This window comes from Schistocerca serialis, chromosome 1 (genome assembly GCF_023864345.2).
Source record: "Schistocerca serialis cubense isolate TAMUIC-IGC-003099 chromosome 1, iqSchSeri2.2, whole genome shotgun sequence".
Classification (NCBI taxonomy): Eukaryota; Metazoa; Arthropoda; class Insecta; order Orthoptera; family Acrididae; genus Schistocerca; species Schistocerca serialis.
The window spans coordinates 787,857,489-788,001,667 of NC_064638.1; the positions used below are offsets into that span (position 1 = coordinate 787,857,489).

At 42.1% G+C, this 144,179-nt stretch overlaps 1 protein-coding gene across 1 annotated transcript; it reads right to left on the reverse strand.

Moving 5' to 3' along the window:
* Positions 1 to 16,208: 16,208 nt before the first annotated feature.
* LOC126433499 (mite allergen Der f 3-like) lies at positions 16,209 to 86,089 on the reverse strand. The gene is made up of 6 exons (XM_050090449.1): positions 86,048 to 86,089; positions 58,985 to 59,175; positions 49,491 to 49,626; positions 34,912 to 35,037; positions 29,364 to 29,516; positions 16,209 to 16,352 (listed from the first exon to the last, which is right to left on the reverse strand). The coding sequence occupies exons 1-6, from the start codon at positions 86,087 to 86,089 to the stop codon at positions 16,209 to 16,211; spliced, it is 792 nt and encodes a 263-aa protein (XP_049946406.1).
* Between the last annotated feature and the right edge of the window lie 58,090 nt (positions 86,090 to 144,179).

Here is a 144,179-nt window from a genome sequence, read left to right on the forward strand (position 1 = left end):
CCTGCCAAAATAATATGTCATAAATGTTCAGGTAATTTGATTAAGCAAATGCGGATGAGTTCTGAGGGGCTGTATGGGTTTGACAGGTACTGATTCTTGTGCAACATGTCTTCAAAATATTTCACAAGACTGGAGAATTCAGATTGTTCGAAATGTTTCATCATTATGATGCCATGTTTTACTCGGTCTTGTGTAGCTTGAGACCAATATGCTGAGAGGAAGGCATGGTAAAATTCTCCTTCACTGTGACAATCGTGAATGACCGATCGCATTCTTACAGCTGGTTCATTCTCCAAGTAGCCACACATAAATTCTAATCTGTGTTCTAACGACCAGTTGGGAGGAAAACAATGAGAGAATTGATGGAGCCATGCTTGTGGATGAATGTTGTTGCCAGAATTCTTAAATGTTTTGAATTTACGTGTAGTAATGAACAGCTCATAGTCAAAATCATCATGTCGAGGAGTCGCATATCGGTCATTGTTAGGTCGTGTCGGCCGTTCCATCTCAAAATTCGGTGCACATTGCCAATTTCTTTCATAACTTCCGAAATGCCCTGTGTTATTATTTTGTGGCTGTTCCGTATTTCTGTCTCCCTCTTCCCGTATTGGGGTGCGAGTATCCTCTGAAATACGTAATTCTTGTATTACCTGTGTCAGCTGATCTTGTACTTCCCGGATTTCTCTTTTGTACTGTGTATTGATTTGATTTTGATTCTGTTTGAATTTTCTAATTTGTTCATACTCTTCTGTGTCAGTGAAGGCTACAGGTCTTGTGTCATTCAGATCATCATCTACCTTTGTAGATAAGTTAGTGACCTGATCCGAAAGTTCGGCTACTTTCTCCGATAGTGAACACATTTCCTCAGTGTGTTTTTCTGAACCAAGTTTCAGAGTGTCCATTTGTGTTGAAATCGAATCTACTGTGTCCTTTAAGTTTTCCTGAGTTTTTGCAAGTTGCGTAACCGAGTCGGTAGATGCAACTGAGTCAATTTTAGCCCACAAGGTCTCATGATTTTCATGAACAATGGTTTGCAGTTCTTTTATGGCTGCTTCGTGATTCTGTAATGCATTTTCATGCCGCGAAAAAATAGGTTGAAAATGCTCACAAATTTGTGTTTTACGTCATTACAGATTTTTTGACATTTCGATTCAATGTTATGTAACTCAGTAGTTAAATCTTCACGTGTTTGTTCAAGTGTGGTGTCTAACTTTTGAAGATTTTGTTCCATTGTGTCTAACTGTTGCTGTGTTTGTCTCTGGTGTTGTTCCATTGTGTCTAACTTTTTAAGATTTTGTTCCACTGTGTCTAACTTTTTAAGATTTTGTCCCATTTGTCTCTGATTTTGTTCCATTTGTTGCATTAATTGCAATAATAATGTATTAGTGTCTGGAATCTGTTTCTCTACGCTTTTCGGCAGTGCATTTGCACCGGCAACATTCACATTTTGACAAGCAGAAAATGTGTCTTGACTTATTTGAGAAAACGGTGATGACCCAAAACCTGAATCTACAGTATTTGCGAAATTGTGTCCTGTCATTTCGGATTCCTGAGGCGAGCTGTTGCCGACCGATCGATCGATAATGCTTCCCTGTTCACTACCTGTTTCACTGTCTACACCATTGTTTGCAGCCCGCTCCATTTCCCTATGCACAATTACCAAATTACTACTTTGAACATCAGTTAATTCATTACTCGGTGGCGCTAACACACTGGTTTCATTTTCACTGTCATTTCTCAGTTTACTTTGGAGCCTAGTATTACGTTTTTCACACGCCATTATTGTCACAGTATTTCACACTACAACACATAAAAACACAATTTGAAGATCAAAAATAAGAGAACACATTAACATAGCACTGAAAATAATATCTAGTTAATTGCAGCTGCGAAATACTTGGTGCAAATCTACATGCATGCCACAACTGTTTTACTGTACAACAATGAAAGACTGCAACTACAAAGGAGATTTTCTCTACAATTACGCGCTAGCAATAAACAATAGCTACACTAATTACACAAACTACAAGAAAAAATCAGAAGATTCCAGTGAGGTATCCTCGGCTAAGGGTCGACATATGAAACGTCCCCTTTTTGAACAATTATACATGACTGTGCTTAAACTGACACACAATATTTTGTTAGCGCAACGCAATCTGACTTTCAAAATTCCCTACAAAAGAATGGCCCTGACTAACATTAAACTATACCTTTCACAAATCACTTACCTCACAAAAATCTTCGCTGCTCAAGCTACTGCAATACAGCGAGCGCCACTACTGCCAGCTAAATAAAAGATTCAAACTATGGAAGGCACTAACTACTGATAGGGATAGTTAGCAAATGAAAGATATTAATAGAGAACAAACAATGTATTTACCCTGATATCATCATATATAAATATAGCAGTTCATGACAAATTTCAAAACTCCGCCATCTCCCCACATCCACCACTGCTGGCGGCTCACCTCCAACTGCGCAACGCTACGCGCTGTTCACATCCAGCTGCCGCTGCCCAACACTACAATGGCGAGTATTACAACAATGCAAAGCAGCAACAGACTGCACACAGCACAGCCAGTGATTTTCATACAGAGGTGGCGTTACCAATAAAAAAACCTAAACAGCCTACTTACAAGGCGTACTGAATATTGTCACGGATCAGTCTGTTGGCACAACAAATATATTAAGCATATAGAACGCGACATGAATCACGTTGGATCAACACCATCCGATATTTCACAGTATAAATACTTCAGCATTTGAGTTCAAAAGGGAGTTAGTCAGAAGGATCGATAGTGTAGGGGACGCACGCATTCGATTCCCTGAAACGCTATTAACGCTGGATATAAGTCTGTTATAGATTTCCTTCTCGTACTGAACACCACGAATAGCGGCCGGAGAGATGTCTTCCTCTCCGTAGGTACCAGTCACGAGCTCACCGCTGCTGACAGTTTCCAACGCAAATGGGTAGTTTGACGGTCTTCCGTGTCGATTTGGGCCAGGACATCAGCCTTCCAGTCACTTAAGCGGAGCCACAAGGCCTACCTGCACGGCAGGCGAGGGTCGGCGCAGTTCTCGACCACACGTCAACCGTTATCGCGGTTCAGAGAGCAGCGATGAGCCACAATTACAGGAGGGGATCGAGGACCTCCTAGTCCGGCGCGTCTAAGCCACATACGCAAGCGCCATCTTCTTCGAGTGCGGAGGGTGGAGACACAGCATACACTTCCTGAGTAGCAGCCGGGCGCTCGCAACGCACCCGGACAAGCAGCGGCAGAGGATCGCTGTAGGATCCCTAAAGGAGAGATCTATTTGCAGAAATAGATGTTTGAAAGTCACTCTTCTTTTACTGCTCCCACCTGCGTACACAGGTTACAATCACCTCCTCTACCCTGAGGAGAGTGCCTCCTGACACACCATCCATCTGCCACGCCTCCAAATAATCGGCACCTGTACCCAGTACTACCCCGTTAGTGGTTGAATTTCCAAGAACAGTAAAACACGTGTCTTTTTAAATCTTTTACAGATAAGACAAATGCGAATTTCCATAAATTTAGCTGAGAAAATGTTTTCATAATTAAATAATTCCATAAAATTTTTCATGCCTTCTTTCATTCCTTTAAGATGTTGAAATTCCAAAAACACTGAAACACGTATAGTGTATTTCTAAGTGAGAGGCCAAATGTCAGATGTCGTAGATATAGCTTTAAAACTACATTAGTAATTCTTTAATAGCGATTTGCTTTTAAAAAACTTTTTCCCACTAGTTTACATCATTAGCAGACATCAGCAGTTGAATTTACAAAGATCGTCAAACACTTTTTTTTTATTTCTGAGGAACTGAACACGAATTTTTGTAGTTCGAAACTGTGCTAATAGCGACACATTTCCAAGAGCCTTTCCATCTCCTATTCCCCCCCCCCCCCTTCCCCCCTCCCCCCCCCCCCCCCCCCATCGCTCATCCCATCGAAGTGGAAATTATCAACAATTCCTTCTTAAACGATGCATACAGTATAAGATCAACCCTCTCTCCAAATTTCAGGTTTCTGTCCTTACCAGTTGGGGTTTGGTGATGAATCACTGAATCGGCCTTGCCCTACATCACCCCCTTAGGTTTTGAATTTCCAAAAACTGTGAAACACGTATTTTTATTTCCAACTGAGAAGATAAATTCCATTTTTCAAGGATATAGTTTTAAAGACACTTTCGCAACTAAATGTTTTCATACAACATGTCACCTCCTATTTAATCCCCTTTAATGGTTGAATTTCCAGTTATCGTAAAAAAATACACATTTTACTTCTAACAGCAAAGTCAAATACAAATAGTCATTGATTTATCTTCAAAAGTCATTACGTAATGACATATTTCTATAATAACGTTCATTACCGATTTTCCTTGCATAGGGGTTGAATTTTCAAAAACAGTGTAACACGAACTTTACTATTTTTAACCGAGACGCCAAACTCAATTTTTTACAGATTTAGCTTTATAAATACTTTCGTAATGAAATACTTTCTTGAAACATTTCATCCCCTATTTTGGCCACTTACGGGATGAATTCACAAAAATACTGAAACACATATATCTTTATTTATAACTCAGAGGTAAAACACCAATTTATAAAGATTAAACTTTTCATTTACTTTAGTAGTTCTTTAATAATTATTTATTTCCAAAATAATCTTCTACCCACTATTTCACTTCTATAGTGGCTAAATTTCAATAAATTCTGGAACACGTGTTTCTTTATTTCTGATCGACGAAGTAAATACTAAATGTTGTAGGTCTAGCTTCAAAATTGCTTTAATGGTGACATATTTTCAAGAAGTCTTTCATTCTCTGCATCACCCACTAAAGAACGGAATATCGAAAAATCCATTCTTAACCGATACTTACAATACAAGATCAACACCTCTACAAATTTCTAGTTTCTGTCCTCAGTCGTTTACGCTTCGCGATGATGAGTCAGTGAGTCAGTCAGTCGGGTCATTGCCTTTTGTACATGTATGGAGATATTCGGCACAGGAAAAACGTCGACTACAAACAAAATTTCGGACTTTTGAGAATTCGTAAGTATAGTTAGCGCTTAAAACCACTCTGGGCTAATCACAAACTTTCAGATCATCGTTATCATTGGTAGGGAGATAGCTAATTATGTGACTTTTATAATTGGCTCTATGAACATCGAGAGCTCTACAGCAACTCACAACTTTTCCAAGGAACGTAAAAAACTGTGCTGTATTATTATCTTGTTCATAAATAGAAGCGTCTGAAAATCTCATTTTGATTCGATATTCCTATATATATAAGTTGTACAAGACACCTGTCACTAGGCCTGTCTTTGTGATTGTTCCCTCCTAACCGTTATGAACTTGAGTATCTTATTTCAAACACATTTCACAGTTCCCAGTCAACGTAAGGTTGAACCTTTGGCCAAGAGAAGCCCTACATCCACAGTTAACATCGTATAGTCAAATATACACCTGTCTTTTGTAAGTAAAACCATTTGGCTCTGCTACCTGCAAAATGTCTTTCAATTAGGGTATAACACAAGGATCAGTTGTTACACTTTGCGTAAGTAACAGTCAATTAGTACGGGTTTTGCGCAAAGTCACCATATTTTGTTCGTTTGGATAATGTTCTAGTAATATTCAGTTTCCGATTGTGGGTTACGTTCGTTTTCTTCTGCATATACCGAATGTCTGATGAACATTGTAACTTCAGTGTATACCTCTCATATAGTGGTTATTGTTTTAATACCACCATTTATTCCCTTAATTGCTCTTTCTATCATGTGGCTGGCCCGGCGGAGGTTCGAGTCCTCCCTTGGGCATGGAGGTGTGTGTTTGTCCTTAGGGTAATTTCTTTTTACCAGTATGCAGACGCCGAACTACTTCAGCTTTTACCTGAAATGTTAAAATATAATGCAGTTTACTTTATTAATGTGGTATGTGATGCATGGATAACTGTTTCATTATTGCTGATCTGTATCAAAGGGGTTTCCGTGCACTGTCACATTTGTTCCCGCAGATATTGGTCATCGAATATACCTGTATATATTCTTAATAGGTACGATATAGGACTGATTTCAATTTACATTAGGGGCACCCAAGTGAATTAAAGTTCAGTTCATTGTTTTTATCTTGAAACATAGGTGTAGAATGTTCTGTATCGTAGGGCTAGTCGGGCTGAAGTGACTCACTAGGTACTCCTCGCAAACGCACGTCGTACGGTGGTCACCCAGCCTTCCTCCAAACCATCCCCTCACATTCGTTTCTCGAAATATGTGCTGTTCAACCACAATACAGGCCTCCATCCATCACTATCCCGATTCACCATTCGAAAATTTCATATGTTTTGAACAACACATGATATTTTCAAAAAGTACCACCAGAACATACGTTTCATTCGAAAAAAAAATGGCACTAAGCACTTTATATTCTATGAATCGATGCGATTTGTGGCAAATGCATAAAGAATGAATGAACACTGAATGTATTTTCAGCTGCCAAGGTAGCTAAAGTCTTTTATTCGTGTAAATTTCGGCAATTCTCTGTTGCCATCTTCGGATCTACAAAAGCTGGAACCAAAAATGATAGGATACAGTAACTATCATAATACGACACATATTCAAGATGTGCAATACTTGAAATAACAACATACCTGTGTTTACACCATTAGGCAATCGTTTCCTCCAATACGGTAAGCGGAGGTGCACAACGTATGTCCATGTTGGCATCGTGAGCTATACTAGAAGCTAGTTTGTTAATTATAAAATAGTAGCTATGTACTCGTACATACATGTCACTGCGCCGATTACAGTATTTAGATTGAACGTCTAGACTAAATGTTTCAAAGCGTTATGAAATCGAACAATCACGTAAGGTCTGTGGTAGGGAAGGCGAATGGTTGCAGAAATTTTAGGGAAGTGTGGCTCATCTAGTTGATTAGTTACATGTTCCATCAATCGTTTACATGACAACTTTCAACGATATGGAACAAGTCATTTTACGTTCGCATTGCAAATTAATTTGTAAATATGGCTACATGATGAGCATTTATAACTTCTTCTATCATTTTCGGATGTGTAACTGGGTCCCGTTGACATTCTGCCACGATATTTCGGCCCGGAGACGTCAGGCCACATTCAGGTCAGAGGGCAACTACTGCAGAACCCAAGTGCATTCACGATATTTATACTGAATCTAGTGTATGCGACATGTGCTGGCGACTTTCGGCATATGCGTCAGGCCATGTCACGCGCGGGACAGCCGAGTTGTACGCGCTGCTCTCGGTGTTGGAACTGAGAGATGATCTAATTACAATGAGTATCAAATGACCCTCTCGATCCCGCTCTGACTGGATAATTTTATTTATAGATTTCCATTTTTATCCAGTTGAAAGCGGTTGTCACATTTTAGAAGATTATCGACAAGAAGTATTTTCACAAATCTTTGATTACTGAATACCAAAGACTGGAAATTGGATCTAAAATTTTTGTTCTATAGTATTACATTGGGAGCGCCCCATCTAAAAACAGCGTTCTGCTAGTGCTGATTTTAACGGTTGCCGAAGATAGATGTATCTTTCTTGTTCTGTACAACGTTTTTGGACAATACGTGTCGTCTGGCCTGTATATATATATATATATAGATATATATATATATATATATATATATATATATATATATATATATATATATATATATGCAGCACCACATTCACAGGGAATTTTGCAAACACCCACTTTAAATCAGCTTAAAATCAGCAGTAGCAGAACTCTGTATTTCCATCGGAAACTCAATTGAATACAATAAAACCATCATTTTGGCTCGATATTCCAGCTTTGGGAATCACTAATCATAGAATCGGTGGAAATACGTCTTGCCGATAATATTATAAATCGTGACAACGCCTTTAAACTGCATACAAATTGGAACCTTATAGTTAAAACTATCCAGTTCTAGCGGAATCGAGAGGGTCATTTGATACTCACTGCAATTAGATTATCTGTGAGTTCAGCCACTGAGAGAAGCACACACAGCTCGGCTAGCCCGCGAGTGTCATCATGTGATGACTGCGACGGAAGACGCCAGCACTTTTCACACGCGGGAGATTCGGTATAAACACCGTGAATGCACCTGGGTTCTTCAGTAGTTGTCTAATCACCTGAAGATGGCCGGACGTCTCTGGGCCAAAATATTGTGGCAGAATGTCTACGGCATCCGGCTGCACACGCGAAATTGTTAGGGGAAGAAATACGCCAGGAAAATTTCAGAGAGTATATTTATAACTTTCTTTTTATTTATTATAATCTTTTTTGTTATTAAATTTACTAATGTGAATTAGTAGTTTCTATCCACCATCTTTTACGCACTGCAATAGTATAAATTTTTCTACGGAATGTAAGAAGCTCTTAGGAAGACACTTTTCCATTTTTTTTCAAATTTTCCTATCTGTCAGACACTTAGTATCACTGGATAAATTATCTAAAATTTTAGTTGCGGTGTTGTGCACCTCTCTTTCTAACATATTGAAAATATGTCTGGTTACTGATCTATGTGTTCCCAAGTTTTTCAGTGTTTCTAACGTAAGTGCAAATGTGGCTAAATTGTGTTAGGGGTTTCAAAATACGTCTTCTCCTGTTTAAATTCTCATCAGTATGGACCCCTAAGAATTTTCAAGTTTCCACACTTTGTATAAAGGAGATCGCGTATAAAACACCAGTGCGACGCTTTCGTGAGTACGTTTGACTTTCATCAATCTATTTTATTGTGTAAAATGAAATGGTGGTAAGGCATTATTTCCCAGAAGTCTCTATGTGGTGTTATTCGGCGCCGTGGAGCATTTTTGTTTTCAATTTGAAGTGACTAGGACGTTTTGCCCATCGATGAAGATAAGTCGAAATCATTAGAAGAACACAAAGTCCGAGAGCGAAGAAGATCACCGACCAGACCGGCTGTTGCACCCGGGTGCTTGTACTCTGTAGTCACCGGCGACGAGAGGCGCTGCCTAGCTTGTTCATACAGTTCTTGGGAAGACAACTTCATCTTCCTCGAGGTCTAGCATTCTTTCCATTCTTCTGTAAACAATTATTGTCATTATTTTGAAATACCGACTTATCGAAAAGACAATTATGTAATTTTCACACGTTTTAGCACCTGCTTTATTTGATATTTGAATTACTGCAGTTTTCTGCAAGTATGTCAATCTCCGCAGAAGTCTAGCATACCGATGGAATAGTTTTTTCGTCTTATGTTCCCTCAGACATCTCATAATTCTCAAAAATGTCGTCTATTGCGAGTGCCTTCTTTCGATTTAAGTCCTACAATACTCTGTTAAATTCCATATTTCAGTTCAGTATTCTGCGCTGCTCTGCATAGGACTACGTTAACTTCACAAAGGTAACCCATCATATTTGTGAGGAAGTTCTTCAAGATTTAGAAGTACTGAACTTTTTTAAAATTTCTACTTTCTTTTCGTGATTTCACTTTCATACAGCACCTGCCCTTACACTATACTCTTTTCCTATCTTCGTGTGTGACTTGAAGAAAAGAATTAGATTATCCATTTTATTACAAACTTGAAAATTATTTTAAATAATGTAATATTATTCTTCGAGTGAGCAACGCGACAGCAATCATACAATCCTGAATCAAATGCAACAGCGCTATGCGCTCTGTGATAGACTGTCTGTCATCTGACTGTCACCTGTCAAAATTTCGATGTTGGAAAAAGCCTTGTGATATACTACTCCATCTGTCAAAATTTCGATGACGGAAAAAGCCTTCTGATATAGTTTTTATTCGAAGGTCAATCACAAAAGATGTATGGATTGCTTGATCCGCCATAATCATTCATTCTTGCAGTGTTCACTGTAATAATTTTGTGAGTAACGAATTTCACGTCAACCTATGGGCGAGTTTAATAAAGATTCTTGTTGTAACTGATAGTGAACAGTTGTAGTAATTAATGAGAATCATGTATGGATTTATATTAGTATACGTTTGAACTATTTAATTTGAATAACCTGATTATCATTATTTCCTGTACTGCGATCAATGTCTTTGTACGTCTTGGGGATGTATACAGGATAACTGGGTAGATCGAAGCAGCACAGTCATTACCCACTAAAATAAATCGTTATTTAACTTGAATTTCAGTTGTAAGTACAACCGGCAGCTACCTTTACAAGCGCCACGCAGTGAGTCCCACTAGCATACATGTGGACTCCGCTCTGCCTATAATTAGGTTGGGAGACTCAGAATTAATTGCAGCTGCCCAAAATAAACGAATGCTGCCAGTCCATTTCATATTTGCGGCAGAATAACTGCACTGAAACGACGTAAGTTCGCTTGTTGTTTTTACACTAGAATCATTACAAATCGAACATAATAAATTCATTGAAAGGTGTAAAGACTGAAGTTAAAATTGCGTTATAAAAGTTTCAGCATTGATGAATGTGCACTATGTGTGGGATTTGATCATACTGATACTCAAAAATAAAGCTAAATCCAGTTGCACTGCCGAGCTCAGTGCAATGTACTTCGATTTCATATTTCATACATGATTTCCATACAAAAATATTATTTATTTGTAATTTCATATTGGAGATAACATATTACTGGCGCCGTCGGTGTCATGACTTCTGTGTTACACATTACTGGAATTGTGCTGATTCTATATTGTATTTTGTTCCACGTACCATGCTGTGGAACAAATACGTTTACCGTAGATGAAACTGCGTCTCTTGTATGAGCCCCAGACACGACCGTTACGTTTTGTCGAGGCAAGCACAACCATGTTGACTATCTTCAGTGTAATGTACTTTCATTAATCCGTGTGGTAGAGTCTTTTCATGTTTATCTATTATCGATAGTGTTGAATTGGCTCCATGTCCTCTGAGTAATTCTTCAACGAAGAATTTGATATTATACTGAATGTCATTTTTCTGCACGATTTCTTGTGCTTGTCGTATATTTACGTTGTGAGCGTTTGTATTAAGTGTATACCTCTGTAGGTCAGAACAGTTTCAATATTCAGAGAATTGTTTATGTGTTATGGTGAAAACTCGCTCGCAGTTTAGAATGGAGCGTCTACAGCTATTGAATACTCAGGCCGTAGAGGAAATAGAAGAGGGTAGTGAAGCATCAAGTGTGAGTACTACATCTGATAGCCAACATTTTGCGGTAACTCGAATTATTAGCAGTTAGACAAGATAATCTTCGTACCAAGCAGAATGTAGCAGCAAACTTCACCAGTCAAGCGACGGAACAGCCAATGAAACAGCTGAGTCGCTCAAAGCTGAAGAACAGTTTCCTCTGGAAATGAAAAGTCTGTTTACCATCGTGAACGAAATAAGAATCCGGCAGTAAAGTTTAGATTACACGGTATTCGAACTTGCAAAGCAAGAAGAAATATAAACACAACACGAACAGTGATTAACGCCAAGTTTAAAGAGCGAAAACAGCACCTCGCAATCAGACTAAATGCGTGGGCAAATCTGGAAGAAGAACGAACCGCTCAGCAAGTAAATCAGAGTATTCAGTCAACTGTCGCTAATTTGCAATGTGCAAACCCTCACATGGATGCTCAGGTGAAACATGACTTACACAGAATAAAACAACAACTTGGTTCAGTTTTCGTACACTGGAAGAGCAGGAGAATCGCAATGGTGACGAAAATTACACAAGAGAGCGAAGAGATTCTGGGGGCTGTTAAGTATCCAGAGGGAATAATACTCAGGGAGACTACAGAACTCGAGCTGTGGATCACTTTGCGAGGATATACATGCATGCCAACTGATGTCCACCAGTTTTGATTCTGGTCATGGTGCATTTCGCTCCACAATAGTTTGTGCTAGCATGTTAGTAGAGAAGAAATTATTGAAACATGGGCCATTCCATGCATTCGTTCGTGATAACAAAATGGTCAGCCCTGTGCTATCCTGCATCAAATATAACGTTCTCCGGTGCGGCCAGTCCGAGTATTTGCAAATAGTCTCTGAGAGCTATATATCATTGCCTTCGGTGCTCCACTAAGGGCGGCGCCACCTGTCCAGTCTTGGAGGGCAGCATCTGTGGTGGGCGACGGACGCGCCGTGTACGTCACGGAGGCCTATATAGGGCGATGATTTGCAGCCTTGGCATCAGTTCTCAGCGGGACTCAGCAGCATCATCAGCGTTCTCCTAAAGATGGCAAACAGCTGAATTGTCGAAAATTGAAGCAAGTTGGTTTCAGGATCCGGCAGCAAATCCGAGGAGACTTTCCAGACTTATTATGCCGGGGGAGCCTATGAAGTCACGATATCCGACTATGCTTCACGTATGCGTGCAATAACAGCAGGCATGGTGCTTTGAGCGTAATTTTGCATTCCGATAATCGAACTGATTCCTGACCATCCCACACCATGCCGATATCGTGAAGGAAGATGATCACCTGCAACCTAAGATCCATTACTCCCATTCTTCAAGTTCAGGCGACATTGTCGCGACGTCCTACTACTATTGCAAATCTAAAATGTCGAAGTTTTATACATCAACACCTTCATGTTCACCAATATGTCTCATGTAACTACAAGAAGCTGCATTCAAAACTTGCAATCATAAACAGTTAAAACTGCCAAATGATTTAATAAGCATAACAGATTATTTTCACTTATGAATTGTTATTGGTCACTTTTAGTAACAATGATTTGACTTCCCATTTACTGTACACTCTTGTAAGATGACTTGTGTAGCAATCATTGATTAAAACAAACTCATATTTACTCAACATTGCTTACAATCTCCACTACATAAGTTAATTTAAAGGAGTATTGATTCTTGTTATCTTGAAATGTGAAACGTAGGTTGACCGAGCTCTGGTGTAGATTTTACTATGGTTCCCTTTGGACCCATCGCCGAATGGAAAGCTCGAAATCAATCAGCCAGATTCATAATACCACTAGCAGCTCATGAGGTAAAACAGAGCTACTTGCCAAATTTAAATATCAACCTTCGGGTAGCTGGTTGCAATTCGCTCCCCAGTAGTCATAGCATCAAAAAATCGTCTGTCAGTATCCACATAAAGCAGCAATCAGTTAATGACAAACACTGATACCATAACTGATGTGTAATAGCTCCGAAATTTATTCATATTTCTTGCACTAAATATTGTTGGAACTTTTGTATACTATTAACGTAAATTGACTGTTCGAATAGCGGTCATTGCAATAACTTTGTGAATAACGAATTTGACGTTAGCTTGTGGAAGAGCGTGATAAAGGCGCTTCTTGAAAATGATATGTAACGCTTGTTGTTGTTGTTGTGGTCTTCAATCCTGAGACTGGTTTGATGCAGCTCTCCATGCTACTCTATCCTGTGCGAGCTTCTTCTTCTCCCAGTACCTACTGCAGCCTACATTCCTCTGAAGCTGCTTGGTGCATTCATTTCTTGGTCTCCCTCTACGATTTTTACCCTCCACGGTGCTCTCCATTACTAAATTGGTGATCCCTTGAGGCCTCAGAACATGTCCTACCAACCGATCCCGAATCTAGTCAAGTTGTGCCACAAACTCCTTCTCCCCAGTTCTGTTCAGTATCTCCTCATTAGTTATGCGATCTACCCATCTAATATGTAACACTTATAGTAGTTAATAAACAATATATGTATATGGATTTATATTAAGGTACATTTCAGTTATTTAATTTGAATAACCTGATTTTCAGTATTTCATATACTACGATCCAGATCGGTATAAGTAATGGGGATGTGTGTTGGTCGATAGGGTAGATCGAGACAGCACGGAGATTAACTTCTTGAATAAATCATTATTTCACTTGAATTTCAGTTGTTAAGTACAAGCCACAGCCAACCTTCCAAGCACCATGCACTGGGTCACACTAGCACACATGTGGACTCCCCTCAGCTTATAAATACGCGAAGAGACTCCGAATTAGTTGCCAGTACCTAAAATAGTCTACATCCACCAGCACATTTCAGATTTTCCGGAGAATAACTACGCTGAAACGACGTAAGATCGCTTATTGTTTTTTGTTAGAATCATTACAAACAGAACATAATAAATTCACTGAAAGGCATAAAGGCTGACGTTGCACCCTGTTTATTACAGTTTCAGCACTGATGAAAGTGCACTGCATAATAGTGTCTGATAGTACTGATAGTCGACGATAAAGCTAAATTCGCTTGTACTACAGAAATGAGAGCAACGTACTTCGATTTCAGATTTCTGATAACATTCCCATCACAAGAGTATTATTTATTTATAATTAATAGAGATAACCTTTTATGGACCATAGCAGAAGAGGTAACTCGACATTCGAGATTACTGCAGAAATCCTCCACTTTTCCAGTTTCCATGTAGGTATAAGTACCCTACCTATGCTATGTGGTTTCTGTTGTCTTATGATTATGCGTGTACTCTTACAGTGTGGTAGTTCACGTATAAATCACGTTGTTGTTTGCTCTCTGCGTCTTAAAACTCTATGAAACTGTATTATGTCGCAACGAAATGTTCATTAAATCTCCATCATGTGTAAAGTGCCACCCTAGGGAGTGAAGCTAATTCGAACGTTCGCAGTGTGCCACCTTCGAACTACGTCGAGCCTGCTTTGTGAAGAGGCGATGATGAGACACAGATAATGATAATTCTACAAAATGTATACATTTGTTGCTAAAATTATTTCATTAAAACCTGTGTAAATAGATTTCCGAAAACTAAGATTCAAACGCTGAGTGTTATTTTGTAATGAAGTAATTTTAACCACAGCTAATTTTCGCTCTGAAGTGGAGGGTATGCAGATCTGACACATCCTGGCGGACGGTTCATGGTTCCATAGATCAGTCGATACAGCACTTGCCCACGAAGGCAAAGGTCTCACGTTCAAGTCACGGTCTGGTACACAGTTTTAATATGCCTGGAAGGTTCAAAATAAATTTTGGTATGACGGCTTTTTCTTCAATGTCCGATCGGTTGGGAAATTAAAACCGCACTTCAAATCCGATGAAGCTTTGCGCAGTTATGTCGCACAGCGTCTCTAGCACGTCTATCAATCGCATCACTCCACTTTTTTCATCTCTGGGTGCACAAATAAATAAATAAATAAATAAAAAATAAAATCTGAGGTCATCAGTCCCCTATAACTTAGAACTACTTAAACCTAACCAACCTAAGGACATCACACACATCCATGTCCGAGGCAGGATTCGAACCTGCGACCGTAGCGGTCGTGCGGTTCCTGACTGAAGCGTCTAGAACCGCTCGGCCACCAACGGCCAGCTCTGGGTGCACAGTTAGCACATAAAGATGCCTAGAACGACTGTGTCTCCCGCCAAGTGCGCTATCTGGTTCTTGGTTTCATGCAGCCTACAATAACCTGCCTCGCATAACAGCAAAGTGTGGCATTGGTACAGGAACTTTGAAGTAGCTGCAACAAATACCCTGCTGCAGTCTCTTCGATGGGAAGTATCTGATCGCGCACCATACAGCCCGGACTTTGCTCCCTCTGATTTTCGTCTCTTAACTCGTATGAGCCAAAGACTACGAGAAAAGCATTTTGACACAGGCAACGAGCAGCAGACCAGCGTAGAGGAGTGGTGGAAAGGGTAGGCGGCTGCCTTCTTTGACGAGGGTATTGGATTGCTGGTAACGCGTTGTTAGATTTGTTTTCGTCACATTGGTTTAAGGTCTTTGATTGCTTACTCTTCTGTTGCTCATATGGCAACGTCAAATATTTAAGTCCGCTTGGCGACTTTGTGCCTATGTGTGTTCGGAGCTTACGGGCACTCAACGCCGAGGTTATTAGCGCCCGGCTACTGTGTGGAAAACATCAGGAAGGTGTAGATAAATGTTACAAATAAAACATTTCTCAATTTTTGCACTGTGGTTTCCATTTAGTGACAGATCGAACCTTAAAAAATAAACAGTTTTCGTAGTTTTGTTGTCAAAGGGATTTCGTCGTCAATCACTCTGGAAGGATTCTGGAGCTGACGTATAAGCTTTCATCTCGCTTTCATTTCGGAGAAAAACATTTGAAAATTGTAAGAAATTTGACAAAGCGTTGATACGAAGATACAGGAAAAATCTTACACCAAGTAGTAGCCCACATAGCTAAAGAAATGGAAACAAGCGGAATTCATGTTGCGCTATCTACTTTATTGTTGTTGTAGGAAATGCGCAATCCTCAGTCAGATTGCGTGCGGTCATTTCTTGTTTTCTTCGATCCAGTCGATGAAGGCGGAGACCCTGGTGTAGACGGTGGGGTAGCCCTGCAGGCCGCAGCCCTGCTGCCACGAGGCCAGCCCCACCACCTCGCCGTCCACCTCCATCGGGCTGCCAGAGTCACCCTGCACACACGACGTCCACAAGGTGTAAGGAAACAGACGTATAAACTGTACTACGGTAAGAACGAAGAAAAAACGGGCAGTAGGTCGTAACTGCTGAGGGGACTGCCCTACTCTCATACAACACAAAACGATCAGCGTGAAAACTTTGCCTCACTATTTCCTTGCATAGCAAAAGCATGATTCACTAGGATACGAAGAAAACCAATATTGTTCAAAGATTTGTGGGGAGATGTACTGCAAACGGTTTCAGATGCCAGCAGTATCACCGCTGCGACTGAGGCTGTTGACATACCGTGGGATCAGCCGCTGTAACCTCCTGACATTGTGAATACTCTCCGGACTAATCCATGAGATGCAGCGCAAGGTAGAAATGGTGTTTAGATCAGTACCAAACTATGAATGGTCAAATGATTCCTAGCACAGCGTCAGCAAGAAAGATTATCTCCATTGAGTACAACTAGGGAAACAGTAGTGGGAGGTGGGACATTGTCTGAAGTCACCTTCACGTAGCATATCCATCCTTTGGTTCTAAATTATACATCACTGAAATACAAGTACGTGCAGGAGACCGCTAAGGAATTAAAATCTGGGATACTCCTAGTATTGCTACTAATTTATCATTGGTGAGGGACATTCGGCTACTGCAATCTTCGTCACAGATATTTTTACACGACGTCATAAATCTGTCACTCCATAGCTGATTTACTAATGAAATAGATAAAGCCGACATTGACTTTAGATTGATGCTTTGTATTTTCCTATGGAAAACTTCATTGTAGATCAAGCCTCACAGTTGATGGGAGAAGGAATTACAGCTGTAATTTTAAGCCATTCATATGGTATGTGGCGGAGGTTGCATTGTGTAACGCGTGAGGAAGCTAAAATCGCAACTGTCAGGTATACACATTTCGTGAATAATAACAGTCCTATTATACTTCCGTGAGGTACATCAGGCATTAATGTCAATTGTGATGATATCTCCCCATTATGACTTAATGATTTCAGTTTTGCGTAATTTGCCACATGGCGCCCGAGCGGAAATGAATGGAAGAATTCTCAGAAGTAGGGGAACATGCTACCAGACCGGCCACTCCTGGTATACCGTTCTGGACTATCCCAGTGCGCTGAGTCCCACAAGATCTGTGCTGGCGGCGAAGCTGCAACGCTTCACGCGGTCGTACGAGGAAGCTCCGCTATGAAGTCAGTTTTGACTGCTTGGTTATTGCTCGGCAGTTTGGTCCGTTGGTTCCTGACGTTTGATTAAGGAACAAACATGTGCAGCGTCTAATCTTAACTTTGCAGCTGACGGTCGCCATTCTGCAGTTCGCCATCCTGTGATCCAATGTTCTTACAGTATTAGAGGAACGCTCACAGATGCCCTGCCACTCTACGTGACACATTTCGATTACATCAAAATGATGAAATACGTTTAGGGCTGGGAAAGGAAAAAAACTAAACAGCCAACGAAAAGAAAAACATTCTACGAGACTGAGCGTGGAAATTGAGAATCTTAAACGTGATAGGGAGGCTAGAAAGGAAGGAAGTGGATGGAGCTTATGCGAGCTCAACAGCGACGTTATCAACGCGGAAGCCAGGAAATCAGGAAAGCGAAATGTAAAGGCACAATTTAGCAGGTGCAGTTCAGTGAAGTGAAATGCGTAGCGGAACTAGGATTTGGAGTGGTGATGTCGTGTTGAAAGGCGTCCGCTAATTTCAAAAAAACATTTATTTACACTAAAAAAATCGAATCAACTACCACCCAGTAGGGCTGTGCATTTAGTTATCATTTACAAGTACGTTCATAATTCAATAGGAAAAACCACATGCACATATAGGTAAAACATCAACACAACTTCGTCAGTTCAATATCCAGTAACAACAGCTCAAGAACAAAAAATTAAACCCCTTAAGTGAATTTATTTTGAAGCAAATAAAATGCTCGCTCGCAGCTTGAACCATTATCTCAAGAATGCGGATTAATGCCTTCCTTTTATTTACTTAAAATATTATCAGTCTCTCAACTCTCTTGAAACGGTTGTAAAAATTCACACAAAACAATCAGGAATCATTAGCAACTACAGCCTTAAACACCGTAGCCACAAATCGGTTTTATCCGTATTAATTATTAACCACCAGAGGGAAGGGTGCCAAAATATGGAATAACTAGAATTAAGGTTAACTACGCTGTGCAGCAGGGTAATAAAGAACTTACAGCAATTTGTTTGGCAGCCAGTAGGCAATAACACACTCTTTCAACAATAGCTGTTCCCACTGGCAAATAGCGATTCAAATGCAGTTACGTAAATTTGTATGACCACTGGCTCGCGGTGAACTAAGAAATTTAACACATATTCCAGTTCACTGATCTAGCCAGAAATAGTGACTTTCTCAACTAATCAGCAGCAGAACCCACATGGGGCCCTAGAAGACACAGGAACTCCCTCGCTACGCGAAGTTTTGCACCGCAACGAAACTGGAGCAGATCGATAGCGAACCAAGGCAGTTTGTTATTAAGAAGTCCAGCAATGAGACCCAGTCGGTGGAGACACGGCACGCCGAGGGGACTTCCTGAGATCCCGCTATCACTCCAGGCGCTGTCGCGCGGCTGATCTGAGAGGAAAGGGCGGCAGCGCCTACCGGAGGGACGAGCGGCAGCCGACTTCGCAGCGTCTCCATTGTCTGTGGGGCGTCAGGAAGTTACTCGGATAGCGCGCACGCCCCACGCTCCGATCAGCAGCGGGAGATTTGGATTCAGCGCGCGTCGTGACGGGATGGTACCGTAACAAAATGAAGAAGTTAAGGATCTCTGATCAGACAGAATATGGGATAATATTACAACAGCTGGAAATAGTGTAACGGGAGTATGACTTGATGTGAACAGGAAGATAGGTCAGACTCATGTGCCGAAGAAAAAAAAGAAAATCTTCAACGGTTAGAGATAGGACATTCACATTCATAGGATGTGTGCATTAATACGTTCTGCGGAAGTGATTAGCATTTCAGTCACATCGGCTAAGCATGTGCCCTGTTGCCTAGAAGGTATAGGGTCCGTCATGGGCACTGATAACTTGTTCCATGTGTGATGGCATCGACACATATAAGGCGCGAATGGTGTATTGTGATATAGCCATACATGCTGCTTCAGAAGTCATCTGTGGTGGTCGGCATTGGGTCACAGCACTGCGCCCGTTGTTTCTCCATATCTCACACATTTCCGACTGGTGACCAGTTTGGTGATCTGGCGGGCCATGTCAAAAGTCTGAAAACCTGTGTCACCACGAAGGCAAGTGTTCGTGCAGCAACATGCAGTCGGGAAGTGGCTTGCTGAAGAATGGCGTCTGGGGTGTTTTACAAAAAGGGTATGGCTACGGGTCGCAGATGTACGTACGTGACATTGTTCGCAGTGCCCTAGACATACAACAACTGTGTTTTGTGGTAGTACACAATACCATCCCACACCATAGAGCCTCGAGCGTTGTATGCCTTGTGCGAATGCAGTCACTGTGATCCGCTCCCCCTGTATGCGCGAACCAAAATGCTGCCATCATTTTTTAAACAAGCAGAATCTGGATTCGTCCGAAAACACTGTTTGATGACTTTCCTCTCTACAGTCACGTCGTTCCATATAGGGTAGCATTCATCTCATGCTAGGTGCGGAGGACCCTACGCCATAGTAACGTAACGCTATGTCATCGTGACGTAAATGAAGCTAAATCGACTTCATGAGTACGTCTATCGATCTTTGCAGTTGAACCACAGAGGTTGCACCAATAACGTAAGCAGACATGTACAATCGAAGTTACAGCAGTTGTGTGGTATGCTCATCCCAGTTGAATTACTGATTAAGCTGTAATCTCAACTATTTTGGATGTTATTGTTTGTATCTTGATGTAATGAATGTCTGAACGAAGAACCAGAACCACAACGAAAGTCAAAAGAAGCGAGTAGCCATTTAAAAAAAAAATCCGATTAATTGTGCATAAATCATGTGAATAGAAACGTGAAATAGAGAGAAATTAAAGTGTTTCGTATTTTTATGAAAGCCAATGGATTGTACGTAATTCTTCTGGGCAGAAACGTTAAACTGAGAAATTAATGTGGTTCCAACGATAATTCCGAATTTGGCAGGAATTTTTATTTTTCCCTCATGCTGTAGATCAGCACAGAAACTTGTGCTCTTCAGAAATAAATTATTGCGGATGATTATAATATACTGACCTGTTATAACACGTCATTATTTTTATTTATACGTTGTATACTGTGAAAAAACAATGACATGCAAGTCACGTTTACCAGCATTTTAAGCAACTGAAAGCAGTGAGTGCTGTCGCCCTTTTCAGCTACTGTTTGTATGATTCTTAGGCAATATGGAAATAGCTGTAGTAATCATGCCAGACACCACCAAAATTTATACCATGTCTATTAAGAGAATAATCAAAGACAATATTCCACTATCGTATATGAAACATCACTTAGTGCTGCTAAAAACTGTGGGCTGTTGAGATTATTTTGTCAAGTAGCTCACCAATTGTGACAGACACTGTTCAACATCAGTTGGCAACTACTGCTTAAATATTGAAATGTGAGCAAGAATTATGGACGAAATATCGTTGTTTTTTCACAGTATACAGCATATAAAATACAACAAGTGTTATTAACAGGTTACATTATACATTATAATCATCAATAATAATTTATTTCTGAAGAGAAAAATTTTCTGAGTTGATCTGCAACACGAAGGCAAAATTAAAATTCGAGCAACATTCGGAATTATCTTTGGAACCACATTAATTTCTCGGTTTAACGTTTCTGCCCAGAAGAATTATGTACAATCCATTGGATTTTATAAAAATATGGAACACTTTAATTTCTCCCTATTTCACGCTTCTATCCATGTGATTTATGAACAGTTAATCGAATTTTTTTTTTAAATGACTACTCGCGTTTTTGACTTTCGTTGTGGTTATGGTTCCTTCGTTCAGATATTCATTATGTTGATGAAACAGACAATAACATCTCACATCCTTGGGATTACAGCTTAATAATTAATTATTTCACGTTTCTGTCGACTCAATCATGCACGATTCATGGGATTTTTTAAAAATAACTACAAACTTTTTTTTACTTTCGTTATGTTCATGAAATATCCAATAACATCCCAAATTCATTCGATTACAGCTTAATAATTAATTATTTCATGTTTCTGTCCATATGATTTATGGGCGACTCATAGGATATAAAAAAAAATTACTGCAAGCGTTTCTTTCTTTATTTTCGTTATGGTTCCTTTGTTCAGACATTCATTATGTTCAAGAAACACACAATAACATCCGAAATTGTGCTTTGAACAATTCATGGTAGGATTGCCCTTCAGACTTCACATTTTTAAGACTGTTCTCCTCTCGAATGTCTCTTTTTCCTGAGGACTTGTATTTGTTTTCACTGACAGAAATTTTATCTTCTTCCATACGTTTGCCTCCAGTCTTCATTTCATTCTTGCACTTTGTCGTTTAAATTAAATATTCCTAATTCTTCTCGTACATTCTCCTTTGTTATCATAAGATCATTTCCTGATCAACTTTTTACATATTTCACTTCATTAGATACTACAATTGATTTTTTTAGTCTAGGATTCACTACATAGCGCAAGACTTAGTGTCTTTCCTCGTCTTGTCCTTAAAGTTTTATTTTAAATTACACATATGTGCTGAAATTTGTTGGTTTTATTCTACACATCGTTACCGATATTTAAGTTGATGTCGCAACCCCAATATCTAACATTTGAAATTTCGTCCAGTGTCTCACCTTGAAAGAGAAAGAAAACATCTAATCTATGTACATATAACGGCGATGAGTTGAATGAAATGGAACTGGTCCCTAGTCAGATGAATATGAGGTAGTAAAGACAGCAGCACAAAATCATATAACGCAAGGAAGATACGTTAATAGGAATGTAGGCCAGAGAGTGAGTTACAATGAGCAGTTCAGTGATAGGTTTGCTCTCGTCAGAATCGACGTCAACCAACGCCAGGAACAAAAGTTCAGGTATACATGCCGACGCCACAAGCGGAAGATCAGGAGATAAAGTAAGTATACTAAAATATTCCACACGCTATTCACTATGTAAAAGAGATGATAATGTAATATCCTGAGAGACTGGGAGGCGGAAATGGGTGAGGGAATAGAAGGAAGGGTTAAGGAAGTGTGTGGGCTTGGAAGGAGAAATGCGAAAAGAGAAATTCTAATTCATTTCTGTAATAGATTTTAGCTAGAAGCTGTCAGAGGCTACGAATTTCCTGCACAAATGGTTTAAAGAACAGAGAGGGCGATTTGTGTAGGCTACTTAAAACAAGGGATGCGGAACACTTAATTTGGGAGAAGCTGGCGGTCTCTAGTCTTACAGTCTAGTCTAGTCTTACAGACTGTCCTGCGTTTCCGTTTAGAATTTTCCGTATCAGTCATTGTAGTATATGTATTGCCAAATAAGACATTAATCCTGCATGATTTTGGCGTTCATTAAGTTCTATGAAATTAACTATCTACTGTCTCACTTTCTACGTACAGGTATGCTGACGCCGGCGGATCACTTTCACTAGAAGGACTTTTGCCACTTCTCAAGTTCTCTGCATGAAAATATGCAATATTTTCTACGTTTGTTACAAACTGGAGTGGGGACTGCCTTGAAGGCATTACTTATCATCGACGTACACGGTGGTTCAGTGATAATGTGACAGACTTTCAGGTATGATGGAGAAGCTTAAAGGTGCCAATTTGAAGTAAGGAAACCTAATCCGGAAACGACAGAGTTGACAGTTAAAAGCGGGAAAAGTTCTGAGACCTCAGACAGTGGATCTGTGTTACTGCAAGCTCTTTGCTTTCCATATTTTGGGAGGAGGTAGTATGGACCAATGCAAGAAAAAATTATCTAGCATACGTGGGCTCTAAAATGTATGTCTTAAAAACTATGAGCATTTGTTCAGTAGAAGGGCTGTTATTTAACAACAGCAGAGTTAAGTGTTCACGGTGTTATATAGCTAGGGAAGGCAGAAATGCACGCTATAAGCTCACGCAGGATGGCGTGAGGTCTGAAACAGGATACGTAATGAATGCTATAAAGAAAAGTACGTAGCTGCTGGAATACTTTAATCCATCATTTGTATACATCGTTCTTGATGAGACATGCTTCATACGATAACTATCAATTGCTATGGCGCCTTGCTAGGTCGTAGCCATTGACTTAGCTGAAGGCTATTCTAACTGTCTTCTCTGCAAATAAACGAGGCTTCGTCAGTGTTGCATCGCTAGCTAAGTCGTCCGTACAACTGGGGCGAGTGCTAGTAAGTCTCTCGAGACCTGCCGTGTGGTGGCGCTCGATCTGCGATCACTGACAGTGGCGACACGCGGGTCCGACATGTACTAATGGACCGCGGCCGATTTAAAGCTACCACCTAGCAAGTGTGGTGTCTGGCGGTGACACCACACACGGCCCTTAGGGTATTGATTTTCGAGCCCATGTTAACTGGACATGTTTTTCATGTTTTGGTCCTCCCCAGCTATTGAATGCAAAAAACTTGCAGTAGCAGATGTCATCCCTCACAAACATCAGAGCGTTATTCGCTTGTAAGTTTCGAGTCGGTCATTTGCGAACCACGGTCCCTTACATCAAATTGATAAATTTACCGTTTTCCATTATTCCTGGAAATCAACAAGGAGTCATCCAGTGTATCTGTATGTCCTGTTACGGAAAATTAATGATTAATGATAATGTAAAAATAATTTCCATTTCCCCAGCACTTTGCAAGATTCCTAATCTGGCTACAACGTCCATTCAGGCTGCCGAAACATTGTTCGGTTTCCGTCCTGTTGCCACCTGTAGAGTACTTCTCAACTTGAAGGGAAGTCCTGGGTGCTAATTTCTTCGAACTCTTTGCTCTCTCTGTGACAGACTATCCCTAGTTTTGTTTTGCTTTCGTTTTTTAATAGGAGGGAAGGGGTGCGACTTTCTTGAACTGATGCAAAATACTTAATATGTTGAGAACGACATTCGTATGCGACTTTCCTTTCGTCCTCTCTGTCTGTGGAATGTACAGGAGTTGGACAAAAATAGGGAAAAAACGGCGAGAAATGCATGCTTGAACGTAAATGCCGTTGCTAGCCAAGCCTGTAGGTTACGCCGTTGTATTTGAGAAGAGCGGCATCTGTTGCAATGTCTTCAATACGTTGCGAGTGTCAGTGGTGGTCAGAACAACGTTCTGTATAGTTGTGAATTGTTCTATGAAGTAAATTAGAACGTGGGCAAATGGTTGGTTCTCGTATGGTGGGAGCTTCCGTAACCTTGGCTGACGAACTGTTTGGTATTTGAAGAGTCACCGTATCCAAGATTTATACCGCATATCGTGAAAGCGGAAAAATATCATCCGCTACGTCACAACGCGAACGAAAGTGTGTGTAGAGTGATTATAACACATGCTCATGGAAGAGAATTGTAACGACGCCAGCAAAAGTCATTGCCGGCCTGAATGTCGCATCGCGAACCATGTCAACACCAACACAGCACGACTAGAACTCTGTAAGCGGGAAATTAGAAGTCGGGCAGGAATTCCATAACGACTGTTCAGTGAAGTAATTGCCTATAACAGGAAATGGTGGTGCCCAAGCCATAAAACTTGGAGTGCGGAGCAATGGAAAAAAATCATGTGGTTGAATGAGTTTTATCGCATACGGTTTGCAGCTTCTGACTGAATTTAAGTCGCGAGAGTGAATCATTGCGCCAGTTCAGGAATGATTTGGGTTGCCACATCGTGCTATTGCACAGACGTCATGCTTGCACTGCAAAAAAATGACTCTGAGCACTATGGGACTTAACTACTGTGGTCATCAGTCCCCTAGAGCTTAGAACTACTTAAACCTAACTAACCTAAGGACATCACACATATCCATGCCCGAGGGAGGATTCGAACCTGCGACCGTAACGGTCACGCGGTTCCAGACTGTAGCGCCTATAACCGCACGGCCACTCCGGCCGGCGCTTGCACTGCAAGTTCGCTCTAATGGAAAGGGTTATATGATCGTTTAGGCCGATCAGGTACATCCCATGATACAATATTTGTTCCGCAGTGGTGATGCTACGTTCCAAGACGACAAAACTCCTGTTCACACAGCTCACATCGTCCAAAACTGGTGTTGTGAGGACGAAGGTGAAGTGTCGCATCTCCCTGGTCACTACAGTGACCAGATTTCCATGTGGCTGAGCCTTTGTGGACTAATCTGGAGAGAAGTTCGTGTGATCGCTTTTCACCTCCCTCATTGTCACCTGAACTTGACACTATTCTGTAGGAAGAATGGCATAAGATTTTCTTGAAAACCATGCAGATCCTTTATTTATCTATTCTGGCAAGAATGAAAGCTTCTGTAAATCAGGGATGGGAAAAACCGACCGGTAGAATCCCATACCCGTATTTTAGTTCCGAATAACGGGTATTCCTCTGCATATGTTTGTTCTCGATTATAATATATTTTATTTATTTCTTACTAATAACCGAATAAAAACCCAGAATATCAATAAGCCATAGCAACAGTGCAAAACTTTTTCGTTTTTAAATAAAACTTTCTAAAAAAAAGAAAGAAATTTTTATACGTAAGATTTGTCTTACTTTGAAATATTGTGTTACTACAGAAAATGTGATAAGCGGTAGGTGCTATTTTAATAAGAATATCGCCGAGCAACTAATATTTATTTATTTATTTATTTATTTAACCTGATCAGATGAGGGCCATCAGACCCTCTCTTACATCGGACCAGTGTTTTACACATGCAGCATTTCACACATCAGAGTTACATCATGACAATACTTTAAATAAGAAAATTAGATTACTCTAGTCGCAATATGAATAAAGAGTAATGACTAAGACCTAATAAAGCAAGTACTGGCAGTATTTTTACAACAGGTGCTATACATACAAATTATGATAAAAGCAATAATAGTAACAGTAAAAAAATCAAATAATAATGATAAACATGAGAAAAATTAGCGATAGTAATGAAGATTTGTGCAGATGTACATTAATATCTTGATGCGTAAAGTAGATGTTTACTAGTATAGCGAGTTTTTGGGGAGGGAGTTTTAAGGAGGAGGAAAGAGGGAAGTAATGACGTGAAGTGCATTCGTGTACAGAGGAAGGCATTACTGTTGCTTAAGTAAATACGTCAATAACTGTTTTTTGAAGCCGAACATGTTTTTAAGTTCTCTAACATAACGAGGGAGGTTATTCCAGAGTCGGGTTCCCGCTACTGTAATGGAGAAAGTGACTGATCGATGCAGTGGAACAGAGAGGATTATATTATAATGGGAACGTGTGTTTCTGTCAAGTTGTTCCGACATAAGTGTTAAGAACGAGGAGAGATATGAGGGACGGTGTACATTTATAAGGCAGTAGATGAGACAGAGTGTATGGAAATCTCTGCGTTTGTCTGCACGCAGCCAGGACAATTTTGCATATGCTGGTGAAATGTGATAAGAAAAGTCGAACGTCACAAACATATCGGACGCAGGCATTCATGACCAGTTCCAGACGTCGCGAGTTTTCCTGAGAGAGGCCTTGTAGGATAATATCGCTATAGTCAATGATTGGGGGTATAAGCGTTTGTACTAATGTCTTTTTCAGATCGAAAGGAAAGAGTTTTTTATATTTTTGTAGGACATGAAGGGATGCTGATGCTTTTTTGCACACTGCAGTTACGTGCTCTGCCCAATTTAGATTTTCATCTATTATTACTCCCAAACTCTTTGCTGAGGGAGAGAAGTTGATAATTGTTCCATTTAGGATAAGAGATGGTAATGATTCCCGATGTTTTGGGCTAATGAGCTTAGAGTGACCAACAAGTACCGCTTGGGTTTTAGATGCGTTTAGTTTTAGTCCTATGTCCTGTGCCCATTTTGATATTGCATCGAGATCAGTATTGAAATTTTCAATAGCTTTCTTAAGATTTCTTGGTATCGCACTTAGATACAACTGAAGGTCATCAGCATACATATGATATTTGCAATAAGTCAGAACCGATGACACATCATGACATACAGAGAGAGGAGTATGGGACCTATTACTGAGCTTTGGGGAGCGCCGGACACTACCTTCCGCCATTGTGATTTTATATTCCCGTACAGGACGGGTTGCTGACGAGACGTCATGTATGAGCGAAACCATTGCACAGTACTTGGTGAGAAATTTAGACCGCTAAGTCTGGCTATTAAGATGTCGAAGTCGACAGTATCAAATGCTTTGCTGAAATCTAAGAAGCAAATTATAGTCGCTTCTTGTCTGTCCATGGCAAGTTTCGGGCCATCTGTCACCTTTAACAGTGCGGATGTTGTGCTACGATGTTTACGGAAACCTGATTGGTATTCGTCTAGCAGGTTGTTAGTAGTTAGGTAGTTGGTGAACTGGTCATGCACTATATATTCTAAGGCCTTTGATAGTGCAGGAAGAAGGCAGATTTGTCTGCTATTTCTGTGAATTCATGAAAGAGGAAAGAGATTACGGTAACAGTAATGCATTAAAAACTTAACGAGTGAACACTCATAATGCACAGTAAAAATATAAGGTAGCTGATCTGCTGCCAGTGTGTACATAATGTGCCCTTACCTGTTTGTAGCCCTTGAAAACGGACAAATTAACATGAAAAACAGATTTCTTCAACCTCCATTTTTGTCCTTTAGCGTTGACTATTCGCAATGCCCAAATACTTATACGATCCCTGGTTACATCATGATTTTTCAGCAGAGTTTCAGAAAATAAGAATCAAAATTAATATAGTGATAATTTCAACTAGTATTCAACCAATTGTCACTCTTTGGGAATAGCAGCGAACGGTGGACGAAGTTCTCTTTCACTTGCCTATTTAATTTAATATTTTGATTCTATGTATCTTGAAACTGAGAGACTCAATTTTTTCAGTCTTTGTCCGATTTCTACATTTATTGCAGGTAATGATAGTAACAAAAACCCGATAATCGGTTATTATGAGTGGTTTAACAATCAGATTAAACTGGAGCAGGAAAAAACAATATAATAAAACTAGTTGTTTCAGCGATAACCACCATCCCTATTTTGTATGCCACATATTAGATGTAATAATGTGTACGTGGTGGTTCCATATTTTTTGTTCAACCCGTGTATGTTGCATTCAGTGTTATAAATTATTTGTTGTAAACCACTGTCTGTCTATACGTGTTAAAGTATACACTGAATTCTGCGGGTAACTACGTATTCCATCACTTGCAGAGCGGCAATTTTGACAGCTTACGGCTATATTAATTGAACTTTTCATTCAGTTTCCAAATTTCTCCTTGAAATCCTTTACTGCTTGCTCAATGTACAGATTGAATAACACTGAGAATATGCTACAATCCTGTCTCACTCCCACCGTAACCTGCTTCCCTCTCATGTCTTTAATCTCTTGTAACTGCAATACAGTTTCTTGTATATACATTGTAAATAATCTTCCATTCCCTCTATTTTACCCCTGCTAGCCTCAAAATTTCAAACAGCATATTCCAGTCAAACTGTAAAATTTTTGTTTAAATCTATAAATGCGGGCTTGCCTTTCTTCAACATCTTCTAAGGTAAGGTATAGGGTCAGTATTGCCTTGATTGTTCCTGCATTTCTCAAACCACAAACTCATCACCCGACAGGTCAGCGGCAATCAGTTTTCCCATTCTTCTGTAAATAATTTATGTCATTATTTTGCAATCACAACTTACTAAACGGCTGTAAAGTAATTGGATGGATAAGAAAAATCTATTGACCAAACAGTGGTAGAACACTCATATAAATGTATTGAGATCATCAAGCTTTCGGAACCAGTGGCTCCTTCTTCACTCTTCTCCTACAAACTGAGTTTGGTGAACCATCTTAACATCCCCCAACCTTCACCATTGCCTCTCAGAGCAGTCATAACTCATGATCACAAGAACGTGTCAGATATCAGCAGATATTTGTGGCGTACTCACGTTGCAGGCGCCCTTGCCCGGTTGCGGCACCTCCTCGCAGATGTGGCTCTCGTATACGGGGTCTCCGGGGGCGTAGGCGGCGCGGCAGGTCTCAAGGTCCACGATCACCGTGTCGACCTTCTGCAGAACGTTGGGCAGCAGGTCTACGTCCCGCTGAAAACACGACCAATTCGCGTCGAGAACAAACCAAATATTCCCTCTCGTCTTTTCTGGAGATGGTACCTAATTAGTCTCTGAAAAGATAACGTACTGTTCCTTTCTCTTCGACTATTTCTCACAATATACACAGAAACCCTATAGCTAAATACGAAAACAGTTTCATTACAAAACTGACACATATAAAGCAACGTTCGTTGTTTCGCTACTAGTACTGCTGCGAGAGGTAGACTCACAGTTTAATGACATCGTATTTGACACCACATGCCGGAAAATTACGTAGGACGTGTCTTGGAATCGTTTCTCTGTAAGAAAACTTACACACCGATTGCTGTTCGTTCTCATCGGTACAGGTCAAAGAAATGGAGAAAGGTACCAGTGGGACGTTTCACCTGTCAGACAACACAACCAGAAGAGTAGTTTAAGATTCAAGAACGGTAAATACTCAGAAAGAAAAGACGTACAACCACGTGCTGTCATATCACCATCGCAATATAATGCTGTTGCTAAAATCTTGTAAAAAGAGATATCGAGTTCTTAAATGAGGTGCCCTTAAAGGAATCAAAACTCAACAGTGCACACGTGGCGACTTGCGTATTCATAACTGAAGACAACGAGTTCAACTGAAATGGGCTGAGAATACATGTTTTCTTTTGCTCCCATTAAAGAGGATGTCCAGTAGCTAAAAGAGAACTGAAAAAATAAATAAATAGCATTCGCTTACGAGGGGCGTTCAATAAGTAACGAAAAATATTTTTTTTTATTTTTTTTTTATTTTTTTTATTTATTTATTTTTTTTTTTTTTTTTTTGTGAAAGCAGATATTGTTTCTTCAGGATTCCAATCCACTGCAGTATTCCCCAGTCTTTTGTCTACAAAACCCCATTTTTCAACACAGTCTCCGTTCAGTGCGACAGCCTTGCGCCACCTTACTGGCAGGGCCTGTGTGCCCGCATAGTACTACTCTAATGGTCGATGCCGGAGCCATCATCTTAATGCATCAATAACTTCCCCATCCTACACGCACTGCTTCCTAGGGAGTGCATCTTTCATTAGGGTAAACAGATGGAAGTCGGAAGGTGCGAGATCCGGGCAGTAAGGTGGATGAGGAAGAACAGTCCAATGAAGATTTGCGAGCTTCTCTTGGATGCGCGGACTTGGGTGAGACCTTACGTTGTCTCGGAGTAGGAGAAGTTCATTTGCACTTTTGAGGCGACGACCATGCTTAAGTATTTTCTTCAGTTTCGTGAGGGTAGCACAGTACACTTCAGATTTGATCGTTATACCATGAGAAAGAATGTAAAACAGAATAGCCGCTTCAGAGTCCCAGAAGGCTGTCGCATTACTTGACCAGCTGAGGGTGAGAGTTTGAATTTTTTCTTCGAAGAGGAGGTGATATGCCTGGAATGCCGTTTTGTTACCGGTTAAAAGTGATGAACGCATGTTTCATTGCCTGTGACGATTTTCGAAAATAAATTGTGACGATCAACCCCGTAATAAGCAAACATTTCCGCACAGATGGTCCTTCGGTGCTCTTTGTGTCTCCTGTTAGGTGGCGAGGAACTCAGTGGGCAACCATAAACTGGCGGGCGAGTATGTCAGCACTACCAACAGAGACGTCCATTTGAGCATGGATGTGATTGATTATGGTCCGTCCATCATCTCGAATGAGAATGTCTGCACATTCCATTATTGCAGGAGTCACATACGTGTACGTTCCACCAGCACAGGAGATCGGATAGGTTAGCGCTACCTAGTTATAATGACGACACCCGCCTCGCCCAAAGACTCACCGTGCTCTTGTTCACTGCCAGTTCCCCGTAGATATTCTGCAAACGCCTCTGAATATCTGCGACGCTCTGGTTTTCCGTCAACTCAGTAACAGCTCTATTCTTGCAACCTATCTCCGTTACAGCTGCCATTTTGAAGGCTACGTCTAGCGACACCACCTATCGGAACTTCTTGAATCTACGGGGGATTAAGCGGGAATACTCAACGATGTCCCACAACAAATTCTACATTTTTCACCTAAATTGTCCGAGGAAAAAATGAGTTGCATTAGTTATTCGACATCTCTCGTACAATAAAGAAAAATTGTTCAGCGACTAAGTAACCTGGTGTGTGTGTGTTGAAGTGCCGTTAGGCATTAAATGTTTCACCTGAAACACTGCACACACTTTTCCGTGACTCTCACATATTTACCTAAGTTCGATGAGACATTGCAGTGTCTCTTCCTTTAGAAAACACCCGATCCATTTCTTCAAATCAACACAACTGAGGTAGGTCGAACGTAAGCGATGTATAATGACTCCAAAAGTATTCGTTCGATCATATCGCGTACAATATAACAATCACAAACATAAAAATATAGCTAATAGGCAAACAATAGCTATTTCCTTATATCGATTAATACCTTTATTTAGAAATAAAGGGCTATTTTGAGTCTTATTTTGCTTAATCAGTGAACAAATCCATGTTGTTTGAAAACACTCCCCAGTTGACATCTCGCAGGCAATATCGCACGTTGGTGCAGCTCTGACACACACCATTCTTCCTGTCCTTTATGCACTTGTGTTTCATCCATTGCAATGGATAGTCGCTTCTCTGTTTTCGTAGCCATTGAGTGATATTTAAGTAATATACATCAAAACGTCGTGAAACTATAAAAAAAGAGAGAGAAATTTGCATAAGGTTGTTTCGAAAAGGAAAATATTTTCAAAAAATTTGAGAAACCACTTGCAGACCTACCAGTAGAGTGAGGACTGTTGCACAGATGTTTAATGAGAGCAAAACTTACGAGAACCAATCACGAAGCGGCCGTAATGCAGTTCTGTTCGAGATGGGAAAACGTCAGATAGAGAAGTCAATATAAATCCAAAACTAAGCGCTTTAAAACTTGCTACTGCAATCAAGATGCATGCAGGAAAGTGTGTTTCAACACAGACTGTAAGAAATTTGCTTTTTGAAGCTGGGTATGGAGGCTGAACAGCCTGTAGCAACCATTTATCAATAAATTCAACAGAAGGAAACAAGTTGCATTTGTAATAGAACATAAATCCGGTGAATTTGATTTCTGGAAGGAGGTTGTGTTTACTGGCGAGAGTCGATTTGGGCTGTTTAAGTCAAATAGAAGAGTAGATGTGCGGGGAAGAAAGAATTATCAACTTGAAGAGAGAATTACAACAGCCCCAGTTAAACATGGTGGAGGTTCAGTATTTGCCTGGTGCTGCAAGGGTCCAAAAGGTCTGGGCTGTTTGTGTTTCACTGATGGAATAAAGGGCCATAAGGTATTCATGCAGTTCTTAAAAACACGTCTCCCCAGGAGTGTGAATAACGTGGGTCGTCCAGGGATTATATTTTAACACAAGATGATGATCCAAAATACACAGTTCTATACGCAAAGCAGTGGCTGTTGTATGAAACACTCGATGGATGCTGACACCACCGCAATTCCCAGTCATTAACTCAATAGAGTATTTGTTGAATGTTCTAGACAAAAATGTGTGGAATCATCAGATATCGAATAGAAATGATCTAAAGAACACTACCAGAGGAGCGGCAAAAACTTACAGTGCAAACAACACATTCTCTGGTGAAATCGAAGCCAAGGAGAATGCATGATATGATAAAGAGGAAAGGAGGGTCTCCTAAGAACTAACCATAATTATGTTCAGCCTGTCATTTACAGTGATACAGACGGATACTTCTTTTTCCTACTAAATTGCCTTTCTTTACTCATGAATGTTTGGCGATGTTTATGTAAATAGGAATCATAGTTTCTTTATTGTACTTTCCTTTTCTGTGTTCGTGTACTGCACTCGGACAATTTTCCACTATCTACACACTGTTAAACTCATGTATTAGACAAATACTTTATAGTGTAACTGTATTCCAAATATGTCTTACTAGTATTAGACATCATTCTTTCGACCTTATAGTATTAAATAAAAGTACACCATCCGTCGAAAAAGTTACGAGACGGATTTTATTCCTGGTGTATAAATGATGTCACCTTGAATTATAACTGTAAGCAACAGAAAGGCATTCGACTAGTGATTTTTGTGTAGGGAGTGGTAAATACTGGAAGCGCGGCTATGGTACGTCAGCGTTGTTGTGACACAAATTGCAGTCGAGCAACGTTTCTAAAATAAGTGTTCAATACATTCATCCAGAATGCAAATTTAGTTCCACATACCTTGGCTCCGGAACGAAAACGTCTTGATTGAAATGCAAAACACGGACAATTCTCTCTGCAACAAACCATCACGGGTGCTAATACTCAGTGTTATCGAAACAAACCTACCACAACATGAATTTCTGCAACTGAACGGTCAATACTTGAAAGACGTAACCGTCGTCTTCTGAATAACATTCCACGGAAGGACTTCTCTGACAGTTTTATGAGTTTCATGAATGTTCTACGCGTTGTAATCAAGTGTGGCGAGCCTATGTAGAACACCTAAAGCCTTAAAACGATCACTTAACTAATGATTTTTATGGGACCTTTGCAGAATGACGCTTTACACTGTGCGTGCATTATGTGTGTCTGTGTACGAACTTATAGACATTTTTATACGTCTTATTCTTAAGAAAACTTTTTTTCAGAAAAAAAGCAACGATGAAGGCTAACATGACGCTGAGCAGAAATTAACATACGTTAAGAATGTAATGCCAGATAATCTTTCCCTTGCGGTAAAATCATACTGTAAATCAAGAAAAAAAGTTTTCCTCGCGCACGAGTAGGACTACTAGTGCACGAGGGTTCCGTACAATCTATGGAGAAGGTTAATTCATTCCGGGAATTGAGGACTTCCACGATTTTTGCCTGTTACTGACACTATTCCCTGTATGTCTTTCGATAACTTTTTAATTACAAAATCAAAGTCGGATAACGGACGACGGAAGAAGTTTTTTTTGGTTGATATATATAAAAATTAACATTTTTGGGATTATTTTCGTGATATTTATGATTCTAAACCAACAGGAAGTACCCTATGATTTTGATAAGTGAATCTGCAAGTATCAAAATATATAACATGAATGGTCACATCTTTTAGTTGCACTGATACCGACTGATGAAGAGAACCCTAAAAATATTCCCAGATTCTTTTGGTATCTTTACGTTGTGAAATTTCTAAATAACGATGTCAGCTCGATCAACGTAATATAAGTGGTTTACTCCTCATGTGTATACTTGACAGGATGTCCTTTTCAACCTTACGTGCTGCTACCGAACTCGGAAAGCTATAGATTCTGGGAGACTAGAAGTGTTTAAAATGTATATTATTGTCAATTCAGAAACTACAGTAAGTAACAGCGTATCTAGAATCCAATGATTTGCTTATTACGGCGTGTGTGAATTAACAACCTCAGAGTTCACAGGAAGGCAGCGCATGACTCATCGAGAGCAGCCCCCAGCCCATGATGGTGGCGGGGGTGCCGGCCGGCGTGTCCTGGCCCCTGGCCGGCAGCCTGGCCGCCGCCACCGTCACGTTGTCGATCAGCAGCTCGGGCTCCACCTGCGCACACCACACACGCACACACGCACACAGTCGTGACGAAGGCTAAACTCTCCAAGCTGAAGCAACTACGTTACATCCAGAAAATAAAACACTTAGGCTATCGCGACTTGCAGTAGCGCTAGTGACAAACTGTAAGGTCAACTTGACACAAGCCTTGGGTGGACGGGTTAAATAGCACAGAACAAAAGTTATGAAGAGTAGTGATATGTGAATAAAGACTTAATAAATCACAAAGCTGGGGAATACGTAGACATAGTTTAAAGAATTCATCTAGACAATATGAGAAATACCGAAAAGGATCGAGATAATCGTGCCATCGGAAGTAAATTATTGCTCGCATAGGGACTTTTGTACCTTCATAAGTATGGAAAATGCTGATGAATATGGGAATTAAACTCAGGAGAATGTTCATGAAACTGTTTAGAGCACCTCATTTGATAACAATAAAACGTGATATCTTGGGAAACCAGAGACGAAGAGACTGGGAGAATATGAAATTTGCTCCTACCAGAGAGGCTCTTCATGAACTCTTAGAAGAACAATCACCACAAGTTAGTCCATATATTTTTGTGGGATGGGTACAAAAATGTATTGGTGTTTGGTGGGGGCAGGGAAAAGGGGTGGAGGTTTTGGGGGTGGGTGGTGGGGAGGGCGTCGGAGGGGGGCAGTAATAAGCTGTATTCCAGTTCTAATTGTCGTCACACTTTCACTGCAGCGTGTCCTCCCCTATCTTTCATGGAAATTTAACTTATACATCGAATGTATCAGGTCACTTTACGTGTCTTTGATGATGACACAATTGTTTGAAATACATTTCTTTGCCAGAGTTCTTTGTTTTGTTCGAGTGACCAATAACTATACTGTACATTAATTAAAGAACGTGAGTTATGAAAAACACCTGGTACCTTTTATTTACTCCCATCATTGACCACCTGCATGTATGTTAGCTTTTTATCGTATGTCATCATGATCTATGGCTTAATTTATATTAATGTTTAGAAGTGTAGCATAAGCTTCATACCCAAAACCTTCCCTCCATTTCCTTTTCCTTATTTTCAATGTTAATATGTTTGACCTACATCCGCCAAGATAACGGGGAGCGTGAAATCGCTTTCCTCCAGAACACGGGTAGAAGCCACCGCTCTCGATAGAATCTGCCTCCCTGATTAACGATGGGGGCCAGTGTGCCGGCCAGCCTGGATGTGGTTCCTAGTCGCCTCCCCACATCCACCAAGGTAAATACCAGACCGTTTCCCACATTGCATCTCAACTACACGATACATAAACAGTTTGTAACACGGTGTCACATTTGACCACGCCGTTACCGTAGACAGTGTCAGCAGGCGTACACTGATACATTCCTAGGGTTGTTAAAGGCCTTTGGGAGTGGCCACCCCCGCAATGTTAGCCTATAAACGAGTATTATTGATTCAGTGTGAGACAGGAGAACTACGATATCAGTTCAAACCTGGCATTAGGTAGTTAAAATTCACTGGAAGGAAGGAACGATGCCTCATCTATTGTTTGTGTTCCGATGTAAATAGGATGTCGGCTGAGGTAATATGAATACGACTGTTGGATTTTTAATATATCCCGTGTCCCACATCTACTTAAATACTCGGCAAGTCACTGTACAGCGCGTGGCGGAGGGTAACCTGTACCAATACCAGCCATTTCCTTTCCTGTTCCATTCGCAGATACAGGAAGGGTACAACGATTGTCTGTGTGCCTCCATATGAGCTCTGATTTCTTGTATCTTTTCTCCGTGGTCCTTATGAGGAACGTATGTTGCTGGTAGTAGAACCATTCGCAATCAGCTGAAAATTTCGGTTCTCTACATTTCCCCAATATTGTTCCTCGAACCTACCAGCAACAAATCTAGCAGTCCGCCTCTGAACAGCTTCGATGTCTTACTGTATTCCGACCTCGTGAGGATAGAAACAGTCGAGCTGCACTCAAGTATAGGTCGCACTAACGTCCTATACGCGGTCTCCTTTACAGGTGAACAATACTTTCCTAAAATTCTCCCAATAAACTGAACCCATCATTTATCTTTCCCACCACAAGCCTAACATGGTGGATCCACTTCATATTGCTTTGGAACGTTACGTCCAGATATTTAAACGACGTGACCGTATGAAGCACGAGCCTGCTAATGCTGTATCAATATTACGGATTTGTTTTTCCTATTCAGTCTCATTAAATTAAATTATTTGTACGTTTAGATCCAGCTGCCAATGGCCTTGGCGAAGTGGTAACACCGGTTCCCGTCAGATCACCGAAGTTAAGAGCTGTCGGGCTGGGCTACCACTTGGGTGAATGACCATCCCGTCTGCCGAACGCTGTTGGCAAGGGGGGTGAACTCAGCCCTTGTGAGGCAAACTGAGGAGCTACTTGATTGAGAAGTAGCGGCACCGGTCTCCTAAACTGACATACGGCCCGGAGAGCGTTGTGCTGACCACATGCCCCTCCATATCCGCATCCAGCGACGCCTGTGGACTGAAGATAACATGACGGGCGGTCGGTACCGTTGAGCCTTCCAAGGCCTACTCCGACGGACATAGATCCAGCTGCCCTTCATCACATCAGCTAGAAATTTTGTCTCACTCATCAGAGTGTGGTTTCAGAGTGAGGTTTCAGTTGTCTGAGACTGCCGTTGAGTATGCAAGTTCCGTTTGTGTGTGTGTGTGTGTGTGTGTGTGTGTGTGTGTGTGTGTGTGCGTGTGTGTCTGTGTGTCTGTCCTCTATTGTTGACGAATGCCTTAATGGCCAAAAGCTTTAATTGTGAGAGCCTATCTGCGATGAACATCTCCGCTATATGGCGAGTAGGAACTTTCCTTCTCATAATATTATCATAATCCGTCCTGGATTTTCCGTTGTATTCTCCTACACTCGCAAAACTGCGACACCTTCCCATACACAACAGTGTCATCAGCAAACAACCGCAAATTACTGTCCAACCTGCCCGCCAGACCATTGATGATGTAGAAAACAGTAGTGGTTCTGTCACATTTCCAAGGGCCACTCCGGACACCCTTGTCTCTGACGACCACACACCGTCGAACACAACATACTTGGTACTATTACTTAAGAAGTTTTCGAGCCATCACGCGTCTGGGAACGTATGGAATATGTTCAGCGTAATACCGGTTCCATTGTCATCACATTCACACATGCAAGTACCCTGACAGAAATAGAAAATGTTACACCATGAAAGTCTTGACCATACGTTACGAAACTGAGATTCCTATGTCTTTCTTAGATGTAGATTAAAATTTTCTAGCAATTTTACTACAGATAAAAGATTTGCTTACAGTCAGTGTGATTACATGATGGTTTTGGTAGGCGTCCAACATTACTGGCACTTTCCTTGTGGAACTCAGATCACAGCATGCATAATGGACGAGCAGAAGCAGTATATCACAATCTTTCAAATTTCGAGAAATGCTGAATTACCAGCATGAGCGACATGGCGGCATTATACCGACAGATGACAGAGATAATCTGTAATGGATCAGTGTTACATATGCTGTAGCAACTTATTACTGTTATTAGAATATGATTGAAAATGGGAACGAGATGTCATAAGATGATTGTATAAGTAATTTGTAATTTGCTATTGGTCACTTTATTATATTGTTATGCACATGGGTGTTTCCAAACAATCAAATTTGTGAACGTCTGTTCTTTTCCTGAGAAAGGAATAATTTTTTATAAAGAAAATATTGGTATTCAACTACCGCAACAGGGAAGCCAATACGCCTGTTAACTACCAAGCTTCTTCCGCTGTGGTTTCCGTTCCTGACTCGCCATTTATACGGAAGAAATGAACTGTGCGCTGACCCGGCGGACAGTGTCACTGTAGTGTTAGCAGCTGGCCTAGTCCTTCCCGCTTCTAGTATGCCTTTTATTTGAACGAGGTGTGCGGCAGAAAGACAGGTGAAGAGAGTAGCCAGTACGCAGTGTTTGATTAAGGTTCACATAACAATGCCTTCTACAAAATTTTGATGTTTCATGTTATTAACAATGGAATTTACGGAGAAAGGCGATAAGCAGCACTTTTGCATAACGATTCGTGTCGTTGAAATTGTAGCCGTAGATAAAAGATAATACCAGGCAAAGAGTTGCAAGAATTGCACTATCTTTTATTCATGAATGATTTCAAAGGGTGGATAGTACGGCGCATCGTATGAGGCGGGTAGATACTATGACAGTACTTTTTCTCCTTATTCTCAACCTCACAGCGTCTAAATAGCGAGCTGCTGACAGTTTCTTGCGTAATTAGACTTATAATAGGAGAGACAGTTCTTTTTTATCAGAAACTATAGTGACAGGTTTTTTGGGAATAGTAAAGTAATAATTAATTTTCAACGGTGTTATTTTGTTTTTTCAAGTGTCTGATATATACGTACCTTAAATCCTATCCCAAAATATTGTTAGTTGGGAAAGAAATGGCAGTTAACGTAAAAATTATATAACTGATTTATGTAAGAAAGTGGGTACATACAATTTTGTAACAGAACTTGATTAACAAAGTTTGCTTAGTTTCTCAAGACGAAATTGAATTCAGTCTAATAACAATAACTAATGTTTTTTTAAATAGTTTTTAAAGTGATTGTGGAAAAGAGGGAAGTAGGCTATTATGAGTTTCATTCTGGTACTAAAGTTGCAGTTGTTAAAAGAAGAATTTATTAACTATTTCAATAAAGCGATGAACAAAAGTATTATTATAATTTGTCTCCTCAGGACAAACAACCGAACATAGAAGGTGCTATTACTTATTTTCGGAACTAAATTAATCAAGGGAAGTTTGTATTGGCTCCTTGGTCATTATTAAATGTTGCCATCGTCTTTTACTGGAAAAATCTAATTATTAAAACGATAATTAAAGGGAACAGTGAAGTGTAGTGTTAAATTTCCACTAGTTATTTTGAAATAACTACGATATCCTTAACAACATTCAAAGAAGTCTACACGTGGTCAACATTTGAAAAGAGATTTAATTCAGGTAAAGGTAGTGCTCCAATTGTAGATTTTATTATTACCTCTGAATCCATAGCTAGAAACGATGACAGCCACTCAAGATTGCAGTACGGTCACGCAGTTTAGTATACTTGACCAGCCTCTCGTAATAAGGTAATAAAAGGACGCGATATTTAGCAACAGATTACAGGTGTGTAACGTCGTTCTAAGTTGGCTGAGTGCAATGACTGCGGAACTATTGGTGACAAGTTTGTAAGGACTATAGCCTGCCGAGATCAGACACGACTCCTTTCAGAAGGAGAACACCATGAGAACTGGCTCTCACGAATAGCTGGAAATCTTCGCAAAGGTTAACTACATTGTGCCATCAAGGAACTGCCGGAGAAAATTACTGGGAGTTAGACTCTCAAGTTGCCATGTGTAATTTGTTAACACCATATCAATGGTATGATTGCCATCACATCACAGTATGGTGTAGTGCCCGAGTCAATTTGAATAGTCTGTGACATTCAGCAATGAGTCTCATTTCTGTTTGTAGCGGTCAGATCGACGCCAATGCGTTGCAGTTTCTGTAAGACTGTACAGACTGCCATAAGGAACACAGAAGTTGAACAGACGGATATACAGGGCGAAAAGTATTTAAACCGACAAACTCTGGGAGGTTGTAGGGGACATCAAAACAAATATTCTTCCCTAACGTCATTTTTTCCTATGAGGGTTATTTAAACCGGTGGAGGCCATATTACGCACTTCAGTTGTTAGAGGCCATATTACTATCTTCAGTTGTTAGAAGGCGTATTACGCTTTTCAGTTGTAGGCAACTGCTGTCCACCAGTGTAGTAGTGCATTGTCTCTGTTTACTAATGGAGCGATACACCCGGAGTGAGTACACTGATATGGTTGGTGCGTACTACGTAGAGCACCCCAACGGACGAGCTGAACAGCGGGTTTATGAACAAAACTATCCTAATCGGCCGCGCGGGATTAGCCGAGTGGTTTCAGGCGCTACAGTCACGGACTGTGCGGCTGCTCCCGGCGGAGTTTCGAGTCCTCCCGCGGGCATGGGTGTGTGTGTTTGTCCTTAGGATAATTTACGTTAAGCAGTGTGTAAGCTTAGGTACTGATGACTTTAGCAGTTAAGTCCCATAAGATTTCACACACATTTGAATTTTTATCCTAATTGCCGTAGCCCGCATCATACGACTTTTGCCGCTGTGTACCAACGTCTGCGTGAGACCGGGTCATTTAGCAGATTACCTGGACAGGGACGCCGTCGCACGGTAAGAACGCTGCAATTTGAGGAAGCTGTCTTGCAGCATGTGGAGCGGGATCCTTCAATCAGCACTCGTGCAATTTCACGTAACATACGGACGAATCAGACGAATGTAAGAACAGTCCTTCGAGGGCAATTGTTACGTCCATTTCACTTAAAGCGTTTCCACAACCTGGAACCAATTGAACATCCACCCAGAGCACAGTTTTCGCAGTGGTACCTGGAACAATGTGAAATGCATCCTACATTTCCACCCTCTGTGTTGTTTACCGATGAAGCAACGTTCGGGCGTGATGGAGTCTTCAAAACGCACAATTCGTGTGTTTGGAGTGAGGATAGCCCACATGCCACAGTGACTAGCGCTCATCAAGTGCGGTTCTTCGTTAATGTGTGGCTCGGTGTTGTTGGGGACTGTCTAATTGGGCCGTATCTGCTGCCCAGGCCATTAAATGGCAGGCACTATTATAATTTTCTCACCAGAGCATTCCCAGAATTGCTGGAAGACGTCCCGCTCCCTACGAGACAATGCATGTGGTTCGAACATGACGGGCGCCGGCACATTTAAGTCGTCGTGTGCGTCGATTCCTGGACCGACGGTTCCCAGAAACGTGGATTGGCAGAGGTGGTCCTGTACCATGGCCTGCTCTATCCTCCGATATGTCCCCTCTGGACTTTTTTGTGTGGTAAGAGATGCGCAACCTTGTTTACGCAACCCCTGTTGCATCAGAAGAGGATCTGGTTGCCCGGATAGTAGCAGCAGCAGGAACAATTCAGAATACTCCTGGAGTTTTTGCCCGTGTCAGACAGAACATGATCCGACGGTGTAACCTTTGTTCACGTGTCAATGTAGGCATTTTTGAAAATTGGGTTGTGTGTTAATGTGTTGTCTCTTGGTCATAAAAAATGGAAAAGTGTTTGTTGGTTTAATTGAGTTGCCACCAGAGAAATCTTCCTCTACCGGTTTAAATACTCCTCATAGGAAAAAATGACATTAGGGAAAAACATTTTTTTTATGTCCCCTACAACCTCCCAGAGTTTGTCAGTTAAAATACTTTTCACCCTGTACAAGGAAGGTAACTGCGCAGAACCCTTAGCTGACAGAAATACTTCACCTGAACGACCAACGAAAGAAGTAAAGAAATTTTCAGGGATAGACAGAAATACTACAGTATAAGTCATTTTGGATTTAAGTAGAAAGGCCAGAGAAGGTAAGGCGAACTGAAAAAACACGAAGAAATGAGAGACAAACTGTCGTCGGATGGAATGATTCAGCATAAATAAAAGTCAAAAGCGATTTCAGCGGCATCAGAAGCAAGGGTGTCAACATCAATAGTGCAACGAGATTTCCACTAACAAACGTGGAAGAGAGAGTAGATAGGTGGAATGAGTACACTGAAGGTTTCTATGAGGATGAGAACTTGCCTGATAACGTAAAGGAAGAAGAAATGGGAGTGCAGATTAACATACAGGAAACGTAGTTTTATAATTTTTCATTAACATGGAATTATTACGATAAAATAATGCAGAAGGAATGGACAACATATCTTCGTAGTTTTTGAAATCGTTAGGGCACGATACAAACACTTCACTATTTAACTTGATGTGTAAGGACACATACCATCAGCTCTTCGGAAAAGTGTCATAGTCACAATCCCGAAGACAGCATGGGCCGGGCCGGGTCCGAGAATTATTTCACATTGTGGTTAAAAGGTCATGCATCCAAACTATTGTTAAGATTAATATACGGAAGCATGAAAAAAATTAGGATCTGTTGGATCAGGATCACTGTCGATTTCGGAGAGTAAAGACACCAGAGAGGTATTTCTCACGTTTCAGTTGATAATGGAAGGAAGACCTGAGAAAAATCATTACGCTTTCACAGTATTTGGCGATCTAGAAAAACGTAATAACGTAAAATGGTGCAAGACGTTCGAAATTCTAAGAAAAACTATAGTAAGCTATAGGGAAACGAATAACGTAACATTTACTCGTATACAACAACCAAGAGAGAACGCTAAGAATGGAAGAGCAGAAACTAAGTTCTCGGAATTAAAACGTGGTCCATGTATGCATACTTCTGTTATAATAAATAGAGTACACCCAACTTTGCCCGCGTTTGCGTTCTCAAAACGTTTTCAGACCCTGAATCCCCACAAAAATAAAATGTTAACAACAAAGAAGAGCTCGGATTAAAATGGGTGTAAGACAGGGAAGCAGTTTTTAGATTGTATTGAAGAAGCAATGAGGGAAATAACTATAAGGTTCAAGAATGGGATTGATATTCAGGATTTCAGTGATAAGGTTCACTGATGACATTCCTCTCCCCAGTGAAAATGGAAAAGATGTACGGGTCCTGTTGAGCGGAATGGACATTGTAATGAGTACGGAAGGAAGACGAAGGTTATGATTAGTAGCTGACACTGCCAACCTCAGGGAAACTGAAGAAGCATTGCAAGAACTTTTGATTAAAATGAACAGTTTAATTAGCAAGAGTATAGATTAACAGTACATCGAAGAAAGACGAAAAGAATGAGGGGTAGTAGAATTAAAATTTGAGATAAATTTAACTTAAAAGCAGGCACTCGACGCAGACAAAGATAAGGAATTCTGCTAACTTGGAATCAAAATAACACAGGAAGGACGATGCAGCGGGAACGTAAGGCGCGGACTAGAACAGGCAAAAGAGGGTATTCCTGCCCAAACGTCTACTTGAGCAATAATTGAGAACGATTTTTGAAGTATGGTACTGTACGGTAGTGATTAATGGACTGTGGGAAAACTAGAAAAAAAGGGATCGAAGCGTTTTATGTTTGATGCTATAGGAGAATGTTGATAATTAGGTACACTTCTGAGATGAAGAGTGAGGTTTCCGCGTAGTATCAGAGAACACAGAAACATGCGATAAACCCTTAAAAGAACACGGGGCAGGATGGTAGGACATGTACTAATACATCAGGGAATAACTTACATGATACTAGAGAAGCCGAAGAGCATAGAACCTATAGGGGAAACAGAAGTTGCGACACACCCAGCAAATAAGAATGCAAGTGTTGCTGTGAAGTGTAGAGATTGACACAAGAGAGGAAACTCGTGGCGCCTCGCATAAAAACGGCTCAAAAAAAAAAAAAAAAAAAAAAAAAAAAGGTGTTAAATTATGGACCGCTACTTACTAGCGTATCACTCTCAATTTCTGGCGGTGTATAAATATACTGGTATCCAAAGTTAAAGCAACAAACCACTAATGCTTCGTCCCGTGTCTAATTCACGAGATGATCATACAAACAGTCAGAGGCGGTCCGTACGATTATATACTGCACGGTCTACGAACAACCATGCCAACAATGACATCACGGCACCTGTCAAACGGGGTAGTGTTTTCCTGGTAGTCAAAATTCACAATCATTGTGTACACAGTCGTAAATGATGCTGTATGGCACAGTGAAGACGCCTACCAGACTCTCTGCAGCGGAGGAACATACGAAGAATGGAAGCAGGACAGCGGCAAACTTATGTGGACCGATGGCTTAATGTGAATCGTTCTGTTGATTTTCGGATGTGGCGACGGTTTATAGAGACCGGAACTGTATCCTGGTAAGCAGATCAAGGCCGAGCACGTGTGACATCAGAAAGAGAGGTCCGTTATTTGGCGTGAGGGGCGGCCGTACTGTCTTAGTACTGCGCGACAGCTGGCATCTGACCTCGGAGCACCCTCTAGAGGTGTTGTATCGATGCAAACGGTGCACAGAAGGCTTAGGCGGAGTGGCCTTTACAGTCAGAGACCTGCTGTATGTGTACCTCTGACGAGTTTTAACAAAAGGCAACGTCTAGAGTGGACCCGTCAACGTGCCACATGGACGGTCGAATAGTGGGCCAATTTTCTTTTCACATATGAGTGACAATTTGGTCTGGAGAGCGATTCTCGACGGTTTCGCATCTGGAGGAAACGTGAAATACGATTTCTGGACCCAAACATTGTGGAAAGAGACCAATATCAAGAAAGGTCCCTAACGGTGTGAGCAGATATTATGTTGAACACTGGAACACCTCCTAACGAACTTCTATGGCTGAATCGGCAAGGTTAGCTGCTGTCAAGTATCGTGACGATATTCTAGGAGCTCATGTGGGGTTGTTGCTAGGTGCTGCGGGACTGGACTTCGTATTGACAATTCCCCTCAAGCACAACGTGAAAAATGTCTTGGCTCACGAACTTAATAAATACAGCGAACAGAAACAAATATAGGAAGACGTAGAAATTGAAATCGAACCTTATCCCATATAAGAAGGTGCTGTCAGAAACACGTCAAAAGGTGTTAAACACAAAGTATCCCAGTGCAGAAAGATAAATCATTGTTACTCTCAATGCATTCCATTTGGTATGATTTAGACATGATTGATAGAGCAAATCTAACGATTTCGGAGTACAAAAGTAGCTGCGTGACAAATTGTGGTTCCTTTTTGGCTCATTCCACAATTTGACAAATTATTTTACAGAAATCACCAGAGAAGTCGAGAACTGCGTGTCGTGCTCGAGAAGCCAAAAATGTTCTTTTTTTCGGTAATGCTGTCAAAATCCTGTAATGTCTTTCTACTTGCCGTTATCCCACACGCTATGATGTTACACGGGCTTTCTCATCTAAATACTGTATAACGATGAACGCCGTCGCTGCACGTCCAATGAGATACTGCAGCGTCCCTTGTAAAGCACCACACAATCGTGGACAATCGTTGCCTCATGTGGGATCCGTAAACAATGTGTTTTTATGTGCTGCCGTTCCGAATAAAACCATTTCCACATTGTCCTTCAGGTCAGCTCGTTCAACAGTGGGCTTTATGCGCCTTGTATATCCGATATCGACTCTGCGGTTGACACAGTGTTAATGTAATACTTAGAGCAAAGGTTGATCCTGAAAACATGCAAATATTACGTGTGCATAAATAGCCGAAAGTATTTACTTAATTATACGTGAAAGATCATTAACAGAAGTCCAGTATCTAATACTCTAGTCACAAATAGATCTGACAGCACATCCTGCAATCGGGAACGTAGTTGCCATGTGGTGATTCATATAAAAATTTACAGAAACATGCAGCATATCTGAAGAAGAAATGACTGACAAAATTATTTTCTATATCTTGGCTCAAATGGCTCTGAGCACTATGGGACTCAACATCTGAGGTCATCAGTCCCCTAGAACTTAGAACTACTTAAACCTAACTAACCTAAGGACATCACACACATCCATGCCCGAGGCAGGATTCGAACTTGCGACCGTAGCGGTCACGCGGTTCCAAACTGAAGCACCTAGAACCGCACGGCCACACCGGCCGGCTTCCATATCTTGTCTGGCATTCCTAGGAAGTAAAGATCACTCAATAGAAATAATATTTGAACATTCGTATCATAAAGAGTTACAATGTCCTCGCAACCTGTAGACGTCTGAAGAAACAATAAATATCGTTTTGGACCTCCTTTCGCCAACTCGAAGTGGCATGGACTCAACAAGTAGTTGGAAGTCCCCTGCAAAAATATTTAAGCCATGGTACTTCTATAGCCGTCCATAATTTCAAAAGTGTGCGGGATTTTATGAACGAACTGACCTCTTGATTACGTTCGATAAATATTCGATGAAATTCATGTTGGGCTATCTGGGTGGTCAAATCATTCGCTGCAATTGTCCAGAATGTTCTTCAAATCGGTGACATGGCCCATTGTCGTCCAAAAAAATTACATCATTGTTTGGAGACATGAAGTCCATGCATGGCAGCAGACGATCCCCAAGTAGCCGAATATAACCATGTAAACACAGTCCACACCATTATGGAATCCCCACTAGCTTCCACAGTACCTTGTTGACAACCTGGGCCCATTATATCATGCTGTCTGCACCGCATTCGAACCTTATTATCACCTCTTAACAACTGAAATCGGGATTCATCCGATCAAGTCACGGTTTTCCAGTCGTCTAGGGTCCAACCGATATGGTTACGAGCGCAGGAGAGGGGCCGCGGGTGATGTTCTGTTGCGAAAGGCTCAAGGCTCTCTCGTCGGTCGTCATGTGCCACAGCCCATCAACTCCCAATTTCAAAAAAATGGTTCAAATGGCTCTGAGCACTATGGGACTTAACAGCTATGGTCATCAGTCCCCTAGAACTACTTAAACCTAACTAACCTAAAGACATCACGAGGCAGAGAAAATCCCTGACCCCGCCGGAACTCGAACCCGGAAACCCGGGCGCGGGAAGCGAGAACGCTACCGCACGACCACGAGCTGCGGACCGCCCAATTTCACCTCACTGTCCTAACGGATACGTTCGTCGTACCTCCCACATTGATTTCTGTGGTTATTTCACGCAGTGTTCCTTGTTTCTTAGCACTGAAAACTCCACGCTGTTCTCGATCGTTAAGTGAAGGCCGTCGGCCACTGCGTTGCTCTTGTTGAGAGGCAATGCCTGAAATTTGGTATTCTCGGTACACTCTCGCCGCTGTGGATCTCGGGATGTTGAACTCCCTACTATTTTCGAAATGGAATGTCCCATGCCCCTAGCTTCAACTATTCCCGTCGTGCGGCCACAATATGGTGAAAAGTTTTCGCCGCGCGGTATTAGCGGAGCGGTCTAAGGCGCTGCAGTCATGTACTGTGCAGCTGGTCTCGGCGGAGGTTCGAGTCCTCCCTCGGGCATGGGTGTATGTGTTTGTCCTTAGGATAATTTAGGTTAAGTAGTGTGTAAGCTTAGGGACTGATGACCTTAGCAGTTAAGTCCCATAATATTTCACACACATTTGAACATTTGAAAAGTTTTCGTATAAACCACCTGAGAACAAACAGCTCCGGAAACGCACTGCCCTTTTGTACCTTTGTACCGCCATCTAATAGGTGCTTATCGCTATCCCATGAGTTTTTGACCTCATCGTATGTCCCAGGCTTTAATTCTCAGCTCATCATATGTCACTTCCTGTGGTGTCCTGTTTCAGATAATCAGGTACAGGGGCAAAATTTTTTTTAATCATATCTGCTAGTAACGCACTGCTCCTGTTTGAGTCTGACCAAATGTCTATCTAACTTCCCAGAACTTCACGTTAACATTTCTCTTACTTTAAACGGAAACTGAGCAAACAAGAAAAACTAATATAAAAAAATTCGAAATATCTTGCTAATGTAATTTTTATTACAGTTGTGAAATAAAATTATCCATCTTGAAACTGACCTACAGGTCACTGTTATCAAATGCCATTTCAATTTTAAGAAACGCAAGCCAGTAAGGAAAAATTACAAAAGCTTAAAAATATTGTTAGATCTCAACAGTCCAGCATCGCTTGTTTGCCACTAACAGCCGTTATAATTTATACATCACAGCTGAATATTAACTATAAATATATCGGTGATGCAGAGCAAACTAATGAAAGCTTAAGAAGTACAATTTCGAATTTAACTTAACTCTAGATTCCTATTGATACGTCTCAGCGAAATATAAAAGTATTTACTGAAATTTAATATTACAAAGTGCATGACAATGAAAGCTGAAATGTTTGTTGCAGCAGAAACAATTAGCTAGAAAGAGACTTAACTATCTCTTGGGACGCAGCAAATAATGTGTTGGTGAAGCGAATCTTAAGTCGAGGGTGGGAACACACCACAATACAAACAGAATACATATTCCGTTGTCATAAATTGCGTTCAATGATAGGAACGTGTAAAGCAGGAGGCTTCGTGCAATACACCACGCCTAGGGCTTTGTGTAAAAGGAATTTCAGTTGGAAGACTGCTAACAGCTGTCATTCTAAGTTCATGTCCATGATTCTAAGCAATAAATCCCATTTGAACCAGAATGGTTGCAGCTTCGCAATGAATGTAACTAGGCAGTTTATTAAAATGGGTATGACACCATAATACCAAGTTGATCACCACTTGTTGCAAGTGAGACTTATTTTAGACGAGAGGGAGGGGGATTTAATATAGGCAATAACATCGAATAAATCGCTCAAAAAATTTAGATATTTCCAACCCGACACAAAGGATTTTCTTGACTGTTGTCACAAGTGTACATTTCCGTCTCTGCCGAGTCCATCAACAGAAGTCATCAGAGTTAAATTCTGATTGTGTTTTGAAACTAATAACCGAGTCTATCTCAAACATTTCTGATGATACTAAAATTGCGCTGAATAACGTTAGCGATGATCAAGTGCGAAATTTACCTTTATGAGTGCGATGTCGTTGACATATCCATCTCTTGGGTTGTAGTCAGGGTTGATTACCACCTTTGTGACCGTATGCAACGAGCCTCCAGACGTCTGATCCACTGTACCAGCCAGGATTGTCAGGTTTTCTGTGCTGAAATAAGTACACGCTCAAGTTTACATTTGCGTAATATTACAGGTGCATTCACTCTTATATCTTGAGATTCCTTTCCCAAACAGGGACACACTGTAAGGACAACGTATTCACCCACAACATCGAGGTAGGAGTAAAACTCGCGATCGCTGCGACGCGAGGGAGCTGAGATACACTCAGACAAGAGAGATCGCGAAAAGAGTGGTAGTTTAGACAATTCAGTTACAATGACCTGTCATTTGATAAATTTTCTCTGCCCTTTTAGCGCATCCCAAATAGGGCTACAATATAGGCTCTGATTGGCTTACAGAGAGGACTGTGACATAATTTTCACCATGAATAATTCAGGTCGAATAATCCAGGTCGTTCGGATACTTTTTAAGACAGTCCAGATGAGGCTACACCGGAACTGGATCATGAATTTTAGTACTAGGTTATCACTGGAGGAAAGGAAAGCGCTGTGTGACGCATTTTTGTTATTAATAATTCAGGTCATTCGGGTACTTTAGAGCATATACTACATGGGGCCGCACTGTAATTGCCTCTTACATTCTAATACTAGGGCCTTGCTGGAGGATAACAGACAGGTTGAACACCATGCAGTGTGTGTGTGTGTGTGTGTGTGTGTGTATGTGTGTGTGTGTGTGTGTGTGTGTGTGTGTGTGTATGTGCGCGCGCCCTATACAATGCATATCTTTGACCATGAAATCATTTTAATATTATACATTAGTACGCGATTTGCGAGAAAATGAAAGTATTCGCTGGAATTACCTTCGTCTTTCTTCGATTTACTCTGAATCCATATTCTGCGATAATTCTCACACTTGTCAGCTCTTGCAGTCCTTGAAATTGAGTGGATGATATTTTTGATATGGTATGCTGCCAGACTCATACGTTCTACACACCAATATGAGTAGTCGTCTTTTTGGCATTTCCCTCAATGATTTTCGAAATTCTGATGGAATGTTATGTATTCCTTCTACCTTATTTGATCTCAAGTCCTCCAGAGCTCTCTTAAATTTTGATTCAAATACTGGATCCTCTTTCTCTTCTTAATCGACTCCTGTCTCTTCTTCTATCACATCAGACATATCTTCCACATCATAGAGGCCTTCAATGTACTCTTCCTACCTTCCCGCTCTCCCCTCTGCATTTAACGGTGGAATTCCCGTTCTCCCTTAATGTTACCACCGTTGCTTTTAAAGTCACCGAAGTTTATTCTGAATTCCCTATATGCTAAGTCAGCCCTTCCAGCAATGATTTATTTTTCGATTTCTACACATTCTTTTGCAGCCTTGTCGTCTTAGCTTCCCTGCACTTCGCTTTCATTTCATTCCTTAACGACTTGTACACACACCATAACAGTTTTGAATCACCTCGGATCCGAGAGTTCCGGAACCTGCACAGAAATTTGAATAGAGGTCAACATAAACATCATTTCCGCCCTTTTTATTGCTCATGAAAACCACACATTGCAATAAACAGCCCTTTTCAATCTGTCCCAGGCATTTTCGATAGGGTTCATGTCTGAAAAACATACTGGCCACTCTAGTCGAGCGATGTCTTTGTCCTGACGGAAGTCATTAACGAGATGTGCACGTTGGGGACTCACATTATCGTCCATGAGGACAAATGGCTGGCCAATACGCTGCCGATATGGTTGCACTATCGGTCGGAAGATGGCATTCGAGTATCGAACAGTCGTTTCTGTGCCTTCCATGACCACTAGCGTACGTCGGCCACACATAGTGCCACCCCAAAACATCAGGAAACTTCCACCTTGCTGCACTCTCTGTACAGTGTGTCTAAGGCGTTCAGCCTGACCGGGCTGCCTCCAAACAAGTCTTCGACGATTGTCTGGTTGAATCCATATGCGACACTCATTGGATGCCAATCCTGAACGGTCCATTCGGCATGTTGTTGGCCCCATCTGTACCGAGCTGCATGATGACGTGGTTGCAAAGAGGGACCTCGGCATGGACATCGGGAGTGAAGTTGCGCATCATGCTGCTTATTGCGCACAGTTTGAGTCGTAACACGACGTTCTGTGGCTGCACGAAAAGCATTATTCAACATGGTGGAGTCGCTGTCAGGGTTGCCATAACCTGTAGGTAGCGGTCATCCACTGCAATAGTAGCCCTTGGACGGCCTGAGCGAGGCATGTCATCGACAGTTCCTGTCTCTCTGTATCTTCTCCATATCCGAACATTATTGCTTTGGGTCAGATGCCTGGACACTTCCCTTGCTGAGAGCCATTCCTGGCACAAAGTAACAATGCGGACGCTATCGAACTGCGGCATTGACCGTCTAGGCATGGTTGAACTACAGACAACACGAACCGTATACCTCCTTCTTGGTGGAATGACTGGAACGATCGGCTGTCGGACCCCCTCCGTATAATAGGCGCTGCTCATGTATGGTTGTTGACATCTTTGGGCGGGATTAGTGACATCTCTGAACAGACAAAGGGACTGTGTCTGTGATGCAATATCCACAGTCAAGGTCCATCTTCGTGAGTTCTGGGAACCGGGATGATGCAAAACTAATTTTGGTGTGTGTATTTCTGTATTCCTGAATTTCCATCAAAGTTTTTGTAATTCCTTCTTTCTTCGATCAGCTGAGGTATTTCTTTTGTTACCTATGGTTTCTTAACAGTTACGCCCTTCGTACGTATGCATTTCTTTGCAACTTCTGTGTTTGCCCTTATTAGAGATGTCCGTTCCTCTTCAGCTGTGCTGTCTACTGAGCTATTCCTTATTGCTATATCTATAGCCTACGAGAACTTGAAGCGTATCATGTCATGCCATAGTACTTCTGCATCCCACTTCTTTGCGTATTGATTCTTCCTGACTAAACTCTTGCACTTCAGCCAACTTTTCAACACTACCATATTGTGATCTGAGTCTACATTTGCTTATGGGCACCCCTTACAATCCAGTATATGATTTCGGAGTCTCTGTCTGACTGTGGTACAGTCTAACTGAAATCTTTCAGTATCACTCGGTCTTTTCCACATATACCTCCTCCTCTTTTCATTCTTGAACAAAGTATTCGCTATTACTAGCTGAAATTTATTACAGAACTCAATTAGTTTTTCTGCTCTCTCATTCTTTGTCCCAAGTCCATGGTATCCTGTAACCTCTTCTTGTACTCCTTTCCCTACATCTGCATACTTCGCTTACATAATCGTATGCTACAGTTGTACTCATTGCTACAGGTTGCTACAGCATGCGAGACGACATGTCGAGCACACTAGCACATGCCGTATCCCACGCACTTGCTGCTCACCAATGCTTCCGTTAGGTGGTCAGCAGAATAAGTATCCATCGTTTCCAAATTTTGTCTTTTATGTTGCGTACGACAACAATATCTCTTACTTCGTGATAGCGGCACAAATCGGCAACCAGATGATATTCTAAAACAACGAAACCAGTTGTGGCACAGTAAATGTGTACTAATAGAGCTGTAGTCGTTTTCATTAGTAATTAACATCAGTGGAAGTTGCTTGTAGAGGACAGTATTATCAACAACATATATCGTGTAACATGTACAGATAGTGAGTCTGCAAACGATCCTATTAATAGGTTCAGTCAGACCAATTATTTTATGAATATTGACGTTCAAAGCCAACATTTTCTCACTAAATTACTGGAAAAGAAACTGTCGCGTAAACAAAGGATCAAAGTAGTCAAAAGTCTCAGTCAGCGCACTGTGCTCGTTAAAATGTTTATTGCTTTCAAAAGGTCCTGTAATTCTTCCTCGCTTTCAATAATAAAAACAATGTCATAAACGAATATTATCACTGATTTTGTTTCACCCTGAATGACAGTTCCACTCAGAAAATTTCCTTTATTTCCACCACTGCTTTCGATATACAGTTAAACTATGATGGAGAGAAAGTTCATTCTTTCTCTAAACCTGCTTTAATCTGAGCAATTGACTCTTGGTCTTCCATTCTTATTGTACCGAGTTGGTTCTTGTACACATTTTATATCACCCGTTCGTCAATAGAGCGTGCACATATTTTTCTGAAAATCTCGCGCCAGTTTACATTGCAGTCTATCTGATGCCCTTATCATGCTTAAAATCAAACCGATCGTCATCTCATAGATTCTCGCAATATCTACAGCCTAAGGCACGTTCAAACCCATCATTACACATTACTTCACTATCCCACATTTTATACATTGATTTTAAACTATGATCTAAGTATACAGGGTGGTCCAAAAGTCCGGAAACACCCTGATAAAATCCAAATGGAGTAGGAAACAAGGAAACAGAGTCCCTACACTCGAGGAATGGGAAGGGGGAAACTTTATAGGCTATGCCACCAACATGGCGGCCATCTTGAAAGCCGCCATCTTGGATTCAACTCCAAAATTTCAAATGGGAATGTCGTCATGTGACATATCAAACAGATAGAGAATTTCACCAGAAAAACAATGCCGTTGTTATTTTAAACATACCTTTATTCATTCTCGGGTTACAGCCATTTACATGTGGCAACGGTGGGACGCTAGGCAGCATGTGTGTTATGTGCCGAAGAGACATTACGCCGATGTTACACAGTCCCAAGAGACCACCAACAGTCATAGGAATGGCTCGATATGTTGTCCATTATGTTGGATTGTTAATGCTATCCTCCGAACCCAGTCCTGATGAACTTTGACCAACACATCTGACTGAAAATGACCATACGCATCAACAATGCGCTGCTTCAGATGATGCAAATCCCGTATTTTCACAGAATAAACCAGTGCTTTGACATGACCCCAAAGATAAAAATCCCAAGGAGTCAAATCTGGTGAACGTTGTGGCCACTCCACAGCACCCCTACGACCAATCCACTTTTGAGGGAACTGCATATCCAGCTATGCTCGCACGTTGTGCCCATAATGTGGTGGGGCTCCCTCATGCTGGAAGAATTCCGGAAATGTCCGTCCTCTGTTAACAACGAGGGAAACACTTCTTCATCCAATAGCCTCAGATAACCGTTGGCTGTTAACGTACCATCAATAAAAAAATGGTCCAACGACTTTGGTACCCCACACACCACACCAGACCATCACTTTTTGTGAGTTGACCGTTTTGCAAGCATCAATCCAGTGTGGATTTCTGTCGGACCAGTTTCTGTGATTCTTCTTGTTCACTTTGCCATTGATAAAGAAATTGGCTTCATCACTGAACAGCACCTGATAGGGGAAACGTGGGTTTATCTACAGCTGCTGTGTCACCCATTCTGCGTACTGTACCCGACAGTCTGTGTCATCCTCGCCCAGGTGTTGGAGCAGCTGACTTTATACGGGTGTCATTTGTGCTGCGATAAAATTCGCAGTATGGAGGTACGGCTAACCCCACATTCTTGTGACAGGCGACGAGTGCTCCGTTGCGGGCTCTTGCTAAATGATGCCAACACGCTCATTGTTGATGCTTCATCGGTGGCGGATTTTGGTCTTCCAGCCTTAGGCTTATCTGCGACAGAACCTGTTGCTCGGAATGTGGCCAAAAACTTGGCAACTGCGCTGTGAGTGATGGGCTGTCTGGTTGGGTGACGACTGTTGAAATCCTCAGCAATGACCCGTGTGCTTCTTTCTCCTGATATCAAGATGATTTCAATGCATTCTTCATGTGTTAAGGACATTTTGTAAACTGTAAATAAGGAAACAATGATTAAAAAGCTAGCATGAGTAAATGATACCTAACAGTTAAACATATGTAACATATCAGTCATGGGATTGCACCGTTTCAGACTCTATTTTAGGACTTCTCAGTACGTAATACTCACGCTGCCGAGCGTCCCACTGCTGCCGCAAGTACTTGGCTATAGCCCGAGAATGAATAAAGCTATGTTTAAAATAACAACGGCATTGTTTTTCTGGTGAAATTCTCTATCTGTTTGATATGTCACATGACCACATTCCCATTTGAAATTTTGGAGTTGAATCCAAGATGGCGGCTTTCAAGATGGCCGCCATGTTGGTGGCATAGCCTACAAAGTTTCCCCCTTCCCGTTCCTCGTGTGTAGGGACTCTGTTTCCTTGTTTCCTACTCCATTTGGATTTTATCAGGGTGTTTCCGGACTTTTGGACCACCCTGTATATATGTCCTCAGTACATCATAAAAAGTGATAACCGATTTCGAAAACTCTGTCTCCTATGGTGTGAACCAGCTGGTAGTTTTCGGTGCTCAAATGCCTTGTCCAGCATACCCCCTCCTGTTGTGATTCTCGAACAGTGTATTTGCTGTCAATAGTAGAATTTTATTGCAGAACTCAAGGAGACCTCCTCCTGTGTCATTCCTACTACAGGAGCCGAATCTTTCTATAAATGTGGCTTTCATCCTTTTCCCTACCACTGCGTTGTAATCCTCCATGATTATTAGATTTTCATCTCTCCATCCCGAACTTTAATTCTTGTCAGATGCTCTGTTACATTTGTGTGACTTCTAGGGATAAAGTAATTCCAGATATATTTTTATAGCAGAAAAATAACTCCGACCTTTCACATAAAGACACACCGTAAATAGTTAAATCAGAGTTTTTGCTTTTCATGACAAATACAACTTATTATGTACTATTAGACATGGTTCGGACGTCTAATAGTGACGATGTTTCAACAGCTTCTTGTTTCCGCAGGCTGGAAATGTCTTAGATAGGGTCGTCTGAAAAATGCTTAAATTTTATGCTATCTTATGATGCTATGTGGAGTGGGCTGGAATGTCAGGTGTTTGTCCATACAGATACTGCAACTGACAAAACGTCTAGTAAGTGCATTATTCGACTTCGATTTTATAAGATTATACAATCTTTGTCCCTCATATTTTACAACGTTTACCTATGTGGCTAGGTACGTGACGACCATTACTAAAAGTCAGTAAAAGAAACTGAGATTACCGAAAAAATCAAAGAAAATAAAAATAAAAAGTAAAATACAATGAAAATAAAAAAGAAAGAAATTTAAAACGATATATCAGAATATCATCTTGACTGTCTATCACCAGACAAGTAAATGTTTCATCTCTCTTATTTCAGTAGTGGTACAAGTCCATTACCTCCACTTTTCTGCCTACAATGCTTCTGAAATTAGTGATCCAAACAAACAGAGAGAAAGGTTCATCTCTAGCAAGAAGCCATATGCTTTGATATTTCTGTTATCTCAGCCGCAGACTTTTCAGCACTCATTCAACTTTAGAACTCTGTATGTCAAAATGAACAAAAATGGACTTGTACCACTATTGAAACAAGCCCCTCATATGATCTAGCCACTAAAATATCATTTCGGCTGAATGAGTACAAAATACTTCAGTCAAGAGCAGAACTCAACAGAATACACAAACTTCATATCATCATCTTTGTACAGTTCCGGTTTCCAGCGTTCTGTTATTGAGCCTCTTCCGTTTTCTTCCGTCCATGTAGAGTCTGTCACGGAGGACATCATCCACTGTCCTTCCTCTGACAGCGATGCCTTCGTTGATTATACCCAACCAACGAGTTTTGTTTCTTCCAACTGGACGTTATCGTTCCACCTCTGTTTCCAATTTGACTTGGGGTGTTCTTGTAGTCTCGAAGGCCATTACATGCCGTTACCATAGTAGTGTGGATTTCATTCTGTCTAAAATGGATGGCAAGATTCTGGATTTCTTCCTCATCTCCTCATTCCTTAACTTTTCCACTTTAGTTTTCTGGATAGTGTGTCAAAGGCAATTCATTTCGGATGCCTGATGCCTCGATGACTCTCTTTGTGATGCTGCTTGCTTCTATACTGTAGAACAATATCGGTATGAAGTAGCTATTAAACATAACTAATTTTGCCTTTTTTGGTATCTTAGTGCCAAATAAAAGGGTTCTCACTTTTTGGTATAATTCAGCAGCTCTCTCGTCTGATCGAATTTTCCATAGAAATTATACTCCGGAGGTATGGAAAACTGTCTGCACACTTTATGTGGTGGATTCCTAGCAGTTTCATACTTGTGGGATACCGATCTCTGTTGACTGCCATCACCACTGTATTGGCCTCACTGATGTGGAGGTTACAATTCTGAAACCAGGACTTCTATATCTTTAGTCCAGTCGGAACTTCCTCTTCTGTTTCTCCCCAGATCATGACATATGCAGCAAAGTCACTGCATTTAGTTCACAAATACTTTTCTTGGTGTTCTTTTTTATATCATCCACAACAGTGATGAACAGTAGTGGGGACAGTACACTGCCTTGCTGAATACAGCCCTGTGACAGCATCTGGATTTACGTAACCAGGCCTTCATATGCATTCCTTTTTCTCAGGTACTTCCATACCTTCTCCTTTTTAACACTCTCATGACTTTTTTCAACATCTAAGAATACAATTGATGGATTATTGCCTCTCTTCCAGTATTAGAATATAATTGATAGATTCTTGCCTCCTTCCCAGCATTTCTTCATCATCATCCAAAAATTCTTACAATGCAGAAAATCTTTTCCGAATAACCAAGAATTAGAATCAGCTATCACATAAGTAATAAAATGAAGTACAAAGTTAATCGTAGCATCCGGGAGACATAAACTTAACTGTAATTTAACTTTGGAGATATACACGGGTGAAACAAGAAGATATGTGAACATAGGATTTTTCAAGTAGATAAATATTAAACAAATACTTTTTTGTGATAAGTGTTGCTGAATATGGGTGCCAGAAGTAGTAGGAACAGTGCACCTGGCAAACATTAACAAAAGGATGACTCTAATAGAAATTTCTTATTCACGACACGTTTCTGAGCAAATGAAAAGGCGTTGCCAAACGAAATTCCTAACAGTATTTAATAGAGTTCACTTTCTCGTCATATTCAAGTGTGATTAAAAATTGCCATTAGTTAATTTATGCAAAACAAAAATCTTGTGAAATGTTTTCCAGTATGGCCCTGCAGTAAATTATTGAAACGTTAACGCCAGTGTGTTTTTGTTACAAGTGTACGATCCAAAATTCTATCGCCTCACTGTTCTAGACAATGAAGATGGTTTTTGTGATTAGCTAGTCCTTTGTCGAATATCTTTTGTATTATTCATGTTTCTTTGGCATATTTTTTGCTAGCGGTATACACGATATCTTTGCTCCCTGGTTGGACTACCATTTAAACTGTGTCTTCAAATGAGCGAGTTCTTTATGTGTAATTATATTATTTTTGATTCATACAAAATGGCAAAAGTTTTGTACTCTGATTTTGTTTGTATACACACGTGCATGTTACTCTCCTTGCAATTCTTCCTCTTTTCTTAAGTGCTGTAGTAGGACCTGTAACACAAATGACAGCAGCAATGGCTCCAATTCAAGAACGGCACGTTTTCTACGAGCGATGTATCGGCCACAGCAGGTGGCGCGCTTACTCGAAGTTGACGCAGTGGGTGGCGGTGAGCAGCCACGAGGCGTCCAACACGCTGGCGCCGCAGTTGTGCTCGCCGTTGCGGTGCAGTGACGTCACGTACGGGAAGTCGCCAGGAGACGCATCCACGCCGCCCACGATGCGCTCCTGCGCTGAGCCTGTGGGAAGGCGGACAGCCTGCTGTAGGCACGGCCACTACAAGTGGAAAATACTGACTGACATGGATAACAACGCACTGTTCAGTCTGAGATAATGAATGAAAGGCTGTAACGAGTAAAATACCTTACGTGTACCACTTTTGTCCTAGGACCGCCAAATATTCGATCGGGTCACTATATTTTACCCACAAAAACTGCAATGAATTTCGAGACTCAATCTCCCCCCTTCAAGCTTATTAGCTATACTCAAATTACACCAATGTGCAGAACAATTTGCATGTTATAGATGTACATGACGATATCAAAGAATGGGAAGAAACTGTCAGAAACGATCTTTAGAGGATAAGGAACAAGCGAGAAATAATTAACACGTCGGATAAAATAATTATAAATATTGGGCCTCGTCATAGCAAACTACTAAAACAACTAACCTGCCGACGTTTCGACCCACCTGCTGCGGTACTCTTCAGGGTGGTTGACTGTGAACGAGCACCGCAGCACGTCGATCGAACGTCGGCAATTTAGTTGTTTCTGTACTTTACAATGACGCGGCCCCAATACCCAAAATTATTTTATCCAAAGCGATAGCGGCCGTGGAAGCCTACGAACTTATAATTAACACTCTCCATACACCTGCCAATATAGTTCATTCTAATACAGTTCATTTCAATAGCTAACTCCCTTCTCTTCGTGCCCTCTCTGAGCCGCAGAGAATCTCCCGAATATGATGGTTCCAAACAACCAGTGACGATTCTGCGACAATGTGTTGGCGGCGATTATGGGTGACTGTCTTGAGGGACCGACGGTCCGTTCATGATGACCTGAACGAGATATACCCTGCCCCTCTCACTGAAAGAACAGTCTTGAGAAAACCAGTTACAAAGAAAGCTATTGGCCAATCGAGTTGTATTGCGCAATGACATTACTGGCAGTTTATGTAGGCATGAGGTAACCAGTCTCTTTTTCATTGTGGTACGATTTAGGGGGAGAGAGAGGGATAGAGAGAATTTGTGGATTTATATTTAGCTAAGCCCCCTCAAGCACGGAAATAATGCATTTTGGGTCATTTGTTCCTCATACCTTCTTATCCTCTGAAGCATCGTATCCCTCATTTTATCTCTATGGTTCAAAAGCACTCGATATTGAGAGTATGATCCCTGAAACTCATGTGTAATAATATAAAGCTGCTTGCTGTTTTTTTTTTTTCCTTTTTGTGTGATGGATAAAATTAAATCCACCTCAGTTTTCTCAGGCACGAGAGGTGAGTGATGCAAGCTTCAGAGTAGGTCTCTGTCTTTTATGGGCAATTATGTGTCATGATATCTCGATGTTTCTACAGGGTTAGATATCGCTGTGATTTTATTAGACTCGCTAGCGGATGAAGTGAGGTCTCCCTAGATCGGTTCAAGCAGACCGTGAGATGGTTACTCAGGAAAGGACGGCCGATTTTCTTTCCTAGTCACCTACAAACTGAACTCATCCTCCGCCCTAAGTGACCTCACCGAATACAGAGCATTACACTTCAATGTTTTATCGATACCTTCGAGAAAATTTTTCTCACGTCTTCCTCCTATTTTTCGAAACTAAACCGTCATTGCCACATGGCAGGAACAACGCAAAACTGAATCTCTACAAGTTGAATAGAGTTAGACGTAACACCTTTTTTATTTCATCACCTTTTAAAGATATCGAAACGAGGTTTCCGGCGAACGCAGAGAGGCACGTAATTATGTTGCAAGAATAATCCTCTAAATCCTTGTATCAACCGAGACACTGAAGCAAGCATTTTTAAAATTTTTATCAGAATTCGTAAGATCTTAAAAAGGCAAGTACCGAGATAGAACACTCGTCAAAGTTGGCGTTGAAACTTTTCCCGGAACGTAAACATGTTAAAACTCAAGCGCAACTCGGCCGGAATCGGCTGTTAAGGTGCAAAGGCCGCCAGTCGGACTTTCAGTCCGGGCTTTCTAATATATTTCTTCTTGGTCCTGCTTCATAAAGACATACAGGGCGCTGCTATGGTTTTTGCTAATGGAACTAAAATGTTAACTTCTAGTACGTCAGAAGAGGCTTGGTAAACTTTTTCCAGCATGTATACATCGTCGTTTTCGAGTGAACAGATTTTCTGGAACATCTGCATTTCGGCACATATATTTCCATTTTACCTATACCCAGGGCCACTTACCTATCACCACTGAAATAGAGACACAACCTATTTTCAATAATGAAAAAGGGCACTGTCCACGGAAAATATCTTGTATTGAATTCTGAGTTCAGGAAGAGTTGCTGCTGTATTACATGCTTCTTAAAGATAAAATACCTTTTGTCGGACACCTATGAGTCCTGATGCCACTGGAAAATGTAATTAAATCTAATAGACAAATCAGTAAACTAAACATATCACCCACAGTGATTCTCCTAGCTTTATGGTTCTCTTAATATATAAGTCCAAGTTGTTTCCCATTGACTGTGTCGAGGCCGTATGCGGATGGCCACTACAATGGTAGGGTTGAGTTGAGACCCTGGGTGAACGTCAGGAAGCTGACCGCTGATGGCTCAAGGAAGAAATACGAAAAGTCACACATTTTATTAGAAAACACGCTACAGCACTCTCAGCATCGTTCCAAAATAGTTACGCCCCCTTGGTGTGGGCTAATAGCAGTGGAGCCCGCGTTTCCTGATGCAGTGGCTGTCCAGTAGCCTGCTTGACGTCAACAGCGGAGCAGGGCTGCTCCATGCGGGACGCCTCTCGCAGCTTGCCCACCGTCGTGACGTGACTCTGTAATTCAGCGCAGGACGAACCTGCAGATTTTGAACCCTGCCGTGATTCTTGTAGTGGAAGATAGCCCCCAGCAGGGGTTTCAGCTCCCGCGAGCGGAAGTGAACAGCGTCATTTTGTCTTCACAAATAAACGCGGACGGCTGGCGGCACTATCCCGGTTACGAAAGGCTGCCGGCCGTGGTGACCGAGCGGTTCTAAGCCCTCAGTCCGGAACCGCGCGACAGTTACGGTCGCAGATTCGAATTCTGCCTCGGGCATGGTGTGTGTGATGTCCTTAGGTTAGTTAGGTTTAAGTAGTTCTAAGTTCTAGGGGATTGATGACCACAGACGTTAAGTCCCATAGTCCTCAGAACCATTTGAGCCATTTTACGAACGGCTGCCCTCTATGACAGAAGCCCAGCTTAAGATGAAGGGAGCCCGAGGAGGTTCACTAGCTGGATTGCACCAAGTTCACAGGAATGTATTTAGAGGCAGAAGTTAACTTTTTAGCGGTGGACCCTAAGACTCGTGGTGCCAACTTGCAGACCATGTCGCCCCGTCGCCTGTCGTAAGAGGTACATCTACATCTACATCTACATCCATACTCCGCAAGCCACCTGATGGTGTGTGGCGGAGGGCACCTTGAGTACCTCTATCGGTTCTCCCCTCTATTCCAGTCTCGTATTGTTCGTGGAAAGAAGGATTGTCGGTATGTCTCTGTGTGGGCTCTAATCTTTCTGATTTTATCCTCATTGTCTCTTCGCGAGATATACGTAGGAGGGAGCAATATTCTGCTTGACTCCTCGGTGAAGGTATGTTCTCGAAACTTCAATAAAAGCCCATACCGAGCTACTGAGCGTCTCTCTTGTAGAGTCTTCCACTGGAGTTTATCATCTCCGTAACGCTTTCGCGATTACTAAATGATCCTGTAACGAAGCGCGCTGCTCTCCTTTAGATCCTCTCTAGCTCTTCTATCAACCCTATCTGGTACGGATCCCACACAGTTGAGCAGTATTCAAGCAGTAGGCGAACAAGTGAACTGTAACCTACTTCCTTTGTTTTCGGATTGCATTTCCTTAGGATTCTTCCAATGAATCTCAGTGTGTCATCTGCTTTACCGACGATCAACTTTATATGATCATTCCATTTTAAATCACTCCAAATGCTACTCCCATATAATTTATGGAATTAACTGCTTCCAGTTGCTGACCTGCTATATTGTAGCTAAATGATAAGTTATCTTTCTTTCTATGTATTCGCAACACATTACCACTTGTCTACATTTAGATTCAATTGCCATTCCCTGCACCATGCGTCAATTCATTGCTGATCCTCCTGCATTTCAGTACACTTTTCCATTGTTACAACCTCTCGATATACCACAGCATCATCCGCAAAAAGCCTCAGTGAACTTCCGACGTTATCCACAAGGTCATTTATGTATATTGTGAATAGAAATGGTCCTACGACACTCCCCTGCGGCACACCTTAAATCACTCTTACTTCGGAAGACTTATCTCCATGGAGAATGACATGCTGCGTTCTGTTATCTAGGATTCTTCAATCCAATCACACAATTGGTCTGATAGTCCGTATTCTCTTACTTTGTTCATTAAACGACTGTGGGGAAGTGTATCGAACGCCTTGTGGAAGTCAAGAAACACGGCATCCACCTGTGAACCTGTGTCTATGGCCCTCTAAGTCTCATGGACGAATAGCGCGAGCTGGGTGTCACACGATCGTCTTTTTCGAAACCCATGTCGATTCCTACAGAGTAGATTTCTAGTCTCCAGCACAGTCATTATACTGGAACATAATACATGTTCCAAAATTCTACAACTGATCGACGTTAGAGATATAAGTCTTGAAACGTCCCCTTAGAACAATTATACATGACTGTGCTTAAACTGACACACAATATTTTGTTAGCGCAACGCAATCTGACTTTCAAAATTCCCTACAAAAGAATGGCCCTGACTAACATTAAACTATATCTTTCACAAATCACTTACCTCACAAAAATCTTCGCTGCTCAAGCTACTGCAATACAGCAAGCGCCACTACTGCCAGCTAAATAAAAGATTCAAACTACTGAAGGCACTAACTACTGATAGGGATAGTTAGCAAATGAAAGATATTAATAAAGAACAAACAATGTATTTACCTTGATATCATCATATATAAATATAGCAGTTCATGACAAATTTCAAAACTCCGCCATCTCTCTCCCCACATCCACCATGCTGGCGGCTCACCTCCAACTGCGCAACGCTACGCGCTGTTCACATCCAGCTGCCGCTGCCCAACACTACAATGGCAGACAACAATGCAAACTAGCCACAGACTGCACACAGCACAGCCAGTGATTTTCATATTGAGCGCTACGTAACGTTGCCAATAAGAAAACATAAACAGCCTACTTACATAGAGAAAACATAAACAGCCTACTTACATAGTGAATAGTGGGTAGGGACTCTTGACTTGTGAAACACGATGTTGGAAACCAAGAATCGTACTTTAAGAGTTATGAAATGTGTGTAAATGCGTGAATGTATCACAATGCCGGCGAAAATTTTTTTGGACACTTATATTTATAGGATTTTGTTTCTACAGATTTGCAACGCTAATTCTTGGCCTGTGAAATATTTTTATGTGAGACTGTCACTGTAGCGGAAACTGCTGTCGTAAATATTTCCGTAAGAAAGTTAAGTGACCACCTGCACGTAATGCGTCGCGGGCACCCACCTGGGCGACAGCCGCCCGAAAAAAAAAGCCATTAGCCTTTCAGCGGCACAGGTAGAAAAAAAAAAAAAAGGGGAGGCCATTGTCCGTGCTACTGTCATTTCCTTGTTGAAAGCATACTGTGGAGCTCGTAATTTATGATATTTACTGAAATGCCTAATAAAATGACAAGAAATATTTTTACATCTGCACACCTGATTATGACAAGCATCTTTCTATGAGAGTTGAGAGAATTTCTACTAACTTATGAAATGTCACATGACTACTGAATGATATTTTTATGCTTTGCTTTTCATAGTTGCTTATTTCATTTGATATCTGGTTTCCAGCTGTGTTGCAGCATTGCTTTTATAAAATAAAATGCATTTGCTAATGTGAACACTTTCTGTCAACAGATCTATTAAATAATTATTTTATGATCCACATTCTTTAAAAAAGGAGCACTTGGAAAGGAAAAACAATAAGAAGGAACTAGTAACAGTAACACATAATTTTCTTTTCAGGTACATGGTAATATTTCTTTTACAATAAGTTGTTGTGGTGCACCACTTTAATTACTTAGACATTAAGATGTGATTATACATTTCCCTTATCTGCATTGTTATCTTTAGTGTACTATTTTTTCTGCTTGAGCTATGTCATGTTTAGATATAAGCTGCTGTTTTCCAGGCATAGTGCTACTGAACTTTAATTTGTGTTACTCTGCTAAGCCAGATTTATTTTTTTGTTTGCTGCGCATTGCCTCATATTAGTTGTAATGTTGAATTGCTTGGTAATTTAGATTTACTGTAGCTTGCTTTGCGATTTTCCATTTTTTTTCATTGCTGTTTATATTAATTGTTTTATGTGCTGCTGCATTGCCTCGTCCCTTAGTTTAGCATCTGAGCTCAGTAGATTTAAGTTAGCTTAAGAGGGGGTAGACTATGTAAGAAACTGACTATGGAGAATAGGTAAAGAATGCATTGCGAAGTTATATGAAAAAGATTTGGGCCCAAATGAGTATTGTACAATCAGAAATAATTATTTTGAAAGAAATATGAACAGAATACAGAAAGCAGGCTTAGATAGGACTTTTTGGGAATAATGATGAACAAAGGGAGATCTCCATGCAACATACTGCAGTAAAACAAACCCTGTCCTTTCCCTTTTGTGTTATCCCACTATATGTTTGTGTACCCTTGTGTATTTGTTTTCTTCCTGTCTCTGTGTACTGTTTCATAGAACTTTTTTCTCTTCTAATACTAAGTTACATTCACTATGATGAGGAATACTGTTATCCTCAAATACAATTGGCATTAATAATGTGTTATTTACTTTGTAAACATGTTTAGACATTATTTATTCTGTTTTGTGTTAATGCTTATGTGTGAAGTTGATGTTTCGAAAGTTATTCTGATCTTTTATGTATTTACTAATGTCATAATTCCTGTAACACTGATGTATATGTTATTTCGATTCTTTTGTAAAGCCCATATTACTACAAATGTTATCTGTATTGTTATGTTCTTTAATGATGTATTTTGTACCTTTGTAATTGTATTCTTATGTTATAAAATTGTAATTGACACCAGTTCATCAAATTGTAAGTTACATTTCACTGCACACGTTTCAGTTGGTCATAGTATATGGACAATATGTGAGAAGTAGGGACTGTTAGTGTTTGCACGTGTGTTAATAATTCAGCAAGGGACTGGATAACAGCATTGCTGGTTCTAAGGACAATTCCAAAAACTTAGTGAGTGCACAAGTGGTGGTTGTGGACTTGCTATATTCTCCGCAAGACTCTTCGATGGTGAATGTGCACCTGCACAATCGCAACAGATGGCTGCTGGCCGTCTCTACAAGGACTACAGTGGGTCTGCATCTTTGATGACCCACCAGTACCATTATCTCTACAAGGACTACAGTGGGTCTGCATCTTTGATGACCCACCATGCCATTATTTCTACAAGGACTGCGGTGGGTCTGCACCTCTGGTGGCCCACCAATACCACAATCTCTACCAGGACTCCAGTGGGTCTGCTCTGTGATGACCTACCTACCAATATTCTTCAAAACTTCGAATGACTCTGCTGTGGGTTTGCTCCATTGTGGCCCATTACCTGTCTGCATCTCAAGAGTCAGCACTGTCTTTCCGTTGGAAGGTCAACACTACTTCTTCAAGACGGCATGGAAATCCACTACTTCCATGTGCATTGTCTTTTACTGGTCAGACTTTGAGAAAAGAAACGGCAGTTCCACTGTGATGAATGATCAGGACTGTCTTTATAGACTGTGAGAAAATGTGAGCTTTTGACCAACATAATATCAATAAGTGTGTGCATTTGATTTCTTTGTTATTGCAATTATGAAAAATTTTATCAAATCATTATTGGCCACTGCCCAAAAAAAAATTGTAAAATTTTTTGTGGGGAGCATGGGGGCTATGTAAGTAGGCTGTTGGGTGTATGTTTTCTCTATGTAAGTAGGCTGTTTATGTTTTCTTATTGGCAACGTTACGTAGCGCTCAATATGAAAATCACTGGCTGTGCTGTGTGCAGTCTGTGGCTACTTTGCATTGTTGTCTGCCATTGTAGTGTTGGGCAGCGGCAGCTGGATGTGAACAACGTTGCTCAGTTGAAGGTGAGCCGCCAGCAGTGGTGGATGTGGGGAGAGAGATGGCGGAGTTTTGAAATTTGTCATGAACTGCTATATTTATATATGATGATATCAAGGTAAATACATTGTTTGTTCTTTATTAATATCTTTCATTTGCTAACTATCCCTATCAGTAGTTAGTGCCTTCAGTAGTTTGAATCTTTTATTTAGCTGGCAGTAGTGGCGCTCGCTGTATTGCAGTAGCTTGAGCAGCGAAGATTTTTGTGAGGTAAGTGATTTGTGAAAGGTATAGTTTAATGTTAGTCAGGGCCATTCTTTTGTAGGGAATTTTGAAAGTCAGATTGCGTTGCGCTAACAAAATATTGTGTGTCAGTTTAAGCACAGTCGTGTATAATTGTTCTAAGGGGACGTTTCAGTCTATAGTTCTGCACATCTATTCGACGTCCCTTCTTGAAAACGGGGAAGACCAGTGCCCTTTTCGAATCCTTCGGAACGCTACGTTCTCCTAGAGATCTACGCTACACCGCTGCAAGAAGGGGGCGAGTTCCTTCGCGTACTCTGTGTAACTGTAGGACTGAGAGTGCCTACAGTTAAAATGATGGGTATTTATACAGGTTTGGTGTCCTCTTCTTTCACTGCTTTCAATCACGTACGCAGAAATAAGGTAGCGACCACAGAGTGGGCTACTGGCTTGCTCCTGTTGTGGTAGGTCTGCCGTTCCGCTGCGTCGTCAGTGATGCGAGCGCTGGCCCCTGGTTCCAATACAGAAACGGCCTGATGGTATTTCCGCATCTGACGTTGTAATGTTTTGGTCCGCTCTGCGTCTAATGGCACCGCGGCCTGCTTGCGACTGCTGTGGCAGAGCTGCTACTTCACTTACTAACGCCGATAAACTGTGCCGGCGCTTCAACTGCAAGGAATGTTTCTAATCGCCGTTCGATATATCAAGCCATGACACATCAGTGAATGATGTGGCGGCGCACCCTATGGCGTTTCGTTGGCTCATGTCACCTGGCATGTTCGGTGCTTTATGGTAGACTCTTTCTTTTAATGCTGCCACGGAAATAAATCAAGGTGAGTCAGATAGATCGACCTACCAGGTAATTCTATGTTAATATTCGCCCTATCCAATGGTCTGTCTGTATTTCATTCAATGTTTGCGCTGCAACACGACTGACAAGTGGAACAGACATGATGCTGGAACCACATACACAGTCTCTAACACAGTAGTATCTCTTGTACAGCTACGGGGAGAATGTTTGCATGCGTACGATTTCCATGTAGCACGTCTGGTATTAGGTAAGATAACACAATGAAATTTCCTACGATACCACGTCACACGTTTCACTTCACGGTCGTTCAAATTATACCTAAAAAAGAGAGCGCTGATTTCTGTCCAGTAGCGCATATTACGTAAATATACATACCGTTGTTATTAAACGTTTATTCATCAACAAATTTCAAAAAAGTAGTATCATCTATCGCTTGTTCCAGAGCATTCCGATAAAACTCTATACGACGTAAGAAATCACATCTTTAGATTGTCTAATATAGTGATAGATGTATGGAGTTTATGCCCATGTAAGACGTGAATAATAGTCGTCTGGCTCAGTTCACATTCCTTGCCAATACGTCTCGTGCCACCGTACACATTTACACGCGTCGTGAAGAGAGCTGCTTCATGTGCTCTGTCACAACCTTGTTCACTGTATGACGTTCAGTCTGTCCGTTCATACCAGTGTCCTAATAAACCGCCCAAGTATCTGGCGATCAGAAAATTTATCCCAAACCCATCGTGCTGTTCTTCCTGAATTTCTTTCACACTGATGTTTACATGTATGCGCCGCAAAACGTAAAATGAACCGTGTCGTCTGTCGTCAGAGCATTTCTGTTCCAGTGTTCCTGAAATGAGAGATGTTCATAAATGAGTGGAAACGAGACACGCTTGTTTAATGCGAATAGTGTGAATGAAATGCAGGCAGAACAGCGCGGTGAGTTTGGGATAACTTTTCTGATCGCCAGGTACTTGCACGCTTTATTAGGACACTGGTATGAACGGACAGACTGAACGAAATACACTGAACAAGGTTGTGACGGAGAACATGAAGCTGCTCTCTTGACGACGCCTGTAAATGTGCACGGTGGCACGAGACGTATCAGCAACGAATGTAAATTCAGCCAGACGACTTTTATTTGCGTCTTGCATCGGCATAAACTCCACACATCTATTACTATGTCGGCCGTTGCGGCCGAGAGGTTCTAGACGCTTTAGTCCGGAACCGCGCTGCTGCTACGATCGCAGGTTCGAATCCTGCCTCGAACGTTGATATGTGTGATGTCCTTAGGTTAGTTTGGTTTAAGTAGTTCTAAGTCTAGGGGACTGATGACCTCAGATGTTAAGTCTCATAGTGCTTAGAGCCATCTTAGAGCCATTTGAACCATTTTTTCTATCACTATATTAGACAATCTGAAGACTCGATTTCTCACGTCGTATAGTACTTTATCGGACTGCTCTGGAACAACCTTTCTTGAAGTGTGATTCTAGATTTTTTTTTTTTTTTTTTTTTTTGCGCCACTTTGGCCGATTCCGATAGCTTGCCTTTCAATTCTAGCTCGTTTTTCACACACGCCAATATCAATAAGCGTTACATTCTTCTTTTCAGGTGCCTTTGAATCCAATTAAGAACGTGTGTTGTTCCACAAAACGATCCACGTGAGCTTCGGTATCTCTGTAAATACTAAGAGTCAAGACGATTAACGTTAAAATTACGTCGTCTTCTTCGGGCCATCGTTTGCCGAATATCTCGTTTCAGTATCCTGAATCGACCACGCGTACGGTATTTACCTTGTATTTGTTGGGCAGAAGACTATCGACCTCTCAATCTAATAACATTGTAGTGAACTGATTGACTCTGTACGAAAAGGAGAGATATCCCCGTACCTTCCTGTCATATAAGAAAGGCAAAAGATCATTGGTCACAGGAAGAATAAATCATGGACTCAGTCAAATATCCATACAGTTTCAGTGAAGCCTGACCATGGTCAGGTGAGAGAGACGGTGGTCTTAGTGTGACTTATTAAATAAAAAAAAATTTAAAAATAAAAGCTTTCAATGCTTAGACCGCAATTTTCCTACCACAGTTAATGTTCGATTGCTAGTTTCGGTTGCTGTCTGCAACCGTCTTCAAATCGTTCAAAATATAAAAAGGAGGTGAATAAGCATTGGAAAGCATCGTTATCTGTAGTCATACCACAACATCCATTCGTAAGTACCAAAACAATAACAGTACGTACTTCAAAACGTCATCGCGATGAATCCAACTGGCTCACTCGCGGTGACGTTTTCGACTACGTACTGTTTTATTGTTTTGGTATTTACAAAATGCACGTTGCTGCATGACTACAGATAACGATACTTTCCAATGCTCATTCATCGCCTCTTCATGTGTTGAACGATTTGAAGGTGGTGCAGATAGCAACCGACGCTAGTTATCGAACATTAATTGTAATAGGAAAATTGCGGTCTAGGCATAAAAAACTTTTATTTTTAATTTTTTTTAATTTAATAAGGCATACAGCTTCAATTGTCAGGGAGAAAGGAAATGAGGAACAGATTACATATTTTACTGTACCGCAGTACGACTGTACGTAAAAGATGTAATGGTGTACAGTATGTGTTGAGACGATTTTTATGGAAAGTCTTGTGGATCTGCTTTCCTCGAGGATAAAAACCACAGAAATTATAATAAAAATTTCCAAGATGTAGAACAGCGTCATGTTTAAAATAACAGTAAATAAAAGAACAAAATAAACGATTCATTTAAGTTTGCCATTCCATTCCTCTGCGTCATTTACCTCAGAAAAACGAAAGTACGTCCACTGCAACAGTGTACGCAACGTCGTTTGTTTTTCATCCATTACACTTATTTTACAACATGACGCGGTTCGAAAACCATTATGTTAACCGACTGCGACCGTGAACGTATACTTTCATCAGTAAAGTAATGAGAGAGTTCACCAGAAGCATACAGTTTACTCATTTCTCTCAAAGCCTTATTGTGTGCTACGTACTGTGTGTCTAATCGAGTTATCTGAGCATGTTCTTAACCTTTATTTAACGATCCAAGATGGACTACGCTCAGTGAGACCACCGTAACTGTTGCATTAGCCTGCTGCCAAGTCATACAAAGGTGATCTCACGAATGTCATTTTATGAAATAACAAAAAAGACTGATTATCCTGGTACAATGAAAGGATTAACATTGAAACATGTGGCTCAGCCACAAATTATATGACGTACTCTGGCACAGTAGGTAAAACACTTTCCTTTCCATGAATTATGGCTACAAACAAAGGGCTAGGTTTTCCGACCTTGGAAACTATTTAATCCTGAGACTACACCTTTGCATAAAAAATTAATCCGTTTTTACGCGATGTATAACATGATCTTCTAACAAAAAAACAATATTCAAATACAATTTTTGAGTGATATATCAACTTCATAATCTTTCTTTACATGCAGAATTTACTCCTGTCTACTTCACATGGTTACGCTGAAATGTTAATGACTCGCATATCCGAGCGTGTTGTACATTTCACATCAGTTATATACTTCTTGTAATTTTATGGGTCAGCAGCGTAAATGCAGCCGAATAGCTTGAAATTATTACCCGTTAAAATGCTATACGGACACCGACTGGATGAGTGATAGACATAAACAAATGAGTGCATAAGGTCATACATCACACACCTATTTCACGCACAGAGGCTCAAATTTGAGAAAGGATGTTCACGTAGGAGGAATAATTATACGATGTATATTATAGTATTAGTGTCACAATAACTTCCTTAAAGACAGAGGAACAATATAAGTGATACGTAACAACTTGACTTATGAGCACCATATCTCTTTTTATACGCGATGAAAATGACTTCACTACATCTCATGCACCTTAAGGAACTGCAGTTAAACGTTCAGATTACCGTAAGTTAAACCACAGCCTCTTATTCCGAATAATACACGATTTGTACGACGAAGACATTTATCGATAACTGAGTAATATGAAGAGACTCACCATGAACCGCGAGGAAAGAAGTACACAGTATGAGCAGCAAAAACATGTTGTGGCTTCTCAGCGATATATATTGCTCGAATAACTGCAGTCCAGGCACATATAGATCCGTGATACGTGGATCTATTCGAATCGATAGATACAGCGATAAGATAGCGAGGGACGGGTCTTGAGCATACTATCTACAGGCAATCAGCTGTCAGATGCGGCTGGAGTCGAAAATATCTACAGTTATATGCTTCGGCTGCAAGTAAAAGATCGCCCTTTCTTCGGAGCTCAGTAAACACTCGAAGCAATTAACGCTATCTCTCACAACACTGCTAGTAAACTTCAGAAACAAAGCACGTCATTTCGTCATTACTTAGCCACTAATTCCTAACCCTTCTTCAGCCTTATGCTGATGACAACGTTGTGGGTATAGACCTTACGTAAACTGACCTCGTTGATAAGAACTTTTCATATGCTCCTGGAAGTCGAGCAATGCGCGGTTTGTCCGGCCTCCCTACGTGGTTAATGAGTGTATTAGTTTCAGAAGTAAACATGACTGTTTTATTTACTGACAAGTAAAAAATGTTGGAATAGATATACAAAGTAAATAAGCTAAAAATGGTTCAACTGCCTCTGAGCACTATGGGACTTAACATCTGAGGTCATCAGTCCCCTAGACTTAGAACTACTTAAACCTAACTAACCAAGGACATCACACACATCCACGCCCGAGGCAGGATTCGACCCTGCTACCGTAGCGGTCGCGCGGTTCCAGACTGAAGCACCGAGTAAATAAGTCCCCATGTCGACGGCACTCAACAAAGTCGAAGAATACCTCAGATCAAGTGGAGTCACATTAATGCTTTTGCGCTTGAAGCACTATCGGTACTAGCAAAACTCCGAAGGTTTCCATACATCAACTGCTGACGATTGCAGTAAAAACAAGGTTACTGATTTCACGAGGAATGACCTAGCAGTGAAACTGTTATCCGCAAGGAATTTTCATGCCAGCATACTATCTACAATGTTTCATATGCACAGCTGAACAAGCTATACTATGAAAGTAGTGGAAATAAATCAAAAGATGGAATCACTTATTCCCTGTACACCTCTTAACCTCTCTTTCAGCGCTGTCGGGTGGACCAATCCCGTCTTCTCGTCTTTACGCAGCTACTTCACTGAACACTCTACTCCTATCACGTAGAAAGAAGTAACTTTTTTTCTTTTCTTTGCGTGACATACATTTCAGAAGACTCATTGATGATTAATTTCGTTTGACCTGTAATGTTGGCCGGCCGATGTGGCCGTGCGGTCCTAGGCGCTTCAGTCTGGAGCCGCGTGACCGCTACGGTCGCAGGTTCGGATCCTGCCTGTGGCATGGATGTGTGTGTTGTCCTTAGGTTAGTTAGGTTTAAGTAGTTCTAAGTTCTAGGGGACTGATGACCTAAGATGTTAAGTCCCATAGTGCTCAGAGCCATTTGAACCAACCTGTGATGTTGCATAAGTAGAAAATTATTTAGATTTGAATTAAATATTGAAAATTAAATACATTCTCAGAAAGGTGGTTATTTCAATTGTTTTATACTTTGCTATAATCAAGGAGTAATTGTGGGCATAGCAGCGTGGCAAGCTTTGAGTCAGCATTCGGAACATGGTATCGTTAGTGGTAATTCTCGGGAATGGAATAAACGAGGTGAAAATAGATGTTATAAGCTGAAGCAATTCGAGCTATGTAATAGCGGCTTAATGCATAAAGATGAATTAGCGATTTTTAGGATAACGGGAGTAGTGTTTGCCCTTATTGTATCAAGTAAGAAGAATCACAGATTGGAATGAAGCCTGCGAGTTCTTTTTTAATATTCCACTAAGGAATAAAGAGATGCACTGTATGGAAGCCAGCTAATTTTGTGAAAGCCTGCTGTTTCCTGGACTAAAGTGAATTTATCACGTTCATACACACATCAAAAAGAGTTTTGCCTCACCCCGGTTCCCGGAACTCCTGAAGACAGACGTTGACTGTGGTTACTGTATCACAGACGCAGTCCCTTTGACTGTTCAGAGATGCCACTAAACCCGCTCAAAGATTTAAACAGCCATGAATGAGCAACCCTATTAGACGCAGGGGTCCGACAGCAGATCAGTTCCAGTCATTCCATCAGGAAGGAGGTACCCGGCTCGTGTTGTCTGTTGTTCAACCATGCCTAGATGGTCAATACCGCGGTTCGATTGCTTCTGCAGTGTTACTTTGTGCCAGGAAGGACTCTCAACAAGGAAAGTGTCCAGGCGTCTCGGAGTGAACATGTTGTTCTGACATGGAGGAGATACAGAAAGATAGGAACTGTCGATAACATGCCTCGCTCAGGCTGCTCGGGGGCTACTACTGTAGTGTGTAACCGTTACCTACGGATTATGGATCTGAAAAGCCCAGACATCAACACCACCAAGTTGAATAATGCTTTTCGTGTAGCCACAAGGCGTCATGTTACGACTCAAACTGTCCGCAATAGGATACGCAACTTCACTCGCGACGTCCATGGCAATGTCCATCTGTGCAACCACGAGCCGGCCGCTGTGGCCGAGCGTTTCTATGCGCTTCGGTCTGGAACCGCGCGACCGCTACGTTCGCAGGTTCGAATCCTGCCTTGGGCATGATTGTGCGTTATATCCTTAGATTAGTTAGGTTTAAGTAATTCTCAGTTCTAGGGGACTGATGACCTCAGATGTCAAGTCCCATAGTGCTCAGAGCCATTTTGGCTACCACGACACAATGACAGTGCGGTACAAATGGGCCCAAAGACATGCCGAATGGACCGCTCAGGATTGGCATTACGTTCTCTTCACCGATAAGTGTCGCATAAGCCTTCAACCAGACAATCGTCGGAGAAGTGTTTGGAGGCAACCCCGTCAGGCTGAACGCCTTAGACACACTGTTCTTCGAGTGCAGCAAGGTGGAGGTTCCCTGCTGTTTTGGGGCGGCATTATGTGGGGCCGACAAACTCCGCTGGTGGTCATGGTAGGCGCCGTAACGAGTGTATGATACGTGAATGCCATCTTCCGACAGATAGTGCAAGCTTATCTGCAGCGTTTTGGCGAGGCATTCGTCTTTATGGACGACAATTCGCGTCCACATCGTGCACATATTCTGAATTACTTCCTTCAGGATACCGACATCGCTCGACTAGAGTGGCCGGCATGTTCTTCAGACAAGGACGCTATCGAACATGCCTGGGATGGATTGAAAAGGGTTTTTTATGGACGACGTGACCCACCAACCACTCTCAGGGATCTATGCCGAATCATCGTTGAGTAGTGGGACAATCTGGACCAACAGTGCCATGATGAACTTGTTGATAGCTTGCCAGGACGAATACAGGCATGCATCAGTGCAAGAGGACGTGCTACTGGCTATCAGAGGTACCAGCGTGTACAGCAATCTGGACCACCACCTGTGAAGGTCTCACTGTATGGTGGTACAACATACAGTGTATGGTTTTCATGAGCAATAAAAAGGGCGGAAATGATGTTTATGTTGATCTCTATTCCAATTTTCTGTACATGTTTCGGAACTCTCGGAACCGAGGTGATGGACAACTTATTTTGATGTGTGTATATATCTGTACGGATATCTGAGCTATTTCCCAGATAAATTATGTTAAAAATCATGTACATTCATGATACAGGATAAAGTCACCGCATATAGTATTCCCACATCAACAACACCAATGAAGACCTATTGGTTTTCATTCTGAAGTTCGTTCCGTCTCTGATTACCAGAAGCATCTAAATAAACTCCTGCTGGGTTGAAGGCATACGGTTAGGAAGCAACCTATCTCATAATAGTTACTTTATTTATTGTTTACGTATTAAATTTATTAAATATTCTATAAAACGAAACTTATTTAATGCTTAAATGGAGATTTGTATTATATCTTCCAGCCCCTGGCAAAATAAAAGGAATTGTGAGTATTATGTTCTCTAGCTTGTTATCGTCACCAGATGAACTGAAAACCTGTCAAAGTATAACTAAGGAGGTCAGGTTGGACTCGAGCAGCGACGGCCTCTCCTCGCTGGTTCATCTGTGCTTTGACGAGCTCATACACAGATGATCTGATAATCATGTTAGGAAATGAAGCCGGTAACATTTCCATTTGTGTGAAATCATACTGTTATTGGTTGTGTACTTATCCGTGTCTTCTTAAATGAGACGATCTTTACGAATTGAGCGAACGTCTGGAGGGTACCATATGTAAGGGGAAAGTAAGTGTTACACGATCAAAAACACTATCACAACGTGCTTAATAGCGTCGTGGTCAATCTTTGCAACACAATATAGCAGCGATTCTGTTTGGAACGGATTTGAAAAGTCCTTGGTGGGCTTTGGAGATGTGTAGCTCCGAATGACTACCTATAGCTTACACAATTCCCGTAACTTACCGACTGAGGCATTGTGGTTGCGGAGCTGGCGTCATATATCTCACTATCAGGAGGCTAATCTAATACATTAACTTGAGTTTGTCGTGCTCCTCAAACCACTGTAGCACGTTATCACTTTGGGTTCGTTTAGTTACCACTGGATGAAACGAGTTTGCCTTTATTATTTGAAAGCTAAAGTGGCTGGGAAAAAATGTGCAAACGCAAAAGAAGGATACACTGCCGTGGCGAATATGACTGGCATTCAAGAGAGCTCGGAATGAATTAATAAGCCCTCGTTAGGGTTTTCAAGGGACTCTTATACCACTCTTGCTGCAAAATAGTTGCAAGTGGATGTAACGACGATGGAAGTGACTTTCGATCAAGCAGTGCTAAATGCTGATTGCTCATCAATATTGAGATCTGCTGACTGTGCTCACGCAACCAGTCGTGGACCATACGATCTGCTGCAAAACAGTACCACTACTGGGGTAAAGACATTGCACCATGGAATGGACCTGATCAGCCAAAGCGGTGACATAATCCTTGAAGTAATGTGACCTTGCAGAGTAACAATGGGGCCCACGGAGTATCAAGACTGATCTCCGCCACGTTTCACTCTCGGAACTTAAATTCGGTGAGAAGTTAGTGTGAAAGAAGTTATCCGACGGAATTACTTTGTTCCATTGCTCTATAGACCAGGTTTTATGGTTTCGCGACCATGTATTTCTAGCAACGCGTTTGTACCTGAGATGAGTGGTTTGAGCCTTCCATGTCGCCCTGCAATTCCCAGCGTACGGATCTCAAAAAAATGGTTCAAATGGCTCTGAGCACTATGGGACTCAACTGCTGAGGTCATTAGTCCCCTAGAACTTAGAACTACTTAAACCTAACTAACCTAAGGACATCACAAACATCCATGCCCGAGGCAGGATTCGAACCTGCGACCGCAGCGGTCTTGCGGTTCCAGACTGCAGCGCCTTCAACCGCACGGCCACTTCGGCCGGCGTACGGATCTCCCTCGTTGTTTTGGCGCCGACATGGTTCGCAGATGCGACATCCAGGTTTGCAGTGACTTCTGTAGCTGTCGCCAGAATCCTCTTCAATGACCGTCCATCACAACGACACTACACACATTGTCGTCCGCGTTGTGTTTTAGCAGATGAGGTATTTCCGCTTTTTCTGTATGCGGCGTTAAACTTCGATACGGTGCTTCTTGCAACACCAAACACTTCGGCTCCATTACTTACGCAAGTACCCACGGTACGAGTACCAACAAGTCGCCCACGTTAGAATTCACTGGAGGACTTTGAACAGGTGTCGTTCGTGTTCAAATACAACAGTGCAACCTGCATCCTTGGCTACCAGCAGCATTTACACGTATATCCGAGCATACGTTCTCTTCGCTGTGTATTTTTGTCCAAGCCTTGCATCATCACTGCTTTGAAATATATACATATCTGCGTTTACAGTGTCTTATTTTACATTCTGGACATTATTCATCGAGGTAATAAATATCTCTCGCAATTTCTGATTCTTTTATGATATAATAATTAAAATTCTACTTCGAGATTTCGTAGATGCTGCTATTCAAATGTTCTTCTTCCTGTTCTATACCTGTTATTCGGCTTATTGCCATTCGCAGTTATAACTTTTTTGTACAGCACTAAGAACTGATCAGCCATTTACTTCATGATGTTTTGGATGTCGCTGTTAACTGTTGAATGTTGTTTCCAACTGTCGAACATGGGCTGGTGATACCTTTGGTACATGTGTGTGTGTGTGTGTGTGTGTGTGTGTGTGTGTGTGTGTGTGTACGCGAGGGTGTAAATCTACATCTACATCTACATTGATACTCCGCAAGCCACCCAACGGTGTGTGGCGGTGGGGATTTATTGTGATTAGGTATACATCTAGATGCATTTTACTTTTTTGCTTCCTTAATATGTGTGTGTGTTTGTGTGCGTGAGTGTGTGTGTACATTTCATAGGTGGAACCAAAAAGAAGTACTTCCATTTAGTTGTAATTAGATGAACCCAAAGTGATAATCATGAAAATAACAGGACATGCAACAGAGGACGATGCAAAAAGACACATCAACGGAGTCACCGTAGCTCGATACCTGCCTGCTGTAAGATAACTAATGTTAGTCCTTGTAGAAATTTCAGCTTGCGTTACCATAAATATTCGATATGCAGTTATATCAAGCGATGGGAAATTTTCCAAGCAAGTAACTAATGAAAATAATGCAGAATGAAAACGAACAATAAAATAGTAAGCCAAGCTTGCCCTGCTTGAGCATCAACATCACTTAGTACAAAATCAGCATGGGCACGATATGAAACTGATGGTCCATGTAGCACATCAACAGACTTCTTCCTTTGACGAATTGTTGCAAGGAGCCCAAAATCATTTTCATTTCGTCCACAGCTGCCGTGGTGCCTTCCAGTACTACCACACATGCAATGGATGCCCAGGCGAATGAGTTCCGTAGCATAATACTCCCCACACCGGCCTGCGTCCGTGGCCGGTTTCGAGCAGCCTGTCACCTGCATGACGGCGTATCTGGTCTCCATAATCGACCAGATATAGCAAGAAATGTGGTTCATCTAATCAAGCGACACGTTTCCGTTAATTTATGGTCCTATTTCGACAAGTCTGTGCACACTGCGATTGCTGTTGATTATTGTTGGATCAACATGGAAACACGTACAGGTCGTCATCTGCAGAGCCCCATCTTCAACAATCTGCGCTGAATAAGTGTTCCGAAACACTTGTAACTGCACCAGCATTGTACTGTGTGGCCAGATCTGCCACAGTACGCCGCCTATCCCGCTTTACAGAGCGGACAAGCCCGCAACCTCCGCGTTCGGCGAGGAGCATGGCAGGAACGCGGGTGGGTGCCATCCCCCGCCCCCTAATTTTCTTACTACATTAATATATTTTTGTCGCGTCTCTTAATTAAATTATTGTCAATGCTCAGTTTTACTTCATAGAGCTTAATACCTGCGAAGTCAACTGAGAATTGCTAGATGGCGCTGACAGACAACCCAATAAAAAAAGAACAAATCTTTTGCGGTGGAGCATGCACTTAGCTAGTGTGTCACTTTACATACTCACAAGTAAATTGACACTTCAGATATTCACACTGTATAATGAGCTCCACGAAAATAACGTGTGGCAAGACTAAACACACTTCTTCCTCATTTTGATGTTGCATTCTTTAATGATGGAACCAGACTTGACTCCTATCTGAAACCTAAGCTGTAAGATAAGAAATTAGTAACATATAAGCAATTCCCGCTACCCGGTCAGCCTGACTAGAGAACTACTGATTATTACAATAATGGTCGCCTGTCTCTTGTGTGACTGTTGGCCACTTTTATATTATTGAAATTAAAAGATTCTCGGAAATCTGGGACCGATATCTTGCTAGTATCATTGTCGATAACAACAAAAGTAGTCGAATTCACGATTTCTGGAATGGACGTACTGTCTCTATACATAATTCAGTTTGGACGGAGCCCTTAGTGTGCGAGACATAATCGCACCTGGCCAGTTTCTCTACCATTGTCAGGTCTTTCGTTTTTGTGTTCACAGACCGATTGTTGGCAGTTTTAATCGTTAGTCACGGCACAGCTACAGCGGTTCAGTTTTCTTCTGTGTAGTTATGGGCGTTGTAATCAGCAGTTCTGTTGACTTCTGCATTTCAGCATATTACTTTCATATTTTAAGGCCTGATGCATTACATTTTTAAGTAATAAGTGTACAAGTAGAGCTAGTATTTGGTGCCCTTTTTGTCAGTAAGAAACACAGTACATTTGATTATTTCAGTAAATCTTATTCCGGGATTTCAACTACAGAAGATGGTCCACGTGGTTCGAAAAAACGTTTTGATGATAACGGCCCATCTACTTCAAATGCGAATAGTAGCAGCGATACAGGTATTGTTGTAGGTAAAACCTAATTATGTTATGTAATTGTTTGTTATTTGGAGCACCAAAACAAATCTAATTTTTCTGTGTCTAGAAACGGCAGTAAGTCGAGAGAATGTAGGGCAAAATACTAGTGGATGGTGTGTGGAGAACACAAGCTAGTGGTGCTCAGTCTGTAAAGATGTACGGGATATGAGAGTGAGTAAATCACAGATTAGTATTTCGATGGGTCTAGTTTGTGGAGGTAAACAAGCTCAAGGTAAAACAATTGAGAAAAAAAATTTATAAACATGGGAATTCTGCAGCCCATTTAACCACATGCAGACGTGGAAAGAAGAGAAAGTAGTGTGTTGTGTAAAACCTTGTAGTTGAACACTAGAAATAAATTTTTGTGAGTAAAGGGAAAGTAGCAAAAAATAAAAAATAGTATTTAAACTTTCACAAGCTTGTGGATATACAGATTCAAAATAATCACCACGAGAGCAAAACACTGCTCTGTCAGCTGTTGCCCAAGAACTGTTTGGAGAATTATCTAGGTATCTAAAGTATTTTCAGTGCGTTGGGTGGCCTCAACATTTAGATTAGTGCCAGCAGAATGGAAGTCCTACCAGGCTTTAAATGCTCATTTTAATAGGTGTTCGAAAGACGTGATTAGAAAATCAAATGTAAGGGACGAGTTCAGAAACCGTAGAAAATACTATCGAGTCCTGAGTTCGCTTGCAACATTCTACTGCTTATTGATGTTCTTGAAGAGATTGGTATCCTCTCACAGAACCTACAATAGACCGGTGCTAGTATCCCGTCGTCATGCAGGGCAATTATGAAGTGAAGAAGGGCCACTGAAGAGCTGAAGGAAATGTCAGTTCTTGCGTGAAGAAAGCAAAGAAAAGTCTTTCATAAGGGCTTTTCAAAGTCATTTTACTTGTTCCTAGAAGAAAATCAAGCAGAATGACTTTCGGGATTAATATAAAATGCCTTAATGCCAATTTAAGGCAAACGCTAATTTCTAATGACAATCAAGAACTCAAATCGTTCATAAAGACACTGATATTCTGGACAGTAAAAGATGGCCGTAAGAGATTGCGAGCCCATGGTTAGAAAGGGGAGGAAGCGTAAGAAAACTGTGTGAACGTTTCATTCTTTATTTTATAAATGTAAGAAATATTTCAAAGATTACACTCACAATAATGGAGAGAACATTCCTGAAAACCTGAAACCAGGTTTTGGTTGTGTTGTTACACTCCCTGTGAGCACATCGGACTGTGGAAGAGACTTCAGCACATTCAACTTATTTACGGTAACGTTGCAGAAGTCTGGTTCCCATCTCCCATTTTTACAGTTCATTGCAATTTGGGAACTTCCGCTGCTTCTATGAAACTTCGAGCATTACAACAAAGAATCGATCGAAACACACAAGCAGGCCGAGGAGAGAAAATGCGAGAAGGCTAATCTACAAGTTCAGCAATCTGAAGTACACTCCAAATTATGGGATCTGCTTTAAGTCAATCTCCCACTACTTTTATTAGAAATACAGCACTGGTGTTGAGGTGAGGACATACAACTCCTTGCCGCCTACTCGTTGGTTCACCGGCCTTTAACTAGTGATTTTTCTTTTCTTTTTCTTTTTAAACTGGTCTCTGCGTACATGTAAGCTATATGAATGTTTTCCGTCACTCTCCGTGTTTGACGTATTATTTTCTTTACATAGTTTATTCAACCTTTTCGCTTCAACGTGTGCCATTAAAAGGGTTACCAACTTTTTTAGAGATAAATAAACCTTCTTATTCCAAGGAGATGTGAATGAAAAATAAATTAGTTCTAAAAATGAAGTGTTTGCAAAATTTATGTTTTTCTTTATTTAAATGCGAGTTTCTCGTCTTTTTCGCATTAAATGTGGATTATTAGTTGATTTTAAAAGGTTAACCAGTGCTTCATTATACATTTACGTTTAAATAAATGAACAATTATTTTTTATTTAAGTTTATTTAAATTCTGTCTGTCTCTCTTCCTGCTGATTTTCACCAATGACCGATAATTCTATTTCAGTAAATACTGAAGTGACGTGAACAGAGACCAGTTGATACAGTTCCATTCTATGAATCATTCTTACAGATACTATTTATTGACCTGAATTTATACTGATGTTCACTTTTTATCCAGTCATATCGTTTCTTCGATTCCCAAGCTACTGAGCTTTTCGGCATTCAGGTAAATACACAAAGTTTACTGTACTACTGGTCATTAAAATTGCTACACCATGAAGATGACGTGCTCCAGACGCGAAATTTAACCGACAGGACGAAGATGCTGTGGTATGCAAATGATTAGCTTTCAGAGCATTCACACAAGGTTGGCGCCGGTGACGGCAGCTACAACGTGCTGACATGAGTAAAGTTTCCAACCGATTTCTCATACACAAGCAGCGGTTGACTGCCGTTGCCTGGTGAAACGTTATTCTGATGTCTCGTCTAAGGAGGAGAAATGCGTACCATCACGTTTCCGACTTTGATAACGGTCGGATTGTAGGATATCACGATTGGGGTTTATCGTGTCGCGACATTGCTGCTCGCGTTGGTCGAGATCCAATGACTGTTAGCAGAATATGGAATCGGTGGGTACAGGAGGGTAATACGAACGCCGTGCTAGATCCCAGCGGCCTCGTATCACTAGCCGTCGAGATGACAGGCATCTTATCTGCATGGCTGTAACGGATCGTGCAGTCACGTCTCGATCCCTGAGTCAACAGATGGAGACGTACGCAAGACAACAACCACCTGCACAAACAGTTCTACGACGTTTGCAGCAGCATGGACTATCAGCTCGGAGACAATGGCTGCGGTTACCCTTGACGCTGCATCACAGACAGGAGCGCCTGCGATGGTGTACTCAACGACGAACCCGGGTGCACGAATGACAAAACGTCATATTTTCGGATGAATCCAGGTTCTGTTACCGCATCATGATGGTCGCATCCGAATTTGGCGACATCGCGGTGAACACACATTGGAAGCGCGTATACGTCATCGCCATACTGGTGTATCACCCGGCGTGATGGTATGGGGTGCCATTGGTTACACGTCTCGGTCACCTCTTCTTCGCATTGACGGCACTTTGAACAGTATAAGTTCAGATGTTTTACGACCCGTGGCTCTACCCATCATTCGATCCATGCGAAAGCCTACATTTCAGCAGGATAATGCACGACCGCATGTTGCAGGTCCTGTACGGGCCTTTCTGCATACAGAAAATGTTCGACTGCTGCCCTGGCTAGCACATTCTCCAGATGTCTCACCAGTTGAAAACGTCTGGTTAATAGTGGCCGAGTAACTGGCTCGTCACAATACGCCAGTCACTACTCTTGATGAACTGTGGTATCGTGTTGAAGCTACATGGGCAGCTGTACCTGTACACGCCATCCAAGCTCTGTTTGACTCAATGCCCAGGCGTATCAAGGCCGTTATTACGGCCAGAGGTGGTTGTTATGGGTACTGATTTCTCAGAATCTGTACACCCAAATTGCATGAAAATGTAATCACATGTCAGGTCTAGTATATTTGTCCAATGAATACCCGTTTATCATCTGCATTTCTTCTTGGTGTAGCAATTTTAATGGCCAGTAGTGTATTAAGAAACGACTGTCCATAAACATAGACGAAAAACTGGACTGAAAACTACCAATTGGCATTCAACACCAAAATGCACCGAACTGCGTCGACTGTTTTCTATCGGCTGCTCCCATAGATTGAATTCAATCTAAAGAATGAATGAATTATCAGTCGATACGTAAAACTACAGCTAAATGAGTCCATTGCGTTCCAAAAACCCGTTGAATCGACGTTTTCAGTTGGTTGCTCGCATCACTATCTTCACTACTAAAATAATATTTGCTCAAAACAGAATCACTCTAACAGGCGACAAGCTTCCCCGATTCAAAACTGCTCGTTCAAATACGCCAGGCTATAGCAATCCTCCCTGCGTGAAAGTTCTCATGGGTCAGTGGATTCCGTTATTTGCATGTCCGAAAGAACAGATACCATCGGTGACCATTTAGCTCTCTCGAATGAAGTGATAATTAAATAAAGACCCTAAGCTGCTGACAGGCTTTGATATACATAAACGGGGACAGTTGAAAACGTGTGTCCCGATCGGGACTCGAATCCGGGATCTCCAGCTTTCATGGCATGCGCTCTAATCGTCGCAGCCACCGTGGGCACAGAGAATAGTGCGACTGCAGGGATTTATCCTTTGCACGCTCCCCGTGAGACCCACATTCCCAACCTAATGTCCACACACTACTTTCGTAGTGCCCTTGCCCACTATGCTCATTAATCGCGGCAGCCAGTCTTACCGAGTCCCGTAAGAGTTCGGGCCTTGCGTGTGTATCCGCACAGAAGAAGAAGGTCAATGGTCGGTTAGTCTTAATTACATGAAGATGGTATCTGTGCTTTCGGACATGTAAGCAGGAGATCCCGGGTTCGAGTCCCGGTCGGGGCACTCATTTTCAACTGTCCCCATTGATGTATATCAACGCCTATGGACTGCTTAGGGTCTTGATAATTATTATCTGATTCCTCATTTGTCGATGCTACATTAAGGAGGTGTATGAGAAAAGTAATGAAACTAAAAATACAGCGAGTGATCTGGCAATGCTGTGTTGTTTAAATCGGTGTGTTCATCCCGCATGCTCAGTCCGAGTTTGAGTTCCGTACGGCCATCATATGATTTTTGAGAGCGCCATCAGTGAAGCTGCTTTTTTGTTGTGCGTAACTAAAATGCAATTTAGAGCAACTTCATTCCATCAACTTTGTGTTAAACTTGGGGAATCTGCGAGTTTGGCCTTTGAAAAGCTGAAACAGGCGTTTGGGGAACGTTCCTTATCAACAAGCTGTCACTAGCGCAAATCATTTATGGAAGGCCGAGAAGACGTTGAAGATTAAACTCGCTCAGGGAGACCTTCAGCTTCAGAAGCCGACGAAAACATCGAACGTGTGCGTGCTCTTGTTACATCAGACCAACGTTTAGCAATAAGGATGGACGACTTCTTAAACACTTTCACCATATATCAAATATGCGAAATATTTGTGCCAAATGATGGCGGAAAGCTTCACAGCAGAGCATGTTTTACATGTAGCAGCCCTGTGAGCAACTCTGATAAATTAATATGTCAAAAAATCCGCCTCAGTTGCGAAATGTTACTGGTCTTTACCTGCGTTTCAGCTAGAGAAATCTAGCCTTCTTCAGAAGCATAAAATAAACTAATACATGCCAGAATAAGGCACGGTCAAACATAAAAAGCTAAAGTACCGTGGTACCATGTTAAGCTACGTTACGTAGCTGAGGAACAGCCCCGGCCCCACTTCGTGGGAAGCGGCCGGTTAGCCGCGGACGCTACGTTGGAACTCACTGTGGCACGCAGATATGTCGAAGAAACGTATGCGCCGATCATCGTGAGATATAGTATATACTGCCAACCAACTCTTTCAGAAAGTTGTCCTTAAACGTCCCAGGGTATTCGTGAATCGGATGGGACCTGAGATTGAAAGCAACTGGATGGCGCGTCATGACAATGCCAAATGTCACACGACCACTTCCGTCACGAAAGTTTTTTGACCTCAAAAGGCATTCCTGTTGTTCCACAGCCCTCTGTTCACCTGACCTGATCCCTTGTGACATTTTCTTTTCCCTAAATTCGAAAATGTCTTAAAATCACGTCATTTTAGGATCCTGGAACACACCCAAAAGAATGTGACCGACATGTTGAAGGCCCTAACAGTTGAAGCGTTTCAGCGCTACTACCAAGACGGGGAACAAGCTGCCGAAGAGAACTACTTTGAAGGGGACAATGCTTTCAGTTGAAAAAAAATAAATAAATAAAAACTCTGGTAGATAAAATATCAATCTCAATACTTTCCTCACACAGCTCGTACATAGTTAACGAGTCAGGCTCTCGTGACGTCACCAGGCGTCAGTAAGTTTCGCAGTGGATAGGAGGGCGTAATGCTTTGACTCATCAATGTAAGTCAAATCTTCATGTCAGTACCAGCTTCATTACAGCAATGAACCTCTCTTGGGGGGTAGGCGAATGTGTATAGTAAGTAAGATCTAGAAACGACCGACTAATGGCTTGAGAGGGTCACTACCGCTGTGTTATATTTAAAAATACGCTTCTGCACACTAAATATCGACAATTTATCATCCTTCCATATTTATAAGTGTCCTACAATTGTACGGGTTCCCAGTTCCTACAGAATTAAGAAACTCAGTGAGACGAACCTAAACGAGAGCTATCTAACTGAATTCATAAAAGAAAAGAAAATTTCCTGTAGAATTACCGGAAACGTGAGAGCCTCGCGCTACTCGCGTCGATTGCTTCCACGAGCGCAGCAGTCGATGCCAGAAAGTGCGGCGCGAAGCAGGAAAGAGAGGAGCAGCCGCCGGCGTCGCGTGATCGATACGGCGCCGCCCTGGCCCCCGCCTCCGGCCGCCTACTCGCCTCCCGTCGCCGCCCCCGCCGCCCTACCGCATGCAGCCGACTCTGGCGATGGCGCTCCCCGCCACAGCACGCGGGCCGACGCCGACGCCACCGACGCCGCCCCCGAGGTCGCAGACCCCAGCCGGACGCCCGAATCTGGGACGGCGTGGCGCGACGCGACGGAGCGCTCACCGAATGCCCTTGACGGATAGCGCCGATCCGAGCGTGCGTTCTCCACGTCGGAGAGGCAGAATGATCAGGTACTCTCTGCGGTAGTGTAGGAGTATCTCAGACATCCTGGTGAGAGCCCAGTATCATACAAAGAGAAATAAATATTCTGTGTCATTGGATCAGCACCTCAACCTGCTGTCTCCGCACCCCTCAACCGTCTTGAACACACTTCCACAAAATGAAAATTAGGAATCTGTGCACAAACGTTTCAAAGCTGGGAGAAAACTTCCGGCACAAAATCATTAATACTGAAAGAAAATTTGCTCAGTACGCGTAGTTGATAGCTCGCCCAGACAATACTACAAACTGTAGCTACTCATAGAGCTAGCAGTAGCCCCTAGAACCTGGGCAGGATGCCAGATGACAAAGTACAAGGCCAAGAACGAGATGGAATGGAAAAAAACTCAAGAAAGTAATGGCAGTCGGTAAGAATATGTCTTCTCTAACAGAGTGGAACAAATGGATATTGCAAGTATTGTCCGAGAGTAGTGATACCGTAGGAAAAGAAAGCTATATTCTACTATCAGCTGCAGAAATTATTACAAGTGTTTCCCTAAAAATGATGACATAGTATTAACAGATAATTTCGCTATGAGAACCAGCAATCTCCCGAAAATTAACTAAAAGAAAATTTTGCCACATGAAGTATAAGCGTTGAAAAAAGTGTAAATTCCTAAGGGACCAAACTGCTGAGGTCATCGGTTCCCAGACGTACACACTACTTAAACTAACTTGTGCCAAGAACACACACACACAGATGGTAGAGAGAGGACTCGAACCTCCGGCAGGTGGGGCTGCGTAATACGTGTCATGTCGCCTCAAAACACGCGGCCACTCCGCGAGGCTATAAGCTCTGATTGTTGGCATACACTCATTACACTTTCTTGCCTCTTTTGACGTATATGACACACTTACGAGCTATATTATATATGTGGATCTGAATTCTGTTAATCTTCTTTCTTTTCACTGTGTTGTGCGCATGAGCCACATAAATGCATTTTCTAAAATCGTTGCTTAATTGAAACCAATGCATTTCACAGGGTGATTTGAATATTACCTTTCTTTTTACTCGAACAAGTGTACCTGTTCTATTTTTCTTCGAAATGTCACGACCAGTTTTAGCCACCGAGATTATTATCCAGCTTATCTACGTAAATTCTCTAAGCGATATTATTTTGCACAAATTTTGTCACCGCCTATGTTCGACGTAACAGACGGCAGGTGGCAACACTGGCACTAGAGGGTATATAAAATGTGTTAGGAGTGACGTGGAAAAGAGTACAGTCGTTATAATATGGAAATGGAGCGATCTGTCTGACGTCCGCCGGCCGCGGTGGCCGTGCGGTTCTAGGCTCTTCAGTCCGGAACCGCGAGACTGCTCCGGTCGCAGGCTCGAATCCTGCCTCGGGCATGGATGTGTGTGCTGTCTTTAGATTAGTTAGGTTTAAATACACTCCTGGAAATGGAAAAAAGAACACATTGACACCGGTGTGTCAGACCCACCATACTTGCTCCGGACACTGCGAGAGGGCTGTACAAGCAATGATCACACGCACGGCACAGCGGACATACCAGGAACCGCGGTGTTGGCCGTCGAATGGCGCTAGCTGCGCAGCATTTGTGCACCGCCGCCGTCAGTGTCAGCCAGTTTGCCGTGGCATACGGAGCTCCATCGCAGTCTTTAACACTGGTAGCATGCCGCGACAGCGTGGACGTGAACCGTATGTGCAGTTGACGGACTTTGAGCGAGGGCGTATAGTGGGCATGCGGGAGGCCGGGTGGACGTACCGCCGAATTGCTCAACACGTGGGGCGTGAGGTCTCCACAGTACATCGATGTTGTCGCCAGTGGTCGGCGGAAGGTGCACGTGCCCGTCAACCTGGGACCGGACCGCAGCGACGCACGGATGCACGCCAAGACCGTAGGATCCTACGCAGTGCCGTAGGGGACCGCACCGCCACTTCCCAGCAAATTAGGGACACTGTTGCTCCTGGGGTATCGGCGAGGACCATTCGCAACCGTCTCCATGAAGCTGGGCTGCGGTCCCGCACACCGTTAGGCCGTCTTCCGCTCACGCCCCAACATCGTGCAGCCCACCTCCAGTGGTGTCGCGACAGGCGTGAATGGAGGGACGAATGGAGACGTGTCGTCTTCAGCGATGAGAGTCGCTTCTGCCTTGGTGCCAATGATGGTCGTATGCGTGTTTGGCGCCGTGCACGTGAGCGCCACAATCAGGACTGCATACGACCGAGGCACACAGGGCCAACACCCGGCATCATGGTGTGGGGAGCGATCTCCTACACTGGCCGTACACCACTGGTGATCGTCGAGGGGAGACTGAATAGTGCACGGTACATCCAAACCGTCATCGAACCCATCGTTCTACCATTCCTAGACCGGCAAGGGAACTTGCTGTTCCAACAGGACAATGCACGTCCGCATGTATCCCGTGCCACGCAACGTGCTCTAGAAGGTGTAAGTCAACTACCCTGGCTAGCAAGATCTCCGGATCTGTCCCCCATTGAGCATGTTTGGGACTGGATGAAGCGTCGTCTCACGCGGTCTGCACGTCCAGCACGAACGCTGGTCCAACTGAGGCGCCAGGTGGAAATGGCATGGCAAGCCGTTCCACAGGACTACATCCAGCATCTCTACGATCGTCTCCATGGGAGAATAGCAGCCTGCATTGCTGCGAAAGGTGGATATACACTGTACTAGTGCCGACATTGTGCATGCTCTGTTGCCTGTGTCTATGTGCCTGTGGTTCTGTCAGTGTGATCATGTGATGTATCTGACCCCAGGAATGTGTCAATAAAGTTTCCCCTTCCTGGGACAATGAATTCACGGTGTTCTTATTTCAATTTCCAGGAGTGTAGTTCTAAGTTCTTGGGGACTGATGACCTCAGATGTTAAGTCCCATAGTGCTCAGAGCCATTTGAACCATTTTTGTCTAACGTCCAAAAGAATATAATCATCGGCTTTCGGGCCAAGCAGCTAAGCTTGTACGCTGTTTGCTTGCCGCCGTGGATAAAGCAAAACGTGCATGGGCAAATGGCGCTATCCAAAACCAGCGCTGTGACGACTGTGGTGTACCAAGGGCCTTAGATGATAGGAGTCAACGACGGCTGCGGATATGTCTATGGGCAAATAGACGTGCAGCTGTTGAGCAACTGACCGCCCAGATAAACGTCGGGGCTACCAACGGAGTCTCCTCAACGGCCGTTCAGCGAGTGTTGCTGGGAAAGGAGACTCCGCAGCAGGAGCCCGTATTATGCAATCGCAACTGGACGTCCACTGAGCCACGACAGATGACCTTTTCAGATGAATCACATTTTATGCTCCAGCGGAGAGATGGCCGTTGGCTTGCGCGGAGTGCAGCGTCTGAAAGCAAACACCTTGCAACAATTGTCGGAAGCGTCCAGGCCAGAGGAGGGAGCGTTATGGTATGGGGAACGTTTTCGTGGCATTTGCTGGGTGGTCATTCTTGAAGCTACAATGGATCAACACAAGTATGCGTTTATCTCTGGGGACCATGTCCACCCCTACTCAAAGTTTGATTTTCCCTGGCACTATGGCATCTACCAGCAGGGCAATGCAACGTGTCACACAGGTCGTATGGTACGTGCGTGGTTCGAAGAGGACCAGGATGAAATTACCGTACTCATAGGGACACAAAACGTCTCGGATTTAAGCCCAGTCGAGAATCAATGGGACCACCTCGATCAGGCCATCGATCCTCAACCGAGAAACCTATCGCAGTTGGCCACGGCACTGGAGTAAGTATCCTTCCACATTCCTGACGGTACCTTCCTCATCGATTTTCTTCCTCTGCGTCTCGCAGCGGTCCGCGTCGCAGAATTTGGTTATTCAGGCTTTTGGCAGATGGTCACATTAATGTGACTGGACAAAGTATTTCAGCGCTTTAGAATGTAGGCTTCCTCAATGTAACGATTGAATAAAATGGGGAATAGACTACAACTTTGTCTCATTCCCTTCCCAACCAGTAACTCCCTTTCATGCCCCTTGACTCTTACAACTGCCTTCTGGTTTCTGTACAAATTGTAAATAGCCTCTCGCTCCCTGTATTTTAGCCCTGCCATCTTTAGTATTTGAAAGAGATTATTCCAGTATTGTCAATACCTTTGTCTAAGTCTACAAACGCTAGAAACGTGGGTTTATCTTTCCTTAGTCTATCTTCTGAGGTAAGTCGTAGGGTCAGCATTGCCTCGTGTGCTCTGATATTCCTACAGAATCCAAACTGATCTTCCCCAAGGTCGGCTTGTACAAGTTTTTCCATTAGTCTGAAAAGAATTCGTGTCAGTACTTTCCAGCAGTGATTAATTAAACTGATAGTTCGGTAATTTTCACACCTGTCAACGCCAACTTTCTTTGGGATTGGAATTATTATATTCTTCTTGAAGTCTGAGGGTATTTCGCGTGCCTCATACATCTTGCTCACCAGACTATACAGTTTTGTCATGGTTGTTTTGTTGTAAGGTGTTGAATACGTACCTTTAAAATATTAAGTTTACTTTTGGGATGCATAATCGTCGAACTTTTTCAATATCTTTTGGAGTCTTCATTCTTCAGTGGCACCAAATTCTAAAGTATTGTATATAACTAAGGCGGAGCTACCAATCACGTACATAGATATTACTGGTTGCATATTTCCTGCTTTGGTATTTATTTGTGTCGCCCTTACATAGAACTCGGAATTGTTGCTTCCACAGTTTCCAGAAACTCACCCTGTTTTTCACACTCACCACCAACCGTTTTGGTGGACGTAATCCCAACTCAGGACTATTATTTGTCGGCTTCCGTGTTGGTATTAGTGCTGTTGATGGAAATTACATTTATGAAACTATTATTTAACTTCCGGCACTATGTAGCAGAATATATAATTGCCATGACTGTATTCCTATTCTGACAGAAGAGATATACACTCTTTCGTACAGCATTCTGCATTCCGTGTATCAATAACGCACTCGTATTACATAACATATAATAAGATATTTTCCTGACGGCATACAGCTTTACTGTACAGTTGAATGACGATGGCGTCATCTTGGGTACAATATTCCCCATTCGGATCTCCGTGCAGGGACTACTCAGGAGGATGTCATTATCAGGAGAAACGAAACTGGCGTTTTATGGATCGGAGTGTGGAATATCAGATTACTTAATCGCGCAGGTAGGTTAGAAAATTTAAAAAGGGAAATGGATGTGTTAAGGTTAGATATAATGGCAGACAATGATGTTAGGTGGCAGGAGGAACAATACTTGTTCAGGTGAATACAGAGTTACAAATACAAAATCAAATATGGGTAATGCTGGAGGAGGTTTAATAACGAATAAACTGTGGACCAGGGGTAGCGTCTTTGATTCATAATCAAAACGGCTTCGGTCCCGGGTTCGATACTCGCCACCGCCTAAATTTTGATAAATTATCAGCATTGGCGGCCGAAGACTTCCGGCATAAGAAGTCAGCCTCATTCTGCCAACGGTCTTGTCAAAGAGGGCAGAGGAGGTGATAGAGGTTCAGGGCACTCTCTTGTCCTAGGGGTGGGAAATTGCCCCTAAAGGCGGAAGAATCAGCAATAATCAACGACATGAGGATGCAGAAGGCAATGGAAACCACTGCATTAAAGACACGTAACGTGTATCCAAAGGACATGTGGCCTGTATTTGAAGAAGTGTCATTATGATCTCTCCATTGGCAAAAGATTCCGGAATTGTCCCCCATTCGGATCTCCGGGAGAGGGCTGCCAAGGGGGAGGTTACCATGAGAAAAAGATTGAATAATCTACGAGAGGATAATGTTCTACGAGTTGGGGCGTGGAATGTCAGAAGCTAGGACGTGGTAGGGAAACTAGAAAATCTGAAAAGGGAAATGCAAAGGCTCAATCTAGATATAGTAGGGGTCAGTGAAGTAAAGTGGAAGGAAGACACGGATTTCTGGTCAGATGAGTATCGGGTAATATCAACAGCAGCAGAAAATGGTATAGCAGGTGTAGGATTCGTTATGAATAGGAAGGTAGGGCAGAGGGTGTGTTACTGTGAACAGTTCAGTGACCGGGTTGTTCTAATCAGAATCGACAGCAGATCAACACCGACAACGATAGTTCAGGTACACATGCCGACGTCGCAAGCTGAAGATGAACAGATAGAGAAAGTGTATGAGGATATTGAAAGGGTAATGCAGTATGTAAAGGGGGACGAAAATCTAATACTCATGGGCGACTGGAATGCAGTTGTAGGGGAAGGAGTAGAAGAAAAGGTTACAGATAATATGGGCTTGGGAAAAGGAATGAAAGAGGAGAAAGACTAATTGAGTTCTGTAACAAGTTTCAGCTAGTAATAGCGAATACCCTGTTCAAGAATCACAAGAGCAATAGGTATACTTGGAAAAGGCCGGGAGATACGGGAAGATTTCAATTAGGGTACATCATGGTCAGACAGAGATTCCGAAATCAGATACTGGATTGTAAGGCGTACCCAGGAGCAGATATAGATCACAATATAGTAGTGAAGAAGAGTAGGCTGAAGCTCAAGACATTAGTCAGGAAGAATCAATCCGCAAAGAAGTGGGATACGGAAGTACTAAGGAATGACGAGATACGTTTGAAGTTCTCTAACGCTATAGATACAGCAATAAGGAATAGCGCAGTAGGCAGTACAGTTGAAGAGGAATGGACATCTCTAAAAAGGGCCATCACAGAAGTTGGGAAGGAAAACATAGGTACAAAGAAGGTAGCTGCGAAGAAATCATGGGTAACAGAAGAAATACTTCAATTGCTTGATGAAAGGAGGAAGTACAAACATGTTCCGGGAAAATCAGGAATTCAGAAATACAAGTCGCTGAGGAATGAAATAGATAGGAAGTGCAGGGAAGCTAAGACGAAATGGCTGCAGGAAAAATGTGAAGACATCGAAAAAGATATATTGTCAGAAGGACAGACTCAGCATACAGGAAAGTCAAAACAACCTTTGGTGACATTAAAAGCAACGGTGGTAACATTAAGAGTGCAACGGGAATTCCACTGTTAAATGCAGAGGAGAGTGCAGATAGGTGGAAAGAATACGTTGAAAGCCTCTATGAGGGTGAAGATTTGTCTGATGTGATAGAAGAAGAAACAGGAGTCGATTTAGAAGAGATAGGGGATCCAGTATTAGAATCGGAATTTAAAAGAGCTTTGGAGGACTTACGGTCAAATAAGGCAGAAGGGATAGATAATATTCCATCAGAATTTCTAAAATCATTGGGTGAAGTGGCAACAAAACGACTATTCACATTGGTGTGTAGAATATACACTGGCGACATACCATCTAACTTTCGGAAAAGCATCATCCACACAATTCCGAAGACGGCAAGAGCTGACAAGTGCGAGAATTATCGCACAATCAGCTTAACAGCTCATGCATCGAAGCTGCTTACAAGAATAATATACAGAAGAATGGCCATGAGAAGTCTACTAATATCAGATACCGGTCTTAATTTGAGGAAGAAATTTCTGAGGATGTACGTCTGGAGTACAGCATTGTATGGTAGTGAAACATGTACTGTGGGAAAACCGGAAAAGAAGAGAATCGAAGCATTTGTGATGTGGTGCTATAGACGAATGTTGAAAATTAGGTGGACTGATAAGGTAAGGAATGAGGAGGTTCTACGCAGAATCGGAGAGGGAAGGAATATGTGGGAAACACTGATAAAGAGAAGGGACAGGATGATAGGACATCTGCTAAGACATGAGGGAATGACTTCCATGGTACTAGAGGGAGCTGCAGAGGGCAAAAACTGTAGAGGAAGACAGAGAAAGGAATACGTCAAGCAAATAATTGAGATGAAGAGGTTAGCACAGGAAAGGAATTCGTGGCGGGCCGCATCAAACCAGTCAGTAGACTGATGACCAAAAAAAAAAAAAGAAAATAGAAATGTGGATAAGCTACTAAGAACAGCATAGTGAAAGCATAATTGCAGTCAAGATATACATGAAGCCCATGCCTACCACAATAGCACAAGTTTATATGCCAACTAGCTCTGCAGATGATGAAGAGATTGAAGAAATGTATGATGAGCTGAATGAAATTACTCAGATAGTTAAGGAAGGCGAAAATTTAATGCGAATGTGGGACTGGAATTCGATATTAGGGAAACAGAAGGAAAAGTTGTAGGCGGATATGGACTGAGTGTAAGGAACTGTGGTATCAGACACCAAATGTGGCGTATTGAAACTCGTCCGAGAACTTTCCAAATGATTTATTTGTTTCCCCTACAATGCTAAATTCACATCGGTCTGCGTCACAGGGCCCGGCAATGATGGGGCCACTGCCCCGGCCCCCCTGTGCAACGCACTGTGGCGAGCTGGCCTTGTACGCTAGCTGCAGAGTTCCGATTACGTCAGGATGGTTGCGCCACATGTCAGGAGCTGAGATGACTGCCCGCGGTATCGAACCAAAGAGTGTTCCGCCCTGGCTGGCTGTGGACCCCATGTCGGCCTCATAGGGTCGAACCGACGACGCGCCATGGACTGGGATGCTCTCGCCCCATCCGTTGCTGCATGTAGCCTGGCGGTGTGACATGCCTCGCCATCCAGGAGAGCTACCACCCTTGAATGAATCTCGTACCTATTTATACTTGGCTGTGCGCCTCTGTTTTGCTAAGGCACCGCACCGAGTCACGTACGCGTAACACTTGGGTTGGCCAGTGGCCCCCTTCTGCCTGTGGCTTGCGCCGTGAAAACTGCTGTGTGCTCCCTCTCCGGCAGTTCTACGCCCCTGTGGCCTCTATGTGCCTTCGCAATTGCTGGTATGCATAACTTACTGCAATCCAACCCACAAAACTAACTTTTACTATCCTAAACGGTGGTGCTGCAACAGAATGAAAGAGGACGCTGCCTGGTAGAATCTTGCACACAGCATAACTTAATCGTCGCCAACACCAGAATCGTGAAAGAAGGTTGTATACGTGCAATAGGCCTGGAGACATCAGAAGGCTTCAGTTAGATTATATAATGGTAAGACAGAGATTTAGGAACCAGTTTTTAAACTGTAAGGCATATCCAGCGGCAGATGTGGACTCTGACCGCAATTTATTGGTTGTGGATTATAGATTAAAACTGAAGAAACTGCAAAAGGGTAGGAATTTAAGGGAGACACGACCTGGGTAAACTAAAAGTCCCAGAGGCTATAGAGAGTTCTAGAGCGAGCATTATGGAACGACTGTCAAGAACAGTGACAAAGGAATACATTAGAAGAACCATGGGTAGTTTTTATGAGATGAAATGGTGAAGGCACCACAGCATCAGTATGTGAAAAGACGAAGGCTAGTAGAAATCATTGGATAATGTAGGTAACACAAGACATATTGAATTTAAATGATGAAAGAAGAAAATATAAAATGCAATAAATTAAGCAGGCGAGAAGGTATACAATCGTCTCATAAACGAGATCGGCAGGAAGTACAAAATGGGTAAGCAGGAAAGGCCTGAGGACAAATGTAAGGATGTAGAAGCATATATCACTAGGGGCAAGATAGATGCCGCATACAGGAAAATTAAAGAGACCATTGGAGGAAGGGGAACTTCCTGTATGAATATCAAGAGCGGCTGGGGAAACCAGTACTAAGCCCCAAAGAAGAGAAAGCAGAAAGGTAGAAGGAATATATAGAGGGTCTATACAAGGGCGATGTACTTGAGCTCAGTATTATGGTGATGGAAGAGGACGTAGATGAAGATGATGTAGGAGATATGATTCTACGTGAAGAATTTGACAGAGCACTGAAGGATCTAAGTCGAGTCAAGGCCCCAGAAGTAGACATCATCCCATTAGAACCACTGTTACCCTTGGAAGAGTCGGCCATGAGTAAACACTTCTACTTGGTGAACAACATGTATGAGACAGGCGAAATGCCCTCAGGCTTCAAGAAGAATATAATAATTCCAATTCCAAAGAAAACAGGTGCTGATAGGTGTGAAAATTCCCCAACTATCAGTCTAATAAGTCACAGCTGCAAGTTGCTAATATAATTCTTTACAGACGAATGGAAAAATTGGTAGAAGACGACCCTCGGAGAAGATCAGTTTGGATTTGGTAGAAATTTAGAAGACAGGTCAAGGAAAGGCAAATCTATATTTATAGCATTTGTAAAATTAGAGAAGGATTTTGACGCAGTTGACATCAGCCAGATAGCAGTTGTAAGAGTTGATGGGCACGAAGGGGTATCAGTGGTTGAGAAGGGAATGCGACAGGGTTGTAGCCTGTCCCTGATTTTATATAATCTGAACATTGAGCAAGCAATAAAGGAAACAAAGAAAAATTTGGAGAGGAGTTAAAGTATAGGGAGAAGAAATAAAAACCTTGAGATTTGTTGGTGTCATTGTAATTCTGTCAGAGAAAGAAAAGGACCTAAAAGAGCAGTTGAACAGAATGGACAGTATCTAGAAAAGAGGATATAAGATGAACATCAACAAAAGCAAAACGACGATAATAGAATGCAGTCGAATTAAATCAGGTGATGCTGAGGGAATTAGATAGGGAAATGAGACATTTAAAGTAGTAAATGAGTTTTGCTGTTTGGGCAGCAAATAAACTAGACAAATATAAACTGTAGACTGGTGATGGCAAGGAGAGCATTTCTGAAGAAGCTTTTGAAAAGTGGTGCTACAGAAGAATGCTGAAGATTAGATGGGTAGATCACGTAACTAACGAGGAAATACTGAACAGAGTTGGGGAGAGGAGGAATTTGTGGCACAACTTGACTAGAAGAAAGGATCGGTTGGTGGAACGTTATGAGGCATCAAGGGATGACCAATTCAGTACTGGAGGGAGGCTCGGAGAGCACAAATCGTAAAGGGAGACCAAAAGCTGAATACACTAAGCAGATACAGGATACGTGTGGCAGTAGTTACTCTGAGATGAAGGGGCTTGCCCAGGGTAGAGTAGCATAGAGAGCTGTATCGAACCAGTCTTTGGAGTGAAGACCACAACAAAAATAGCTGTGCAAATGTGAGTGAGCGGTTCTAGGCGCGTCAGTCTGGAACCGCGCGGCCGCTACGGTCACAGGTTCGAATCCTGCCTTGGGCATGAATGTGTGTGAAGTCCTTAAGTTAGCTAGGTTTAAGTAGTTCTAAGTTGTAGGGGACTGATGACCTCAGCTGTTAAGTTCCATAGTACTCAGAACCATTTGAACCATTTTGAACCAAAAACATAATAAGATATAATGTATATCCATGACTGTTCTTATATCCTGGCCGATGAGATATATGTACAGTGTTACAGCATTCTGTATTCCTTGGATCAATAAAACAGGTAAGGCTCGTTACACGATAGTTCCCACAAACGTGTCAACATTTTGGCGTCACACACATCATCGACCGCTTGATCGCTATCGACTTCTGTCAGCGTTCGCAACGGCTCTCTCACAGGATTTCATGCGCACGTAACGGAGCTTTACAAAACACGTCATTCTTGGAATGATTTATTATAGTTATTGCTACACTAACATTCCACGAAATGATTTATCGGCGGTTAATGCCTTCACATAAGAGTGCTCTCTTAGGAGTGAGTTATTATCGTCAATAATTTACAATTTAAGAATGAAACACACTTGTTTTATAATTTGCAGTATGGCGTTTCAGTTAAATGTCACTTAATGTCGCATCAACGATACAAGTCTTCAAGATAGAATTCGATTATATAGGCTGGAGTTATAAATCACATGCTTAAGCACTAGGATAATGAATAATGCCGTGGTTTCTGGAGTCGAAAGTTCTTGGTTCACATCCCGTTGCTTTCTTACGAATGTTCTGCAATATTAGACGTTATTTACATTCAGTCTGATCTGAGAACGAGAGATGAAATATATATTTAGCAATTCCCGTGTATGTGGCTAGGCAGGAACTTAAGAGAAAAGCTTAAATTACAGCGATTGAAACTAGCGTAAGTGATATTCATATTCTTTCTTTTCACAAATATTTGGGTCCTCATTTTTGAATATGTGCCGCCTTTCGAGTATATGGTTAGGCAGGAGCATAAGAGGACAATTTAAATTGTTGCGAGTGAAAAGAGGAGCATCAGCATTCGTATTCCTCCTAAACGCTGTTTATTTGCGAATGTGTAGCGCTTTCCTAGAGCGGTGGGGACCTAAAGGTGCGCTTTAAGCACTGCGACTAAACCGAGCTGCAACAAAATATCAATTTTTTTCTTATCACAAATATTTGTCTCTTTATTTCCGAATATGTAGCGACTTCCGAGTGTGTGGTTATGCAGGAACCTAAGAGGACAGCTTAAATTGCTGCGAGTGAATCGAGGAGCAACAATATTCATAGTCTTCCATTTCACAAAAGCGATTGCCGATCATGCGGTCATCGATACTGCGCGTTACGTCAAAATGCAAGAACTGTTGCGAAGCGCGTATTACCCCAATAAACTAGTTATGTTACAGAACTTCATAGATAGACTGAGTTCTTTCATTAAGAAACTATTAAATGGGCATAAAAGTAACGTTTTTGTATCGAAGATAAAGAATAATAAAGAAGTAGATACTGTATCTCTGACTTTAGTGCTAGGAGAACGCTTGCATAGTTAAATTTACGACCTTAACGAAAGACTAACTGTGAGTGTTTCATATTACGTATAACGTCAACTATTTCAGATGATTAAAGTTGTCCTTGCGATTTATTTCTCATACATCAGCGTTGGGGTACTGGTTGTAACGATGCTATATAAATATTTGGTTAATATTTATACATTTAGGCAGAGATAATAGTATTTGTGTAGGTTTGTACAGAGCTCAGTTAACTTTAAAACGTTTGATCATTCAAAGAAAAGCGACTAAAATTTGGTGCAAAAAATTAACTATTACTGCAGGAATACATTGTAGTTTAACGTACAGGCAATCTTACCATTTTCCAGGTTTAAATTAAGAAGCAGATATCGCGTTGCTGCGACCAGTAAAGTTGCACGTACGTATAAGAATGGGAACTGTGTACTGCGAAGAAGCAAAAAGTAACGATAGGATAAAGATGTATCTTCCGGAAGAGTAAAACATCTCCAGCGTTGCGATCTATATTAAAAGGCATTATAGCGAACACCGAATTATCTACAAACGCTATTATCTAGGACGGTAACATGGTGGTACGCACCTTGCAGATGTGTAACAAAGACAATCAGGAAACTAAAATGCGAATTTCTGTTGAGCAAGTTTGGAACACCAATATTCGAGAAAGGCTGTACGAAAATTCTGCTGCCACACTGTCTACCATAGGGAACGTGGGAATCATATCGGAGACCGAATGACACACACCATTTTCTCTCCCTCAAAACGTGAACCGGATACAATAGAAATTCACTATCCACAAGCAGGCACTGTACAGTAGCTTGTGGTGTACGTATGTATAAATACGTGTCTTGATTTTAAAGTAGAGACAGCTCACTCCGACTTAAATGAAATCTAAAATAAAACATTAGTGGGAAAAGACTTTGTGAGCGGAGTTCGGGGATCACTATATTTTCTGTTTCTACGTTTTGGAGTATAGTTGCATAAAGTTTTAGAATGAAGTTTACATCTTATCTGAATTATATATTCAGTGATACAAAATCGTTCGTGGTATTTTTTCACTGAGAGGTTAGGACGACATACTTCGCCATTACTCGTACGGCTGGTCAAAGACGTGGAGTATACCGCTATATTTTAATACCGTGATTCTTCCTTCCCATGTATGTATGGACGTTACAGAAAGTAATAACAGTGATGTAGTTCAGCAATGTTTCTTAAAACTGTAATTAGTTGATTTCCGAAGCCGAAAAGAAGGTTAGATTTTCTTTAAATGATCCTTGTCTCGTATTTTTACTGTGATGCCGTGTTATTTGATCTTTCCCTCTTTTTTTCCCTTACGCAGGAGCACGAGGTGCAATGTGAATTGATTCCCTGTATCCGCGAGTGTTTTTCAGTGCGATTCGTTTCTGTATCACATTCAATGCCATTAATATTCTGCAGGTGTGATACAGATTTTTCCATTGGAGCTCCACAGTGCCACCTGTTGAGAATACATAAAGAGCAATGGTAATACGTCAGAGAGTGACCTGCAAGCTAATGCCACCAAATATAAATATAAGTGACCCTTTTTTGATCGGAAGCATAAGTCCTGAAAATGTACGAAACCCTCTGATGAAACAAGCACTTTCCCTTTTATCTGTAGTAACGAATGTCTCGATTTTGTCTCGTTTCCCTGGTATGATTAAACCACATGTGCTGAATCTCCTGTTTATTGTCAACGGGAAAGATACATAGTTTTAGCTGAGTGACACTCAATGAAAGTCGTAGTGTCACCTCATCAGTTTGATGGTATGTTTATAGCAACAAAACACCAGGAATTTAATAAACTCTATTAGGCCTACAATTTGTAAAAAGTGAAAACTAATATGCCGGTTGCATATTAAAATTTCCTGCTCGCCGTATCGTGAAATACATTGATTTGCAAATCGTAAGGATGCAAGTAACTTTGACATGATGTGTCACTGCCAAGTGACAGAGTTCGATGAAACTTGGACCATGCATAGAAAGAAGGTAAGTAGAATAAATACGCAAAGAGACAAACAGAAATAAAAGACTATAATTACACTGACGTCACTGAGATGCATGACGATCCTCTGCACATTACAAACGACGGGACATGGGTCGTAAGGGGTGAGTCTTCACTACAGACTACAGTGCATGCTTCGCCACATGCTCTCTTGATGGCCACAAGGCCAGTAACGAGTTCCTGTGGTAAGGCGTTTCGTTCCACCGTCAGCGCGATTGACAATTGCTGTATGGCAGATGATGCATGTGGACATGCTGCCGTACGTCTCCCCAACGCATCCTCAAGTGTTTTATGGTATCTGACTTGGGGGAACGGGTAGACCAGCCAGTCCGTTCTCCGAAAATCCTCTCGTTCCACGAGCTCGTCCAACTGAGCTGTTCGATACAGTCGTGAATTGTCATCCATGAAAGTGAAGTCAAAACCGAATTTACATCTGGAAGGAGGCACACTGGCAAGAGGTACAGTGGCATAACCGTGCTGACCGGTAAACGCGCCGTTTTGAAAGATTTCGATGTCAGTACGCCCATGCAGCAGTATGCTTACCCGCACCACAACGCTTGGACCACCAAAACGATCATGCTCGACAATTTTTCCGAGTAAATTACGTGTTGTGAACCTTCGCCGTGTGGGAGAACGTCCAGCATTGTCGCAAATGATCGTTTCGTTGCCGAGGTACTATGTTGTGGAGAAGCGTTGTGTTGCACGGGCGTACTGACGTCCAAATCGTTCAGAATGCTACATTCACCTGCCAGGGTGATTGTGACACTGTACCTCTTACGCGGGCGCATCTTCTCAGGAGTGACTTATTTTTATGGATGATAATGAGCGACCGCGTCGAATATTGCAGGTAGGGGAACTCTTGGAACGAGATGATATTCGACGAATGAACTAACCTGTTGATCCCTCCAACTTAAATTCCATCGAGCACGTGTGAGGTGCGTTGGGAAGACGTATTACAGCACGTCCATATGTCAGCACCTGCTAATGAAGCTGTTGTGGGAGTCAGACTACCTGCCACTAGAAATCCTTACCAACCTTGTAACCAGCATCATTGTGACACTGTAGTCTTTCCCCGTGTACGTCTTTTCACGGGTGCATCCGGCGCTGACGTCATTTGGATGGCATTGAGTGATCGCATAAAACAGCGCTGGTTGAAGAGCTCTTGGAACGAGATGGCACTCGGCGAATGGACAACCCTGCTTGTTACCCCGTATTGTATACCATCGAGCACGTGTGTGATGCGTAGGGGGGACATAATGCTGCAATCAACATGTAACAGTGACCATCCAGCATTTGTTAACCGAGCTGTTGCTACCAGCCTTGTAACCAACGTGAAAGCACGTTGTAGAGTGTGCATAGCCGTACATGTTGTTCACAATCTCATGAATACCCGTGTCCCGCCGTTTGTAATGTCTAGAGTACCATCATGAATCAATGCGACTTTAGTGTAGCTATTGCCTTGAATAAAAGTCACATTTCTGTTCGTGTCGTTGCTTACTTATTCCAGTTACCTTCTCTACTATAGTGCAGCGGGTCTTTGTATGGTCAAAGTTTCACTGAGCAACTGGCTGCAAGACAGATCACTTGGTAGCGACACTGAGATGTGCTCCTGCTCGTATCGATGAGTCGCGAGTGCGGCCAAAGACCTTGTTGGTTCGTCACTAAGTGATGGGCTCCGCGGTGGCCCGATATTGGGCATACGAAGTGGCCGCTGGTAAAATTTAGCGCCGGTCGCGCCAGTGGGAATTCCGTCTTTCTTAGTGTGCCGGCTTCCTCTAAGTGCTGAAGCGGTGTACTACTCATCAGACGCATCGCACCCATTCCTTTCTTCCCATGTGATATGGTGTACGAAGTATGGTAATGTAATGTAGCATTTGGCCGTAATCCTCCCTGTGCGTGGTACATCGCAATGGACGGAAGGTTACCACCGAGCGGGCCTCCAAGTCTTTGGCTGCAAGTTTCTGGAACATATTTCACCAACGATTTACTGGAATTTCTTCTACGAGAATGGATAATATTGAATTTGGTGAGCTTTAATTTGTTAAAACTCAACCAGTGTCTTTGATTCGTTGAAGACCCATTATATTGTAACGTCGCTGGGTGAGTTTTGGCGAACTGATATAAAATTAAAGCTGTTAGAGGACATCCTTCTTTTTTATATACATTTTTTCGTATGGCAAGGGCAGTTCGTAACTTTTGTTTCTCCAGAAACTCATTAGTTTGTAGACAACTCGGTAAGTTTTGGCTTTGAACTTCTCATTGTATGTATAAACTGGTAATACATGCATACAATGACTTTCACGCCTAGTTCTCTGGCGAATATTGCAGTGCCTATAATTATTTTCGCCAAGAATTTCATTTTCATGGTCCGTTCATTTGGTGCATTCACTGTTTATGTAATTTCATGTGTGAACTGTGTATAACTCCACTCTCTTAGTGATGCAATAAAGTGGGCCATTAGCGCGAGTTGCTTCCGCCATTTGTAAGTCACATGGTCACCTTTAAGATATAGACGTTGATTGATGTGATGAATCAGTTGGCTGACTACAGAGAAACGGATTAAAAGTCTTTTATTCCTTTTAGTCAATGAAATTTTAATTCTATCGGTTAATCTCAAAAATTGTGGAATTAGGCGGTTGTGTCTCTAATTTATAACTGTGTTAACCTTTCTTGAAGACTATCTTCTCATGTGTTAAATTTACTTGAAGATTGTCTTTTTGTAAAAAAATTTTCTTTGTTAATACCACTGGGAATAAAAATATTATGATAGAATTTTATATTTTGTGGTTTGGCCCTGCCACTCTCTGTCCCATGCATTGCTAATATTTCAGACACATATTTCAGACAAAGCGTGGGAAAGTTACTTTTTACCATCAGCTTTGCACACCAGTGTAGTCAACACTGACAACACGTATTTTATGTCACATAATATCAGTGTAAATTACCGACTGGCCTAACTTACGAACTTAAAAAATAAGTAATGCAGCAGATACATGTCTGAATCATATTTCTGAACACAAAATTTAATCACATACATGTGTGTGATATACAGAACATGGTGTGCTTACATAATGGCCATTAATTGGACGTCCAATTACGAGATAGTGTATTGATATTGTAACCTTGCTAATAATTACTCAGAAAACACAGAACAAATGTTGATAACTTTCATACTCTGCAGTAACGCTCGTATGCAATTAATTAAAGCAGATTGATGAGAAAGGAAGAGGAATGATATATGTTTTGCACTTGCCGAGATCTGCGTCCATTTTCAGTTAGTACATACTGTACTCGATATCAAGCTAAACAGGTTGCTATAGAAAAATTGTTAGATGACTGGCTCCAAGACAGAGCTCTAAGTGAAAAAATGTGGATTCTGTGGAAAGGATAGGACAGAATACTTTTGACCTAACTGTGCCGTTGTACGTGACGGTCGGCACATCTTTGCCTGTCGATATGTTTGTGGTGGTCGATAGGCTTTATGTCGTTCATCGCTGGGAGGACGGCCGCGGCAGCCACGACGTTTGTTACATGGGGTACTGCGGAGAGACAACAAGTAAGTACACTATTGGCCATTAAAATTGCTACACCAAGAAGAAATGCAGATGATAAACGGGTATTAATTGTACAAATATATTATACTAGAACTGACATGTGATTACATTTTCACGCAATTTAGGTGCATAGATCCTGAGAAATCAGTACCCAGAACAACCACCTCTGGCCGTAATAACGGCCTTCATACGCCTCGGAATTGAAACAAAAAAAAAAAAAAAAAAAAAAATGGTTCAAATGGCTCTGAGCACTGTGGGACTTAACATCTATGGTCATCAGTCCCCTAGAACTTAGAACTACTTAAACCTAACTAACCTAAGGACAGCACACAACACCCAGCCATCACGAGGCAGAGAAAATCCCTGACCCCGCCGGGAATCGAACCCGGGAACCCGGGCGTGGGAAGCGAGAACGCTACGCACGACCACGAGATGCGGGCATTGAGTCAAACAGAGCTTTAATGGCGTGTACATGTACAGCTGCACATGCAGCCTCAACACGATACCACAGTTCATAAAGAGTAGTGACTGGCGTATTGTAGAGAGCCAGTTGCTCGGCCACCATTGACCAGACGTTTTCAATTGGTGAGGGATCTGGAGAATGTGCTGCCCAGGGCAGCAGTCGAACATTTTCTGTATCCAGAAATAAAGCCCGTACAGGACCTGCATCATGCGGTCGTGCATTATCCTACTGAAATGTAGGGTTTCGCAGGAATCGAATGAAGGGTAGAGCCACGGGTCGTAACACATCTGAAATGTAACGTCCACTGTTCAAAGTGCCGTCAATGTGAACAAGAGGTGAGCGAGACGTGTAACCAATGGCACCCCATACCATCACACCGGGTGATACGCCAGTATGGGGATGGCGAATACACGCTTACAATGTGCGTTCACCGCGATGTCGCCAAACACGGATGCGACCATCATGGTGCTGTAAATAGAACCTGGATTCATGCGAAAAAATGATGTTTTGCCATTCGTGCACCCAGATTCGTCGTTGAGTACACCATCGCAGGCGCTCCTATGATACAGCGTCAAGCGTAACCGCAACCATGGTGTCCGAGCTGATAGTCTATGCTGCTGCAAACGTCGTCGAACTGTTCGTGCAGATGGTTGTTGTCTTGCAAACGTCCCCATCTGTTGACTCACGGATCGAGACGTGGCTTCACGATCCGTTACAGCCATGCGAATAAGATGCCTGTCATCTCGACTGGTAGTTATACGAGACCGTTGGGATCCAGCATGGCGTTCCGTATTACCCTCCCGAATCCACCGATTCCATATTCTGCTAACAGTCAATGGATCTCGACCAACGCGAGCAACAATGTCGCGATACGATAAACCACAATCACGAGAGACTACAATCCGACCTGTATCAAAGTCGGAGACGTGATGGTACGCATTTCTCCTCCTTACACAGGCATCACAACAACGTTTCACCAGGCAACGCCGGTCAACTGCTCTTTGTGTACGAGAAATCGGCTGGAAACTTTCCTCATGTCAGCACGTTGTAGGTGTCGCCACCGGCGCCAACCTTTGGTGAATGCTCTGAAAAGCTGATCATTTCCATATCACAGTATCTTCTTCCTGTCGGTTAAATTTCGCTTCTGTAGCACATGATCTTCGTGGTGTAGCAATTTTGATGGCCAGTAGTGTACTATACTGTATGTGGGGCAGGACGTAATGGAACGTGCGTGTAAGAAGTGCGACTACGACAGTCGGTGTTCTGGGACTGCTGTTGCAACGTGCAGTGATTACTGTGGTTAAGTCTGTGGAGACTTTGAGTCACCATCTTCAGAGAGGTACGCGGCATGGACATGAAGTGTTTCTTTTCATGGAACGTGCTAGAGGGCCGAGTCAAGGGCGTGTTATGTGGTAGTACTTTCGAATAATTCCGTACTGAAGGGAATTTGCGGCTCTGAAGTGATATTATTCATTGCTTATTGTCATTGTGTTTTGCCGAAAACTCATGGGCGGTATAGTTGGTCTTTGTCTTGTGCCCTCCTACGTATTAGAGAACCCACAGAATGGAACAGGTGTTATTGGGGTCGTTTGCCTGTCGGGTTAGCGTGTATGCTGTGGTGTGAGTATAAAGTCGACTTAGGATGATATGGCGACTGGGTTAGATGGCACTCTTGGTACCAAACTATTTTCTATGAATGTATTGTAATAAGGATTTTGGTAAACTAGTTAAATGTAACATTAATATTTTAATAAATGTCACTCTGTACACATTTCCGAGTTTAATTTTAGTAGTCGAAGCTCCACAGCACATCAATTACCAAACAGTGTAGGCCTACTGATATGCCTACCTCACTAATAATAACTCAGAGAACACAAAAAAATTGTGAACGACATTCGTAGTGTGCATTAACACTCATACGAAATTAAATAATGTTGACTGATGACAGGCGATGATAAAAGATATCGTATATTTCGCACTTATTGAACTCTGCGTCCATTTTAGTTAATGCATACTATGTTCGATATCAGGCTAAACAAGCTGCTGCAGAATAATAACCAAATAACTGGCCACAAGACAGATCACTTAGCAAAATATGTGGGTTCTGTGGAAAGGAAAGGACAGAGCACTATTGACCTAATCTGTTGTACACCTCTTTTAGGCATAGTCAGTATTGGAAGGTGCTGTGAGATGTAATTAACACGGTACTCAGGTCTGGAAAATTCAAAGATGAAGCAGCTAAGCCATTTAGTGTCTGCTCTTGGCAACGGCTGGGAAAAGAAGATAGGGATGTGTTTCGATGGCGGCTCCTTGAGCCCTTAGTCTCAACAGTCAGGTGATCTGGCGACGTGATTTGTTTGGCAAGGCAGCTTTTCTGGCGACGAATCCGGCGTGAACTGTTCGATTGTTGTCGCATCACCTGAGGGGAAACAGGAGAAATAGGCGAACTCTTCGTAAAGTTTGAATGGCGAGAATTACTCCCGTTTGGGGCCTCGGAGCACCTCATACATCTCCTGCCTCCCCGAAAGACGTCATCACGGGTGAGCTCTACAACCTCAATGGAACCGTAAATGTAAGAAGTAACAATTTTTGATTTTCATTTAACAATCGAATATTTTAATTTAATTTGATTTAATGGTTATCCAAATGTTGGAATGTGACTACAACTGTTACGTTACGTGCGGTGAGCACAGTTGCTGACACAGGACTGTGACGGTGGCGGCGTTGCAAAAGTAGCCGAAGCTGATTTCAGAGACAGCTGTGAGGAGCGCAAGCAACTGAAACATTCGTACGACATTTACGTATAATAATCAATACATGCTTACATGTCAGGTTTTTAATTTTTTTAATTTTTTATCAATAAATGAAGTTAATGATTGATTTATACTGTTACTGAAGGAGTTAGTAACTGAGTAGAAGCCGTGTGACGTTGAAAGGCCTCCTAGTCAGACCGCACAGGGTCTGTCTTAGAACCACGTGAGCACACACACCACTACTTCCTTAACGGCAACCGGGTAACCGCCGGGTGGCACAAGTTTTCCGCCAGCCTGACGATAAGGCAGATCGAGATTACGGAACAGAACTTTGAAACGCGACAGTTTGTTTTAACTGCAATCAAGCACGACAGAATCATTGTAAGTCGTTGTCATCAAAACGGACATTGCAATGATCCACTGGGGAAGAAGTCTTGTACAGGCAGTAGTGATATAAACCTAACAAGTTTAAAAAAAACTGCAAGGCACAGAGACAACTATCTAATCGACGGATTAAAGATTAAACAAACTGAAAATATATTAATGTTCAAATGGCAACAAGTCAACTACTTGATTCAATCTTTCTAAGCATCAACCAGAATGACGTACGAAATTAATCAGGTTTGATTGATGAAACTGTAAAAAGACAACTGTAAAAATGACTCTTTCCATTCTATTGATGCGTCTTGCAAACAAAAAATAAATCATTTACAAGAAACACCTGGGGGTTGATTCCTTCGATCCAAATGTCCGATCAGAAAAGCAAAGTAATTAAGTCCAGTTAAAGTGAATAGTCAGATTGTAAACATAGTCAATGACGATAAAACAGTACCATATTAAGGAATTAGGTCGATGATAAAGGACCACTGTTTGAAAGGCACAAAACCAAGCAATTCAAAGGGCAAATACAATATAATAGTTTTAAGTAAAGAAAACAATCCTAAATGAGATTACTAAATTGCAGTTCGTGACCGTAGAAAAATAAAAGTTGTCTTAACTTTTGCACAGGATTTCACCAAGGGACGTGGTCGGCTGGAATGGCTGTATGTGTTCTACTACATAAATTGCGTTTGAAACATCGGTATGTAGTCACAATCAATATTAGAATAGCAAGAAGGGCGGGAGTCGCTATTGGAACAATTATATTAAGTAAAATACGACAGAATGCCGTAATATGAGCGGCATCTCGATGGAGCGAAATTGGTTGGTGCTCCTGAGTCATCAGCTAATCCAAGCAATTGAAGAATTCAGTGTTGTTAGTATGTGGAAGAACTGATAACGTAGGGCGTGTACTGAGAGAGAAGCTAAATTCCGGGATGAATAAGAGGAATGATTCAATAGTGGCATTCGAAGTTTCTTTCAATTGTGCGGAGAACTGAAGTTCAGATTTCTTCTAAACAGGGTGTTCGGAAATTCTCGTTACAGATATTTAGTACGTGTAGAGTGAGTAGATAATATTTTGAATAAGAACTCAGGCCCGGAAATGTACCGTTGAAAACATGTTGGGAACAGTACGTTTCCGGACAGGGCTTGCTATTCAAAATATTACGTACTGATTCCCCTTTACAAGACCTCGAAGTTTGTAACTGGAATTTGCGAACATCCTGTATAGCAACGGAATGCTTTCAACAGAAGTCCGCTATTATGTAGCATTACTCGGTAAGTGTGAGGAACAAAATTCCGATTTGAAAACACAGGTGAAACCTGAACGGGGTATGGGACGGCGTACAACTAACTGATGCCTACAGCGTGGAATAAGTTTGCGTTAATTCCACCATTTTATGCTGGGACCAGCTGAAATTGTTACGTATGAAAAACTGTTTTCAGTATGTTCCAAGAAGGAACGGAATCCAAAGAAGAAACCGAATTGCGTCGCCAATGTCTATTGTGGTTGCGCTTATTGAGTAGCGGTTGAACTATAGGTGGCTTGGTTCGATATACAGTAGGATCTTATTTCTGAAGATTCCTTTAAAATAACGCGGCAGCCTTCTTCACATAATGACCTGTGCTTTTGTAACGCTAGTTTTCGGATTCCACGAACTCTGAACATAACTTTGCCGTACCAGACAATGATGAACATTATGTAGCGAATATGTCTCAACATAGCGAAATAACGCAAACGTATGACAGAACCATTCAATAGTATAGGCAGATAATAAAATATAAAGGAACAAGTAAAAGAGGGAAACGAGGGTGAAGAGGGCATACCGGTCAATTTTAGGATAACGGGAGCGTGTAACATACAAATGTGACAGTAGTGATGCTTTAGTAGCACAGCGCCTACTGGTCATATGAAACCGAGGTACGGCCGCACCAGAACACCCCGTGGCGCACAGTGGACAATTAGTGCTTCAGCTGTGTGGCTGGCATTTACGAAGTCCAGATGTCCATAAGGGACTTGGCAATAATCCAATGGGGAAGAAGTGTTGTACAGGCAGTAGTGATTTCAAACTAACATGATTAAAAAACTAAAATTCACAGACAACTTTACAAAAGCGGCACAAATGCAGCACTTACGCAATAAATTCTGTCAGCATGTGATTGAGGCGAAAATACAATTGAATCATCAACATTGTAAACAATAGATTAATTTAAAAATTACTAGCTCTACACCCACCTAACATATACGATAAAGTTCGTTCTGAGTTCCTGGATCGTAAATTGTACGTAGGGACGGAACGTAAATTTTAGCGACGTGAACTCGTTGGTTGCTGTGTAACAGTTTTAGTGCACATTGGATTTTGCTCCGAACGATTTTTCCTGAGCTTTGGCTTAAGTCGTTTCTTTTCTGCAAGCAAAGTTGCCAATTCGGCTGGAACGGGCTACAATACATCCCCATCTGCCTTACACAGGTGTTAAAGTTTCTTTTCAAATCCCGCTTTTGCGGGTGACGGAACTGAGGTAGAGTTGGGTAAACTCTTCTTACAGGCTGTTCGTTTTCTTGGTAGCCTGTTTTCAGTGTTTACTTGTTGTACTTTGGTGAGTACTGTACCCACGTGAGTGTTAACGTCTCTGCTTCAAGAATTATCTGTAATGACTGGCTAAAATGTACCTTCTTCTGTTGCACTCATTCGAGTTAAATTGCATCAAATGCGCACTTTTACTTTACTTCTTGCTAACAGTTCACTAAGAAAGATCTCCTCTTAAAAAATCTTTTTTCACTTTTAACCATTCGATTTTGCCAGTACTGCTCGATATTTTCTGGGATATGTTTAACTTCAACGACGTGGTATGTGGTTTAGTGAACTGTCGGAACGCGGCCATTCGTTCTACAATCCCTCGCGTTTTTATAGCGGAAACACTGACAAAATGGTGGATATCACCCAATTTAGACTTCTTGTGTTCAGAAGCTAGCTATTCCCTGACAATGGCGTCGGAAATCGCTGATAAAATGCCATCAAACTCGGGGTTATGCTTCCAAACCAGTCTAATATGAAGCCGTACTTACTTCCGTCTATTTACAGTTCTGCACATTGAAAAGCAATGAGTACATTCCTTTCCTTCCCAGTCCACTCACTCCACAAGAAGGTGGCTTCAGTTCACGAAAGCGAGTACATTTAACTAACAAACAAGTTAGTTGTACGCGTGCATCAGTGATAAGGGTAAATTGTCTAACGCTTATATTATCTTTCAAAGTTATCACCTTAGCGAGTCCTACCTCTCTTACTGGTTCAAATGGTTCAAATGGCTCTGAGCACTATGGGACTTAACATCTGTGGTCATCAGTCCCGTAGAACTTAGAACTACTTAAACCTAACGAACCTAAGGATATGACACACATCCATGCCCGAGGCAGGATTCGAACCTGCGACCGTAGCAGCCGCGCGGTTCCGGACCGAGCGCCTAGAACCGCTAGACCACCGCGGCCGGCCCTCTCTTACTGGATTCGCTTTACAGAAGGGGCAGTGGCACAACCGTTCCCCTACCTGTTTCCCATATTCACATTCCTTTGTGCACTATAGTCACCTATTTGGTTAGCCGAGCGAGGTTGTAGAGACAGAGAGTTTACTCTCATGTGTGTAATCGTTCAACAATAGGTCCACTCCGGTGCCAAACAGTCAGGTGCCTTGTGGCCTGGGCGTTTACAACTAGTACAGTGCACTTCGAAAATGAATGCACGTCTAGTGGTTTTACCCTGTCGAAAGATTAGACGAATTGCAGAGACTCCTCGTCTAGAAATGCTAGTCGTACATCCTCTCTTAGTGTAGTCAGTGAAGCACACTTTACCTCTCCACCTATCTGTGGGCCAATCCCGCGACCAATTACATCTACAGCGAGTTTCAGCTTCGTTGGGTAGTACCCCATTCCTTTCGTTACTTTCCCCTAGCATATATGATCGACAGGACCCAGCACTTATTCTGTTAGAAAAGTGCTCTAAATCCTCCCTGTAATTTCAATATAGAGTGGCAAGTTGGTACCTACAACAGTTAACACTGTGCTCCATATCTGTCCACTAGTTCTTTTGAAAGGGCATCAGACGCGGTATTTCTGAGCCCTTCCACCGAATTTATATAAGGACGCGCCTCTCCTTACAGCTTAAGACTGGTGGCTCCTACCGATGCCTCATCACTCCATTCGGACAGTTTCTTTGCATCTGTTATATTTTGAATGAAAGTGCGAACATTTTCGCATGGTTTGCCCTCGAAAGTGAAAACTAGCAAACCTATTCGAACATAAATTACGGGTCGGGACGAAATCGGTTCTGGGAACTCCGGAAATGGGGAAGCGAGGCGAGCTGCGGGCACAGTGCTGCTCAGCGGGGTCACATTTACAAATGCTTCATTACGGCGCTTTTGCATATCTTTCTCCCCTCCGAGTTGCTCGAGCCTTGCTTGCGTGTCAGGATCCCACTGTCACTACAATCTGGTGGTGGGCATCACTGTGAACTACACATATCACAACAAATAAAACGTCTTCGGCGACAGCCTCGGCGGCGACTCAGGCAGCATCGGACCCCGGCGGCAAGAGCTCCCTAGAAGCGAAGCTCGCAACTTAATTTGTTGATCGACGAATGGCGGGGCGAGGTCGGGCAGCGAGACGACGGCGACGCCTGGCGTCGGGATGGCGCTGGGTCATCGTCCCCGCGACATGGCCTTGTGGGAAGGCGGCAGAGGAGACGGGCCGTGGTAGGTTGACTTCTCGCAGCTGCAGTGGCGGCGGCCGCACTGAATACACCCGGCATTCGTCCGTCGCGTCACAGCTCGCAGCAGGATGTCCCTGCGCAACGGCTTCACGCATCAGCTCATTATTTAGTACTTTGTATGCGGCACCTCAAGGCCGAAAACAGGATGAATTCTGCAATTCACTTCTAATGCCAGTTTGTATACCTTCCTCGGAGGTGTGGTCATGATAAGCGGAGTCGACTTGTAATTAATACACGGTGCTCAGGCTTAGGAAAAGCAACCGCATCTGTTTATTTAGTCATGGGAAGGGAGGGGGGTGGGGAAGGATTACCTGCTGAGGATTGCGTGGACGACGAGAGAAGATAACTCTAGTAGCCCAAGACTCAACTCGAAGGAAAAGGGATAATACAAAGATAAAAGTAACCCACTTGGCGTCTGCTCTAGGTGACGACTCGGAACAGAAGAGAGATACATTTTTGGCGGCGGCTCCTAAAGCCCTCAGTCTCACCAGTCAGGAGATCTGAAAGGCAAGGCGCTTTGCTGACGACGATCCGGCGTTTTCACATCAGGTGAAAGGTGACGGACGAAATATGTGGACTCTTTGTAAAATTTAAATAGTACAAATTATTCGAGTCACTTGCTGATCGCTTGTGCAAAGCAACTGATATTACAGCTGCACAGTTACAAACGAAGCGTCTGATTATGGAAGAGCGTTACATTTGTTGATGGTGAGTACGTTCTGCACAGGGATCCTCTAGAATTGTTTACCTTATTAAGCATGAAAACTGAAGCTTACTGTAGCAAACTGGACGGAATAACTATACCGACAAAAAATTGTGAAGCACCCAGAAGACACAGGAGGATGTAACAGTATCTTCGTACACATACACACAACTGGCGGATATGTAAATCATTAGAGTTGATATTCACTGTGATACATTAGAACGTTCAACAGAGTGAATTAGTACTGTTCGTGTTTAGTGTTGTTATCAGACATGGAGATGTCGCATATTCGTGTCAGACTGCGTTATCAGCTTCTGTCAGAGTTTGAAATGGTTTTGATTATAGGTCTCTATTTGGCCGGCAGGGAGAATCATGAAATATCCAGATCTGAGGGGTATTTGGAGTAATGAATGGCTTAATGCTGGGCTACATAAGATCATGAGGACAAGCTTACTGATTGTCAGCGTCCCATTCTGCATCTACATGTACATAACTACTCTGAAATTCTCACTTAATAGCTTGGTACAGTGTTAATCGAACCACCCTCAGATTATTTTTTACCTTCCACTCTCGAAAACCGCGTTAGAAAAGCGATCACATCTGATCATGTCGATGGAGGATCGTCGTAATGTACAGCAAGCTAATCCTTACACATTCACTTCTGCGCCTGGCATTAGATCACAAATAAGGGAGTCGCTGCAACAATTTTTGATATCCTGCTCAATTGAGAGGACACTAGCAGCGTCCGGAGAAGAGAATGACCGTCCTGTTCACAGCGCAACACAAACGGCTACGTTCATAGTGTTTTCGTGATCTACAAGCTAGGACTGCTCATAAATAACTTCGCGTTGTGTTCAGTAGGGAATCACAGTTTAGCACCACACAAATGACCATCGTCAACGAGTATAACGGCGACATCGTGAGGAGTCCCGTTCTTCCAATGTTTTGGAGACACACAGCGTCATTCCTCTTGTCCTCTTGGTGTGGGCAGGCATAGGCTGTGACTTCAGTTTGCAGCTGGTAATCATTGAGGGAACTCAGACAGCACGGCAGTAAGTTGCGGACGAGCTGCGTCCTTTAGTGTTACCTCTCATGCTACGTCCAAACATGGCACACATTTCTGTGAATTTTGATGATGTTAAGTTGCTTCCATTGCAAACAGACTCCCCATATATGTCCCCAATAGAGTATGTGTGACACCAGCTTTTACGACATCTCCATCGCAATGCCAGTTTTCATGATATCAAGGCCTTGTTACAACAGTTGCGACAGAGCTAGACTTAGGAGAAGATACAACGGCTTCTTGGGACCCTCCCCAACAGAATCAGTGAGTGCTTTCAGGTGGTAGATTGTGCAACGTCATACTGATAAGTGATTTTGTATTCAGTGAAGTGACAACACATTGCCTCTCAAGCTGGGATGTTCCATTTCGTTTCCTCCTACCCACTGCTTCATCTTCGGTCAGGTGTCAGGTAGTGTAGTATTAAAATAAATGCATGAACAGCCGTGTATGCCATACTTCCGGATTGTAATTCATGCTTACTGAGTTCATGCGGAAGAACACTTGCGCGCGAAAGGCATGGATTACAAGTTCGAGTCACGGTCCAGCACACAGTTTTAATCTTCCACGAAGTTACAAATCAGACCCCGCTCCACTACAGAGGTTTCCCTCATTCCAGAAACCAAACCTGTTGAAAACCTTTCATTTTATAATCCACTGAAGCGACAAAGACACCGGTATATGCATGCGTATTCAAATACAGAGATATGTAAAGTGGCAGAATAAGGCGCTGTGGCCGGCATTGCCTATATGAAAACCAGTGTGTGGTGCACTTGTTAGATCGGTTACTGCTGCTATAACGGCAAATTATCGGGATTTAAGTGAGTTTGAACGTGATGTTTTTGAGTTACCGAGCATTTCGCTCTCATTTAAATATATGGCTGAAAGAGTCAACCTTCAGGAATTGTGAAACGAATCCTGTCGTTCAGGACCGTCTGCCATGAAGAGGGCAGATTCGCCACGAGATGGGGAAATTCACAGGCGTCTATTATGCTGAAAGAGGCCTAAGTGCTGTAGTATGGGAGTCAGACAGACAAGAACCTACGTCGTAGGGAAATACCATAGAAGCCGTTTGTGGCCAGAGAGACGTAGCAGTGTTAAATATGGTGGACCTAAGATCGACCATAAAAGGAAGCATTTATGAAAATTATTTAATTCTGTAGTAATTCAGGGAATGAAGTAACAGTAATTTTGATGTACGATCCTTCATAAATTTTCATGGTGATCCCGATGAAACTTGAATATTGATCTTATCTATAATAGTTTAGGATTTACTGTTAAAGTGAAATTTACAAGTTTCTTAACAAAGATATGAATGCTAAAATCTGAACGCTATGGTCGATCTTAACGATCGACACTTCATATATAGGCGCATCATTAAAATGTTGTAAATATCAACTCTGTAACTTTATTTGTTTAGAAGATATAGTAAATTTAAATTATCTGTGTCTTCAGTTAAGCATCAGGTCATCATTTCATCCACACAAAACACATTGAACGATGTCAGCATGACATCTTATTGAATCATTAGGTAAGAGAATGTTTGCTGCAAAGCTTACTGCATAATACTAAATTTTGTTCTTTATTTATTTATCAGAAAGCACATTGGTGCAAGGCTACTGGCGGTAGCGTTCAAAGCTAGGAAGGAAATTGTAATGATTTTATGTAAAAGAATTTAACGTTCATTATGTAATGGATATTATTGTTACTTTGTTTAGAACGTGATAGTTGTCAAGCTTTGATTATTTAAATATGTTAAAATGTAAAATAATGTAGAATAAGCTGTAGTCAATCACATGGACATCTTCAGGAAAGGGAACTCCCCTAGTCAGTTGAGCGACGTTGTTTGGCACGCAGTGGACGCGGCCGGAGATGGGCAGAGGGACAGTTCTGATCTAGACACCAAAGATAACAGTGCTGGTGGAGACGTGGAAGCGGACAGCCGATCTTTAGATAGCTAGGAAGTGAAATGACTTAGAAAATTTCGCATTGTGTGGTATCGCGGGACGTACTCTCTGAGCGGTGAGCAGCCGCGCGCCTCGTGTGCAGTCTAACTTTTCCCGTACTTAACAAGTTTGAGTACTGGACTTGTAATCCGCGATGAGATTGTGAATGATCTTGGAACTGTGTCAAATGGATATGCGCTCGAGTGTAATAGTAATTCTAAATACTACCACTTTCGATAGTAGTTTGCTTTCTGAATAAACTGTGTGGCCTATTTCACTTATGAATCGTTAATTTAGCTCCAGATATTATTATTGCTGTTGTTACATGTTATATTAAAACTGTATGTTTCATACAATGTCGCAAACGTGCCATCTGCCAGACAATTTAACCAAAGGGTCACAAATGTCTAATTTAGGGCGTGTAATACAACACGTGCGGTTCAACTTCTAGACGAGTTTGAGCCAATACATTTCGACGAAGAGGAACCGCATGTGAGCCCGAACATGTTTGGGATGTTGGGTTCCAACCGGGAGCTCGCCCTGGACTGGAATTTCGAAAGTATTAATTGAGGAACAAGAGTCTTGATAAGTGTTGAAGCAGGATAGGAACTTGGAAACTGTTAGTTCATGGATAAGAATCTTGCAAAGTGTTGGTTCAGGATGGGGACTTGAAAAATGTTAGTTGCGTAATATGAACTCTGGAAAATTTTAGAATTGTTTTGAATTCTGCAAAGTTTTTCAGAAGTACACTACTGGCCATTAAAATTGCTACACCAAATAGAAATGCAGATTATAAACGGATATTCATTGGACTAATATATTTTCACGCAATTTGGGTCGTAGATCCTGAGAAATCAGTACCCAGAACAAAACCACCTCTGGCCGTAATAACTGCCTTGATACGCCTGGGCAGTCAAACAGAGCTTGGATGGCGCGTACAGGTACAGCTGCCCATGCAGCTTAAACACGATAGCACAGTTCATCAACAGTAGTGACTGCCGTATTGTGACGAGCCAGTTGCTCGGCCACCATTGACCAGACGTTTTTAGTTGGTGAGAGATCTGGAGAATGCACTGACCAGGGCAGCAGTTGAAGATTGTCTGTATCCAGAGAGGCCCGTACAAGATCTACAACATGCGGTCGTGCATTGTCCTGCTGAAATGTAGGGATCGAATGAGGGGTAGAGCCACGGGTCGTAACACATCTGAAATGTAATGTCCACTTTTCAAAGTGCCCTCAATTCGAAGAAGAGGTGACCGAGACGTGTAACCAATGGCACCCCATACCATCACGCCGGGTGATACGCCAGTACGGCGATGACGGATACACGCTTCCAATGTGCGTCCACCGCGATGTCGCCAAACACAGATGCGACCATCTTGATGCTGTACACAGAACCTGGATTCATCCCTGTTTGTGATGCAGCGTCAAGGGTAACAGCAGCCATGGTCTCCGAGCTGATAGTCTATGCTGCTGCAAACGTCGTCGAACTGTTCGTGCAGAGGGTTGTTGTCTTACTAACGGCCCCGTCTGTTGACTCAGGGATCGAGACGTAGCTGCACGATCCGTTACTGCCATGCGGATAAGATGCCTGTTATCTCGACTGCTAGTGATACGAGTCCGTTGGGACCCAGCATGGCGTTCCGTATTACCCTCCTGAACCCACCGGTTCCATATTCTGCTAACAGTCATTGGACCTCGACCAACGTTAGCAGCAATGTCGCGATACGATAACCGCAATCGCGATAGGCTACAATCCTACCTTTATCAAAGTCAGATATGTGATGGTACGCATTTCTCCTCCTTACACGAGGCATCACAACAACGTTTCACCAGGCAACGCCAGTCAACTGCTGTTTATGTATGAGAAATCGGTTGGAAACTTTCCTCGTGTCAGCACATTGTAGGTGTCGCCACCGGCGTCAACCTTGTGTGAATGATTTGAAAAGCTAATCATTTGCATATCACAGCATCTTGTTCCTGTCGGTTAAATTTCGTGTCCATAGCACGTCATCTTCGTGGTGTAGCAGTGTATTATCTGAACTTCGAAAGGGAAAACCTCTCGCAAAAGTTAATTGCAACATCGGTTCGGGACTGAATGTTAGGTTTCTTTAGCAGTTGTGAAGTTACAATTGTAATTCTAACAGTTAGCGACATTCTGTTATCTAGGTCCTAGGTCTGTTCCAGTTTAGGTAGGTTGCGTGGGGGCTCTGAGCTACGAATTTTGCAACAATTTTATGCACCGAGTTTTAGCGGTGGTTAGGAGATTAAAATGTAACGCGGAAGAGAGGCGTCATCGAGAGCATGTGGTTTCAGCCAGCAGCGGAATCTTCAAATGCGATTCATCGCCAGCGGTGGTTGCAGTACCACAGGAAGAGCTACGAGATCTTCAGCGTCGGCTTCAGCTGCAACATGGCTGAAGGATCCACAAAGACAACGGTAAGTACCTAAGAAGATAGCGAGATTGTGTATGATTCTGTAATTCAATCGCCAATAACAGACGTCGCTAAAATGTAGCTGTCGGCCTGTTTGTGTGGGTCCGAAAATGCTAGCGAGCCGCTTAGCCCGAAGTCGGAGCGGGAGAGCTTGATCGGCGGTGAATTTAGTAGGGCAATTAGTCCGAAATCAGGCAAGGGAGATTGATCTGTGGGAGATATGCTGTCGCAATTAATGCAAATGATAAGAGAATTGGGATCCAAAATTGATGCTTTTGAAACCGATATGGGTGAAGTACATTTAAAAATTGGTTCTGTTAAAACCGACATGGGTGACTTAATTTTAAAAATTGATTCGGTTCAATCTGAAATAGCTTCAGTTGTGAAAGACGAAGTAGGTAAAATTGCTAGTGGTATCGAAGAATTGATAGAGAGAACATTAAAAACCATTCGGGTTCATGGGCAAAATTTCTGATGAAGCTGGGATACTTGCCTCTAAGGTAGATCAAGTGGAGAAAAAATTTCTGTGGTAAGGTGGAGGAGTTGCAGGCAGATCTGGAAGCAAAGTAAGAAATGATATGAGTAGGGAAGATGCTCTAATGACTGAGACGTGGAGGCTATTAGCAACTTATCCGTTCGAATAGGTAAAGGGGAGAAAGAAGCAGATAAAATAAAGGAACAAGTAGAATCTGGCATTAAAATTGAAAATGGTAAAGTTATAAAGCAAATCAATGAAATAAAAAGCTAGTCGAATTCTTTAGCTGCACATCAAACCTCCACACTGATCAGAGTTCCGTGGATGAACTCGGGAAAAGTCAAATGTTTTGGAGGCGACGGGAAATATCACCCAGTAAATTTTCCAGCATCATGCAGGGATGGTTTTATAAGGGGAATCTCCGACGAGGAGAAGATAAAATTTGTGAAAAGACATTTGGAAGGTGAGCCGCAATCGTGGGCAAGTATACACAGTGATACGTTCACTAACTACGAAATATCTGAAAGTAGATTCCTGAACAAGTTCTGGAGTGAAGCGAAGCGACCGCGACTCCAAAATGAGTTTCTGGATGGGCCAACATTTAAATACGGGAACGGGTCGATGCAAGAAGTTTGTAAACGTGAACTTGCGAGGTTAATGCATGTGAAACGTCCATTGGGAGTACTTACTGAAATCACGACGTTGAAAAGGCGGTTACCAGAAAATTTGCAGTGGGATCTAGTGCACAGTCCTAGCAACTCAATAGACGAATTTTAGAACTTTGTAGAAAAATTAGAACGGGCGTTGAAATTTAAACTGCAAAGTAAGCAGACAAATAGTTTCCTGAGTGGATATCATAACTACAGTCCGAGTAACTACTCGTATTATGAAAGACCTCCGGGAAATTATCAAAGGAACGCAAACAGCAGTTTTGATAAGGGAAACGGTAACAGGAACACATCCAATTCTAAATTTCAAAGGGGTAATGGGAATGGATGCTTTCGTGACAGGGACCGACACCAAGAACGTAGATTTGAGGGACTGGCACCTTGCTAAATGAACCAGCGCCATGGGAGATCGGGAAACTAAGTTTCGCCACATCTCAGGTCCGGAGATGGCAAAATAAACTGTCGATGAATAGGATGCGAGTAACCGGAAATGAGATAGGTGTCAATAAATTGGCAGAAAGGCGTCAGAATTTTGAAATGAAATAAGTAAGAGATGAGAATGAAATAGGTAAATTTTAAAGTCAGATCGTATGTAAAAGGCATAATCCTAAGATAATGAAAGATGACGATAAAGGCGATGATGACGATTTAGGGCTAAATGATTTGTTTTTACGAATGTGAGACAAAAGAGTGCGTGAATGTTAGTGTAATGAAAGATTCTATGTGCCAAAAGAAGGCTGAGGTGGAGCTGAATTTGGTGGAGTTAGATGGTATAGAAAATTCTAAAGAGGTACTAACCAACAGTAACGATTATACTGTTGAAGGTGATGATGCTTCAGGTGATATTGTAATGGCGAGATTAATAAGGGTGGTGTAGCATTAGTCTCGCCAGATGATGATGAATTTGTGTGTGTATCGGCGGATATTGGTGAATTATTTTTTTAAGGAAAGTAGTAATGTTGTTTTGCGTTATGAAATTATGAAAGCTGAAGTTGCTGGTGTTGATACTTCAGAGGAAGAATTCTGTGCATATCTTTCTACTAATGGATGTGAACCCGAAAGTCTGGATGTATCTGTGGATTTTGAATGTTTGTTTGAGAATAAATGTGGATCTGAATTTGATGTGCGATCTGAAATTAATGTGGTGCAGGAGCGTGCAAGAGAGGAAAGGTATTATGCTCAGATTTAAATCAAAATCAGCAGTATTTAATGGTACTGTTGATTCTGAAATTGCACATCGCTATAGCTACAATTTAGGTGATGTAACGGCAGAGGATGCTGAAACTATGAACGGTTCTGATATTGGTGATTTGTCGATGGAGGTAAATGAGGTTTCATGTGGCGAGTTGTATGATGTATCAGTGGCTGTTGGAAGTGCTGCTTTTGAAGGTGTTTGTAATGATGTGGAAGTAAAAAGTAATGCTTTATTTTATGATAATGATGTTGTAGCTACTAATGTGGATAATTTTAAGGGAGAACACAGTGAGTTTGATTCTAACATAGAAAGTGATATTTGGACAGAATGTCATCTTAAGGAGGGATGTGATTTTACTGTAACCGAATGGCGATGGTACGGTAGAACATTACGATTGTAATTACCTCATTTGTGGACTCGAGAGAAGTTTAATACAGCGAGAGGTCTAGAAGGGAGAAAAGATGAAATTGGGCGAATGAATCATTTAATGAATTATTTTCGAAGAGTACGAAATTCAGGGGTAATTTACAATGTTTTATTTCAGGATTTATTGTAGCTTGTTTGTTGTTTCGTCACATAAGGATTTTTTTACACAAGGGCTGTGCAATTATAAAGAGATAGATTAGACACACATTAGGGTTCAAGAAGGTCGGAGAACTCAGTTATTTGGTGAATGGTATCAAGTCAAAAATATGTGCACAGTATGCGTATAAATTAGGTTTTTTGGGGTATATAAGACTCTTATTTATGTATATGTATGTGATAGGCTTAAGTTTTTGGATGCTTTTATATTTGTTGTAATTTCCAAATTCTACGTTATGATCAGACCCGTTGGGATTCATGGAGGTCAGAAAAATTAGGAAGACAAATGTATGTTTATCTACTTATCCGAGAATATTTTGGGGGAATAATTTATTGCTGTATGGGGTATCGATTTGTATATGCAGCATCACTGCACGGAATTACACGAGACGTGGGATTTGTTCATATTTGTTGTTAGTTTTGAGTCTAAGGGAGTTATTTAAATTAAAAGAAAATATTAATTTGTCGATGAAGTCGACTGGGAATCTGTCACGAGATGCATGTCTCTAGTGGGACTTGAATAACATGCCAGAATCATTGAAGAATTTACGAGCATCTTGCAAACGCTTTGAATCAATTGTTTACTGGGTAGTTTAGATCTGTTTGTATTGATTCCACTAGGGGAAGTGTTCAATACAGATCACGGGTGGTTTCAGAAAGTGTTTGTTTTCTGGTATCTACACCCCATTCGAATTTCAACAGATTTGTTCTCGAAAAACGTTGGCGATGGAATCCAGAGCCATACAGAATTTCGGCGGGGTACTCGGCTCCGAATCTGTGGAGTGCCACTGGAGACTTCGTCGTGACGAAAAGTTTCTGTGAAAGCGAACGCAGTGGCGCTGATATTTCTGCGGCATTTCAATAGACAATCAATTTTGATAAATGTACAGTTTGATTTGGCGTTTAATTAATATGCTGGAATTCATAATTTATGATAGACATAAAATTCGTTACATTTAAAGCATGCTGTGTCAACACCACTACAAATAATTACACTATTGATCTGGCGCTTAGGATATTTGTTATTGTAATATGAATTTGTGTCTTGTAAATTTGGGTGCTACTTCATAACATATATGGCACACAAACATGTTATGAAGTGAAGGCGTGTGAGTTAAAGAGTATTTTGCTGTCATTTAAATATATGGCCGAAAGAGTCAGCCTTCAGGAATTGTGAAACGAACCCTGTTATACAGGACCGTGTTCCACAAAGAGTGCAGATTTGCCATGAGGTGGGGAAATTCTATTATGCTGAATGAGGCCTAAGCACTGTAGTGTACGAGTGAGAGAGACTAGAACCTACGTCATAGGTAAATCCCGTAGGAGCCGTTTGTGGCCAGTAGCAATGTTAAATACGGCGGACCTAAGATCGACCATAAACGGAAACATTTATGAAACCTATTTAATTCTGTAGTTCAAAATGCTTCAAATGGCTCTGAGCACTATGGGCTCAACTGCTGAGGTCATTAGTCCCCTAGAACTTAGAACTAGTTAAACCTAACTAACCTAAGGACATCACAAACAGCCATGTCCGAGGCAGGATTCGAACCTGCGACCGTAGCGGTCTTGCGGTTCCAGACTGCAGCGCCTTTAACCGCACGGCCACTTCGGCCGGCAATTCTGTAGTAGTACAGGGAATGAAGGCACAGTAATTTTAATGTACCATCCTTCGTAAATTTTCATGGTGATCCCAATAAAACTTGACCACTGATCATATCTATAATGGTTTAGGATTTACTGTTAAAGTCAAATTAACAAGTTTCGTAACAAAAGACATGAATGCTAAAATCTGAAATCTTTGGTCGATATTAACAATCGACATTTCATATATACGCGCATCGTTAAAATAACAAATGTTGTAAATATCAACGCTATAACTCTATTTGTTTAAAAGATAAAGCAAATTTAAATTATCAGTATTTTCAGTTAAATATCAGATCATCATTTCCTCTACACAAAACACATTGAACGATGACAGCATGATACCTTATTGAATCATTAGGTAATAGAATATTAGTTGAAAAGTGCATAATAGTTACTTTTGTTCTTTTTTATTTATCAGAAAGCACATTGGTGCAAGGCTACTGGCCGTAGCATTCAAAGCTAGGAAGGAAATTGTATTGATTTTATGTAAAAGATTTTAACGTTCATTATGTAATGGATATTATTGTTACTTTGTTTAGAACGTGATAGTTGCCAAGTTTTGATTATTTAAATATGTTAAAATGTAAAATAATGTAGAATAAGCTGTAGTCAATCACATGGACATCTTCAGGAAAGGGAACTCCCCTAGTCAGTTGAGCGACGTTGTTTGGCACGCAGTGGACGCGGCCGGAGATGGGCAGAGGGACAGTTCTGATCTAGACACCAAAGATAACAGTGCTGGTGAAGACGTGGAAGCGGACAACCGATCTTTAGATCGCCAGGAAGTGAAATGACTTAGAAAATTTCGCGTTGTGTGGTATCGTGGGACGTAGTCTCTGAGCGGTGAGCAGCCGCGCGCCTCGTGTGCACTCTGGCTTTTCGCGTGCTTAACAAGTTTGCGTACTGGACTTGTAATTCGCGATGGGATTGTGAGTGATCGATCTGTGTCAAATGGATATGCGCTCGAGTGTAATAGTAATTCTAAATACTACCACTTTCGATGGTAGTTTGCTTTCTGAATAAACAATATTTTAACCAAATCGCAACTGTGTGGCCTACATCGTTTATGTGTCGTTAATTTAGCTCCCGATATTGCTGTATGTTTTAATACAATGTCGCAAACTTGCCATCAGCCAGACAATTTAACCAAAGGGTCACAAGCGTCTAATTTAGGGCGTGTAATGCGCACGTGCGGTTCAACCCCTAGACGAGCTTGAGCCAATACATTTCGACGAAGAGGAACCGCATGTGAGCCCGATCATCTCCAGAATGAGATTTTCACTCTGCAGCGAAGTGTGCGCTGGTGTGAAACTTCCTGGTAGATTAAAACTGTGTACTGGACCGAGACTCGAACTCAGGACCTTTGGCTTTCGCGGGCAAATGCTCTACCAACTGAGCCACCCACGCACGACTCACGCCCCGTCCTCCCAGCCTTACTTCCGCCAGTACCTCGTCTCCTACCTTCCAAACTTTACAGAAGCTTCCCGCGAATCATGCTGGACTAGCACTCCTGAAAGAAGGATATTGCGGAGACATGGCTTAGCCACAGCCTATGGGGTGTTTCCAGAATGAGAGTGCTGATTCCAAATGTGGAATGCTGCCGAACATTCGGCTTTCGCTTCAAATGGTGTGGCTTTCCTTGTATCCTTTGTAGAGAACGTATGCCACGCCAAAGATCAGCTGTGTTTCGAACTACGCCTGATTCCTGTGTTATACAGATCACGGTTACCATATCGACAATATTGAAGTAATGGAATGCAAAATATCTCGTTATTCTTAGTACTAACATTCGCTACAAACGTGAAGTAATATGTGATTTTAAACAGTCTTTAATATTAAGTGCAAAAACAGGAGGTTAAATAAGGAAAACAATTATGAATTGCAACGTAAAAGGGAGAAATGTTTTCGCTTGACTTGTTAAGGAATTGAAAGACATATTTGTCTTACAGTGCACTTCGGTGCGCCAGAAGAAAGACTAACTATTGAGTGAAAGCATTCCGTTCTCTATCTAATAGTGAATACCAAAATATAAAAGACATTCTGTGACCAAGATGCGGTGGCTTTGCACGCAGCAAGGAACCAGTAAATTTCTGTCGATGTTCCCTGGAAATCCATGCCAGAAACGTAAGCACTGGAAAAATCGGACTGTTAAGAGCCTTACTGTGTGTTAGCATTGACTGATGGGACTTGTCGACAGACAGCTTTCTGCGCTACTGGCGTCCCAACAGTTTTTTTCTGTTCAAATAATGTTCTAACAAATATGCGTGAAACAGCATCTAACCATAAAAGGATTGTCAAGCGCCTTGTTAGGTTGCTAGTATCTATGAGGCAATAATATATAAGCGATTTTTAACTTTTAGTTGACTGATCTCTGACTGATATTCTATTAAAAGGCACTAAACCGCCCAGCGATGTAAATCACAAATGAACACGTTGCTATCTCCACAGACTACTAGCTTCCAGTAATATCGATTGATTGGATGTTGTTATGTAAACAAAACCTTAATGGATTGACCACTAGATTAGTATCGCTGGATAATTATATCGTATGCTTACTTTGATAACGCGTTTTGATAATAACAGAGCCTATGCACACATCACTGACAAGGTAATACAATTGTGTTAATAACCCAGTACACCTCTATTTTTTACTACCGTTATCAAATCGGACACAAGTCACTAATCCTTAAATAACAACATACTCATTAGATATTTATTGTCACTCACGGTATACATAAGCTCTTCATTCCTTTCCTCAGTTACTGGTTATTTTAATGCTCAGAAATGTAATTTACTGCTAAGTCAGCAATGTATCCTTGACTTTACTTTTCTTTGCTTTAAAGTTAATATTTTTCTTTTATCAGAAAAAAACCTGTTATCGGTCACTGTATCTATTCTGTACACTGACAGACAAACAAATGACTACTATTTCAGGAAAATTGGATTATATTTTCACGAGCACGAGCTTCACCAATTGAGCAAGTCAATAAGACAGTGGTCCACCTGTGGCCCTTATGCAAACAGTAATTCGGCTTGGCACTGATTGATAGAGTTCTTGACTGTCCTTCTAAGGAAGATCGTGCCATTGTCTTGCTGAAATGTAAGCTCAGGATGGCTTGCCATAAAGGGTAACAAAACCAGTCTTAGAACATCGTCAGTATACTGGTGTGCTGTAAGCGTGCCGCGGATGACGGACGAAAGGGGTCCTGCTATGAAATAAAATAGAACCCGAAACCTTCGCTCCCGGCTATCGGGCCGTATGGCTAGTGACAGGTGGTATCAGACCGTTCGTTGTCTGGGGAATGTTCAGACACATTTTCGGTCTGGAATCTCATTGACTGGAGTAGAATTTTCCTCCTTGAGGAGATGCTCTTGGAAGTGAGCTCAGATGTCCAGCGAAGAAGTGTCTGGAGAGATCGCGGACTGTGGTGTGATGCCAACATGTCTGTTGCCCGCTGTACGGCCCTACAACCAGGAGTGATGGTTGGCTCTAATCTCTCGTAATGGTCCGTGGGCACCCGTAGCGTGCTAACCAATGTGCGACGAACGCCTTTGTTATCATCTTGGCTGCTGTGTCTGTGACTGGTATGGTCTGTGCGCACCTTGTGTACCTTTTTGCTGCCGTGGGCAAGTATCTGTAGCCCTCTGAGGGTAAAAACTGACCAACTGCGTCGAGGTGCTGACCAAAACTTTCTGGTGATCCTGTAAACCCTCAACCCCTGCGTGGGCGTGTCATCCTACTTTATAACGCTGACATTGAAGCCACGAGCGAGTCCCATTCCTGGTATCCTTTCTGGTAGATGGCTTCAGAAACCACTCGGTTGGCAACTTGATAATGGCGTTTGCCCCTGGATGCGCTGGGCTTTAGATGCTGTTAAGTGCCAGTTGCGGATTCGCTGTGTGATGTAGGTGTGTTCTCTTGCTAGAAACTCCCTATAGTAGGGACTCCATTTTGTCTGTCCGCACTGTAGCTTCTTCGACAAAAAACTCAAAGGTGGGCGATGTTCATTAACTTCTTAGTGTAGTGCTGCCCAGATTGCAATCTGGCTGGCGTCTACAGTGTTCAGTGGTGCGGACGGGACAGCATGTGCAAGCGACGTTGCCTCTTCGACGCTGGCTTGTAAGTGACTGAAAGCGTTGCTCATTTCCAGCGTCTGTTGCATAATTTGCTTGCCCTTGGTGTTCTCATCAGCATGTGTGCCCCTTACTTGTGCCTGGGTGGCAGCTTTACCGGAGAATGCTGGCAGTAGAAACTTCCCTTCCCACACATGAAAACCGTCTAAATTGCTTCTAGACGTTGGCTTTGGTAGATTAGGCAACATGACTATCCTACCAGGAAATGGTCTGGTACCATTGCCTGACTTTATGGCCTAGAAAAATTACCTCGCCTTTGCACATGACACACTAGTCTTCATTCAACATCACTCCATAGCTACACAACCTCTGACGTACGGTGTGTGTGTGTGTGTGTGTGTGTGTGTGTGTGTGTGTGTGTGTGTGTGTGTCTGTTATTAACTTGTGCATCAGCTGAAAATATTACGTCTAGATATGCGAAACAAAATGGCAAGCTTTGTAACACTTCATTTTCCAGGAATGGGCTGCAATTTTAAAACCAAATGGCATAAACAACCTGAGTCATGTCGAAAGGCGTAATCACCGCTGACTTTTCCATGTCGGTATTTACCACTGACAACTGGTTGTAAGCTTTCCGACAATGCAGTACTGAGAAAACTTTTATGCCCGAAAGAGGCTAAGTAAATTCTTGGATAATAGGTATTGGGTGCTTTTCTAGGACCGTTCCTGCGTTCAGTCTTCGGTAATCGCTACAGGGGCGCCATTTGCTGCCCTTCTTGCACATCAGATGTAACAGGGTTGCCCATGGGCTGTCTGAGCTTCCTATAACATCCGTGAAGGGCATCTATGCCCTCTTCGAATATTGCATTAGCCTCAGCCATCGACTTCGGAGATGTTCTACAGACACTTTGTGAAACTGGCGGACCTGGATTCATGCGTATATTTTGCAAAGTATTGTGCTTAACACGGTTTGGCTGCGCTGATCCTTACGGAGTGGACAGCTTACTCGTATTATTGATTCCTTTTACCACGTTGTCTATAGAACTTCTCTGAATTCCCTTTACTCTGTCGCTCTGTGTCCCACTTACAAGGGAGACATTTGCCAAGTCTACAGACAGTGAAAAGTGCAACAGGGAATCTACTCTTATCATAGGTTGCATAGTTTCAACCACCACTAAACTCCACTTGTGCCGAATAGCAAACTCAGTCTCTATCGTCATCACTTTGTACCCACACGTGTCGCTACTAGGGTTGTTCACAGCTAGCAACTGTCAGGGCTTATGTGTCATCATCTGAACTGTGCCCATGACCGGAATGATGCTGAGCTCTTATCCAGTGTCGGTTAAAACCTTAAGCCCGAAATCTTAACGACGACGTGCAACTGACATAACGCCATGCCATCAGATATTATAAACCCTCGCTTGACCTTGACTGTGGTCTAATCGTTGTAGGTTGGATGTACGCCTTGACCATATCCTCTTATCAGAATCGATCCATAACTCCAAGTTCTGTAACTGTGTCGGAGTCCTCCCTGACGCTGTCCATAACTGGCGTTCCTAAGTAACGTTCGGTCATTGTTGATAAGACGCGGCAGCACAATTCGGTATCGGCTCCTCCAAGAACTCCTGGAGTGTTTGTCACCTGTTGTGACGCTGGTTAGTGTCGCTGCTACGGATCCCACAGGAATCAACTCCAGTGTGGCCTATGGTCTATCGATTATGTGCAGTAGCTTACCCAACGGTTGTGTCTCACAAGCTGATAATGTCGACTGCTCTTAAGGAAGATGTTGTCACCAAATATGTAGCAGCAGCTAGTTAGATATTACGTTAGAGTCTACTGTCACATGCAAGTGCTCCCATAATTCCACAATTCCGATGCGTTTCTATCCCCGCGTTTCTCCTGGTAAAGCAATGTCGAAAATCTCTGCTCAGATAAATTCGTGCAGCGTGTGACTGTGAAGCCTTCAGCGCGGGGTATGCCTGTTCGTGGGGTGGGTGAGAATTACATCGGAAACCATCTTCGCTCTCTGGTCGGGTCTAGTGTAGCAGGGGATACAATCCGTCGGCTTTGAACAATGACGTCACAAGTCGCCAGAGAGCATGTATTACGAAGATGAAAGAGCTGAGGAGAATGTTGAGAAACAAAGGAATGCGAGAGAGATAAACATTGATCTTGTCAAAAGCCGAGAAGCGATTCTTCTTAGTGTTGTAGCTCCCTTCAGTAGCTGATAAGTGTTTTTTGGCTTTTTAAAAAAAATTTTTTTTAAAAAAAAGCCAAAAAACACTTATCAGCTACTGAAGCATCTGTATCTTAGGGTCAGTTTATTCTATATCGTGAGATTTTTTTTTAATAAGCCAAAAAACACTTATCAGCTACTGAAATATATTGGTGGAATAAGAAAGTGAAATATGGTAAAATAGTGAAACATAGATAAACGATCGCTTTTAGATTCACATTTAATTATTTTAATGATAGCGCTTATTAGAACACAGAACTGCTTTATTATCTATGCCTCGAAGTGAAGACATTACTATCTATGACTAAGGAATGACGTCATTGTTCAAAGCCGACGGATTGTATCCCCTGCTTTACTAGACCCTACCACTGTCATGAGCAGACAGTTTGAAATACATGACTATTTCACTGAAAGCGTTATGTTTTTGTTTTGTGTGTGAATGAAAATTGTGTTGGGTCTAGTGAAGCAGGGGATACAACCCGTTTCTCCTCAGCTCCTTCATCTTTGTAATACATGCTCTCTGGCGACTTGTGACATCATTGTTCAAAGCCGACGGGTTGTATCCCCTGCTACACTAGACCCCTCTGGTCCAAATAGCTAATTGCCAGCGCAAATTAAACGCTGTCTGCTGCGATTCGTTGTCTTGTGAAAATATCTTCCAAGATCGGAAATCATATATCCAAATTGTGTTTGTAAACGGTGGTGCTCGAAATTGTACACGCAGCACTGTTCACATGAACGACACGAAGAAAAATCTTTGGCGCGGGTTTTCACTCGTGGTGTGGCTGTGATTGCAGGAGCTTGTAATTTCGTCGTGTCCGCCTTGCTGTCGTCTCTCAACGTCGAAAGCTACAAAACTTCAGTCTCTTGTTGCAGCTGTCAGATATCGTCACCAATGGTTTGTAAAAATCCGTTTATACCTTCCACATTTAACGAACGTAACGTGAGAAAAGTTACTGTGACCTCAACCGTTCTTGTTTGTGCCGTCAACAACTATACAGGAGAGAAATGAAACACACAATTATTTCAGAACATTAACATTTTTAATGTTATTTAAAATCCGTCTTGATTGCAAATTTTTTTTTATTATTCATATGACCGGTTTCGGTTCATTCAGAACCATCTTCAGATCTGATATTTCAGTTACAGGAGTAACCCGTCCAAATCTAGCAACTTTCACATTTTTTTTTTTATGTGACGTAGCATGTGAAAGTTGCTAGATTTGGACGGGTTACTCCTGTAACTGAAATATCAGATCTGAAGATGGTTCTGAATGAACCGAAACCGGTCATATGAATAATAAAAAAAAATTTGCAATCAAGACGGATTTTAAATAACATTATAAAATCACTGATTGCTGTTATCCCATAAGACATTATGTCTGTTTTTGCAAAACATTAACTTTTCTTGATCAGAATCAGAAGTAAGCATCGACATCTGTTAGTATTCAATAAAATTTTATTTCTTTAGTTTTTCTTTTTTCCATTTCAAGTTATTCTTTTTTTTCTTTACTTCTGTTTATATTTCAAATTACAAGCTGTCTCTTTTCTTCTTTTGAGGACATCTATTAATTTCAAGGAGAAGCTACGTTTATACACGATCAAAATTGCGTGGACTCCAAGTTTATTTTAAGTACCTAGGCTTTATTTATAGCTCTTTATTTTTTTCAGTAGAATGACAATACGAATGAACGGCAGCAGTAGAAAGTTAAACCTATTTTTGCCGCGGACTGGAACTGTCGGCGACGAGCGCAACTCGCACAATCTCTGGGCGCTCGCTCTGCTAATACTGGTGGCGAATTCCACAGTACCGATACAAGTTTCTTTCTTTAAACAAACGCGATATAATTTACAAGATGTCAATTAAAACTTTATCACTAGTTTTTAACCAATCACACACTGTCGGATATATATATATATATATATATATATATATATATATATATATTAACAAGTACTGAGATTATTTTTGAAATATTTTTTCTCACACTTTTTCTCACGCTTTTTCCATCTTTCTCATTTCCATTTCACGGCGCCTTATAGAATTGTAATTTATGATCCTTTACAATGTGTATCGCATTTTCATTTGTATGCCACTTATAAAACTTTATCCTTCTTTACGATGTATGGATGCTGATATTTTGTCTAGATCTAGTCATTTCACCATCTACAGTAATTCGAGTTGTTATTTTTGGTTAAGGAAAAACGAGAAGATTAATATGAAATCAAGTAAAACTCTGTGCTTCATTGTAGAATTTTCAGCCATCGCATTGTGTCGCATATAAGAACCGTTGGAAAGAGTTATTTTCAGCTTCGCTTGAATTCAGTTCGTATACTTAGTACAAATTTTATAATTTTGAATGATCATTAATGCCTTTTGTGATTGAGAATTACTTCTTACTTCTGGATTCCATCATCGTTTTTCCTGACCTTGTAATAGGTCTGGATTTTTGACTGAGAATTGGTTTCGCTTGGTCTTTCCTAAATTTTAGATTGGTTCTACTTCACCCTATAATTCGCAGATTCTGTATTTTCCTTCCTCCTGGGCGTCGGAAATCGTTGGTGAGCCACACACTGGTATAAATTCGATCTCGCTTTCCCCTAGGTCACCACTGGAAGTTGTTGAGGTCCCTTTGTTACGTCGTTTTGCCCCTCGTCGTCATTACTAGGAGAAATTTTCGTCTTAGACGATTCACTCGAAACTTGACTCTGTTGGCCCCTACCAGCAGACGCAGTTGTGCCCTTACACGATTGTTCTTTGTTTCAGATCGTGAATCCGCAGCTGCTTCTACTTGATGTACTATCGGTCTCGTTTCAAGATTTTGCTCCAGAGCATTGTCACCGCGTCACTTCGAACTATCTCCAACGCAAACATTTACGATTTGTTTGTCGGAAACTCTCCGACAGCCTGTTTGACGGTCGGGTAGTTTACCGTTTGTAGTCTCGATATTGTCAATGCCATCTGTGCTATGATCTTCAACTTTGCTACTAGCCTGGGCTTGGCTGTTAGGAAATGATCAGTACTCCGCGTTCCTAAATCGTTCTGATTCTTCCCTCTTACGCCGGAGGACAGAAAGGCACGTTCATTTAAAACATATGAAACATCGCTACAGTGTTCAGGCTGATTGTTTACAGTCTTGCTATCTATAACAGTAGTTCAATTGCTTTCGGCTAACAGAGCACTATTTGCTACCAGTTCTCCACTTATTCCTCCTACGAGATAAGAAAGTAAAGGTATCCGTTTAATCAGGCAGAGCTCAAGAGGAAATTCTTGTCTGGGGCAGTACTGTTTAACGTAGCATCTGCCATTACATACGACACGTGCTCGTTCTTGCCCCTTGCATGTTAATGTATCCTTGACAGCCCCCTGTATTTATTACAGACGTACTCAGTTTTTTTAACTTTCATTTTGATAAAAATGTGCACATAACTCATTTCGCATTGCACGGACTTTTCCATAATTCTGCAAACTGAGTTTTACTATTTCGTCGGGAAAATCCATTACAATGTTAAAAATATGCACATTTGTCATGTTGTCTTCGACTGGCCTAACGGTAAGGTTAGTGACAGTGCCTGCTGCTAATGTTAACTCAGAGGTACCAGTACGTTCACAGGTTACTCACCCGGCAATAAGTTAGAGCGAAGTTTGAAATAGTCGATAGACTCGGTAGTATCAAGGTACTCCCTGCCGCCGTTGGATAGGCAGCTGCAGCAGCAAGTCGTATACTCCTAGCTCACTCATTTGTTACATAGTTTAATTCTTAATTTCTTTGCGTGTTTTTGGTACTTGCATTGTTTAATTCATAAATTTCGGGCGTATTATAGTATTTGAGAGTTGTAGCATCGCGTTTTAGTACCTGAATAGTGTAAATTCGCGTAGTCGTTTGTCTACTGTTTTTGTTTTGAACGGCCAGTGTCGGTTGGTCGCAGTCAGTGTGCTCCCTGCCGCCGTTGGATAAGCAGCTGCAGCTCACTGATTTGCTACATAGTTTAATTTTTATTTCTTTGCGTGTTTTTGGTACTTGCATTGTTTAATTCATAAATTTCGGGCGTATTATAGTATTTGAGAGTGTAGCATCGTGTTTTAGTACCTGAATAGTGTAATTTCGCTTAGTCTCCTTCCGCCGCCGAACAGTGTCAGCAGTGCGCAAGTAGCAGCATTACTGCATTTACTAGGCAATCTTGTATTTTAATAACCGTTTAAATTTTGTCGATTTGTTTGCGCTCTCTGTAGATTAGTTCAGACGTTCTTTGCAAAACAGTTTTTAGCATGGATAGGGACTGCAACTGCTGTGTTCGGATGCAGGCTGAGTTGGCATCCCTTCGCTCCCAGCTTCAGGCAGTGTTGGCTTCGGTCACACAGCTTGAGGCTGTTGCCAATGGGCATCACTGTGGGGGTCCGGATGGGGGTTTGTTGGGGACGGCCAGCTCGTCCCACGCATCCCCTGATCGGACTAAGACTGTGGTTGCCCGGGATACTGCCCGCATTGAGGCTGATCCCTCACCTGTGGTAGAGTGGGAGGTCGTTTCAAGGTGTGGCAGGGGGCGAAAGACATTCCGGAGGGCTGAACGGAAAGCCTCTCCAGTTTGTCTGACGAACCGGTTTCAGGCTCTGTCTCAGGCTGATACTGATCTTCGGCCTGACATGGCTGCTTGTCCTGTTCCAGAGGTTGCCCCTCAGTCTGCAAGATCCGGGCAGTTGCAGAGGGTGGGCTTACTGGTAGTTGGGAGCTCCAACGTCAGGCGCGTAATGGGGCCCCTTAGGGAAATGGCAGCAAGAGAGGAGAAGAAAACCAATGTGCACTCCGTGTGCATACCGGGGGGAGTCATTCCAGATGCGGAAAGGGTCCTTCCGGATGCCATGGAGGGTACAGGGTGCACCCATCTGCAGGTGGTCGCTCATGTCGGCACCAATGATGTGTGTCGCTATGGATCGGAGGAAATCCTCTCTGGCTTCCGGCGGCTATCTGATTTGGTGAAGACTGCCAGTCTCGCTAGTGGGATGAAAGCAGAGCTCACCATCTGCAGCATCGTCGACAGGACTGACTGCGGACCTTTGGTACAGAGCCGAGTGGAGGGTCTGAATCAGAGGCTGAGACGGTTCTGCGACCATGTGGGCTGCAGATTCCTCGACTTGCGCCATAGGGTGGTGGGGTTTCGGGTTCCGCTGGATAGGTCAGGAGTCCACTACACGCAACAAGCGGCTACACGGGTAGCAGGGGTTGTGTGGCGTGGGCTGGGCGGTTTTTTAGGTTAGATGGCCTTGGGCAAGTACAGAAAGGGCAACAGCCTCAACGGGTGTGGGGCAAAGTCAGGACATGCGGGGACCAAGCAGCAATCGGTATTGTAATTGTCAACTGTCGAAGCTGCGTTGGTAAAGTACCGGAACTTCAAGCGCTGATAGAAAGCACTGAAGCTGAAATCGTTATAGGTACAGAAAGCTGGCTTAAGCCAGAGATAAATTCTGCCGAAATTTTTACAAAGGTACAGACGGTGTTTAGAAAGGATAGATTGCATGCAACCGGTGGTGGAGTGTTCGTCGCTGTTAGTAGTAGTTTATCCTGTAGTGAAGTAGAAGTGGATAGTTCCTGTGAATTATTATGGGTGGAGGTTACACTAAACAACCGAACTAAGTTAATAATTGGCTCCTTTTACCGACCTCCCGACTCAGCAGCATTAGTGGCAGAACAACTGAGAGAAAATTTGGAATACATTTCACATAAATTTTCTCAGCATGTTATAGTCTTAGGTGGAGATTTCAATTTACCAGATATAGACTGGGACACTCAGATGTTTAGGACGGGTGGTAGGGACAGAGCATCGAGTGACATTATACTGAGTGCACTATCCGAAAATTACCTCGAGCAATTAAACAGAGAACCGACTCGTGGAGATAACATCTTGGACCTACTGATAACAAACAGACCCGAACTTTTCGACTCTGTATGTACAGAACAGGGAATCAGTGATCATAAGGCCATTGCAACATCCCTGAATATGGAAGTTACTAGGAATATAAAAAAAGGGAGGAAGGTTTATCTGTTTAGCAAGAGTAATAGAAGGCAGATTTCAGACTACCTAACAGATCAAAACGAAAATTTCTGTTCCGACACTGACAATGTTGAGTGTTTATGGAAAAAGTTCAGCCCGCATCTCGTGGTCGTGCGGTAGCGTTCTCGCTTCCCACGCCCGGGTTCCCGGGTTCGATTCCCGGCGGGGTCAGGGATTTTCTCTGCCTCGTGATGGCTGGGTGTTGTGTGCTGTCCTTAGGTTAGTTAGGTTTAAGTAGTTCTAAGTTCTAGGGGACTTATGACCACAGCAGTTGAGTCCCATAGTGCTCAGAGCCATTTTTTTGCAAAAGTTCAAGGCAATCGTAAAATGCGTTTTAGACAGGTACGTGCCGGGTAAAACTGTGAGGGACGGGAAAAACCCACCGTGGTACAACAACAAAGTTAGGTAACTACTGCGAAAGCAAAGAGAGCTCCACTCCAAGTTTAAACGCAGCCAAAACCTCTCAGACAAACAGAAGCTAAACGATGTCAAAGTTAGCGTAAGGAGGGCTATGCGTGAAGCGTTCATTGAATTCGAAAGTAAAATTCTATGTACCGACTTGACAGAAAATCCTAGGAAGTTCTGGTCTTACGTTAAATCAGTAAGTGGCTCGAAACAGCATATCCAGACACTACGGGATGATGATGGCATTGAAACAGAGGATGACACGCGTAAAGCTGAAATACTAAACACCTTTTTCCAAAGCTGTTTCACAGAGGAAGACCGCACTGCAGTTCCTTCTCTAAATCCTCGCACAAACGAAAAAATGGCTGACATCGAAATAAGTGTCCAAGGAATAGAAAAGCAACTGGAATCGCTCAATAGAGGAAAGTCCACTGGACCTGACGGGATACCAATTCGATTCTACACAGAGTACGCGAAAGAACTTGCCCCCCTTCTAACAGCCGTGTACCGCAAGTCTCTAGAGGAACGGAGGGTTCCAAATGATTGGAAAAGAGCACAGATAGTCCCAGTCTTCAAGAAGGGTCGTCGAGCAGATGCGCAAAACTATAGACCTATATCTCTTACGTCGATCTCTTGTAGAATTTTAGAACATGTTTTTTGCTCGCGTATCATGTCATTTCTGGAAACCCAGAATCTACTATGTAGGAATCAACATGGATTCCGGAAACAGCGATCGTGTGAGACCCAACTCGCCTTATTTGTTCATGAGACCCAGAAAATATTAGATACAGGCTCCCAGGTAGATGCTATTTTTCTTGACTTCCGGAAGGCGTTCGATACAGTTCCGCACTGTCGCCTGATAAACAAAGTAAGAGCCTACGGAATATCAGACCAGCTGTGTGGCTGGATTGAAGAGTTTTTAGCAAACAGAACACAGCATGTTGTTATCAATGGAGAGACGTCTACAGACGTTAAAGTAACCTCTGGCGTGCCACAGGGGAGTGTTATGGGACCATTGCTTTTCACAATATATATAAATGACTTAGTAGATAGTGTCGGAAGTTCCATGCGGCTTTTCGCGGATGATGCTGTAGTATACAGAGAAGTTGCTGCATTAGAAAATTGTAGCGAAATACAGGAAGATCTGCAGCGGATAGGCACTTGGTGCAGGGAGTGGCAACTGACCCTTAACATAGACAAATGTAATGTATTGCGAATACATAGAAAGAAGGATCCTTTATTGTATGATTATATGATAGCGGAACAAACACTGGTAGCAGTTACTTCTGTAAAATATCTGGGAGTACGCGTACGGAACGATTTGAAGTGGAATGATCATATAAAATTAATTGTTGGTAAGGCGGGTACCAGGTTGAGATTCATTGGGAGAGTGCTTAGAAAATGTAGTCCATCAACAAAGGAGGTGGCTTACAAAACACTCGTTCGACCTATACTTGAGTATTGCTCATCAGTGTGGGATCCGTACCAGGTCGGGTTGACGGAGGAGATAGAAAAGATCCAAAGAAGAGCGGCGCGTTTCGTCACAGGGTTATTTGGTAACCGTGATAGCGTTACGGAGATGTTTAATAAACTCAAGTGGCAGACTCTGCAAGAGAGGCGCTCTGCATCGCGGTGTAGCTTGCTGTCCAGGTTTCGAGAGGGTGCGTTTCTGGATGAGGTATCGAATATATTGCTTCCCCCTACTTATACCTCCCGAGGAGATCACGAATGTAAAATTAGAGAGATTAGAGCGCGCACGGAGGCTTTCAGACAGTCGTTCTTCCCGCGAACCATACGCGACTGGAACAGGAAAGGGAGGTAATGACAGTGGCACGTAAAGTGCCCTCCGCCACACACCGTTGGGTGGCTTGCGGAGTATCAATGTAGATGTAGATGTACTCGATGTATACTTGGTCTCTTGTTAGTTTCACTTAGGTAGCTACCCACATCTGAAATTCTAGAGCTGTTGGCCGCTAGCTGTTATTGGCGAATTCCAGATTCACGGTATTCTATCCGGGGTAGATTTCCATTGTGGTTTATACTGCATCAGAGAATTAAGTTGAAAGACTTTCACTTTTCTCGTAACAGAGCTGTGTAATAGACGCCACACGAGACGGTACGAATAGCATTTAACTTGTAAAGACTGACTGCAGCTCACTTTGTGACCGACCGCTGCGTCCGCTGAAGCGCAACTGCTGCTAGACCACTAGCTGATACAGCACTGTAAGAACTCAAGAAGAAAACAACACTTTCTCCAGACACTTCCGCAAATTACAGTGTAGCCAAGTCGTGCACATGGCCGGACTTGGAAGTTTGAGGGGTGACTTGTTTTATTGGCAGCCTGAAGTGAACAACCCAGTATCTGTGACGGCCAGCCGGTGACCAGGTTTTATGTCTAAGACTGTGCGTTCTCAGAAATTTCTTTCTCAAATTAGGGCTTATTTTTTATTCTAGTAGACGATTTTTGACAGGGAATACCTCTTTTCTTCTTTCTTATATGCTTCGTGCTTCGTCTGTCAAGACGCCCTGCTAAACCCACAGAACAAGACAAGTAGTAGGAATTGTGAAAGGGCGACAGAATGAGCGGCTGTCAGTTACACTCCAAACATATCACTTTATTTAGTTCTTCTAAGCTTGACAATCGACAGAAAACGTCTCTAATTATAAAACGGCTGAAGGCCCATGAATTAAATACAACTGCTATATATATATATATATATATATATATATATATATATATATATATATATATATATATATATATATATAATTTTTTTTTTAGAAGAAGGTTCTAGGCTAAACTGCAACCAGCTTTCTGAGGCAGATGGCCCAAAGCTTTTAGCCTTAAATAGTATTTAAGCCCAAGTGATGTAAGACTTGATAAGTAAGAATCCAAAATCTTAAAGCGGCTGAAGGTCCATCATTTTAAGAACAATACAACTACGATACATTTTCAACAGGCAGAAGGCCCACAGCATCATCTTGAAAGAATGTAATATTCGATAAGTAAGAACCTTAAAATTTAAAGCGGTTGAAGGCCGGTGCTTTAAAATAATACAATAAATTTTCAGCAGGCAGAAGGCCCAAGCTTTATCTTCAGACAATGTAAGACTTCCCCAATTTAGAAAAACTTACTTTAAAACGGCTGAAGGCCTTTGATTTTAAAAACACAATTACAAGCATAGAAATTCCAACTATCGGCTATCAGCCGTTAAAAATACACAATTAAACTCCAACCAGAAAGGTGTATAGGCAACGGCGCTCAGAAGTTTCCAGGGGACTCGGTCTGCCCTTGAAATCTTAACGTTCGCGTAGGTGAGACAACAAGTTGGCTCATATACTCGATCCGCCGGCAACACAACCAGGAGACAGACAGGGACCCAGCGAGAAGACGACTTGCTGACCACCGACCAGTATACGAAAGTTCCAAAGCCAAAATGTTACAGACATAGCCGCCCACAACCAAAAATACATTATGCTGTCGAAAACTACACACCATGTTGGATAGCGACAACAGGTGAGGAAAGGACACCGCCTGAATTTACGTCAGCGACCAGGGCAGGTAACCGGAACACTATCGGCCACAAGGCAGGAAATTCCGCTGGTGCACTTGAATTTCAAACCGACAAATACAGTTAATTCCACCACACGGCGGATAAATCTTCACCAACTCGAACACTCGCTGTTGCTCCCAGGAATACCGCCAACAGCGAACCACGTGAACAGACGTGGCTTCGGTAATTAAATCACCACTCAACTTTCATGTCATGGGTTGGTGAGCCACAACCTCGTAGCACTCGGAACAGCCCACACACGCTCTGACACTGCGTAGAGACCCTAGATGGCCCGGCCGACTGCACCGCGTGGAGACTTGCTTGCTGATCCGTTCCAACCGACCGGCTCACTGCCACTACGCCGACAACATTTAAAACAAGTAGTCAGTCGAAATGACACCAACTACACACACATTTTGACAAACACTTGCACGAAGACTCGAACGACACTCAGCAGTGGCTGTGCAATCACGAAAACAAAACAAATCGGGAGTCGATACACACACACGCACACAGCCAACCCATAAGCGATCGGCGAGCCAATTCACGTCGTCCAGTTGGACGACCGACCGACGATCCGCGAAGACCGTCCCCGGCTCAAGTGATGCGTGGCAGCAACGGTCGGGCGAGCCATGGACATCCAGGCGTCACTGCTGCTCCAACCCGACTGAACTAGTGTCGCGTTCCAACTCCACGACTGGCAGGTCCGAACAGCCCTCCTGGTACGTTCCAGCTCCCTCCACGACAGATGACAATCGGAAAATAATAGCAGTGCAGCAAATATAACACATGAGGACTATATCAAGAGGCGCTGCTGCTGCCGCTGACGGGCAGACAAAGCAGCAACTCAGTGACAACAGAAATTGAAACTAACGTAACGAGGTGGCAACACGAAAAAAAGAAGATGTAAAATAAGAGATGGCACAAGCGCGAGACACACACGGCTCACACACCACAGCACGTTTCATCCAACAGGTCCTATAATTCTTCTTCACTTACTCATGATAGGGCTGTCATTTGCGAATATTGACAATGATATCGTCCATATTAAAATTTAACCTGTCTTTTCTTGCCGTAATTGCTTTTGCGATGTATGGATTGAACAATATGGGTGAAAGACTGCAACCTTGTTTTACACCCAGTTTAATCCAAAGGTTTTGTCCTCGATCTTCTCTTACTATTTCCTCTTGTTTCTTGTACATATTCCACCTTACTCGTCTTTCTCTGTAAGTTACTCAAACTTCTATCACAATTTGGAATATCTTGTAGCAGGGAAGGCATTTAAGAACCGGTTTTGTGAGCGTTTGTTCAACAAAGAGGTGAAAATTCAAATTTGTCAAATAGTTGGTAAGGAAACAAAGGGAATTTCTTAGAACAGCTTGACGTATATAAGTATTCCTGCTTAAATTATAAAGATTTTCTGACTGATTAGCTAAAAGTGAAAAATAGACACTGTTACGAATCTATATAGCACCTATTATAAAATGATGAAAATAAGCCAATTTAATGTAGATACCAATGTTAGGAACAGACAGTATGGAACTACGTTGCATACTTACCATACTACATAAAAACTAGCTTGTGTCCACATTTTTAAACTATTCTTTCTGATAACACCAGGGTCGTCCACAAAGTAAGTTGCGTTTCTATTTCTATCCACGGCAGTTACTCTGACTCAAGGAGACGACATGTACGTCATTTTCAGATCGCTGCTGCTGACGTGTGCTTTGTAGTGCTTCTTTATAATGTCAACCGTAACTGAAAATGCCGCCGCGTGTAAAAGAAAATCTGTGATTCGTTTTCTGAATGCATGGAAAGTTAAACCAAAGGAAATTCATCGGCAAATTGCGAGGTTTACGGACAAAATGCTATGAGTGGTTCAATGGTTAGAAGATGGGTCAGACTGTTCAAAGAAGGATGTGGTCAAGTGCACGATGAAGAACGAAGTGGACGTCCATCTGTGGTTACTGATGAACTGGTTCAGAGAATTGAAGAGAAGATTAAGCACATCCGTAAATTAACACTTACTGCCCTTGCTATGGAAGTGCCACAGATCTCACGATCACTAATTCATGAAATTGGTACTGAAAAACTGAAATTTCTAAAACTTTGCTCACGTTGGGTACCCAAAGTTCATTCTGAACAACAAAAGAAACAACGGATGGGCAGTGCACTTCAGTTTTTCACACGCTACAATGAAGAAGGCGATGGTTTTCTTTCTCGGATGGTCACGATGGATGAAACTTGGGTATCGTACGACACCCCTAAAACAAATCGGCAATCAATGGAATGGAGGCACACTTCATCCCCAACGAAGGTTAAACCTAAGCAAATCTTGACACCTCGAAATGTCATGTGTACTTTTTTTTTTGGGGTAGAAAAGGCATTTTGCTGATTGATTTCTTACCATGAGGCCAAACAATCAATGCATACGGTTACTGCCAGACCATTAAGAAATTGCGCCGCGCAATACAGAACAAGCGCCGAGCATTACTGTGAAAAGGTGTTGTTTTTTTCCACGACAATGCCCGGCCTCACATGGCGAATGTGACCAAACAACTCTTGCGGGAATTTCACTAGGACGCGTTTGATCATCCTCCGTACAGCCCGGACCTCGCTCTTAGCGACTTTTATCTCTTCCTACATCTAAAATCTGTCCTTGGTGGTCAACAACTGAATGATGATGACAAGCTGAAAGAACATATTACCACATGGTTGAATACAAAAGCGGTAACCTTCTATGAAGAAGGCATACAAAAGCTTGATCCGCGGCCCGCCGGTGTGGTCGAGCTTTTCTAGGCGCTTCAGTCTGGAACCGTGCAACCGCTACGGACGCAGGTTCGAATCCTGCCTCGGGCGTGGATGTGTGTGGTGTCCTTACATTAGTCAGGATTAAATAGTTGTAAGTTCTATGGGACTGATGACCTCCGATATTAAGTCCCATAATGCTCAGAGCCATTTGAACCATTGTGAACCTTGTTCCGCGCTATGACAAGTGCCTACAAAATTTCGGAAGCTATGTAGAGAAGTAGTTTAACAGTTGTAGATTTTTGTACAATACATTTTTTTCTGTATCTGTACACGTTTGTTTTGTATAACCAAACGGAACTTACTTTGTGGACATACCTCGTATTTTAATTCCTTCGGTTAAATGTGAGATACGGTGTTTTATTGTATTAATGTATCTTACTCTTAGTATACAAACTCTGATGTCAATTTACAGCCTTGATGCGCAACGTATCAGTTGTTTAATTTTCACATTCTGTCAAGCTTGGAAGTTAAAATCACGCTTTACCAGCTTACAAGTATTT

What these genes read in the sequence shown, in the direction of transcription:
- LOC126433499 (XM_050090449.1), bottom strand. Translation starts at nt 86,089, where the DNA reads ATGATCGGCGCATACGTTTCTTCGACATATCTGCGTGCCACA. An exon ending in CGACATATCTGCGTGCCACA is followed by an intron (nt 59,176 to 86,047) that starts GTGAGTTCCAAC and finishes TTCCACTTGTAG; the next exon opens with TGGCCGTGCCTACAGCAGGC. An exon ending in ACGACATCGCACTCATAAAG is followed by an intron (nt 35,038 to 49,490) that starts GTAAATTTCGCA and finishes TGGTGTGCGCAG; the next exon opens with GTGGAGCCCGAGCTGCTGAT.